This window comes from Neovison vison, chromosome 12 (genome assembly GCF_020171115.1).
Source record: "Neovison vison isolate M4711 chromosome 12, ASM_NN_V1, whole genome shotgun sequence".
Lineage (NCBI taxonomy): Eukaryota > Metazoa > Chordata > Mammalia > Carnivora > Mustelidae > Neogale > Neogale vison.
In genome coordinates this window covers 102,802,902-102,947,080 of record NC_058102.1, presented here as the reverse complement: position 1 = coordinate 102,947,080, position 144,179 = coordinate 102,802,902, and the positions used below count along the sequence as shown (strand labels likewise).

Below are 144,179 nucleotides of genomic sequence, written 5' to 3'. Positions count from 1 at the left end.
AGTAGCTGAAACAAGAGTAATAAGGAGAATCCCCAGGGTTTAAAAATAAATGATGAATACAAACGTCCGCCTATTGGATTCCAAAGACCACAGAACTGTTATGCCAGAATGAAACAGATAAGGCAGCAACATGACCTAGAAACCCAGGTTGTTGCTTGAGATCTGTCACTCTGAGCAAGGCACTTTCCTGCTCTGAGCCTTGGTTTCCTGTCCTTTAGAGTCTCGGGTTGAACTGGATTGTCTCCAAGGTCTGATGTTACATGAGCCTCTCCCTGATATTATTCCATAAGGTAGTATTCCCTTCTAATAACACAGCATAATGAAAATTCCCCAGAGCCAAATGCAACCCCTCTGTTTCCTTTGCATGGCTGATTAAATTAGTGAGCACCAAGCAGGCCCTCACTGGAGAGCCTGGGAAATTGCTGGATATAGGGAGGAGATTTCTGAGTTTAGCACACAGTTGCCCTTGGCTAGATAATGCAGTCCTCCTGAGTTTTCTCTGAGTTGTGATTAAGCATGAAGTGGAGAAGTTCAGCAATGTAGAGAACAGGCCTGGGTCTCTCCTTCATAGAAAATGCTTCTCAACTAAGGCTCTTGTGCCATTTAGTACAAGGAAGTGCGCTGATTCTTTGCTTCATTTTTTATATATCCACAACCATAATTTTTTTTCTTGAGACACAGAGAGAGAGAGAGTGGGGGCAGGAGAGGGGCAAAAGGAGAGTGAAAGAGAGAATCTCAAGCCAACTCCATTCAGTGCAGAGCCCAATGCGGGGCTCAATCTCATGACCCTGAGATCATGACCTGAGCCAAAATCAAGAGTTGGATCCTCAACCAACAGCCCCCCAGGTGCCCCTCCAAAACTGTATTTTAATTATATAGGCTATGGAAGTGAATCTGAAACATACCTTGAGGTTCAGCTGGCCATGATCAGTTATTCACAGCATGCTAGAGACTGCATAGGTGTAACTGAAAAGGTCTTTGTGAACCCATCCCAGGGTGAGTGCATATACGTGCACATGTGTGAGTGTGTGTGTGTGTGTGTGCAAAGAGAGAGAGAAATAAGGTAATTGAGACCGGGATCTCTTCCATGGAGTCCTCTGAGGTGACAAGGGTGTCAAGCAGGGCACAGGATGAGGACTGGGGACTCCTATAATTCTGTCTCACCTACCCTTCAGGTCCAAGAGGAAGGAAGAAACTTCAGAGCTGAAAAGGCAGATATGATGCAAAGAAGAAGTGAATGTGGCTTCATTCGGTTCTCAGAGTTGAAACTTGAAAGACACAGGCGTTAATAGTCATTGAAAACCTACTGTGTTCCACCTACTGGGATGATCACTCCATAGGCACCTTCTTTTTTTTTTTCTTTGCATCTTCTTTTTTTAACCCAAAACTCACATATGCACACACAACTCTTTAAGGTAGGTATAGTTATCCCCACTTCATTGATGAAGAGAGCAGGGCTTAGGGAGGTAAGCTAGCTAATTTGCTCAAAAAAGAAAATTGAAATACCGGTCTTTCTTACTAATTTTAAAATGTGAGCTTTAAAAAAAAAAAAAAATCAGCGGTTCCCACATTGCTGGAGTGGGAAGAGCCTCCTTAGCATATCAAATCCTTTCTCCTTGCAATTCTTCATGATGCTAAATTTTTAAATATCCATTTTATACAAATGCTTGGGATAAAGATGAATTTGTAAGTATTGGAGGAATCACAGCATTAGCCATGCTAATGGACGTGCTGGGGAATAACAGGGCTTCCTGGGCCTACATAAGAAAGCGATGAGAAGGAGAAGTGGACTATTAATACCTATGTTTTATCACATATGGCATGCTCTGGCTTGGGGACTTCAAACTGGGAGCCTAAATTTTATTCTTTCTTCTCTAGCCTTTTATTTCTGAAAATAACAGATTTTGACTTTTCTGTACCTCCAAGGAGATGTCAGAGTCTCCTTGAGAAAATCAAAACAAAGCTGTTTTATGAGTAAATATATGCCGAATGAAGGAATTACCATAAGCCATTTATTCTAGGTGCATTAATTAACACTGCCTCTTTCATCAGCTGTACTGTCCAATTTACTTTAGAGGACCAGCTGTCTCCAACTCTGGAGGGCTTCTGTGGGGTTGAGATCATTAGTCTCCACACCCTGAAGGAGAAGAGGAGACACCGCGTTGTTCCCTTACAGAGTTGCGCAATGAAAAACTGGAGATCAGAATAGAAAGGAGTTACTAACTGAATAGGAAGTGATCAGATTGACCCATATTTTAACCTTAGAATTGCATAGAGCCATAAAAGAACATGCTTTACAAAGTAGTTGAGATATTCCCTTTACCATATTAAAGACTGAAGTCTAATCAGGCTTCTCTCCAAACTTTTATCAAGGTAGAAATTCTGCAGCAGGCTGTCCATAGCCCCAAGGCATCAAGTAGAGCCAGCTTAAAAAACAGGGAACACTTGTGGTGTAATCTAAGGAGGCCCCTTTCCCTTAAAATAATCTTTTCCCCATTGGCCTTCTGGCAATACTTGACATGCCACCATTAATTGTGTTGGGCTAATAAATGTTTTTCTGGAATAGGTACAACTGACATGACAAGAGCTGAGACTGGGCAGTTCCAATAGGAGTGATGAAGAATTAGCAGTCCAGAGCATGAGGCCCTGTTTAAAGGCAAATGTGGATTAAGACACCCTGTTAGGCAGATGAAACTCTGACAACTCATTGAGGCTGGTGGGCCACAAAGTAAAATATATAGAATGGAGAACTATTTGTGTACATGCATGCAAGTATGTGTGCCTCTGTGTCTGTGTGTGCATGTGTGTGCAGAAAGGGAAGGGGGATGTCTATGAGGATCCCCTGCAAGGTTGCCCAACCAAAGCAGTTATTGTTGCTATCTCCCCTCTAATGCACCCCACCTCTCTGTTTTCTCTCTCCCTAACTGCATGTGGATTTTCTTGAAAGTACATTAGATAGATTTCAGAATTAGTGGGCAAGCTGGTGAAACAGTCTTCCAAACTGGGCAGCCATAAAGGACTCTGGGCCCAGGACAGAACTAAAAGTCAAGAGGCCCTTCCATTCCGGATCTGCAGGATCTGGTGAGTGGCTTCGGCTTCTCTGTGTCTCCATTTTTCAGTGTCTAATTATTCTCTAAGTTCTCTGGGAGCATCTCAGTTCACCGTTTTCCCCTATGTCTTGGAGTTACACATTCAGTCAGGTCAGATCTCTTTAGCTGTGGGCAATAGCCAGTCAACCAACACAAAGTGTGTGTGTGTGTGTGTGTGTGTGTGTTTATGCATTAGGGTGGAGGTAGGGAGACAAACTTAATCTCATCTGTTGTTTCAGATAGTAAGCAAACATTTGCAGAGCAAATGGGCTAAGACATAAACCAGGCAGTCACACTTTGAAACAAAAGCTTTATGAACTTGATTTTAAAAAATGCATACTAACAAGTATAAATTGGAGAAGCGCACAAACTGCTCAAGGGAAGGGGATAAGCACACAGAGGAAGAGGAACATTGCAACAGGTAGGGCGACCCAGAAAAGCTAATCCCAGAAGAGAGTCTGGAGATGTAGTTTGAGGAAAAATAGAGGGAAAAGGTCACTCTGGGTATAACTTGGCTCCAACATCAATTTTCCCTCCAGTAGAAGTTGGCTCAGTAAAAAACAGAGTCCTCACTATTCCCCTATAAATGGGCTGAGATCTTTCCCCGAAGCACTATTATGCATTCGGACATTCTCTTGCTATATTTGTATGGGAAAGAAAGAAAGCAATTCACAGCCTCCCTAGTTCTTTTTCTTGCTGCTCTCCATTTGTCTTTGTTGCTGGCATGTTATTTCACTAAAGAGGAATGTCCTATTTTTAAGAGGTGAAAGGCAGTATGTGGGGTGGAGGTTATACTAATAAATTTTGACATGGAAAAAAGGAGACCTACTCTTATTTCCTTATAATAAACAAAAACTAAGTGAAGAATCTTGAAACATCACCCAAAGGGATGCAAAGGCCTTTAGGAGGGAAGAGATATCTTCAGAGGGTAGCTGAGCATGAGCCTGACTGGTGATGTGGGAGTGAAAGGCAGAGCCTAAGTCCCCTAACATTTTTATTAATGCCCTAAACTCCTGCATATTCACCAGATCTCTCTGGGGCTGGGTGCATCCTTCTCCCTCAGAACATGGTGCCTATATCCAGTTCCTCTTGGATGAGGCCAACCCTAGATTCTTCCTGTCATTTGATGTACATTTACTATCTTCTATTTTCCAAGAAGCTCTAAGTACTAAGAATTTAAAGAATAAGTTGAATATGAAAATTCTTCTTGTTGCAAGTATGAGTCTGCTGGGGCTGCCATGAGAAAATATCACAGAGCTGATGGCTTAAACAACGGAAATGGTTTTCTCTCCTAGTTCTGGAAGCTACATGTCTAAGTGGTAGGTGTCAGCAGGTTTGGTTTTTCTTGAGGCCTCTCCTTGGCTTGCAGATGGCTGCTTTCTCACTGTGTCTTCACATGACCTTTTCTTTATATGCATGCAACCCTGGTGTCTCTTTGTGCATCCAAATTTCCTCTTCATAGGGGGACAACAGTCAGACTGAACTGGGGCCCACGCTCATTGCCTCATTGTAACTTAATCACATTCTGAGGTCCTGGGAGTTGGGGCTTCAACATATGAAATTGAGAGAGGCACAATTCAGCCCATGAATAGGAAGGAAGTTCCCTATACTCATAATAAATCAGATATCTTAAGGCTACTCACAAGAAAACAAAAGTTTCAATTTTTGTAAAGAACCAACAGATTGAATGAGTCTTCTGGCCAGAGTAGGTCCTTCATATAAGTTTGCTGGATTGAGCTCCCCTAAGGAGTCGGGAACTCCCCACAACTCCAGGCTCTTTCTCACTCCAGTAGAGATTGAATATGCAAAGGTAATCCCAGGCAGAGGGAGCAGGTGATTCACGACAAGTTCCTATTAAACGAGTTGGATGTATCAAATGGTTTCTTGTGGGGAGAGGTTAGGCAATAAGACAGAAAAGACCCTAAAGATAAAGGATTGGGCTGGATCCCAGTTTTATTTTGTAGACTCAACAATAAAGTTGTAACTTGGACAAGGCAGAATATTCTGATATGAATCTCTGCTTTTTTGGAGCTATTACTGACATGGCAGCAGGGAGAATGCTCAGAATGGGGAGAAATGCAGATAGGGAGCCTGTTTAGGAAGAGACTACAATGCTTTGGGCCATTTTCCAGTGTTTCCTCTGTGAAGAAGTCACAGAGGTGAGGTTGCTAAGGAATGGAATGTCCCCCCCGCCAAGACTCTGGACAATGTTCTTTTAGCCTCTCAGAAGAGGCAAATGCCAAAGAGGTCAGATTTAGGGGGAAGATCACTGGCCAGAGAAGGTAAGCACCTTCTTTGTAAAGCCTCGAGGCACAGCACCATTGGTTTACATTGTACTTGAATCAAAGCCATGTTGAAGGAAAAAAGGAATGAGATCAGAGTCTTCCAAAAGCTGTGTGGGGAGTCTCCACGGTCATGTTAGCTGTTGGATAATTAAATTACTTCTTAGAAAAGTAAGATATATTTCCTCTTTCCCAGTATAGTATTTTTGGAAAAGAAATGTGTGCCTTCTGCTGGCTGCCTGGTGTGTCCAATTCTAAATGTCAAGGCCAAGTCCTGAAAATAGTGCTGGAGACATTTTGTCTGAGGTGAGTCAAGGTGGCTCCTTCCCACTGGGTCAGATGAGGCTTCACTACCACGGGAAATGAAAGCCTCCCTTCTGCAGAAAGAAGAGTAGGACACTTTCCTATTTCAAAGAGGGCCATATCATTTGGCTTTTCTTGTTTCATTTTTCATTCCTGCATTCAACATTTGTCAAGCACCTTGTATATGTCAAACTAATCATAGACACTGGTGGTACCAAAGTGAATATGACCCAGTCCAGAAAAGATTCCTGCTGTCTGATAGAGTCCAGGCAGCTACAAGTAGATGAAATAAAATGCCATATAACATACACTTTATTGAAGCTATGGACTAAGGGGACCGACCACAGAAGAAGAGCCACATCTGCATGACCGCTTGTCCTCAGGTAAAGCCTGCCATGATGTACGTGGTATGATGACTCACCAAGATGCTGGGTCCAAATATGTAGACCACTGGCCTATATGGGTACCTGAAATTCCTACAGTAGTTATTCCTTGGGTTAAGGCTTATTTAAATACGAGAATGTTTTATTCTAATCATATCCTAATATCTCATCTTAATCACTTAAAATAACCATTCACCCAAACAATATGAAAAGACATAGAACGGACAGGCAATCCATTAATCACCTAAACATTTATTAATTACCTCTTATCTACAGTGGACTGGGTTTGGGCATTATAGGGAGACAGAATGTCAATAAGGAGGAGGAAGGGAAACAAGGAAGGCAGTTAGCCACTGCTGACTGTCAGCCATGATGTTGGGAATCTGCCATATATTATATTACTTATTTTTGAAAGGAATGCAATAGTAAAATCTCAATTGTATAGGTCAAGAACCAGGTGATAGGAATTGCAGGCAGCAAGGGGCAGGTCACTGCCATGCCAAAACCCATGACCAATTCATCACTCCATGGTAGGATGGCAAGAGTGCTGGGGAGGGGGGCATTTTTTAAGGAAATTGAGGGGAGAGGAAAAATCCCTGATGTGAACTGAAGCAGTGGCATGACTATCCAAGGATGAGGGGACACCCACTGCAGAGCCCACCATGACCTGAATTTTCCAGAGCTGCAGGGGTAGAGCACACCCCCATCCACATCTAAGCACACATGGAAGTATGTCCACACACTGCTGAATTTGCAGTCTTCGTAGGTCAGCAGCATGGGCCACTGTAATACGCATGTGTTCTGTCCATACATGTGCTACCATTTTTCAGGTGGATGTACATGCTAAGATTATCAAAATAAACATCAATTTAGAAGAACAGTTGATGGGGCACCTGGGTGGCTCAGTGGGTTAAAGCCTCTGCCTTTGGCTCAGGTCGTGGTCTCAGGGTCCTGGGATCGAGCCCCCCATTGGGCTCTCTGCTCAGTGGGAAGCCTGCTTCCCTTTCTCTCTCTGCCTGCATCTCTGTTTCCTTGTGATCTCTCTCTCTGTAAAAATAAACAAATAAAATCTTTAAAAAATAAAAGAACTGTTGAATTTGTATCCCTCTGTCATTGTGAATATTCTCAGCTAATGGATACCGGAAGGGCAGTCACTATTCTGTATGGGCTTGATGACATTTTTGATTCTTAGCAACAGACCAGGGTCCTCATTTTGGAATAGGTTATGTGTCAAAGGACTAGAGAAATTGTATTCCCTCTGGTTAATGTCTGTCAAGGTTAACACTCCCACCAGGGGTCACACACTATGAAAATGATGTTGTATATAGTCTTACTTGAGTTTCATGGCTGTGGGTAATATTCGTGGTAAGTGGGTAATGTCATCCTCACTTAAGAGCTGAGAATACCAGAGCTCAGAAACATCAAGCAACTTACCCAAGATCACACAGTCATTTCCATGCTCTTTAACTAGCTCATTGAATACTCATTGCACCACTATTAAGTATGTACTGTTATCATCATGCTCTCCATTTTTCAGACAAGAAAAGAGAAGCCTGGAAAAGTCCTTGAGCGTGGTAAGTCCTTAAGCAGGGATTTGTCCCTGTACCCAGATTTGACCTGAACAGCTCAGCTCCTAACCATCAGCCTTTCTCACTTACTTGATAAACTGTGATTCTCCCTTCTTGATGCTATCAGACTCCAGACAACAACTTCCTTCAGGAACACAGCTTCATCTTGTGGGCATGAAAAAGACCCTTGCACGCATTCTCTGAGTGATCAAGCACCTTGCCTCCAAAAGCTCTTTTGAGTTGCTGCTAGAATGCTCTTAAAAAGAACTATTCAATAAATTGGGGAGATTTCAGGGGAGTTTATTTGTCAACCTAATGGGCTGGTGCTCTGAACATAACCATGTACAAGATAAAATATCCAGTGGAGAGAAAAGGAAATAACTTACACTAACAGCTGGAAGACATAAGGTGAAAATGCACTGGAACTCAGAAGGACAATCAACTAAATTTTTTGTAAGGGACTTTGGGTGCCAAGGGCCTGTGATAGTCCAACTTACTGTACACATCCAAAGGCCTGACAAGTGTCTCTGGGATTAGGTAGTTTGAGGAATCTAAAGGTCATTGGATGCATCTTGGTTCTGGTTATATAAAACACAGTCTACTCTTTGTCCTATCCTACATATAGGACACAGTCTACTATGTCCAGTAGACTGAACCACCTGCTCTCTTCCATGTGAACTACTCAGTGTCAAGCCAGATCACCCAACTCCTGATCTGGCAGAACTGCTGTTGCATCTAAATGCAGGTCTTGAATTTTTTGTCCTTTTCTTTCATTTTTAATTTCGTATTGCTAGCTTTTACCCAAAATTGTAATTTTCAAAATTCTTTTGAATGTTATTTCTGCCATTTATCGAATTAACAAATATTTTTAAGATTGAAGTAACTGATATATTTGGAAAGTTGGAATTCTCTCTCTCTTTTTTTTTTTCGTTTGTTTGTTTCAGGAGTAGCATTTAGTGATTCCTTGCTTACCTATAACACCAATGCTAATTATAACAAGTGCTCTTCTTAATACCCATCACCCATCGAGCCCATCCCTCACCCATCTCCACCATCAACCCTCAGTTTGTTCCCTACCATGAAGAGTCTCTAATGGTTTGCCTCCCCCTCTCTTCTTCTCTCTTTTTGTTTTTTTCTCCTTCCCACACATTCATCTGTTTTGTTTCTTAAATTCCACATATGAGTGAAATCATATGGCATTTGTCTTTCTCTGGCTGACTTATTTCACTTAGCATAATACATTCTAGATCCATCCAGATCCTTTCAAATGGAAGATTTCATTCTTTTTGATGGCTGAGTGATATTTCACTATCTTTATTCATTCATCAGTCAGTGGACATTGGGCTCTTTCCATAGTATAGCTATTATAGATAATGCTCTTATAAGCACTGGGGTGCATGTATCCCTTCAAATCTGTGCATTTGTATCCTTTGGGTAAACACCTACTAGTGTAATTGCTAGATCATAGAGTAGTTCTATTTTTATGCAAAATTTGAACTCATCTTCTTCCAAGTCATTGACAAAAAGTATGGAACACAGACACAGCTCTCTGTTCATGCCTCTTGGGATTTGACTACAGGTTGACCTCAACCCACTGAGACTGCCTGATTCCCTGCTGACTAGTCTAGCTGCTGCAACTAATTTTCAGTGAATCCTTCCTAGATCCTAGAAACTATCACCTTCTAGTCTAAAAATGCAAAGCCATCTATTTAATCATCTTTTCTAAATGGACTAAATATTCCAATCAAAAGACATAGTGTATCCTTCCACATCGATCAGCATCAGGGAAATACAAATCAAAACCACAATGAGATACAACCTCACACAAGTCTGAATGGCTAAAATTAACAAGTCAGGAAACAACAGATGTTGAAGAGGATGCAGAGAAAGTGGAACCCTCTTACACTGTTGGTGGGAATGCATGTTGGTACAGCCACTCTGGAAAGCTATGAAAATAGAGCTACCCTATGACCCAGCAATTGCAGTACTAGGTATTTACCCCAAAGATATTAATGTAGTGATCTGAAGGGGCACCTGCACCCCAATGTTCATAGCAGCAATGTCCACATGCCAAATTGTGGAAAGAGCCAAGATGTCCATTGACAGATGAATGGATAAAGAAGATGTGGTTCATATACACAATGGAATATTACTGAGCCATCAGAAAGGATGAATATTTATCATTGACACTGACATGGATGGAACTGGAGGGTATTAAGCTGAGCAAAATAAGTCAATCAGAAAGACAAGTATCATATGGTTTCACTTTTATGTGGAATATAAGAAAGTGCAGAGGATCATGGGGGAAGGGAGGAAAACCTGAATGGGAAGTCATCAGAGACAGAGAAAAACCATGAGAGACTCTTAACTGTAGGAAACAAACTGAGGGTTGCTGGAGGAGAGGTGGGTGGGGGATGGGGTAAATGGGTGATGGGCATTAAGGAGGGCAAGTGATGTCCTGAGCACTGGGTGTTATATGCAAGTGATGAATTACTGAATTCTACATATGAAACTAATGATGTACTATATGTTGGCTAATGGAATTTAAATTTTAAAAAAAGAGAAAAAAAGACATAGGGTGTCAGAATGTATAAAAAAACAAGAACCATTTACATGCTGCCTACACAAGATTCATTTCAGAATGTTCAATTTAACCTATAGGGTCCTGAAGTCATCTTTGTCCCCTATTTTGAAAACAATAATATCTGCCTGTTTTCAGTGTCTGATACATTTTCATGATATCTCAAATATTATAAATAATTGTCAAGGATAATAAATGCTAATTCATTTCAGAAGTTAATGTGTAGTTTAGGGAAGTCAGAAATTTGAATTTAAGAATTTACTGGGTAATCACTTTTTGTCTCTTTGTCTTTTTCTCCCATAGAGGCTGCAAAGAGATTTAGAATCTTACCCCATACATAGGCACATAGAAACTTTCCCTATTATCTATCAAGGGGAACAGGAAAGTCCAGTTATTCACTCAAGCCCACAGGATAAGGAATGGGAAAAGACGTCTCATGAAGTCACCAGGCAATATCACCTGGTCACAGCATGTGCCAAACACTTCCATCAGCTCAGAGCCTGCAACAAATTGAAAAGGGTTGTAAAATATTATCACTGGGAGTGAATTTATAAATTGTCTAGTGCAGCCCCTCATCTTGCAGATAAAAGTGAATCTGTCAGGGCGAAAGTGGCTTAATGAATATTATGTGGTATATCCATAATGGAGACCAATTTAAAACATTCCTAATCCAGTGTTCTTTCCATTATGCTGGGTCACTTTTCTAAATCCTAAGTGGCATATCAGATAAGGATACCGTTATTAATGGTGCAACTGATTTTGGCAAAACAGTAACAAGACTTTACGTAACTTTATGAAAGGGCATTTCAAGTAAGGAGCCTGAAATAGAAGCAAATGACTCTTGTAGACATTCCTTAGAATGGTCCTCATACCCTGCTCCCTGTCATTTTCTACTCAGCCATCATCTCCATTATAAAGACGTGAAAACTGAGGTACAGAAAAATTTTGTGATTTTTTTTCTAAATTTAGAGATATGAAGGGATTTGAATCTAAACAGAGTGGCTCCAGAGTTTGTGGGGTTTTTTTTAAAAGATTTTATTTACTTGTCAGAGAGAGAGAGCATGAGCAGAGAAGGGGGCAAAGGGAGCCTGATGTGGGACTGGATCCCAGGATTCTGGGATCATGACCTGAGCTAAAGGCAGAAACTCAACAGACTGAGCCACCCAAGGAGTCCCCTTGGGGTTTTGGCCATTAGACAGAACTCTCTCTCCTATTCACTTTGGCATGTAAGGGTACACCAACCAGGCTGCCCCCACTAATAGGGCTAACTACTTCTTTCCAGTGGAATGAGCCTTCCTTACCTGATCCATTTGATCTGATAAACTGATAAGTGCTAATGAGCACGAATGAGCTGTGTTTCTCAATTTACTTTTTTTTTAATTTTTTATAAACATATAATGTATTTTTATCCCCAGGGGTACAGATCTGTGAATCGCCAGGTTTACACAATTTACAGCACTCCCCATAGCACATACCCTCCCCAATGTCCATAACCCACCTCCCTCTCTCAAACCGCCCCCACCAGCAACCCTCAGTTTCTTTTGTGAGATTAAGAGTCACTTATGGTTTGTCTCCCTCCCAATCCTCCTTAACCCCCCATGTTGCATCTCCACTTCCTCATATCAGGGAGATCATATGATAGTTATCTCTCTCCAATTGACTTATTTTCGCTAAGCATGATACCCTCTAGTTCCACCCACATTGTCGCAAATGGCAAGATTTCATTTCTTTTGATGGATGCATAGTATTCCATTGTGTACATATACCACATCTTCTTTATCCATTCAGCTGTTGATGGACATCTAGGTTCTTTCCATAGTTTGGCTATTGTGGACATTGCTGCTATAAACATTCGTGTGCATGTGCCCCTTCGGATCACTACGCTTGTATCTTTAGGGTAAAGACCCAGTAGTGCAATTGCTGGGTCATAGGGTAGTTCTATTTTCAACATTTTGAGGAACCTCCATGCTGTTTTCCAGAGTGGTTGCGCCAGCAACACAGTGTAGGAGGGTTCTCCTTTCTCCGCATCCTCACCAGCATCTGTCATTTCCTGACTTGTTAATTTTAGCCTTTCTGACTGGTGTGAGGTGATATCTCATTGTGGTTTTGATTTGTATCTCCCTGATGCCGAGTGATGTGGAGCACTTTTTCATGTGTCTGTTGGCCATCTGGATATCTTCTTTGCAGAAATGTCTGTTCATGTCCTCTGCCCATTTCTTGATTGGATTATTTGTTCTTTGGGTGTTGAGTTTTCTAAGTTCTTTATAGATTTTGGATACTGGCCCTTTATCTGATATGTCATTAGCCAATATCTTCTCCCATTCTGTCAGTTGTCTTTTGGTTTTGTTAACTGTTTCCTTTGCTGTGCAAAAGCTTTTGATCTTGATAAAATCCCAATAGTTCATTTTTGCCCTTGCTTTCCTTGCCTTTGACGATCTTCCTAGGAAAATGTTGCAGTGGCTGAGGTCGAAGAGGTTGCTGCATGTGTTCTCCTCAAGGATTCTGATGGATTCCTGTCTCATGTTGAGGTCCTTCATCCATTTTGAGTCTATTTTCGTGTGTGGTGTAAGGAAATGGTCCAGTTTCGTTTTTCTGCATGTGGCTATCCAATTTTCCAACACCATTTCTTGAGACTTTCTTTTTTCCATTGGACATTCTTTCCTGCTTTGTCGAAGATTAGTTAACCATAGAGTTGAGGGTCTATTTCTGGGCTCTCTATTCTGTTCCATTGATCTATGTGTCTGTTTTTGTGCCAGTAACATGCTGTCTTGATGATGACAGCTTTGTAATAGAGCTTGAAGTCTGGAATTGTGATGGCACCAACTTTGGCTTTCTTTTTCAATATTCCTTTGGCTATTCTTTTCTAGTTCCATAAAAATTTTAGGGTTATTTGTTCCATTTCTTTGAAAAAATGGATGGTATTTTGATAGGAATTGCATTGAATGTGTAGATTGCTTTAGGTAGCATAGACATTTTCACAATATTTGGTCTTCCAATCCAGGATCATGGAACATTTTTCCATTTCTTTGTGTCTTCCTCAATCTCTTTCATGAGTTCTTTATAGTTTTCTGAGTATAGATTCTGTGCCTCTTTGGTTAGGTTTATTCCTAGGTATCTTATGGTTTTGGGTGCAATTGTAAATGGGATTGACTCCTTAATTTCTCTTTCTTCTGTCTTGTTGTTGGTGTAGAAAAATACAACTGATTTCTGTGCATTGATTTTATATCCTGACACTTTACTGAATTCCTGTATAAGTTCTAGCAGTTTTGGAGTGGAGTCTTTTGGGTTTTCTACATATAGTGTCATACCATCTGCGAAGAGTGATAGTTTGACTTCTTCTTTGCCGATTTGAATGCCTTTAATTTCCTTTTGTTGTCTGATTGCTGAGGCTAGGACTTCTAGTACTATGTTGAATAGCAGTGGTGATAATGGACATCACTGCCATGTTCCTGACCTTAGCGGAAAAGCTTTCAGTTTTTCTCCATTGAGAATGATATTTGTGGTGGGTTTTTCATAGATGGCTTTGATGATATTGAGGTATGTGCCCTCTATCTCTACACTTTTAAGAGTTTTGATCAGGAAGGGATGCTGTACTTTGTCAAATACTTTTTCAGCATCTATTGAGAGTATCATATAGTTCTTGTTCTTTCTTTTATTAATGTATTGTATCACATTGATTGATTTGCAGATGTTGAACCAATCTTGTAGCCATGGAATAAATCCCACTTGGTTGTGGTGAACAGTCCTTTTAATGTACTGTTGAATCCCATTGGCTAGTATTTGGGTGAGAATTTTCGCATCTGTGTTCATCAAGGATATTGGTCTGTAGTTCTCTGGTTTTGGGATCAAAGTGATGCTGGCCTCATAAAATGAGTTTGGAAGTTTTCCTTCCATTTCTATTTTTTGAAACAGTTTCAGGAGAATAGGAATTCGTTCTTCTTTAAATGTTTGGTAGAATTCCCCCAGGAAGCCGTCTGGCCCTGGGCTTTTGATTGTTTGGAGATTTTTGATGACTGTTTCAATCTCCTTACTGGTTATGGGCCTGTTCAGGCTTTCTATTTCTTCCTGGTTCAGTTGTGGTAGTTTATTTGTCTCTAGGAATGCATCCATTTCTTCCAGATTGTCAAATTTGTTGGCGTAAAGTTGCTCATAATATGTTCTTATAATTGTCTGTATTTCTTTGGTGTTAGTTGTGATCTTTCCTCTTTCATTCATGATTTTATTTATTTGGGTCCTTTCTCTTTTCTTTTTGATAAGTCTGGCCAGGGGTTTATCAATCTTATTAATTCTTTCAAAGAACCAGCTCCTAGTTTCGTTGACTTGTTCTATTGTTTTTTTGGTTTCTATTTCATTGATTTCTGCTCTGATCTTTATGATTTCTCTTCTCCTGCTGGGTTTAAGGTTTATTTCTTGTTCTTTCTCCAGCTCCTTTAAGTGTAGGGTTAGGTTGTGTACCTGAGACCTTTATTGTTTCTTGAGAAAGGCTTGTACCACTTTATATTTTCCTTTGCTGTGTCCTACAGATTTTGAACCGTTGTGTTTTCATTATCATTTTTTTCCATGAATTTTTTCAATTCTTCTTTAATTTCCTGGTTGACCCATTCATTCTTCAGAAGGATGCTGTTTAGTCTCCATGTATTTGGGTTCTTTCCAAATTTTCTCTTGTGATTGAGTTCTAGCTTCAGAGCATTGTGGTCTGAAAATATGCAGGGAATGATCCCAATCTTTTGATACCGGTTGAGACCTGATTTAAGACCCAGAATGTGATCTATTCTGGAGAATGTTCCATGTGCACTAGAGAAGAATGTGTATTCTGTTGCTTTGGGATGGAATGTTCTGAATATATCTGTGATGTCTATCTGGTCCAGTGTATCATTTAAGGCCTTTATTTCCTTGTTGATCTTTTGCTTGGATGATCTGTCCATTTCAGTGAGGGGAGTGTTAAAATCCCCTACTATTATTGTATTATTGTTGATGTGTTTCTTTGATTTTGTTATTAATTGGTTTATATAGTTTGCTGCGCCCACGTTGGGGGCATAGATATTTAAAATTGTTAGATCTTCTTTTTTTTTTTCCCCAATTTATTTATTTTCAGAAAAACAGTATTCATTATTTTTTCACCACACCCAGTGCTCCATGCAAGCTGTGCCCTCTATAATACCCACCACCTAGACAGATCCTTTGAGTATGATATAGTGTCTTATTATAGTCTTTGGCTTAAAATCTAATTGATCTGATATAAAGATTGCCACCCCTGCTTTCTTCTGATATCCTTTAGCATGGTAAATTGTTTTCCACCCCCTCACTTTAAATCTGGAGGTGTCTTCGGGTCTGAAATGAGTTTCTTGTAGGAAACATATAGATGGGTTTTGTTTTTTTATACATTCTGATACCCTGTGTCTTTTGATTGGGGCATTTAGCCCATTAACTTTCAGGGTAGCTATTGAGAAATATGAATTTAGTGTCATTGTATTGCCTGTAAGGTGACTGTTCCTGTATATTGTCTCTGTTCCTTTCTGATCTACTACTTTTAGGCTCTCTCTTTGCTTAGAGGACCCCTTTCAATATTTCCTATAGAGCTGGTTTGGTGTTTGCAAATTCTTTCCATTTTTGTTTATCCTGGAAGCTTTTTATCTCTCCTTCTATTTTTTTAATAATTTTTTTTATTAAATTGATTTATTTATTTTCAGAAAAACAGTATTCATTATTTTTTCACCACACCCAGTGCTCCATGCAATCCGTGACCTCTATAATACCCACCACCTGGTACCCCCACCTCCCACACCCCCGCCACTTTTCAATGATAGCCTAGCTGGATATAGTATTCTTGGCTGCACGTTTTTCTCATTTAGTGCTCTGAATATATCATGCCAGTTCTTTCTGGCCTGCCAGGTCTCTGTGGATAAGTCTGCTGCCAATCTAATATTTTTATGATTGTATGGTACAGACTTCTTTCCCTGGGCTGCTTTCAGGATTTTCTCTGTGTCACTAAGACTTGTAAATTTTACTATTAGGTGATGGGGTGTGGACCTATTCTTGTTGATTTTGAGGTGGGGGTTCTCTGTGCCTCCTGGATTTTGATGCTTGTTCCCTTTGCCATATTAGGGAAATTCTCTCCAATAATTCTCTCCAATATACCTTCTGCTCCCCTCTCTCTTTCTTCTTCCTCTGGAATCCCAATCATTCTAATGTTGTTTCATCTTATGGTGTCACTTATCTCTCAAATTCTCCCCTCGTGGTCCAGTAGCTGTTTGTCCCTCTTTTGCTCAGCTTCTTTATTCTCTGTCATTTGGTCTTCTATATCACTAATTCTTTCTTTTGCCTTACTTATCCTAGCAGTAAGAGCCTCCATTTTTTATTGCACCTCATTAATAGCTTTTTTTATTTCAAATTGGTTAGATTTTAGTTCTTTTATTTCTCCAGAAAGGGCTTTTATATCTCCCAAGAGGGTTTCTCTAATATCTTCCATGCCTTTTTCGAGCCCGGCTAGAACCTTGAGAATCGTCATTCTGAACTCTATATCTGACATATCACCAATGTCTGTATTGATTAGGTCCCTAGCCTTCGGTACTGCCTCTTGTTCTTTTTTTTGTGGTGAGCTTTTCCCGCCTTGTCATTTTGTCCAGATAAGAGTATATGAAGGTATATGAAGAGTATATGAAGTAAAATACTAAAAGGGTGGCAAAGACCCCAGGAAAATACGCTTTAACCAAATCAGAAGAGACCCAAATCATGGGGAGGAGAAAGGGGATAAAAAGAGGTTCAGGAAAAAAAAAAAGAAACAACAACAACAAAAAAAACGAATAAAGAAAAAATATAAAAAAGAAAAAATATATATATTAGATAAACTAGTTAAAAAAGAAAAGGGTAAAAGTTAAAAAAACATTTAGCAGAAGAATTTAAAAAATTGGGAAAAAAAAATAAAGTAACTGCAAGACTAATGAATCATGGGGAGAAAGCCATGAGTTCAGTGCTTTGCTTTCTCCTCCTCTGGAATTCCGCTGCTCCCTTGGTATTGAACTTGCACTCCTTGGTAGGTAAACTTGGTCCTGGCTGGATTTCTTGTTGATCTTCTGGGGGAGAGGCCTGTTGTAGTGATTCTCAAGTGTCTTTGCCCCAGGCGGAATTGCACCGCCCTTACCAGGGGCCGGGCTGAGTAATCGGCTCGGGTTCGCTTTCGGGAGCTTTTGTTCCCTGAATGCTTTCCATAGAGTTCCGGAGCACAAAAATTAAAATGGCGGCCTCCAGTCTCAGCCCAGAGAAGCCGAGAGCTAGGGGCCTTACTTCTCAGTCCGCCCTCAGAGAATAGCACCCAATAACTCCCATCTCCCTGGCCTCCTGCCGCACTCCGAGCTCACCCAGGCTGAAACCAGTTCGAGGTAACCCCGAGATGAGATCTCACTCCTCAGCTCTGTCTCTGTAGCTGGCTTCCCCGTTCTAATACCTGCAAGCTCTGTGACACTCAGATACCCCCAATCCTTCTGTGACCCTGAGGGACCTGGGGCCATGATGACCCCACGTGGGCTTCACCCCGGTTTAGCCTCTGGAGCAATGTCCCTCAGCGGAACAGACTTTTAAAAGTCCCCTTTTTTGTTCCATTGCTCTGCCACTTGCCGAGAGCCAGCCCCTCCCCCCGGGGTCTATCTTCCCGTCGCTTTGGATTCACTTCTCCACCAGTCCTACCTTTCAGAAAGTGGTTGATTTTCTGTTTCTAGAATTGCTGTTCTTCTTCTCTTCGTTGGATTTGTAGGTGTTTGCAGTGTTTAGATAAGCTATCTAGCTGATCTCCTGCTACCTGATGTAGTCTCATCCTGCTACTTCTCCGCCATCTTGACTCCTCCCCCTCAATTTACATTTTTTGACAGAGGCCTTGGGGAGATCATGACTTTGTAAGAGTTTAGTTCAACCAACATTCTTTAAGTACAGGCCCCGTGAGGCATCTATTACAGATATTCTCAGGAGGGTTAACCTTGCCCTCCCTCTCACATGTTAAAGTAAGCTGCCTGGTGTGTGATCAATGATAATACCTTGTGTCTGAGATGCAGAATACCTTGAGATCACTTCCTCCCCCTTGATTCCTCTATTGAAGCAGTTGAATGCTGAGGCAATGCAGACCCCAAAATTTTGTGGGGTTTCTATTTTAGGTGCAGTACCAAGGGCCTCCCATCTGTTATCTTTTTTAATTGTCACAACAACTCATTTTACAGATGAGGAAACATTGGCTCAGAGAAGCAACCTCATGTTCGTGATCTTGCCCAAGTTCTCCAGCCAGAAAGTGGCTAAATTGTTGGGATTCAAAACAAGTTTGGTTCTACAGCCCTTACTTTCCTATTCATCTTCTTTTTCTTTTCTTCCCTTCTTTTTTTTCTTTTCCTTTCTTTTCTCTTTTTAATTATCCTATACTTTCTTACCTATAGGAGCTCATTTTTAGGATGGAGTCATCCAAGGGGGTACTGGTGAAGGGATTTCACAGAAGCAGCATGCTAAATTACACTTGGAGGCTGAGACATGCTACATCATTTGAAACTTCCCCTGTTGTTTGGTACCTTTTTTGTGAGGTTCAAGAGATCAGACAGATAATAAATAAACATAAATATAAACATTTCAAAAAAATAAAAACAAAAATAAATAAAAATAGGTCAAGATTAAAAAAAAAAAGATGCTTTTCTAGTGTGACACAGCCCTACAGACAACAGAAGGCTGAAGGGTAGGAAATACGTAATGTCCGGACAGATTGCCTCTGCCTTTGTCCCCAGACTAAAGAGACACAAAAAGACACCCCAAAAATGAGAAATATAAGTTGCTACAAGCTCAATATTGTCCAAACGTCTATCTTTTGCTAACCATATAATATTTTCCCCACATAGGCATATCAATAAAACTATTATAAACAATATTTTTCTTTAAATTGCTTAATTAATTTGTTTTACTTAGATGTTTTCTTTTATTACAAAAATATTGAAGTATAAATTCATGTGGAGGAGTTTCTCAATCATAATATATAAATATAAATTTATAAATTTATAAATATATTTATAACATAAATACTATATTTATATATTTATTTCTATATACATATATTTATAATAATATATTTGTTACATTTAATAATATATATTTATATAAATATAAATATAATTTTACATAAAATATAATTTACATAAAATATAATTTTATGGTTTACATAAAATATACTTTTACATAAAATATAATTTTTTGAAAAGTAAACACTCTGTGTAACCACCATCCAAATCAAGAAATGATCACCAGTACCCTAGAAGACCTCATTCTGCCTCTTTCTTAAACACTAAACTTTTGGGGCACCTGGGTGGCTCAGTGGGATAAGCCGCTGCCTTCGTCTCGGGTCATGATCTCAGGGTCCTGGGATCGAGTCCCGCATCGGGCTCTCTGCTCAGCAGGGAGCCTGCTTCCCTCTCTCTCTCTGCCTGCCTCTCCATCTACTTGTGATTTCTGTCTGTCAAATAAATACATAAAATCTTTAAAAAACAAAACAAAACAAAAACACTAAACTTTTATCCTCAAAGGTAATCACTATCCTAACTTCAAAAACCACAACTTAGTTTGGCTTCTTTTAGAAAGTGATTTTTTTTTAAGATGTTATTTATTTATTTGTCAGAGACAGAGAGAGTAAGAGGGCACAAGCAGGGGAGCAGCAGACAGAGGGAGAAGCAGGTTCCATGCTGAGCAGGGAGCTCGATGTGGGACTCGATCCCAGGACCCTGGGATCATGACCTGAGCTGAAGGCAAATGCTTAACTGACAGCCACCCAGGCATCCCATCTTTTAGCAACTCATTAAAAATGAAATTATGATACTATGTAAGACTTTTTGTCTGCCCTTTTTCTTCAATATATTGGAAGTCAGATTTATCTATATTTGTTGCATGCAGCAATAATTCATAATTTTCATTCCCTGTAGAGTATTCCATTGTATGAATACACTACAATTTATTTATTCATTCCACAGGTGAGGGACATTTCTATTATCTCTAAAATATTGCAATACAAACATTTTGCACATGTTTTTTGGTACAGAAGCACAAAATATTTCTACTGAGCATGTATTTTGTAGTAGAATTGCTGGGCCAAAGTTAAGTATGTATTCACCTCTAATAAATAGTGATAAAACTGTTTTCTAAAATAATTATACCAGTTTATATTCACACCAATAGTATATGACAGTTCTGGTTGCTTTACATCTTTACCAATATTTGCTATTGTCAGTTTTTTTTAATTATTTTTAGCCTTTCTGGTGTGAATGCAGTAGTATTGCATTGTGCTCTTAATTTGTATTCCCATTTTGACTAATGAAGTTGTACACCTTTGAATTTTTAAAAATTTTTTTATACTTTAATTAATTAATTTTTAAATTTTATTTTTTAAGTGTTCCAAGATTCATTGTTTATGTACCACACTCATGTGTCTTTGTATTTAGATATTCTAGACAATGAAGTGTTTTCAAGTTCAAGCTTTCACCCATTTTTCTATTGCATTGTCTTACTTTTTTTTTTTTTAAAGATTTTATTTATTTATTTGACAGAGAGAGATCACAAGTAGATGGAGAGGAAGGCAGAGAGAGAGATAGAGGGAAGCAGGCTCCCTGCTGAGGAGAGAGCCCGATGCGGGACTCGATCCCAGGACCCTGAGATCATGACCTGAGCCAAAGGCAGCGGCTTAACCCACTGAGCCACCCAGGCGCTTGTAGTAGTTATTTATATGCTCTGGACACAAGTCCTTGTTCTTAATATGTATTGTAGATTTCTTCTCTAACTCTGATTTGCCCTTTTACTCTTAAATGGTTTCTTTAGAGAAACATTAAGTTTAATATAGTCCAATTTATCCATCTCTTCTTTTATGATTAATGTTTTCTTTATGTCTTAAGAAATCTTTTCCTATCTTAGGGCCATGAAAAATTTTTCATGGTATATTCTATATAACTTATTATTTTACCCTCCATGTTTAGGTTTATAATACAACTGTAATTGATTTTTGTTTCTAGTATGAAATAGAGGCAAGATGTGTATTTTTCCATGTGAATATCTCAATGATCCAGCACAATTTATTTATTTTTTAACTATCTCCTTGTCTTTCAGTGCCCATATACTATGGATCTGCTCCTGTATTCCTTATATGCTCCATTAATATATTAGTATGTTCTCATGCAAATGCCATATAGTCCTGATTGATGTAGCTTCATAATGACTCAGGTTATTAGGCAGTATAAGTCACTAACTTTGCTGTTCTTCAAGACTGACTGACTCAACTTGGTGGTTTTCAGAAAAACTTAAAATATAAATTTGAGGATCAGCTCATCAATTTACAAACACACACACACACACACACACACACTATCCTATTCTTTATTTGGGATTATATCAAATGAATAAACCAGTTTGAGAAGAACTGGCATCTTTATAATATTGAGTGTTCCGATCTATGAACATGGTATATCATTTCAAGTAAATCTTCTTTAATTTCTCTAAATAATGTTTGTACTTTGCTATGTAAAGATGTTATACTTTTTTACTAGTTTAATTCTTAATATATATGTTTTTATTCTATTGAAATAGTATTTTTTCTATTTTATTTTATAATCATTTCTTGCTAATAGTCTTTTTTCAAATAACATGTATTTAAATTCAACTCTCTACTACTTTACTATTAGTTTTGTCTCACCTGAAACATATTCTTTCTCTGTTTTCTGGCCTTTTTGGAACTATTATTCCCCCCCCCCATTAACATCTTAAATAAATCTTTTATTACTCATTTTGTGATTATCATAGAGACTACAATAGGTAACCTTGAATTATTAAAGTTTAATATACATTAGTACTATCACTTCCCAAAGAATGCAAGGATCTTTGAATATTTTTCTTATTTACAACTTAATGCTCTTTGTGCTTTTGATATCATGAATTTAATTCTGTAAGACATTTTATGGTTCAACAGTTAGTATCTGTTCATAGTTATCACATATTTAACCAATCCATTGCTTTCTGTTATTTTCTTTCCTACATTTCCTTACTTTTATGTGAAATTATTTTCCTAATGTAAGAATAACTCCCTTTAATATTTTCCTTCAGTACAGGTCTTTCAGTAAGAAATTATCTCAGTTCAATTATCTGAAAATAACCTTATTTTGCATCTTTTGAAGGATATTCTATTGGATGAAGAATTCAAGATTCACGGTTATTTTCTTCTATACTTTGATATTTTCTTGTCTTCTTACTCCCATGGTTTCTGTTGAAAAATCTTTGATAAGTCTTACTGCAGTTGAAGGTAATGTATCTTTTTTCCCTGGTATACACTTTCACATTTTTGTTTTTGTCTTTGTTTTCAGCAGATTTATTGTGATGTGCAGTGCAGTTTTCTTTCTGTTTTATCTTGTTCCAGGTATGCCAAACTTCTTGAATATGTGGTTTGATGTCTTTAATCAACTTTAGAAAATTCGTACCTATTACGTTTTCTGATATTGCTTCTATGCCATTCTCTTTTCCTCTCCTTACTCATGTACCAATTACAAGTGTATTTGACCTCTCCTCTGTGTATCATATGTTCTTACATTCTTTTATGTATTTCTTAAAATCTTTTCACTCTGCTCTTCTAACTGGATATTTACTACTGATTTCTTTTTTGGTACACCAGTCTCTTCTTCCTTATATTTAAACTGCATTCTTAACTTTCTGTTGTAGTCTTTCAGTTCTATCATTTACATTTGATTCTTTTATATATTTCCCATCTTGCTTTTAATTTTTAACATAATAATCTGTTTTAAAATTTATGTCTACTAATATCAATATATTGATATACTTGGGTTTTCTTCCTATTGTCTGATTTTTCTCTCTTGTTTCCGAATCATTTGGACAGCTTTCCTGGTCTGTGTAAGGACAGTTATGCAAATAATTGAAGCATGGTGTACTCCAGGAAGGATTTTCTTTTGTTTCTGTTCAGCACTTAGGCTAAGGAAAGATTATCTTAATCCTATTTTGAGCTGATTGAAACTTGGGTTTCTGTCATTGGGAAAGTGGTTCTATTTTTGGCTTCTCCTTATCCTAAGAAGTAGCCTTTCAATAATCAAAATTGAAAGCACTTCTCAGTGATTCTTGAACTCCAATTGTTATCTCTGAAGTCTGGAGAGATTACTGAAAGTTCACCTCAGTTTTTCATTCTCTCAGCATCTGCTTCAAGAGAAAAATGCAGCTAAAGATCAGTGTCACTTCTCTATGTTTTCCTTTTCTCTGAGATCTTGTCCCCTCATGGTCATGCTGCTATGGTACCTTTCCAATTACTTTAAACATATTCTTTTCCTCCAATATTTTATTATGAAAATTTTCAGACATAAAGAAAACATTAAAGTATTTTACAGTGAACAGCCACATACCCAATGACCAGATTCTATAATTTACATTTTTCACAATTAGCTTATTTTATGTCTCTCCATCTATCTATCCTTCTGTCCATCCATCAATTCAGCTTTTTTTTTAAAGCATTTTAAAATATATTAAAGCCATCAGGATACTTCCCTTAGTATATGTGCTGCCAAAGCGAGCACCAGGACACTTCCCTTAAAAACATCAGGATGCGTCTCATTAACTTGATTTCAATATTGCTTTACAGGCAATTTTCTTTAGACACATTATATATATATAGACACATTATATATATATATATATAATATCTCAATCAATCATATATATATATATATACACACACACAAACAATATGTAAATCGATCAATATAATTGGTTCTCTGACCTTGCATTACTAGAATAAATCCTACTTGGTGATAATATATATTGCTGGAGTCTATGTGTTTTGTTAAATCCTAGAATAACACATGTGTATGTGTTTATTCACAGGTAAGTACTAAATTTAGTGTTGTCATATGCTTTTCCTAAATCTACTGAAAATACACTATGATTTTTCTTCTTTATTATATATATTTTATATAATATATAATACATATTATATAATATATATGATACATAATAATATATCATATATATTTTGTATTAAATATAAATACATATTATGTCATTTATATAAATATGACATATAATATATATCAATTATATCACTTGATTTATATATTGATTTATATATTATATGTTATATAATATATATAAAACATATGACATATATAATATATAATCAATCATATATATACTATATATAAATCTAGCTATATATATATAAGATATTCAATATATCAATCAATCAATCAATATAATTCATTCTTTGACCATGCATCACTAGAATAAATCCTACTTAGTGATAATATATATTGCTGGATTCTATGTGTTTTGTTAAGAATTTTTGCATTTATTGGGGCACCTGGGTGGCTCAGTGGTTTAAGCCGCTGCCTTCGGCTCAGGTCATGATCTCGGGGTCCTGGGATCGAGTCCCGCATCGGGCTCTCTGCTTGGCAGGGAGCCTGCTTCCTCCTCTCTCTCTGCCTACTTGTAATCTCTCTCTGTCAAATAAATAAATAAAATCTTTAAAAAGAATTTTTGCATTTATGTTCATAAGAGATATTGGTCTATAATTTTATTTTTTTATTTCTTGCACATTTTCCTTTCTCCTCTTTTTTTCTTTCTTTCCTCTTTCTTTTTTTCCCTTCTTAATAATGTCCCTGTCAAACTTCAGTATTACCATTACACTGACCACATATAACAACCTATGAAGTGTTTTAAGTATGATACTATTCCCTAAGTTTAAACCGCCTTTTTCTATTGTTTTATTGGTGGAAAGATTTACGATAACAAATTCAATTTTACTAATAGGTAAAAAGCTATTCAGCTATTCTATTTGACCATGTATTAGCTCAATTATTTTGTCTATTTCTTCTAAGTTGTCAAACTTACTATATGGAATTTTTCATGATAGTCTCCTGTTCTCCTTTTAACATTAGTAGGATCTGAGTGACAGTCCCTCTTCCTTCCCAATATTGGTTATTTTCTTCTCTTTCATTTCCAATCTAAGAGGTAACCAATTTTGTTGATCTTTTCAAATTTTGGCTCTGTAAATTTCTCTTTCATTGCTTTTTTTCTTATCTTCGTGATTTCCTTCTTCCTATTTGTTTTGGCTTATTTTGCTCTTTCTAGATATCTAAGGTGAAACATTTGGTCATTGATTTTTAGATCTTTCTTCCTTTTATTATAAACATTTGAAGCTGTAACTTTCCCTCTAAGCGCTGTTTTATCCACATCCCACAGATTGTGATATGTTGTGTTTTCATTATTGTAGATCAGAATACCTTCTAATTTCCCATGTGATTTCCTCTTTGACCTATAGAAGAGCTAAAGGTGTGTTGCTTAATTTCTAACTATTTAGAGGTTTTTCACATCTTATTTTTATTGATTTTTAGGTTTAATCCATTGAAGTTGAAGAATATGCACTACATGATTTTTTTCTTTAAATCTAATGAGGCTTGTCTTATTACCAAGCATAGAGACTGTCTTTGTAAACATAACATATATACTTGATAAGAATGTGTATTCTGCATTTATTGGGTGTAGTGTTCCATAAATAGCAATTAAGTAAAGGTGATTGATTGTATCACCTTTGCCTTTACTGGTATTTAGATTATTTTAAGTTCTACTAATACACAGACAAGGGTATTAAAATCTCAAGCTATCACTGGGGATTGTCTGTTTCTCCCTGTAAGCTTTTGCTGCTTCCTGTGACACCAACTGAGGACTGCTCTCCAGTTAAAAATTATAAAGACAGAAAACTCATCCTATCTTGTTCTCTTCTTGAAATGTCAACTGCCCTTGAAAATCTGCCTACTTTTCCATTCTCTTGTTCCCAGCCTGTATCCCGTTACCTGTAGAAGGATTTAAACAACCATATCATAAGTAGAACCTTCAGATGGCTTTTAAAAATATGTTTTCCAGGTTTTCTAGGTATTTTGGTGGAAAGATTGGTATATTAAAATTTAGTCTGCTATAATCAGAAGTGAAAGTCCCAAATAAATGTATTTGTAAAGGAATTTTTGAATTGGTAATCAAAACAAATTAAATATAACTACTATAATTTAAAATGTTTATCTATGTACCATCAAAAAACCCTGTTAATCTTAATATATATATAATGCTTTGGGAAAGTATGTACTTGCTAAAGTGACCAGATCACTGAGATGTGATAGTTCACTCACCCATCCAAACATGAACCCCCCCTACAACACTGTTTGAAGGTGGTCCTATGCCTGAGCTTGTCTAGTGACAGGAAAACAACTCATTAGCTATGAAGCAATTGGTTCTATTTTTGGAAATTCTCTATGTCAGAACCATCACCCTTGTCTTGACTTGAAATTTGCATCCCTGTAAATTCCACCCATCAATCCTAGTTCTACCCCTTGAAATCTTACAGAACAGTCACATTTTCATTTACATAATAACCCTGTAGATATCTGACTCTTTTCAAATCCTATATATTGGGTGCTTCTAAGCTCCTAACATCCATAATGCCAAGGACAGATATTGGTGTCAGTTATTTTATAAGGAAGGAATGAGGAGGCAAACAGGAGAGTAAATAATATTGATTGCTTTATTGCAAGAAAAAAATTTTAATCTACCGAAGAAATATTTCCCTAGAAAAACTGATCCTTTGCTATCTTTAACACAAAGGAAAGATTTTAAAAAGCAAGAAGGACAATTTGGGGGAAAAAAGATTCATGTCTGCGAAGTCTTAAAAAAGTTATCTGTAACATAATTGAAAAATACAGTTCATCTAACTAATCCTTTCTCTTCAGAAAGGACTAACCAATAGGAGAGTATCCGTTTCACTTTTAAATTTTTCCTTTTACCTCTCCTGTGATTAAAGCTCTCTTCCAGTTCCTACTGAAACCTTGCCTTCTGCATGTGAAGTTAATTTTCTCTTGTTTTGCCAGTGGTGCACAATGGGAACAAAATAAAGGAAATGAAATATTAAACTAAGTTGAAACAAGTAATGAAACAAAGGGAAGAAGAAAAGGTAGGGAAGGAATCAGAGGGAACTAGAAAACATTTCCACGAGGAAAGCATGAGATGTGTCTATTCCCTGGGGAAATTTCATTGCATGAAAGAGAATAGAAGAAAGAGCACCCAGAATCAAGAGTTTGAGTTACATGCTCTCACTGAAGAGCTTCTTAATATCTTTCTTGTAAAAAGAGGGATTTGGCTAAGGCAGTCTCAGGTGCCTTCCCATCTGGAAGAACAGAAGTCATTATGAGTCATTCATTCTTTGATTCTACATTGCAGCCAGTCTCTGTTTTCCAATTTGAGATACAGAGTGTGGACCAGTGATTCATACTGTGAGTCTCTTGCCAATCAGGAGTCCATCCTTAACTGCCTACCCTGGGGGAAAAAGACATGGTTTGGGTGTTTTATTCATTTCTATCCATAGAAGGCTTTTTCCAACTACGCTGTGTACCTCTTCCATTCACCTCACTTTTAAGGTGTCTGTAGAGTTAATTGGAGGAGATCAATACAGGTAGAAAGATAATCGTTATCATCATTTGCAATGTTATTCTTTCTATTCACTGGGAAGGAGCTAATTTCTAACTTTTGGGCTCATTGTTGAAAACCACTGGGATCATTTAAGCCTTGGGAGAAGAACCAGTGGAACTCTCTTATCCTCATGTGGACATGGAGCAGCAGTGAAGTACAAATCTGATGCCTCATGCTTACTATCTTGGCAGCAGCTCCAGATTTAAAGTTCATTAAAAGCAGATTTTGAACACTGGCTTTCCTGCTTAGACTGAGCTCTAAGTGGCATTTAAGTCTATGCCTATGCTAGAGGGAGAGACATTTGTATGACTATGTATTTGTGACTGTACAGAATTCAAACATTGAAACACCTGTAGCAAAATGACAGGATTTAAGTGAAACATTTGTAGCAAAACATCAGTTGGCCATAATGTTCTACTCCAGGGCTCTCTAATTTCTAAGTGGGCATTTACAGAAGTATTACTTATGAGGGACTTGAGACTCAACATTTTTACTGTGTATCTCGATGTTGCAAACACTAGCAACATCGTTTTGATTAGCTTTTTAATCACTGGAGCCAAACCAATGGCTTGGCCCCTTAGAAGAATTCTAAGCCACCTGACACCATGTGGCTTTGTCCTGCTGCTTGTGGAAGCTCTCTGGCCCAAGGAAGTCATGTAGTTACACAGGTGTGTCCTCACAAAGGAACCTTCTGAAGAGATGGGTAAGTGCTGAAACCAGTCCTTTTCCCATGTACCAAGTCACTGTTGCAGTGTGAGTTACAGTCACCTAAAAATGTATGCAAAGGACCCACAGATGGACCTGATCCTACTTGACTTCATCGTCTACTTCCTTGCTTCCCTCCCCACTTGAGGACATCCTTGAACCCAGAAGAATTGTTTCTATGCACACCGCAGCCCAGCTGCTGTTGCTCTCAGCCTGGGACCACAGACAGGAGAGCCGGCTCGCATCAGAGCTCCTCCTAGTGTGCTTAGGCAAAGCTGCTCATCCCTCCTGGACCTCAGTTTCCTCGTCTGTTAAAATGTCACACTCTTGGGGTTGGATGGTGCAGAGTTAACAGTCGCCATTCAAACTTCTGTTCAGACCCTCATTTACTACCTATGTACTTGGGCGAGTTATGTAAACTCTTTATGGCTCAATTTTTTAAATCTATAAAGTGAAGATAATGATAGCACCTACCGGGGGTCTGTGTGGCTCAGTCAGTTAAGCATCTGACTCTTGATTTCAGCTTAGGTCACAATCTCAGGGTCATGGATGGAGCACTGTGTTGAGCTCCCCATTCAGCGGGGAATCTGCTTGAGATTCTCTCTCTCTCTCCTCTCCCTCTGCTCCCCACTCCCCTCACTGCCCTGCTCACCTACACACTTTCTGTCTCTCAAATAAATAAATAAAATGTTAGAAAAAAATAGTGCCTGCTATCATTTAATCCTTAGGAAAAACCCTACAAAGTAGGTACTGTTATTATCTCTACTTGATTATCTCTACTATTATTATCTCTATTTCACAGATTTTTAAAAAATGAGATCTAGAAGGGGACAGGTATCTTGCCTAAGATCACAGAAGACCTCAGCCATGAACACTGTTTCTATTGCAGTACTAAGACAAGTACACACACACACACACACACAGTGCCTGAAACAGTGCCTGGCATATTATGCTGATATTATTAACGGTACCTAGCATTCAGTAAACACTCAATCAAAGCTACCTGTTGTGATCATGATGATGATAGTGATCTGGTAAGAAGTTCCCACCTGCTAACATTCCTTCCTGAGCTGGGCATTTGTTCCTGTGAGATCCCAGCTGGGCTGTTCTTCTCTGCGTGAGCATCATTTGCATTCCGAACAAAGGTCTGAGGACAGCCTGCTCTGAGAGTGAGAACAGGAGCAGAAATGTCAGTGAACTGACTGATAAATATAGAAAACCATCAGATGGATTATCTACAGGGGTATTTCTGCCTGTCTCTCTGTGTGTGTTGCAGAAAGTAGGGGTATATAAGCTTATTTTACCTTGAACGCAAATTTCCTTGGTTCCCAAGAACTGTTAATACCTGTTTTTGCTGTTTCGTGGGAACTGTGGGCATAAGGTCTTTCAAGTAAAAGGCTGTGTGTGTGATTAATTCTCCTTCCTCAGTTTTCCTAAACCACTGGAGTGGAGAGAATGTTTTCAAGGATACATGGATAATAGAATGAACCTTCCTTGCCCACCAAGCCACCCCCATATAGTTTGTACCTATCTTGTCAGGGGTAAGTGAGGACTGGTCTTGGGGTCAGGAGAATGGGTGAAGTGACATTTGTCAGGTAACCAAAGCCTTGAATTCTGGGGAGAGATGTGTTGGAAGAGAATATTCACAGGACATGTTATTATATGTTGTTATCATACACATGGCTAGACTGGATGAGGGTAAGAAGACCTGGGTCTCCATCTTACTTAGCCTTAAATCCTTGGGAAACCTGCAACTTTGGATTGCTACATGTTTGCTTCCCAGAGTGTTCCCACCCCTGAGACCCAACAAAATTAGTAAATGGAGGGCATGGGCAGAGATTTTTCTACTCCTCAATCCCATACCAAGGACCCAGCCAGAGCACATCCCCAGATGACTTCAATCCCCAGTATAGGGAGAAGGTATAGTGTGATGCAAACAGTGCTGGTTTTCAACTTTTCAGCCATGAACCTGCATCTCGTGTCCTTTCTTCAGCAGGGCATAGAACATGCAAAAGGCAGGCTGCATCTCAACACTGACTGTCCCAGTAGTAATGGGCAGGAACACTTCCGCTATGGGAATCACCAGGGAAACTCACCATACTTGACACAGAGAAATCACCTGGCTGTGGCTTGTAACCAGAGTTTCTACCCACAGACATCAGTCACTCTGGGGCTACTGTAGGTGCAAAACAGATAATACAAAACTCCCAACTGTATTCAAATTTCTTTGCTTTCTTATTTATATTCCCAGTTACACAAGAAAATGAGGTTAAGTCCCTTTTACACACAATAAAACCAAGACACTGAAAAGCTCAGTGATTTCCCATAGCTCACAAAGCATTGCCAAAGTTAGCTCACATTCTCGTTCTTCCAGTCTCCAGCCCATAGATCTTCTCCGGATTGCATGGTCTTTCAGAATTGCTCAAAATTCTTACAGCATAAATGAAAGCCTACCTACACTCCATCTATAATCTTTCACCTCCTCCTAAGAATTCAAGAGTTCGTTAGCATCCAGACCCTTCCCTAAAAGAAGGAGGCCAGGGTAAAAAGACCACCAGGTAGGAGTAGGGTGGTTGGAAACAGGACCTGGACCCTGTCACTTCAACCCTGCGGTGCCAGCCCTCTCCTGAGGCTAACATACCTGCTCCAAGGTTCTCAGAGTCTGTAAGATTGAAAGCATCTGCATATTTTGAAACATTCAAAGCAATCCAATTTTTTATGTTCATCTCAACATTTGGTTATGTCTAAATACAACCATAGAGGGCTCAAGAAACAGCTGGCTGGTGAGTGGACACAGCTTAGCAGATGAATGTAAGGGACTGATGACTCTCATCTTTTGTTAATCTGAACCTCAAATAGGAGATGCTGGCATCCCTAATGGGAAGGCTAGCCTATTGAGTATTTTACTGTCCGAAGATGGAATTAATGGCAGTGCCATATCTATTTTGAGCCCAAGCAATAAAACTTTATGAGTTCTTCCCCCCATGAAATATTTTGTTTATGTCACATGCATCTAAGCTAATGTTTTTTTTTTTCCTTTTTCTTCCCTTCCCCACCCCCATCCTTTCCCTGCCCTCTTTGTCTCCTGAGGCCTATTCCCTTTGGAAGTGCATTAGTTACCTAGGAAACCTTAATGTCATTTTTTTTTATGAGTGGAGTTAGGTGCAGCATAAACTTAATTTATAGGGTGGTGAGGAATTCATGTCATGACTGGTGAAATAGGAGACTTTATTATGATTTCTATATCCACCTGTGTGGTAGGAATACATACCTTCCCTCTATCATTATGGGTAATTTCTTGAAACATAATTATGAATATGTGTGCTATTCCACAAAATGAGTTGATCCATTGTTATTCAACGTAATTCATCATATTGTTCAATGTAAGCTCTAGAACATAATTAGCAGTAACAACAAACCAATAATATACTAGGCAATCTGTTACAAGTTGAAGGACATGGTGGAATTTCCTCTTACATGATGAGGCAGTCCTGCCTTAGAGACAGAATGAATAAGATGAGATTCTGAAATCCTTCAACTCTGCCTTTCACGCTCTCTGAGGTCCACGCTGGGAAACATAAAATTCTAAAAATGTTCACCACGTCAGTCTGCTTCTTTCTGTCTTCGTCCAAGGGAAAAATATATAACCATGAAGCTACATTAGGGAAATGTTTCAAGACGGCTTACAAGTAACAAAGAGGATATTCCAGAGTGAAGCTGAGATTCCCCCCCTGCCCCCCAGCATAGCTGGCCATGTTCTGATAGGAGGACTATCAGACTGGGGGAGCTGGTACATTTAGCCTGACACTGGGAGTTTTAAATCAATTAATTCGTGTGCTCCCAATAATACTTCTATGAGGCTGGCATTGTTTCTGCCAATTACGGACAGCTTCTGAGTTCAGTGACCTGTCAAAGACACACAGTTATGAGCAAAGGAGGGAGCATAGAACCCAGGTTTGTACAATTCCAAGATCTACTCTTTCAATGAGTTCTACTTCTGATCTGTTACTATGAGGGTTTTTGGTTTTGTTTGGGGGGGGGGTTATTTTGTTTGTTTGTTTTCCTGGGGAAATTCATGGAGAAGCCAGAGCCTCAGTTTTCTTAACTACTAAATGTGGGGAAGGGACACAGAGGCTGACAGAATTTGATCCATCTCATTGCTCTGTTTTATCAACATTTATCAATGTTGATAGCAGCAAAGCTGGGCTTTCTCAAGATGATGAACATTTTAGGGAGGATCTGGGTTCGCTAAATAAACATAAAGTCACTCAGTTTCTGCAGACATCTGTACCCACTTTGCAGGCGGGGGGGGGGTGTTGGAAGAGGAAGAATGGTTCCCATGACTCTTCAGGGCATTTGGGCGGAGTTGCTAATTGCCAGGACAGCTCATGCGGCTGTTGGTTACTAATGCTATAGTTACCGTGTGTGTAGTAATGGGTGAGCAGCCAGGAGTCTTCTGAATGCTGGAGCCAAGGTAACACACAGTCTTCCCGGGCCCTTAAATTCCCAGTCCCTATGCAATACCTTTTGCAGGCACTTTAATTGTTTCAGAAACATAGACTTTCCGGCTCCAGGAGCGGAGCTCAAGCCGATGTCTAAGTGAGTGGGGGTGGGGGTGGATGGGGTAGGGCAGAAGAAAGCAGGTGCCAGCATTCTATAGACCTTTCCCCAGTGCCCTCAGCGCAGAAGAGGCAAATTGCAAACACTTTAGGATGAGCTGAGGTGTGGAATATAGCTTAGCAATCTAAGACAGAAAAAAGAAAGAAAGAAAGAAAGAAAGAACAAATGAACCCACAAGGGTAGAGGACAAACATTCAAGACTAGCTCTGCGGTGCTGGGGCAAAGAACTGAGCTTGTCTTTTCCACATGTGGTCACAGAGGAAAGGGTCCTTGGAGGCCATTAGGCCCAAGACTCTCATTTCTTGGGTCACCCATGTCCTAATGAATTAACCACAGTAACATCCAGTTACTGCCCAAGACCCCCTCCTTTGCCACATGCTGAGCAACCCCTCCACCCCACTCCACCCCCTGCCACCCCGCAACACACAGTCCATTTAACTGAAACATCAAAACTGTTTTTCACAAGGTAAAGGCAGAATTCATTCCAACATTTCCATTTCATTTCTGTTCGGTGTTTCAACCACAGAGTGGTGCTATTGCTAAAGATAAGGGTGGGCAGAAAGGCTCGCTCTAGAAATCTGCTTTAAGACAGGGTTTGGAAGGGGGCTTTCAATCACTGGATCTAATTCCTGCCCTCACAAACAACTTTCAGGAGTCAGGCCCTACATTCAGAAGCAGCAAGGAGAAAAAGAAAGTTTAGCGACCTAAAAATACAGTCAACAGATGGACAGAGCCAAGGCCATGACCAAGGAGTCAGTTTGGAGAGAGGCAATTACCTGGCGAATCGGAAAAGAACTAGTCCTGGATGGACTTCCACACCCAGCACTGTCTACGGGGGCAGGAGCTCATCAGCTTACTTCCTAGTTCTGTTCTTTGCTTGAGCTATCTATACCATTAAGGTCTTCCTCTATTTAGAAAAAACAGATTTGCTTAGAAGTCCCAATGTTCTGCAGTTCCAAAATGCATCACATTATACACAATCATCTTTTACTCTTTTAAAAAATATATATGCTTTCTACTCCTTTCTCTGGCCACCTTCTTTGATCACCTTGCTATGCTCTTGAAAGTTAAGAGAGAGACCTGGGCATCTGTCCCAAGTCTTCTTTAGAGATAAGAGAATCTTCAGCTCTGAAATAGAAAGGAAAACAGTGAAGGAAAAGGCAGCTTGCTTGCTCGGGGAGATTGTCTAAAAAAGGTCTTTCACTAAGGAAAGGACCAGTAGCTCTCCATTTGGAAAAAGTGAAGAAAATGCCTCTTTTACCCTTGGTTTCTGTCTGCTTCTCTCTCTCTCTCTCTCTCTCTCTCTCTCTCCCCTTCTCTCCTTCCCCCAGCCCCTCCCTCTGCAACGCTCCCCCCACCAAAGGCACCACACATATTTGGCAAGATTAAGGTGTCACCTCTCATATTACAAGGCGTGTTGATTGCACGCAAAAACAGACCCACCAGCACAGAACAAAACCCCCCCTGAGTCAGAAAACAATACGAACTCTTCCAGCGATTGCCTAGGTCCTGGCAAACTGTGGCCGCCAGTCCGTGCACGGCATCTGCAGAACAAATCGGGTCTTAAACTCACTGCTGCCTTTTCTTCTTCTTTTTTTTTTTTCCCCTTCTGATTTTTCAAATTTAAGTTTGCCCCCTCCCTTCCCCTCCTCCCTCCAGACTGCCAGTGACCGAGGAGCTGCAGGCGGATCAGCCCGCACATGTTTTTAACCCCTTCCTCACTGGAGCAGGAGCCAACCAACTCTTTCCCTGCAACCCCTGGGTTACCGGTGGACCTGGAGCTCCAGAAAAGAGCCCCTAGACCTTGGCCAGTGGAGCTCAAACTGGGCCTGAATCCCTCGTTTGACAGAGGAGGTGGGGGTGAAGTGCGGGAAGTGGGGGAGGGCAGGGAGGCGGGCCGGAGCAGAGAGAGAAAACCAGAACCCAGCAGATCACGCCCAATCCAAACCTTCATGGTGTTGTGTGCCCAGTGGAGGAAACAACTCCGCAGCTTAATCTGGTCGGGAGGAAGACCTCGACATTTTGGCACGAGGCCGGCACTGAAGGAGGACCCCACTCTTCCCAGGGACTGCGGGAGCGCCGCCCCTGGGCCTCAGTGGGTCATTCCGGCCGTTTTCGATGTGGCAGCTTCCATCTGCCAGGATAATGATGAGGCAGGTACAATCTATCTAGTACGCAGCCCCCAGGCTCCATATCCCTTCCTACCTCCTCCCGGACCCCGCCGCCTCTCTCTGCATCCACCTTGACCTGATCTGGTAGGACATTGCCAATGCTTCTCCGTGTTTGACCAAATTCTCAAACAAGTCCAAAGAATTTGGATTTTTTTTGAACCTGGACCCCGGCTGAAACATCTAGTGGGTTGCTTCTTAGACACCTGGAATGGCAGGGCAGGGACGAGACCGGATGCATACTTGCTCCCCTCCCCCAATCGCGCGCGTGAGTGAAAAGGTCCTGGAGAGAGATAGGGCGAAGCGTGGCAGAGGCTACAGGGAGGAAGTGGTGGGGGGCCCGGAGATGGGAGTCCGCCACGCCCGGGGAGCTGCCCCGGAGGGGGTCAGGAGCTCAAAACTCTGCTCAAATGCTCTAGATTTCTCCTTGACCCCTAAGCGACACCCCCACCCCACCCCCGCCACTTCTCTCGATGGCAAATGGACGAAAGAAAGATGACTTAACTCGGTAAATTTAGAGAGAACGATCTCAGAACAAGTGGGGTCTAATGGGCAGCTAAAATTATCGCGAAATAAGAGATTTTGCCCCCTCCCTCCCATCCTTTCCTCGAATAATCTATGGGTGGGGGAGTGAGCGTCACTACTTTGGGAGCGCTACTAAGAGGTTTGTTTGTGGCTTGCCTTTTCTGCTGCCCCGCGCTGTCCCCGCGGGCAGACTGGTGGGTGCTGGATGGGTGCTCAGCTGCAGGGCCCCATCCTAGTTTGGAAGGAAGGGGCTTAGAAGTCGGTGTCTGGGTCAAATGGGAGTCTTCGATCCATCCCCCTCTCTCTTCCACGTTCGCGTTCACGCTCGCGCAAACACACACACACATACACACAGGGCCACCCCTTCCTTGGTCCCCCTGACCCCCACCCCCTACCTCTCTGACTCGCTGTCTTGGACGGCCTGCACAGCGTCCTGGGTGCTGGTCCCTGGGAGCAGCGATTTCGCTGGGGAACGATTGTCCTTGGGCGTGTTCGTGTTGTGGGGTGGGGGAAGGAGTGACGGGTGGGCTTGATAGGAGGTGGGGAGAGATCTAGAGCTGGAAGGGTCTAAGGTTTGGAGGAGGAGTTTGCACAGTAGACCCAAGCCGCCAGGGGGAAGGGGCAAGAAAGGCCCTTCTGCCTAGAGAGGAAAATTTTAAATAAAAAGAAAAGAAAAAGAAAATTAAAAAGAAGTTTTTCAAGAAAAAGAACAAATAAGACAGGCTGAAGACATGATCATGTAAAATGTAGTGAAAAAATGAATATTTCGTTTTCTATTTTCCCCCTGGGTCTCTAAAAAGGGGATACTGAAGTAGACCATTAATTTAGAAGTTTTTGTTGTTGTTGTTGTTGTTGTCGTTGTTTTAAGACAGGCTAGGAGAAATGACCCCGTTGCCCCTTTGGGCCCCGAGCCCCAAGCCGCAGGGGCTTAGGGGCACGGGCGGGCGAAACGCGCAGCCGGGCGCGGGGGCGGGCGGCGCGGCACGGAAGGGGTTAAGGCGCTGAGCGCGGAGCCATCTGGCCGGGTTGGCTGGTTATAACCGCGCAGATTATGTTCACGGGACTCAGAGTTGAAGGCTCCTCTCCCTACCGAGCAGCTCCGCGCGCGGCCCCGCGAGAGAGCCCGGCGCAACTACTTTCTTCCCTTTCCTTTCTTTCTTTCTTCTTCTCTTTTTTTCCCCTGCTGGGTAGTGGCGGCGGCGGGGTGGGGGAGACTTTGAATGACCGAGCTCGCGTCCACCTTTCTCTTCATGTCGACGTCCCTGGAAACAGTCACACGGATGCCATGGTTACTTCTGCCACGGTAAGGGGAGGCGGGCACGTTGGGTGGGCAGGTTCGAGGGTGGGGGCGTTAAGTGGGGAGATTTTCCTGTGGACTAGCGAGGGGAGACCCCAACTGCACCCCGCCCCCACCCCCATCGCGTCTCACTCACTCACTTTCCCGGGCTTGTGCCTTCCCCGAAGTTTGCGCTAGGATCTGCCCAGGCCGAGGCGCGACCGCAGCCACCCCCTCCCCACCACAAACATACACACACGGACACTCCTCCCCACCTCTTCTCCGGTCCTTCGGCTACCCAAAAAACCGCCCAGTATCTGGGAAAGTGATCAGGTTTAAGGGACCTGGATTGGAAATGGGGGCGGAGGCGAGGGGAAATAGGGACGACGGAAGGGCAGCAAAGGGATTCAGCAGAACCGCCCCCCCCAGCCCCCAACAAACACACCCGTCTCCTCCTACAAGAGAGGGCTCCCCGCGCATCCTGTAACAAAAGGGGGTGGCAGACGGATCCCGCGCGGGAAAGACGCGAGTGTGCCGCGGCTGTTCCCCAGCACGCGCTGGGTGCCCCGCTCCCCAGAGCTCGGGGTTCCCCGCACGCCTCTCCCTCCCCCGGCCCGGGAGTGGGCTGGGGGAGGGGACTCGGAGCTCACGACCGACCCGGACGCAGGCTTCCCAGTTTGGGGAGTTGCAACTCCTCGCCTAGCGCGGTGTACCTGTCCTGGAGTACCCTACCTCTTCCGAAAGCTTTTCTTGGCAAAGGCCACGCACCCGGGGTTCGTGGTGGCCAGCGCCCACCCTGTGGCTACTCCACCCTGGGTCTCTGCGTAGATGTTGGAGCTCTGCGCGCAGCCCGCGCATCTGGGACCCTGAGGGGGAGCCGCAGGCAAGCTGGCCAGGACGTCCCTGGGGAATTCCTCGCGATTTCTCCAGGCCAGCTCTAGGAATTTGAGGCGGAGGTGTGGGAAGGCTGGAAGACCAGGGACTGGCAGAGCTAGATTGGAGTCAGAAGGACCCCGGTGGGCCAAATTACCCCATTGTCCCAAAGCGCTGTTCACACTCTAAATGAAATCTGGGACGCTTGGGAGTTGAAGGTTCGGGAAAGGAGGGATCAGGGTGGGGGAGGGGACTCTGCTTGTTGCTTTCGGGCACAAGTGGGTGCCCGGCGAGGAGGCGCTGCTGTTTGGGGGGCGGAGTGGGGGGGGGTGCTGGCTGCTTCGTTCCTCAGCTGCGCTTTAAATGCATGGAGCTGAGAACCTCGCGCTCAACCGGGTGAGGGCTGCCAACCGGTAAGGAGCACCCCCCCACCCTACGTGTCTAGAGGTACTCCAGGTGGGTGAAAACATCGAACTAGACCGCCTCCTTTCGACCTCTGGCGGCGAATGGCAGGTTCAGAGTCAGAGTGGAGGCACAGCCTGGACCAAGCCTGAGTGCTGGGCTCAGAGCTGGAGAGCTGGGACACCCGCGCTGGGGGGACTTGTTTATGTGTGAGAAGAGCTGAGGGCGGGAGCTGGGAGGGGTGGCCTAAACGGAGGTGGGTGTCACTCCTGGAGCCTCTTGTTTGTAACTCACCTATTAGAGAATATTCTGGACGACCTGCTTTTTCATAAAGAGATGCCCTCTCCCACCCTCCAGAACAGAGAGCAAGAGAAATATGTAAGCCCTCTGCCCTAAACATCAGGAGGGGAGAAAGTTGTAGAAGAGGGAACTTTGCAATCCCTTCTGTTTTCCTTACACTCAGAAATTCTCCAGCATATTCAGCTAACCCTCTCCAGCCCCCAATTCCTTCCTGACGTGCTGCACAAAGAAAGTTGAGAGGTAGAATTCAGGGGACAAAATCCAACCACCTCTGCCTTGGGCTCAGACACTTAGACCTGGGTATGGTGTTGGGAGTTGGGGGGAGATGAAGAGAAAGCAGGCTCTGTGAACAGTGTGGGAGGAAAACACCAAGTCTGCGGGCCTGCAGCAAGGAGTGTGAGATTTTGCCTTGGTAAGGACTGGCTTGTAGCTGGAAGTGGAAGACCGGGTTCTGTGTGAATGGGGTCTGCTTTCCTATGGCGGGAGATCCAGGTCCATTGGGTACTCTGTGTGGTCAGGGAAGGAGGTTTCTGGAGAGTCTCGGCAGCAGGGTGTGTACTGCGGGTGGTCAGAGAGCTCTCCCCTGTTAGGTGTGCCGTGGAGGTGTATGTTTCTGGGGAGTCTGTTGGATGGGCATATGTGTGACTGGCAGGAGATGAGAGCATGTGGGAACATAGGTGTAGCTAATGAGAAATCTGTGCCTGTGAAGGGTGTCAGAGCAGGAGGAGAGGTACAGTGTGTCGAAGACAGATGGCTTGTGCATGTCTGCACAGACACATGGAGTGGGTGTGGCATGGGAGGGCTGCTGTGTGGAGGAGCGAAAGGTGGACGTGTCTGGAAAGTTGGCCTCCTGAGGATTACCAAAGGGATGTGTGTGGGGGTGGGGTGGGGGAAGACTATCTGGGGAAAAGAGTGTGAACTTTAAGAGTGTGCATGGGGAAATTTGGCTAGGATGGCACTGGGGTAGCCAGGGGATAGGAAAATGGGCTTAGGCACTCATTATGGAGAAAAAACGCATTTGCAGAGAAGGAGACTGGGTTGGTTTTTGCCTTCTGCCCCTCTGTACCTCCTCAGAGAGGAAGGAATTGGAAAAGGCTTAGAATGAGGGGTGTACATTTAAGGGTAAAAGTCCTGTGTGTTGGCACTAGGTGAGGATCGGGGAGAATGTCTACTTAAGACTGGAGTGAGGGGAGGAATACATTTTGCACGCCTGGGGACAGAGACACGTGTTGTATTATGCTGGATAATGGGTTGCTTATTTAATAAAGGAATTCATTGTCACCAGTTAATATTGATTATTAATTAAAATTTATGGAATGCCTACGGGATGCTGAGTCCATTGCTGGGTACTGGGGCATGGCACAGTGCCCTGGAAAAATTCCTTCTTGGACTCAGCTGACTGCTGCAGTTTTGCCAAGAGGAGCGAAGAGAGCTGGATGCTAGTTGAGGTTTCTTCAAGAACTGTAATTCAGTTTCTAGAGATGTTTATGGATCTTGGGGGCCAAAGGGAAGCTGACTGGAAATGTATCTGTGGTTAAGTAAAAATGGGGCATAACGATAGGGATTAGGCAACTGAGGGGTGTGACTATTTCTTGTAGGAGGTATGGGCCGATGATCGATGATCGGGATGGGTGCCACAATTCAGGTCAGAAGGCAGGTCCTGATACAGCGGAGGATTGAGTTTCTGGGAATGTGCAGGTCTCACTAGCAAGAATGAGACTTGATATGTGGAGCTGGTGACAGAGAAGCTGGGATCAGGGAGGATGCGGGTTGAGCGTGTTTGTTCGCTTTGATGTTTTCTGGGCTGTGAGCATACTGCTAACCCGGTGTGCGTCTATGTGCGTGGGCTTGGGCACACGCATGCGCACAGTGTGAGGCTGAGGTTAAGTGACTGAGAGAAAGCTAGAGCCTGAGGATAGGAGGCATATATGTCCCGGCCCTCGTGAGGGGTAGGGCATATGGTTTTGCAGGAATTCTTTGTGCCTGAGGAAAGATGAGAATTGTCTTGGATGTTCAGATGTGTATTTTAAGTGTAAAACGTATACCTAGAACAAGAGCTATTGGTTTCCAGGAGCATTTGGGAAGTGAAGGAAAGGTGAAGTCTGGTGGCGTTTGTGCCTTAGGACAGCTAGTGAGGTAACTTCCTCATACCACAAGGAGGGTGGGCTTCTGGCTACACATAGCAGCTTACCTGGACCAGGTCAAAGGGAACCTCATTTATTAGGTTCTAATCACACGAGGGCATATTACGGGAGAGACTTTAGTTGACTCCTGACAGTTTTAAATTTGTGATATCGGAGCTGTCACTTTGAGGTCCTAGCTTAATTTTAGGTAAAACTCATCCATGTAATAGAGAATTGTTAAAGGCTTGAACCATCGGTCTGAAGATCCGGTGGCACATATTTCCAAAGGTGCTGGGAATGCCTTGATTCTGGTTCAGCTGTGCCTCTTTGGAGGCAGGGTGACTTTGGGACAGTGTCCTAATCTCAGTAACGACTCAATAAGGAGAAAAGTTCCCTCTTTTTTTCCCCCTAAGTTTTGAGTGCTTAGGAATACAAAGCTTTACTCAGAGATGAAGTCTCGTTGAACATAGGCATTAGCATGCCTGTGAATCATGATAAAAATGGGATCTGCACCCCTTCCCAAGTTGGCAGAATAGACTTAACACCCACTGCATGTCTACTGCTCCCGCACTGTGCAAAGAGAATTTTCTATAACTGCCTCAATTTACTCAACCCAATAAACCAAGGTAGCCTAGCCTAGATTGCAGCTGATGGGAATCTGTATTCATAAAAGGTCCTTGAATGCTTCCAAAGAAAGGTGATCCCCAAATCCATGTTCCTGATGATCAGAGACATTTGCCTGTTCCTTAACATGAGCTACATAGACCATGACTTTGGAAACAGAGGAAATGGCCGCAGTCCTTGGCATATTTGAATAAAAGAGGAGCAAAGTCCAGCTATCCCGGGTTGCTGTGAAGGTCTGTTTTTCTCTAGACCGTGGGTCCTTGGAGGCAAGAGCCTGCCTGGTAAGAGGCTTTGGGTCTGCAGAGTGCTGTGCACCCGACACAGCACACGGTTACAGCGCCTTCCCCCAGAGACAGAAACGGAGGCCCAGAGAGGCAAGGGAATCCACTGAAGCCTCCAAGTCCTCCCAGCAGTCAGCACGCGCTGTCAACTCCTGGCTCCGAGTCAGGCTCCCATCTTTGAGTTCAGTGGCCATAAATAGTCAGAAGCTAAGCTATTTCCATGAGGCACTAAACCAATTCTGTTGCTTTTCTTGGCGAGATTGGGCCAATTAAGTTGATTGGAAGAGGTCACTGCTGATGGGTCTCACATTCCCCAGGCGGGACAGGCCAGCAGAGTTTAATTACATAACATTTCCCATCCCTGCAATTCCACTCCCAGATGGATCAGATGTTCAGGCCTCTCCACTTCCCCTCTATTCAAGAACAGCAGCTTCTGCTCCAGGCTCCTCCAGACCTTTTCCTGAGCAGTTACAGGGCTCTGGCCCCAACTGGAGGGAATGTAAATCCGCGAGTTGGCTGAAGTGAGAGAGGGGAGTCAGGCCGACACAGAAGATCTTTAAAGCAAGATCTTTAAAACCCACCACCCTGCCTGGAGACTTCACCAGCTGCTGTTTTACTCTTTAATGAGGCAGGCGGTTTCTGGCGGTGGAGATGGTGAACTAATGACCGTTGCTAGGGTTTTAGGTTTAGTTTTATTTAAAATCGGGTCCGTTGGAGAGGGACCAAATCTTATACTGGAGACAAGCGTAAGCCCCGTGTGGTGCTGCTGATAAGGTCTGTGGATGTACTTTGTGCATGGACAGACGTGTGCAGAGGGAGAAAGGAGCACGGGAGCATGTACACATGTACATGCTGGGGGACACATGAGCTCTAGAGTGGCCCTGGATGGGCAGGTGCCATTTGCAGAGCTGGCTGGTTGGCTGCCTGGCTCAGATTAGATGATACATGGAGCTGGTGACTCTTGCTTCTTGCTGAAGGACCAGCTTGTGGGAAAAGTTGGTAGACGCTTCTTTCAGATCATTTGTATATAAGGATGGAGATGTGGGAACTTTTAAGAAGTATGAGGCCAGTAGAGATGGTATCTTGCTCTACCCTTGACAGATTGCTATTAAGATCAAGGCTGGGCAAAGATAAACCCTACAGAGAACTCAACTTAAGAACCTATGAATGCTCGTGCAGAGAGTCCAAGGTCATTAAAGCATTTTTTGTTGTTCATCGTTTTCTGTAACTCGGCATTTCATCCTACCTATAAATGCCAAGGGACTAAAAAAGGCATGCACCTCTGGATAATGAAAATGCATTGGCTGTTTCATGTCCCCATCTATGCCTTGGTCCTTCTCAAGCAGTCTTAACTGCTAACTGCCAGAGGCTATCTGTGGCTCTCAGCCTAACTCCATACCTCTGAGTATAAGTTTGATTTAGCTGGAGAAAGAACAGATTTTGAAGTGAACTTTGGTGTGGTCTGTTGTGATTGCTCACTTTTTAACAGCATTTGTAGAAAAGACCCAGATCTTTTATGGATTTGTTTAGTCAGGGATTTTTGAAAATCTTAAGGTTCCTTTAAGGTTCATTTAAGGCCAGAGCTGTAGGAGTAAACAATAGCTTACTGATCTCAAAAGATCTCAGACCAATGGGGTGGTATCAGGCAACACTGGGCAGCAGAAAGCCTGCTGACTTGGAGGTAGGGGATCACTCTTGAGACTGTCTCTGTCATTAACAAGCTGTTGTTATGTGCCCCTCGGCTTTCTCACTGGGCCTTAATTTACCCATCTGTAAAGGAGGAGCTTGATTTAGAAAACCTCCAAGTCCCATTGCAATTCCACCATCCTGGGATTCTGCCATGGCACCATCCTCCTATACTCTGTGCCTTGCTTAGACTGCATCTTGGCACACCCTTAATGAACTCCCGCTTCTTATCTTTGGGGAATGGCTTAGTCAAAGGCAGAAAGGCATGCAAAGAATTTGCCATAGTGTTTTGTTTTGGCCAAGAATGCTCATGAAGTTGGCTTACCCTTCCCAGTGCACACAGAGTTGAGTGGAGTTGGGTTTGGCATGCGGGTAAGCCCGATGCTTATCAACAGGCTTCTACACTGAGTGCCTTTTAGTGTCAATGTTTCTGACTAAGACAAGTACCCACCCTTAAGATGATTGATGATGATGATGATGATGATGGTGATAATGATGATGATGGGATGATGGGGATAGTTAATATCTGAATACTTACTGGATACCAGGCATTATTACAAATATCGCATGGCATTATCTCCATGGCCAGGATAATCTCATTTCCAGATGGGAAGACGGAGGTTACCTGACATTGAGAGATATGGTTACAGTTATACAACTAGCTGTTGAGGCCTTCTATCCTGAAGCCTGTGGCCATCCCAAGTCCATCATCCGCCAGTCAGATTGTGTTTTCTTCATGTGCAAGACAAATGTTGAGGCTTTTTAGCCACCTGCTGGCAAGCATGTGTCCGATCTGTCTTAGCTCCCATCAGCCCTCCCCCTTCACTTCCCATTCTGTTGACAAGGGAATCTGCCCTTCCAGAATGGGGGTATTGATTTAAGCCACAATTGCCTCCTTGTAAACTCTATAAGATTGGAGCTGGACATCTGGTTTTGATCCACACGCCCACAAGAGGTGGTAGGTCCCAGCATTCTCGAGTCCTGCGATGAGGGTTGCACGAAATTGAAGTAAAAGAGAATCTGCGTGGAGAACATGCGGGTCCTTCAGAATTTGGAAAACGGCCTTCCTAATAGGGTCACGAACTCCTTCTCCTTCCATTTACACCGGGGTCAAAGTGGATGTAGATTTCTTGCTGAAAATTTGGGGTAGGGGTTGCTGCTAATGCCTGGGATCCCCAGGCTCTCTTTGATGCACAGCAGTTGGAGACCCCCCCAGCCCTGGCACTTGCCTGCCTCATGCCTATCTCTGAGCAGTACCAGAAGTAGGGAAAACACAAAGGTGCTTGGGGGTGCATGTTGCCATCTCTGAAGCCATAACTGGAGGCTCTTATTCTTCCTTCCCCCTCCACTGATTTTCCCATCACCACTCTCACTCCCTCTTCAAGGCAATTAATGAGAATGACTTTGTTTGGTTGCTGGAAGGTATTTGCAATGGCAGATAACTGTAGGACACTAACCTAAGGGCCTGTGAGATTGTAGGTGCTTAAAAATATGTGTTCATTTTATTTAGAGTACTTTTTTTTACGTAGGGTTGTGCTTTTTTCTCTATAAGAAGACGTAGCCCTTTCATTATTTATTTATTTATTTATTTATGATAGGTCCTGGCGATGTACTGACCCCCTCCTTCTGTTTCTAGGTCCCAGACCCTAGAATTAAAAAATATTCTCCCCCTCCCACCCCAGGTTCTAAGTTATCCCTTAGTGAATATGTATCACATTCATAGTCTGGGATTTTTTCCATACCGTGTCTAGCCGGCCTGCTGCTCCTGGTGGCTCGTCGGGCCTGTCCCTTGCTTCCACTGGGTTCTGGAGGAAAGTGCAGCTCTGGGAATCACCTGGATGCCAACAAGCATGTCCCACAGTTAGGAAGAAGCCCAGCTCTCCTGACACCTAACTTCTACCTGGAGCAGCTGGCCCCATCTCTCCTGGCAAAAGAACTCAAACTAGCTGCATGACCTTGAGCAAGTCACTCTCCTTCCTTAGGCCTCTGTTTCCCCTTGTGGAACAGGAGTGAGCCGGACTCACTAGAAGACCAAGGGCCCCTGCCAGTTGTGACAGTTCACATCTTCTGTGATTCTGCCGCTCCCTAAGCCTCCCTGTGGTCCATGCCTGGGATTTCCAGGTATCCCTACTGGCCTGCAGGACTTATGTGCAGAGATGTGGAGGGGGTGGAGGAGGAAATTAAGTTATGTGATGCCAGATAAGTTATTGAACATACGGATGAGTGTATGTTTATAGTGTTGAAGAGGCAAGCTTGCCAGATTTGTGGCAGATCTTGGATTGGAAGTTGGGAGCGTAGGGAGAGGTTTATATGGAATAAAACCGTCTGTGGGTAGCAGAATTCAGTAAGCTAAATCCGAAGGATCCTAAGCTCTGAGGAAGAAGACCAGACTCCGCCCTAAACTCCAGCAGAGATGAACTGTGCAGTTTTGGGGGGGGGGGTCCCTGAACCCCATACCAGGTTTCACTTTGCTCAGGTCTTAAGTGAGATCACTGAGGACGTCTACCTTTGGTGATCCCTAAAGTCTTTCCTTCCTCACCCTTTATGGTAGAAATCCGGAATTAGCAGAAGAACCTGGATGGCTGGATCCATAAGGGGATATGCCTTAAATGTAAAGGGAAATGTCCTTTGATTATAAGATATCGTGAATGGCAGAAATATAAATCTGTTCTTGAATTTGAGATGGCCCTGGAGGATATGTTCTGTCTTTAGAATGTCCTCCCCTCCTTCTTCACCAAGGATATGAAAATTATCCTTCACATCTTTGCTTCACCATTACCTTCTCTGGAAAGCCTCCCTTGCATTCCCCCAAAGAGCCCTCCTCTTGCTCCCCAGGCTCCCTGTGTTATAGCACTTAACAGCCCAAGTTTTATTTGCATTCCTACCTTTCACTAGAATGCGAGCTCTGCGAAGAAAGGATCTGGACTTTTCATCTTCGTGTCCCCCAACACCTTGAGCAGTGTCTGCTACAGAAATGTGTCGGGAATGCATGCATGACAGGTTATCCAGGAGGCCAGACTGTGCAATGCTAAGAGCCAGGCTCAGAGAATGACGCGGCTGGCCAAGGGTCCGGGGCTGTGTTCTCTATGTCTCCTTTGGGCCTGTCCCAAGGCTGAGGTCATGATGCTCACTGTCTCTTCACTGGGAAAGGCTTTTCCTGCTCCCCTCCTAGACTCCCCACCCCAAGTCTTCCTCTGCCAAGCTCATCTGCAAATTTGGGCTCTTGGTCACAGGTGAGTTGGGTGTCACCGCCTACAAATGAAGGCAATCCTTCTCTAGACACTTGGAAAATATATGTGCAAAGGTTATTTGAGAAACATCGCTTAGTATTGGGCCCTGTGCTAGCTGTTGGAGAAGATGCAGGTGAATGCCTTGCCCCTGACCTTGAGGACACAGGAGCTGGTGAGGGAGTCGGGTGTCCTATCATTGCCCTCCAGGGAGGAGCAGTGTGAGCACTGAACAGCACATGCCGGGCTCCTGCCCGGAGTGTTGTTTTTTAGTGTGAATGAGGATTAGTGTGAATCCTCTTGGTCAGGAGCAGTCATGCCTTCTGCAGAGCAGTGGTTCTCTTCATCCCCAAGTTCCTGATGCTTCGCAGAGCTCGGGCTGTGGATGCTCAGAGCCCGTTGGGACGCACGTGCCCGTGATTCTTCATGGGGAGAGTTTGTGGCAGGTGCGTGTGGTCCAGGTGTTGGGGCTTGGTAGATGTGTAAGTGCATGTGCTCGCAGGTGTGCTTTTCAGAAGTCTCCTGGCTCCCGACACAGACAGGGATGGTGCATCTATTGGAGAAGCTCACTGCTTCTCCTGGCAGCCTCCATGCGTAGCTCCTGGCACTGTGACCACTTCTGACACAGGGACAGACTGCCATCTACTGTCCACTTCTGTCCGCTGAGTCCCTCCTGCTCAGTGAAAACCTCAGCATTTTTTTTTTATATCCTGTTTTCAACTGGTCCAGATACCACTAGACAGCAGATCCTTACTAATGCTTTCTTTGGATTTTATAAGGGTCCTTTAAAAAACAACAACAACAACAACAACCTAACACATCTGTTGGATGTTTCTCTTAACCACTAAACAAAAGTGTTACTTTAAGAGGGCCTCTGGCCTCACCTGACACTTCTCAGCCACCATGCTGGGTACCCTGGGGACCGCCAAGGTCTGAAAGGCAGGGACCCTGCTTTCAAGAACCTTGCAGTCTGTTTGGGAGTCTGGGACAGATTGCAGACAAATAGACCGGTGGGGTGGTTGAGGGGGCAGGATATGTTTGGTAAGCGGCACATAAGTGGCAGGGACCTCAGGGGCTTTGAGAGTCTGGAGGAAGGAGGAGTCCTTGTAGACTGGGCTGATCAGAAAGAAATGTGGAGCAGCATGACCCACCAGGTCTGCTGTAACCACTCCAGGGGTCAGCAAGAGCCTCCGGAGGGAGTCCTCTGTGTCGTGGCAGAACTGAAAGTTCTGAGACCTACAGGGCCACCATGTGCCCTGGGGCTGTTGGGCTTGCTGGGCTTCCCATCCTATCCGTAATCCTGCCCCCCATGCCACTCTTGCATGCAGCGGGAGGTGGCTCCTGGGTCCAGCCTGTCAGGAAGCAGCAGCGCCAGAGTCCCACTTGGATCCTGTGCAAGGAGGGGCACCTTGAGATGTGGCCCTGTCTGTCCTGGTGGGCCCCCACATAGTGCGAGAGACCGCACTTCCCAGGGGAGTCGTGGGGGCAGCTTGAACGCAAAGGCCAGGGGGCAAATGGCTTCTTGAGTCGTCTGCCCTGTTTCTCCCCCTACCCCTCTCCTGGACCTTCCTTCTGAAGATCCAATCACTCCCAGTGCCTGAGTCAAAAAGAGCGTCCCCCCCCCCCGAAAACCTGTGTTGGTCCCCTAGCTTTGGTCACAGGTCCAGTGTGGGAGTCCGTCACGCTAGAATCCAGGCTTCGCTTTAATGAAGTTGTCGTTGTTGTTGTTTCTAACTCTGCGCGCATTTTCCATGGTTGTGGATTAAAATGGGGAAAAGTTGTTTTCATCATTCCACCCTCATACTCTTCTCTCTCTGTCTTAGCATTTAAATGGTCACCAAGGAAACGTTCAATTCGTTTCATGTTCTTGTATCTCAGAGTGTGTGTGTGTGTGTGTGTGTGTGGAATAAGAGAGAAAGATATTTTAGATTGTGGTCTATTAGCAAGTCTAGGAAATCAAGTTGAATGTGGTTGGGTTACTGGCAGGGAGACCTCAGCTTGTCACTCTAATCCTCTGACGTTCCCTTTTTACTTTTTGGCTCTTGTATGAATCGGGAATATGTCTTCCCAGCGCCCCCTTCGGTGTTTACATCTCCTTTTGGGGGCTGCTGTATAAAGTTACCGTCTGTCTGCTGCAAGTCTCCTGAGTCATTTGGGGGACCACTCGACAGAGGCACCGTCCAGGAGAGAGCCATTCGAGAAGGTCCGATTTTTTACTAAAATGGGAAAAAAATATGAGGGGGTTGGAAAAGGATTCCGGTTGCTTTTCATGTGCTTTCCTGGGGCACAGGCATGTCTGAGACTCTTGTCCAAAGAGAAACAGTGAGCAGGGGCTACAGTAGAGATAGAAAAGAAATTTCCTCTGAGAGCAGTTCCAAGCCAAACAACTCCAGGAAATAGCGGGGAGGCTTTCTGACAGCGTGTGATGTGATTTGTAAGCATCCGTGAAAGCAGGAGGGGATGAGGGGGAAGAGAGTTCCAGGTGAGGAAGCAGGTGGAAGAGGGAAGGTGAGAACAGCAGTTAGAACTGAAGGAAGCCCGAGTAGGTGGTGCACAGGGCAGCCTGGGATGATGGGTACAGAGAGGTGTGGAGGAGGCAGGAGCTGACAGGGGGCTCCCTTTTCCCCCAAGGGCATTGATGGGGCACTACTGAAGACTTGGGATCAGCCCTGGAGAGGCCACCGTTAGGCTTTGGCTCCAAAAAGGAGGATCACTCTGGCTCTTAATTTATAGCTACAGTGAAAGAATGACTGTTGGTTGGATTAATGGAAGAATGAATGAGTGAGGGAACACGTGAATGAAAGACAGAGCGGGAGCATCAGGCCTGATGTGGGCTCTGGCTCCTCTGATTTGTGCTGGCTGGGGGAGATAATGCCAGTCCTGGAAGGGGTTGCGGGGGTGGGGGGGCACATACACAAACAGAGTGGCTTTGACTGCAGGGGAACAAAAACTAGGCTTAGGAACTCATAATGCTCAGAATTTAGGATGGTTGGCAGGTTTTCTTTCTCTACGCATTTCCTTCTGATTTTTGTTTCTTTGACAAGAAAGAAAGTGGCCTTTGGAGTGGCACCCCTGGAAATATGGAGCTGCAACCCCAGAGGGGGCCGCTTGCACAGACCTTTTCCCAGGCGCAAAATGGAATGTGAACAGATGCTAAGGTTTCTGGGTCCCGGAGTCCTGAAGATCAGATCCACCTGTAGATGATTCTTATGGCTGTGTGTGTGCATGTGTGTTTCAGAGTCTCCTGAAAATACCCCAATCCACAGAACCTCTTTGCCAGTATTGAATCTGTACAGAGTTGCTTGCAAGGTCATACTGTTTTTAGGATATTAGAAGAGAGTCTGTGTGACAGTGACCCAGATGGACACTTGGCACACCACCCAGCGACTTGGGATGTGGAAATGCCAGAACTCCACTTGGTAAAGCCAAAGGGAACCTCAGGTATCATCGTCTCAAAGGGTTTTGAGGCAGCGCATCCCATGCTCTTGTGGTTCTGATCTCATTTTGCACTTGATCTTTCAGCTTTGGCTCAGTGGTGGCTCTGGATGATACTCCAGCCAACCGAAGTTGAAAATCTTGGGTTGGGACAGAGGCATCTGCACTTTTGAATGTTCACCAGGTGATTCCAACAGATGGCCAAGTTTGAGAACCACTGACTGACAGTATCATCCCATACTGCTCTGTCTGTGCCCATCCTCACGCTTGGGGTCCTTCCAAGACATCTTCACCTAGTTAAGGATGGTTAGCGAGTTTGAGCTGAGCTCTCCTACACCCTAACTACTTTGCATTTGCCTTAGAAACTGGATACCAGGGGGGCAGATCACGGGTCATCGGCGGATAGTGAAGCCCCCACTACCCCATCTACTGGAGGGGGGTTTTGAGGATGAATGGTGCAGAGCAGGAGAAAGAAGCAGAGACCAGCATTCCCAGGACATGAATGCTGTGCAGGCACTTTTATAAATGTCATCTCATTAGTTTCCCCAATAGCCCTCAGAGGCAGATATTATACCAGGTTTCCATAGTGCATTTAAGATGCAAAATGGTTTGTGGTCTCTGAATGATCAGATTTCTTGCACTGGTGCTTCCTGGGAACGTGCATACCAGTCAGAGACTTTCCTTCAGGCTTAGCTGGGAATCAGGGCTGCTGATCTTCGCACTGATGGCTTGAGGGAAAGGAAGCCCCTGGCTCCCTCTCACTTTGTGCCATCCAGCCCTAGTGCCTATGTTGGGATGGGGCTTCCAGGAGGCACAGCCTGAGACCATGCCCTCACCAGTGGCTCTCTATGTCCAAGAAAGTAGTTGACATTTTCTTGTTGGGAAGCCAGGGCTCGCAGGAGAGCCAGGGAGCAGAGGGTCAGAGAAGGAAGCTAAAAATCAAGGTTTGAAAACACGAATAAGGCCTGCAAAAGTTATGCTTCCAACCACATAGTCCTGAATTGTAAAGTGGACCATCTGGAATCATCGCAGTCTCTGGGTTTCTCGTTTACAAAAAGAGATTATTGGGTAGGCGGTCAGGCAGGCTGGGGCTGGGCGTCTAACACCCATGGTTAAGTGCGGGTTTCCGTATGTGTTTTGGACTTGGGGTTCTCCGGGTGGCGGAGAGTGGCCTAAGGACGGTCTAGGAGCCACGATGCGGTGGAGTGAGCCACGCTGACCATATGTGAAGACTGGGAAGGTGGTTCATAGGAGGAGGGCAGATATTGGTGTGACTGCAGTCTGTAGCACCGGGCAGTGAGGTGGGGACAGGCCTCATCCTGCACAAGGGACTGTCAAAGGATTGCACTGCCACAGCCAGAGACAAGCCCTGCAAAGAACAGTGGAGGCAGGAAGCCCAGGGCTGTCTCTCTCTGTGTGTAGCAAGTGGATGGAACTGAAGTCATTCTTGGCAGTGTGTAGCTGTCACCATTCCCCCCGCCCCCAACCTAGCAATCACCTTCAACAGTGGTCTTTTTTTTTTTTTAAGTCAAAGGACAGTAATGTTTCAAAGGCGAGAGATGAGCTGAAGCATTTATTTCTGGACACGAGGCAATTTATTTTGTTTTCCGATATCCAGTCTAGACTGTGTAAATAAGGGATCATGAACTGAGTCGAAAGTTGACACTAGTGTTGAGGCATATGAAGTACATTTGGCAGTAAGAGCAGATAAGAGTAGTGAAGTCGTCTCCCTCCCCCCCACCCCACCCCCAGGATCATGCAGGGGAGCTTCAAGAGAAAATGCTTCTTGGGCTATTTCTGCCTTCGAGGGAGTGGTGAAGGGATGTGAATTATATTGAGAACCAACATTTAAGCAAGAGGACCCAAGTCTGTTTCTACTTCTGTCAATCTGTCAATCGCTAATGGTCACAACCTCTTGGAGCCTTAATTTCCTCTTTTGTAAACTGCAGTAATGAACTCTACCTACTGAAGATAATTAATGCGGGGTTGCTGATGAGATAATGCATAGGAAAGTGTTTTGCAAGCTGTAAATTACTTTACAAGTATATGTTATGGTTAAGCTGGTATATTCTTATGCTAATAGCACATTGTTCTGATTGAAAGGTGGCTCTCCTCCAAGTCAAGCTGGGGGAACTCCCAGAAAAAAAAAGACCCTGCAGCACCTGGATGTTCCTGCAAACCTTGAGAGTCTGGGAGGTAGCCTTGGGGGGCACCATGAGAAATGGGAAGGAATATCCCAGGTGTGGCTTGAAAGAATCCATGTATTAATTTATATCTTTCTGATGCTGCCTCCTGCTGTATAAGCTCAGGGTCCTGCCATTCATGAGGGATGGCTAGTGGGGCAGAATGATAAGAATGGACACAAGGGGCACCTGGTGGTTCAATGGGTTAAAGCCTCTGCCTTTGGCTCAGGCCATGATCTCAGGGTCTTGGGATGGAGCCCCGTGTCCCCCTCTCTCTCTGCCTTCCTCTTTGCCTACTTCTGATCTCTCTCTCTGTCAAATAAATAAATAAAATCTTAAAAAAAAAAAAAAAAAGAATGGACACAAGCAGGGCAGTCAAAATGTCATCTAGGAAATTTGAGTTCATTTCAGTGCAGGTTGCCTACCGCTTCCATGAGGCCAGTCACCCCGTTTGTGTCCAGCTGCTCGCTCTGTGTGATTGATACTCCCTCCTCAAGGACACGTGTGTATCTGCCCAACAGAACTTCCTTTCCAGCGCCATCGTGGATCTGGCTGCAGAGCTCATGGTAGACACGACTTTCTGGTGTATCTTCTTATCATTGTGAAAATCTCCTTGCAACAGGCTCTTCTCATTTTGTGAATGAAGCACCTTATTTTTTCGAGATTATAAAATATTCTCAGTCTCCTTCCGATTGCTTGTTTTGTTCATAAGTCATTTTCTTGATTGATTGTATATACATAAAATAGAAAAATGATATTCCAACGAATTCTGCTTCTCACTCAATTTCCTGATTCCTCTTTTAATGCCTTCCTTGGGTTTGAGTTTTTCTGGTACCAGTTTTCTTTTCCTTTTTTCTTCTGTTTTCTTTTCCTGGTGCTGGCTTTAGGGACTCAGTTCCAGCACCCCTGAGATCATGACCTGAGCCAAAGGCAGTCGCTTGACAGACTGAGCCACCCAGGTGCCCCTATGTGTATGAATTTGATACAGGAGGAGGAGGAGGTTTTCAGGGGAGACACCATCTGCCATCTTGAAAGAGATTCCCCTCAAAGTTCTCAGAATGCTTCTGCCAGCAGAAACATCGAAGCCCATCTCTGCAGTGGAAGTGATGGGGGTTAACAGCTAAGACATCTTAGCAGGGTGCTCGCCAACAGCGGGGTGCTAGAGGGGTTACACAGGCAGAATTGTTCTCTCAGCTGTGTATGTCCTTGAAAGTAGACCCATCAGCCCAGTTTTAAATCCCAGCTTCACTTCTTAGCTGTGCAGTCTTGACGGTAATGATAAGATTCAGTTGGTTTTCTTAAGTATGAAGGATATCATCACATTGTTGGAAGGGCTCAATGAGACATAGAATGTGGCTCTCTGAGTCTGGAACACGGTCAAGGTTCAATAAATGTTAATTATTACTATCATGATTTTATCTCGAATGCTGCTAAATAACCCAAAGGAAAAACGTAACTAGACACAGTGCCACATTAGGGACCCAAGAGCAGACACTGCCAGTGGGTTTCCTAAGATGTTAACCAAGAATCCTGAAGGCCATTCTCTGCAGGATCATGTGGGCTCCACTCTCCATGCATTCGTACCCCGCACCATTCAAGACCCAGCAACGGACTGTCCCAGGGCCCCCATCGCAGATTCCTTAGAGAGAGATCCTGACCGGCCCAGCTCGAGTCAGAGGTTTGTGCGAGTTCATGAGCCGTGGACTGGGGAGCAGGGTCATGTCATGTAGTCCATAAATAACATCAGAAGCCCAGCCTTTCAACAAAGATGTGGCTGTTCTCAGAGCACAGGCCTGTGGACTGAGCATTTACCCCCCAAATTATCCATTAAAATGGTCAATAAATCATGTCAGAACTGAAAACAGCAATGAGGTGTGTGAGGCTTCTCAGGTGACGATGGATGGGGACAGGCGGAAGAGACCAGTCTCTTTGGGACGGCACACCACGCCTACAGCTGAACTGTAGTTAGGAGCGTCCACACCAGGAAGGAGAGAAGCAGTTAGCAAAATGCAGACAAATATGACAAATGAGCAGATCACACAGAGTATCCTGTTAGGAAAAGGACCGCTCCACATTTTCCTGTAAGACATCCGTCAAGCCTCAGGCCACATGCTTAAGACCATCCCTGGTCTTTATCTTTGGGTAACCATTCAATCAGGGCCTTTACCTGAGTCGACCAGCAGGAAATGCATTCTGCTTGTAGTTTAGGAAGGTTTGGTGAGGTTCGGTGAGGCGGGTCCTTCCTTCTCCCTCACCCATGCTGTGTAGCCCTGGGAGCCCCTGGGCTTGCCTTCCCGATGCTCAGCTTCCCTTCCCAACCACAGAGCTGAGCATTTCCCTCTGAAGATCCCCTGGGCTCTTCTCAAAAGCACAGTGCCTCACGGTATAGGAGTTCCCTATATTTTCCAAGCTGAATACGGGATTGAACAATGAAGGCCTTAAGAATATCTCAAATGGCAGATTCAAATCCTTAAACCCTAAGCAAATAAGATAACCAGTTTCTGATCCCCAAGGAGAGTTTTTAATGGGATAATTGTGTTCAGGATTGATTTGCACTTGGGGTTGTGGCACCAAGTATCCCATGGTGCTAGGTGCTTTCCCTGCACAATCCCAGTCCCCACAGCTACTAGACAGGACGCCAAGACATAATTCCCCCCATTTTATAGATGGGGAAACTGAGACTCAGAAGTAAAGAGGCCTGCCCAGTGGGACCTTGAGCAGAAGCAAGGTCTGACTCCCAGCCTCACAGGCTACCCAGTGACCCATGCACCTCCTCGATCAGGATGACAGTGGTTGTCTGTCTGGCTTCCTTCCATTCGTCCATCCTCTCAATCAAGCCACGTACCTTTCTGTAAGAGGTACACGATTTCACTGGATTTCATGTGAAATTCTTTTATTGTAGCCTCTTATCTAATTGTTAGATTAACTTTTGAGTGGGCTTCCAAAGTCTCAGCCCTTGTCTTTCCTTTCACTCTTCTCTCCATTTCCTACATTAGGTGGGATTTTTTTGGTGATGAACAACTTTGTTGATTATGGAAGAAAAGAGTAGACATATCCCATACTACCCAACACTTGTGTGTTGGGATAAATAAGGTACAGTAGAAGACTCTCTCCGTGCTTGCACCAAATATGGTCCAGACTACTGGAAAGTGACTTGCTTGTTCCTCCATGACACACTCTGTCTGCCTCTTTGGGGTTTCTCACGGCCATGCTTTCATTGCATTTCTCCCAACGCTTAGGGTTTCTTCCCACCTTTGTTTGCCTTGCTGACTGTGAGGTGTGCTCATGCAGGAAATGTTCCCTGAGACCCCAGACAGATCTCTGGTTTATCATTTACTGCGTTTACTACCCCGGATTGCCCCACAAATATGATGCTCATGTGTTGGTCTTCCCCGTGCGTCCTTAGGATCTTTGCAGGTAAGAGCCCTGTGCTATATTCACCTAATGCCAGACCTAATGCCAGTGTTCAAGAAATGTTGGTTACATTGAACTAGACCCCAAGCAAACAAACCTAAATTAGCCCAATGGGTAAATAGAAATTGGCAAGACTCTTTTCAGCCCAGCGAGGTCTATCTTTGTTGAGTACATCTTTGTGGGAAGGTTTGTGGCCATTTTTAAAAGCCTTCTGTTCTCTTCAACTACATAACTTTTAAAAAAGCTATAAAATCGTGGCTTTCAATTTCTGATCTCTAAGAGTGTCTTTCGGCATTAATATTGATATTAGAAAGAGCTCTGCTGGCAAGTAATTCCTACACCAGTATCCCAAAAGATTTTTCTATCCAGAAACATCTAGTAAGTGGCTTCTGTATGCTGGGCACTGTTTCTGATGGAGTAGATAGAGCAGTGAATGGGAAAAATTAATGCTCTGCCCTCACGGAATTTACATTCCAGGGGAGACAGCCCATAAATGCAGAAACAAACAAGCGTATAAGTAGATCCAAAAATGACATTTTCGTATGGGGATCAAGGCCACAGTGGACAATAAAACAAGGAGATGTGAGGCAAGGGAGAGGGAATTTTTGATTGGTATGTTCAAGACACAGCAGGAAGGCTGGGACAGAGAGCAGCAAGAGAGGCCAGCCAGATCATGTAGAGCCTCATGGGCCATTTACAGAGTTTATTTGTATGATGAGTTGAAGCATGTAATGAGAAGGCAGGACCTCCCAGTGCCCCTGGCAAATATGTTGGGAAGCCAGAGTTTTTTCCCCTCTCAGGTGTAATGGAAACCCACTGGAGGGTTTGGAGCAGGAAATAATGACATCTGGTTAACCATTCTAGAAAGTTCCTCTGCCTACCTTGTTGGGGGGCAAGCTGCAGAGGCAGTGAGACCATCAGATACCAACATGGTGGGTGAGAGAGGTGGTGGCCTGGGCTTCGGTGGTCATGAGTGAGGTCGAAGGAGCCAGATAATTGGGGATCTGTTTTAGAAGGGGGGATGGAAGGATTTGCTGATGGACAAGCCGTGGAGGGTGAGGGAAAGCAAGCTGTGATGGAAGAAGGGGCTGTCAGAGCCCCAGCACCATGGTTCTTGTTGACTTCTGGAGGCCTACCGAAAAAGCTTGCTTTCCATGCCTGAGGCTGTGTGTGCTCCTAGCAGGAGCCCAAGAGAAAGAAAAGCAGTCAGAATGTTCAGTATGCATCATTTCTCTCCTCTGAAAAATGAACTCTGCTCAGTGACCTAATGGGCATAAATTCTGGTTCTTAAAAAAAACACTCATTCGGCAGCAAGCTACTGAGTGCCTGATATGGTAAGGTATTGTGTCCTGCATTGTGGGGAATACAAAAATGTGTGGTTCCTCACCTCTAGGAATGTTGAGCACATCTCTGGAAATGAGACATCCCCAACTAAGTAAAACCAGAGAGAAAGGATTAAGGCAATGGGCGTGTGTTACGTGGAGGTCAGTTAGAGCTCCAAGGACATTGGGTAGATGATTGAGGACCCCTGGCTCAGGCAAAAGAGTTCTAAGGGGTAGATCTGGATAGCACAGTCAGAGACACAGCGGTGGGGAAAAGCACACAGTGTTTGGGGCTTGAGTGATGTGCCCAGAAGAGAGAGTCCATGCACAGCCATAAGAGAAGCTATGTCTCAAGATACATTTCTCCACTAGCTGGGCACTACAGTTTGGGGGAAAGGGCAGATTGCATCCCCTCATGGCCCCTCTCTTCCCTTTTTCTGGTTTTGGTTTGCATTATTTCCCCCTTGGAGCGTTCTTTGAACTTTCTAGAAACTCCTCTTGGGTCTTCTCCTCGGGTCCTAGTTTAACACAATGCTCCATCTCACCGGTTCCTGCTCTGGAGCTTATAGCGTTTTGAGATTCGACTTTCCTGAATGATCCGTTGTGTTCAGCCCTGTGTCGTCCTCCCAGTCCCAGGAAAGGAAGGACATAAGCGTAGCAGCAGACTTCACAGAAAATCCTAACACTTCTGAGTCCTGAGTTAGAGCCAGAGCTCTGCCAAACTTGGCTTTACAGAGAGAAGAGGAAAAGCACTAACAAGCGATCCTCTTTGATGTCAAGTGCAGACAAATCATTTGGCTCCTCAGAGGTCCAACCAAAAATAAGCTACTGGTCTGTGAAACCCTGGGATAATCCATCTGATTTAAGCTCTGCATTTAATTACTTAAAACATTCTTGCACACACATATGCTGGCGTTATGTACATACAAACACACACCTCTCTCTCTTTGTGCCCTTTGTGAACTTCTCATGACTTCTCGCCTCTCCAGGAGGCTAGAATCCAAGGCTTGTAAAATGGACTTCTGGAAAGCTTTTCCTTCTGACTAGCCAGGACACCATTTCTTTCCTTCCTTTCTCAGAGAATCCTTGGCCATTGGCCCAGTGGTTGGGCCTTGGGTCAGAAGTACCCCTGTATTCTGGGGGCTCTTTCTTAAAGTCCGTGTGGAAATCTGCACAGTGATCTATAATCTGGGACCGCCAGGCTTTGGGAGAACTCCATGTGAATCTTTGACCGATCTCCTGACTCCCTCACAGCCCTGGACGCGTGGAGACTTAGACAAGCTACAGGCCTCCTTTCCCTTGACCTCTGACATCCTTAGAGAGACATGGGGGAGGAAATGATGGCAGAGCGGCAGGGATGCAGGAGAGGCTCGCTGGATCATGTGCCTTTTGTTAAATCCTGAAGTGGGAGAAACTAAGGGGTAGATACTGTCCTTGTTCAATGATAACAGAAATGATCAGGGATTCCTCCGATGACTTCTGGGGTTGGAAAAACCCCAAGGGAGAAAAATTTTGCTTTTTGTCGTAGTCGGGAGGAAGCTCAATACCCTACTAGAGTTGGTGGGTTGATGTTTCCACATTGCTGGGAATGAAGCCACATTGGCTCTTCAATTTGTGAATGGCTGCGACCATTTCTTACAATCCCCTGTGTCATCACTCGGACAAGAGTGGATCTGACTCCTTTAATCTCAAAATAATGGCAATTGGTAATATCTATTGAAGTGGGAGTCATGCTCAGTGCCTGACGTGTGACCTCACAAATCCTCCCAAGTACTCGATGAAATAGCTATTTTATTTATTCTTTTTAAAGATTTTATTTATTTATGTGACAGAGAGAGAGATCACAGGTAGGCAGAGAGGCAGGCAGAGAGATAGGAGGGAAGCAGGCTCCCCACCAAGGAGAGAGCCTGATGCGGGGCTTGATCCCAGGACCCTGGGATCATGACCTGAACCGAAGGCAGAGGCTTTAACCCTCTGAGCCACCCAGGCGCCCCTGAAATAGCTATTTTATTAGCCCCATTCCATTTTGCAGACAAGGCAACTGAGGCTTGGGCAGATTTTTCTCTGTTGTTCCTAAGATCATCTGAGAAACTACATATTTTACTTGTTTTTTCTAACGTATTATCTTTTTGTCCCTATTTTTTTTAAAAGATTTTATTTATTTATTTGAGAGAGAAAGAGAGAGAACAAGCACGAGCAGTGAGGGGAGAGGGAGAAGCAGACTCCCCAATGAGCAGGGAGCCCGACATGGGGCTCGATCTCAGGACCCTGGGATCATGACTTGAGCCGAAGGCAGAGGCTTAACCAACTGAGCCACCCAGGCACTGCTCTTTTTCTCCCTTCCATAGACGTGAATTCCATGGGGGCAGTGCATTTTTGCATCCTGGCTTCACTGTCTATCCCCAGGACCTGGAGTAGAACATGGCACAGAGTAGTTAACTCCGTAAATATTTGTAGAACAACCACATAACTCATCCGAGGTTAAATGGCTAAGGAGTGGTGGCACCAAGCTTGGAATCACTCTTCTGATTCCAGAGTCTGTGCTGCTGACCACTACTTCAGGCTGCCTTCCTGTTTATTTACAATTTCCCATCTTCTGTTCTGCCCACCTCTCTAGCGCCTTACCCCTTCTTGCCCTAGCTGTGTAAATGACACAGCTGTCATTCACTAGATGCAGTAAGCTACAGTCCCTGGCCATAGGGTACCCGGAGCCCACTTGACCTCCTGAGCAGGATCCTTCCTTGAGTTCCTGTTAAATCAGCAGGTGTCGTTAATATACATATGTGTGTGTGTATCTATATATCTATTAATATATCTATTTAATATATCTATAATATGTCTATAATATATCTACATTCTTTCATGTAACTGGAAACACAAAACAGTGCTCTCCTTAATTCAAAGTTGTGGTTCTTCCTAAATTAAGATCAGAGCCAAAGAAATATCATCATGCTGATGGAGGCCGCTCGAATGTCCTCTTCTTGCACCCAGTTGGTGGAAAGTAGATGAGACAGAAGCCAAAAATGACAGCCAAAGCTTTGGGACCCTCCCAAAGTAGTTACAACATACGACATTGTTTTCTGATGATGAAACAAGTACCTGTTCTAATGCATGATTTCACAAGAGACAATTAGGAATGTTAGGATAAATGAAGAGGAAGACAGTTTCCAGTACGTATCCCCTGCAGCCCTGTGTGTGTATGCATGTGTGCACCTTTATGTGTCCTTGTGTGTGTGTGTTTCCTTTTCTTAGTAAGGGAGCTCATCGTACTTGATCAACAGATTTAAGTGGCATTTCCCACCTCTACGTATCTTATGTGTCTCCCCATATCTTCAAGTCTTCTTGTGTAAGACGGATTTCACTGTGTGTCCCTCTGTCATGCACCATTTCACTGTGTGTCCCTCCGTCATGCACCGTGTTTGAACTATTTCACTGCTGCTGTGTATTTTCATTTTGGCCACTGTTTTTAGATGACAGTTAACCAACCTTTTATATAGACTTGTATACACATATCTGGTTATGTTCTTAAAATAGATTTCTAGAAGCTACCTTTCTGGGCTTAAAGATATTAACATTTTTTTTTTAAGGTGGTCATTTTTAGAAGGTATATCAGCTCCAAGTGAGGAGTCTGAGATGACGGTTATCACAGGGCAGCAGAAGGGTTACAAGAAAGCCTGTACCCTCCCCTTCGCACCATTAGCTTGCTCCTTCTGGTGTATGTGCATTCCTGATCTAATTTTTGGATCGTTCTCCTCTTGTCTGCTCTCCCCACCCTACCCGCCACCTTTCTGCTAAGTGCACCTCTCTTGCCGCACAGTGGGGAAGAACTGGGATGCGGGAGCCAGGCTGGCCCCATCTCTCACTAGCTGGGTGACCTTGAGCAGTTACTTTCTGCCAGTCATGCCCATTTTCCTCTTCTGTAAAGTGAGGCTAATGATTGAACTACATCATCAGATGGGGTGAGGACCAGACGACCGAATCCACGCAAAATGCTTCAAACTATGCCTGGCCCACAGGAAGCCCTTAATAAGTGGCAGTTTATTAAACAGATCTCAAGATGGATAAATCAGTAACAGACTGTCACTCCTCGTGTCTGTGCCCATACTGTTTCGACTCGTAGAGTCTGTTGCAAGTGCGTGAGCACCGCTGTGTGCTTGTGACTTGCCAGCAACTTTCTCGGGTCCCTAACACCAGTTCCTGCCTCCCTTTCAGGTTTTTCTCTTTCCTTCTCTCTCCCCTCCCCTTAGACACCCCTTATTTTACAGAGCATGGGCTTCTCGCGGCTTCCTGATCTACCCACACGTGCATGCTACTCCTTCCTCTTGGACTCTCTCTCCTTATCAGTTTGCTTGTTCCACTGAGGAGGAATCAGAGCCTGGCCGGCAGCTTTTCCAGCTGGCTGTGTCTGTGTGCGGCACCGTAGGACCACTCTCGCTATTTCTCGGAAACCTCTTAGATCCGTGTCGAACCGGCTTCGTTCTCCCAGCAGATGTGTGGGTAGTCGGATGATTTTCTCATCCCGTTCGCCTAGCCTCATGCCCCTTCCGGTGCCCCAACTAGTTTGGGGTCTCTGCCCCAGCTGACCACAGACCAGGGACATCTGTCCTGAAGCTGTCATCTGCTCAGCAACATCAGAGGTGGCATGTTGATGAGGATTTCCTTGGAGCGGCTGCTCTTAGGGGTGGAGGGGGTTGGGAATGTCAGCTGAAGTTTCTTAGACGGGTCCTAGGAGCCCTGTGGATCCATGATATCCATGATGGGGCTTTTACTCTGTGGCGTGTTGATAAAAACTCAGCCTGAATTGTCTGTGTGGACCACGAAGTGAGGCCCTAGGGTAGGGCAGGCTGCCAAGGAAGATTACCTGGGAAGTACCGTTTGAGTTTCCCGGGTGGCTTAAAACAACAAGAATGAGTTGCCTTACTGTCGGGAGGCTCAAGGTCCAAACTCAAGGTGTTGGTGGGGCTTTGCTCCATCTAGAGATGCCAGGGAAGGAACTTCCCACGCCTTTCCCTCAGCTTCTAGTAGCCTAATGTGTCCCTTGCCTTGTAGATGCAACACTCAAATCCTTGATCTTTACGGCATTCTCCCTGTGTGTTTTCACACTGTCTTCCCGCTGTGCATGTCTGGCTGTGTCCCAATTTCCCAATTTTATAAGGACACCGGTTATGTTAGGACCCACTCCAAAGACCCCACTGCCACTGGATTACCTCCGTAAAGACCCTATTTCTGAATAAAATCATATTCTGTGGTGCTGGGGATTTCGGATTTTCTCTCTTTCCAGGGGACACAATTCAACCTGTTTAAGGATTCACAGTCCTTCACACATTCCCACTGTGCAGGGCAGGCCGTGTGCAAATACAGCGAGTTCTTTGCAGAATTAAGATGAAGAGTGGCAAGACCTTAGAGTAGGACCTGTCTGTCTGTCTCAGCAAGAGTTGGTAGCCAAGGAGGAAGGTGTCCTGCCTGCCTTCTCAAGCCATTACTTTTTTTTTTTTTTTTTCAACATGACTCCTGCCTTCCTCTTCTACCAATTTGAAAGTTTCCAGGGTCCACAGAGAGAAAGTGCAGTGGGAGGCCAGCTGGTAGAGAACAGTGGGCGGGCGCGGGGGCGGGGGGGTGCGCCGGTGGAGGTCTGGGAAAGCAGAGGGTGGAGTGGAGGGTGTGCCAGGAGTGGAGACATCAGGAAAGTACAGTGAGGGAGGCACCAGATTGGCCAGGAGGCACCACAAGGTTGTTTAGTAGCCATGAGTTCTTGTCCCAGCCCTGCTGCTAGGCTGTGTGCCTTTGGCCTAAGCACTCAACTTCTCTGCGCCTTGGGTTTCTCCCGGGGTAAGACTGGGAGGTGGATGGCTGCTCCCTAGGGTCCCTTCCTGGCCGAAACAGAATTCTCAATTAGAGGCTAATGCACAGAGCGAAAGGGAGCTCTCGGCCCCCCTGCAGAAAGTCCAGCCCCTCTTCCTGCAGAAAGATCTCCCCAGCAGGGCTGGCCTGCTCACAGGGTCACCCAGGGTGCCTCTAGTGCCCGGCCTGCTCTTCTGTAAACTGCTCCCACTTCTCTCCCCCACCAGCTGCTGTCTCATTCCACATGTAAGTTTGCTACTCCTTTTCATGATTCCCATTAGTCTTTGACTGCACACATCTGTCTTCGATCGCTGTCAGCTCCGGGAGCCTATGCCAAGGTTCTTGCACACAGCCTGTGACTGCCTAGGCTGTGTCCTGTGCTTTCGCCGGGAGCTGAGAGGAAGATGCCTGCACGCCTGGCTGGGGCAGAAGCGCCTGGGCCTGGCTCCAGCTTCGACTGCACAGAGGCTGCCTGAATAGTTCAATGCACCTCGGGGCCAGGATGGCCTATTCATCTCTCCTCAGTACCCACAGACACCCACACTGCCCTGTATTCCAAGGGGCCCTAGCCCTGCCAGTGCCATCTGATTTGGCCGGCTTGCATCATGGGTAATATGAAGCGAAGGTCTGCGCCCTATTTATAGGGATGATGGGGAGGTTAGGGATGGCTCGGAGAAGTGACTGTCTTGGTTGGGGGCACCCAGCAGATAAACTAAAATGAGCCACTGATTCCCAGACACTGATGCAAGAAGCTGGCTCGGGGTATCCTTCTGTTGAGACCCCCTTCCACGATTGGTGGGGACAGGGAAGGACAAGCAGGGACAAGGGTCAGGAATGAAGGGCAGTGGGAAGCATTCGATGGTCCGCAGAATCTAGGGGAACAGCACCAACTCTGGCACACAGAGATCATAATGGCCCACCCCAGACAGGGTAAGTCTCCGTGTTGGAAATAGAGAAAAAGGGGGGAGGGGTGTGGTCCCACCGCAGAGCAGGCCAGGTGTTTGCGTGTCAACGGCTCCTTCCTTCCAGGGTCCTAGGAGTTCCACAGTCAGTGGGTGGGCTGGGGGTCTGTGGGAGGGATACTGCGGGCAGTTTGCATGGGACAGTGCTTGGTGGTGCAGCATGAACTGTGAGCATTGAACACCGGGACCACCTTCCCCTCCTCCGGTCACCATGACAACCAAGGTCACCGCCACACATTTCCAAATGCCCCTTAGGAGGGGATATACCAGCCCTTTCAGGGAATCACATAGATCAACATTGATTAAATGAATGAAAAACAAATGAACGATCTCCAGCATTTGTGATTTTGCAACATATCTTCCACTTCCTTTTCTCACTCTCGAAACGTACTGAACACTGGGAGCTTGGGAATCTTCAGCCCCAGGTGGAGCCTTGCCAGCGTTATTTAATCCGTCCCCCTGCTGCTGGGGCAGACTGCACCTAACTGCCTCAGGCAGGGCTGCCTCTTGTTATGCAGATGTTCCGTGCAGAGGTGGTCCCCATTCTGTTTCTGTCCCCCTGGCTGTGAGCCTGCGGAGCCCACCTCCACCCCTCCCCTTTGGAGCCGTGACTCGGGGGTCAGAGCTCTGGCATTAGTCTGCTAAGTGTCTAACTGTCGGAGGAGAGGTTTGGGTAAGATTCCCTCTCCACAGCTCAGCCCAGATGGGATGACGAGGACCAGATTCAGTTTCCCAGCTCTGATATTTGCCAAGATTTTTACCAGGCTTCCTGAAATAGACAGGGAAACAGAGCAAGCTCCCTTAGGTCAAGTGATTGGGGCCCAAGTTTATCAGAGCCCTTGAATAACTGCTCTGTTAGTAGCAAGAGCGCGCCAAGCTTCCTGCAGTTGCTGGTCCAGGACAGATGGGTGCGGGAGGAAGAAGGGGGCTGCTGATCTGCCGTCCCATCTCCACCCCCACCCCTGACAGGGTCACAGGGCCAAGGCCGTGTCGGCCTGGCTTTGCTCACCTGCAAAAAGAAGAAAAGGATATCTCGTTGCTTTTGCTACATGTATGGAATGAGAACAAAGAGGACATATTTATGAAGTGTTTTGAATTCCAGAGAGAACAGGAACCGTATAAATTCATAGCATACTAGGATTTGAGGTCCGCGTGGTCAGAAGTTAGAAATTCATCCAATCCAGTCATCGGGCGCCATTGCCAGGAAGTACTGGAGCCTGCGGCGAACTAGAAGCCACTGATGTCCCTCTTGCCGCCCCAGCATGCGCCATTCCAGTTCCGTCCTTGATCCTCTCCTCTTTACAGCCTGACTTCTCCAGTGGGGTCTCTATTCCCGCAACTTCCGTTCTGTGCTCAGACCCACTGGGTGGGGCTGTCACCAGGGACGTGCCCCAGAGCCTTCTCTGGCCTGAGGCCTTTGTGTCACTAAACCAGTGAAGAGAGCCAGCCTCATCTTCCGTGTTCTCTTCTTTCTTGGCTTCCCCTGATCAACCACATTGTCCTGCTTCTCATCCCATCTCTGGGACACTGCTCTTACACTTTTCTTGGCTGACTTTTTCTCCTCTGCCTGACCTGGGCTCTCCTCTCCCCACACGTTCTCCATAGCCAATGTCAGGCATTCCGGTGGCCTCCCTTAACTGCAGAATGCGGACTCCCAAACCTACAGGTCCTTTCTCTTAGGCTCCAGACCCATACATGCAGCTGCCCAGCAGCTATGCCATCCACGTGTCTTCTGTGTACCCGAACTCAACCTGGGCCCCTCTGTGCTGCAGACCTGCTCCGCCTCCAGTGAATGTTCTCCGTCGTTTCGCAGCTTAGTAAATAGAGCCATCTGCTACCGCACTTGGTCAAGTCAGAAGCCTGGGGAGTCATCCCCATCTTGTTCCACCCTCCTTCCCCCTGACCAGACCATCTCCACGTCATCCTAGTTCTAAGCTCCAAAATACTTCTCAAGTTTGTCCCGAGCTCCTCGTTTGCACTGCCATAACGCTAATCAGAATCACCTTTATCTCTTGCTGTTCTCCACACTTTGCAGAGCTAATCGGGTCATTGTTCTCCTTGAAATTTTGTAATGGTTCTCCATTGATTCTGAGTCCTTATCATGACCCTCAAGACTGTTCATGATCACCCTCTTCTTTATACATCCTTGCTCCCTCTCTTTCCCCCCTCTCTCCCCTTTTTCTCCCCTCTCCTCTTTCCCTCTCTGGCTTTTGTTGTTGTTTCTCGGAATATAAAAATGTGCCTTCCTGCCCCTGAGCCTGAGTTCTTAGGTGATGGTTCCCACTACCTAGAACCATCTCTCTCTGCCCTCAACGCCTCTTGTCTGATTAACACTCTTCCGGTGTCAGCTTGAACACGTCTTCCTTGGGGAGTTTGTCCCTAATCTGACCTTGTGTTAGGGTCCCCTCCCACATGCTCTCATACACATAATGTTTTTCCTCACATCAACATTTTGTATTCTACCTACTGGTTCAACACCTTTTTCTTCTTCTTCTTCTTCTTCTTCTTCTTCTTCTTCTTCTTCTTCTTCTTTTTTTTTACTAGACTCTAGACTTCTCAAGGGCAGGAACCATTCCCGCCAAACACACCCAGCACAGTGCTTGGCTTTACAGTAGTTGTCAAATACATAGAGGAGTGAATGGAAGGTGCTTATCCAGCAGAAACCTGGACTCAAATCTGAGACCCGGCCTGGGATTAAGGAACCCATTTTCAGAAAGAGGCATCTTGAGTTCCCAGAACAGGTGACTAACCCTCATTCGCCTTGGCGAACAGTTACTCCATGTGACACAGCCAGGTAAAAAGTGGAATGAGATATAATCCCTCCTCACAAGGAGCTTATTCCTTCTTTGAAAGTCGCTTAGAATAAGCTCTGAAATGATTTTGGCAGGTAGACAAACTGGTCCTTCTTTCTCTGTGAGCAGTGATGTAGGAAAAAAAGGAGCATAAACACACACACGTGCGTGCGCACACACACTCAAGGACGTCACGCTCACACATGGACATGCCCAAACACACAAAACGGTAAGTTACTTTTCAGTTTGGGCTCTTGGCGTGCCATGGAAAATCCCATCAGCCTTCAATCTGGGGAAGCAGGTTTGACTCTAACAGGGAAGGCTGTAGGGTAATCCTTGCTGGTTTCCTTCCTGTGCCCATTTCTCATCGATGAGCCTTCTGCTTGCTCCCAAAGCAAACACCGGATCTCCTGCTCCCCCTCCACCAGCTGGTTTTCTCCTTCCTGGGCTTAGAGTTCATCTTCTCTTCCCCTCTGGATTCTCATATGGGATGAAGTCAGAGGATGGAGACTGACCACACCCTTCCTCCTTGACCCCCATAAAGTTTCGTGGCAGCTCTCAGGAGGTAACCAGTTCTTGCTAGTGGAGGAGGAGGAGGCTTTGAGATGCTCAAGGGCTCAGCGCCTGCCCCACAGGCTGCTTAGTTAAGGACACGTCCCTCACTTTCAAAGATGTTGCTGTTGTTCCTGTGCTAGGGTGACACCCGGCCCTGGCTCCTACCCTTCACACCCCAGCAAGAGGCTATTTCCCAGAGGTCTTATAAGTGATTCCATCCTCTTCGAAGCTGTTTCCGTATTTCAGTTATCTTCAGGGAGGAACATGCGTCTTGGATCTTTGCCTGGCTGTGAAATTTCATTTCCATTTCTTTACACCTGTGGTTACACTATGAGGAAGAAAAGAGCTCAGCTGATGTCCCAGACCCAGGTTATCAAGGTGCTTGGCAGTTGTTTTCCAGAAGGGACTACAGCCCTAGAGCAGATATCATCAGCAGGGCCTTTGAGGGGACACCCTTCTTCAGCTGCTTTCTCTTTGGGGTGTCTGGTTCTTTCTTCTTCACAGACATGTGAGCTCAGTCTGTGCAGTTGGTTCATGTCTTTACGACCGACATTGAAAGCATATTTGATTCGTCATCCCAGATGCTCATTCCAATTTGCAATTTGTCCTAAGGGGCCAGCTTATCCTCTTGCATTTCCCTTTTCCTGATCCCACTTATCAGTCCCCCCTTGGGATCTCATGGAAGTGGAATCAGTCACTACAAGGCCAACCACCCAAGGGATTTCTCCATCTGTGTATGGTGTTTTTTCCCTCTACCTATGCCAGACTTGGCATACAAGAGGTGCACATTGAGTGGTCATTCCCTCTCACAACCTGGGACACCTTCCTTGGGACAAGGAAAGAGGTCAGGGTCAATCCCAGTGCCCCAGCCCAGATTTAATCTCATTCTCCCTTCTTTCTGCAATACACTGGATCAGAACCAGCAGCCCTGTAGGAGTACATTTCTTTGCCTTAGAAACCAGGCCCCAGAGAGCATTTGATTCCTTGGCAGAGAGGTGAAGGCTTAATTAATTTTTCTCTCTTTTCCTTTGAACTTCTTGGAATGCACGCACATACTCACATTCATGCACAATTGGGTGTATAAGAATTTTAATGGCAGGTGGTGTTAGCAGTTCTTTTCCTCCTGATACAGACCAGGGCTTTTCCATCTGGACTTTTTAGCAGGACCTAAGAATATTGACTTTCTAACCACTTGGATTTGGGTGGGGTGAGCAGAATGGGAATGGGGGAGAAGGTTCAAGGGGGAAATGTGCTTATATATAAATCACATGTGAAGGGAGTTTTGAAGTCATTATTGCTTCAGGATGTGTGAACTGTAATTATTTTTTAAGGTCTTGATTTGCCCAATGAGCATTTCCCTGGGTTGCTGCTCCAAGCATGACGTCTTTGCTGTCAGGGGGTCCAGCCTGGTCTGATACAAGTTTAATCACTTTAAAGGGGGCCCAGGGTAGGATCCGGTTTCTCCCGGCTCTCAGCTGCGGTCAGTCCTGCCTGCAGCACAACGTCCACATGACTCCAATGATTAAGACAGTACAGTGAAAATGAAGAAGAGACGTTTCCTCCCTCTCTTTTCCTTTTTATTTTATTTTTTTCGACGGTTGGCTCCACAAGGTGGTGAATCACTTTTAGACGGAATAGGTCTAAAACGGACGGAATGACCTACAATGACCTTTAGACGGAAAGGTCATTGGCCTTGCTCTTTGCACTCTTCAGGTGCCTGCTGAAGCAGGCAGCACGGTTTTGTCTGCACTCTGGAACGGGCTGCTCAGCTCTCTGTGTGCTGACTTCTGACCCCCATGTGCAGTCCTGCCTCCTTGCCGCCCTCCTCCCTTGTCCTCACACTCCCGACTCTCCCGGACTCCATTCCTCATGCTCCATCAGTTGGTAATGTTCGTTTCAGGGAGCAATTGTCAAGGGTCAGGTAAAGCATGCCACCCTCTGTGTTTTGAGAACGTTTTCTATCCCCAAGGGGTCCTTCTGGATAATGAGGAAGGTCAAATTGGGGCAGCCTACAGGCAGAAGCCCTTAGAAGGGAAAATCTGTGTCCATAAGCCATGCTAATCCAAGACTTGTTTTGGGGGCTGGCGACTTAAAAATGTGGAGAACTTGGAAGACTTGGGAAAAGAAAAGCAAGGGAATGTTGAAAACGTTGGAGGGGTATGTGTGTGCCTAAGTGTTAAAAGGATGTAGTGGGGAATTGTATTTGCGTTCAAACTTTGTAACAGGGTAAGCTGTTTGTTCGCTGAAGTACGCTTTGGTGCAAGGGTAACAAATACATTCATCGCACGTGCTTACACTCTATACTTTTGCTCAGAGCAGACATCGCTAATCAATCACATCACTCCTTACTACTGTCACTCCTTTGCCAATAGCAGACATCACTAACCAATCAGAGCCCTTGTTCCCACTGAGTTTCACCAAGTCTTTTAATCCTCCACACAGACCTCCAGGTCACCTTATGTGGCAGCCGATTGGATTTGGAACTTAGATGGAAACCCACTGAAATCTCTACTTTAATGGAAAGAACATTAGGCTCAGATTCAGAACACCCAAATCCCAGTCCCTGACCTATTACTTTTTAATAATTAACTGTTAATAATGATCATCTAACTTCAGCTTCCTCGTCTTTGATAGGCAAAACTAGCTTATCACCAAGTGTGAGGTCAGGATTCAGTAGGATAACATATAAAATATAACATATGTGGGGGTGCCTAGAACAGTGCCTGGCATGTTGTAAGCACTCAGCAAATGATAACCAAATACAATTTGAAGTGGCACAGGCGCTCCCCCCAACATGTGGAACAACAAATAGTACTTCCTTCACCCTTGCTGCTTCCTTTATCGTCCTCGATGAAGGCAGATGGAGAACAGCTGGGCCCTCCCCACCTACCTCCCTTCAACTTCACATGCTCAAGACTGCTGTGAAATCTTTCTTTCGTGAGCTGATATAATGCCTCCTTGTTACCCTGGGAGGACACGGTTAACACCTACGTGTCAGGACCTAACACGCTAAGTGTGTACTTTGTGGCAACACTGGGCCTGCGCTAATACTTGGCTCTCTGGGGCATCTTCCTGTGGCTGAAGAAAGCTCCAGAAGAGATCTTGTAGAGATCTTTGTACAACTGGCTGACACAGAGATGGTAGGACAGGATTTTCTGGAGGAGGTTTCACTGTAGTTGACCTCATTCCAAGGTCAGAAGAGTCACAGAGTGGTGTGTAGGGCATCCCCGAGAATAAGGCGATATCAGACTGGAATCCAGCCCTGCCTCCTGACTGGGAAGGTGGTATTTATCAAGCAGCAAGCACAGGGACCATTCTTGGAGCAAACTGAAGCCTTAGTATCAGAAATTGGTATATCCCAAGATATTAATGACTTTAAAAGACCTTTTGGGGGTGCCTGGGTGGTGCACTCGGTTGAGCATCCAACTCTTGATTTCCACCTAGGTCATGATCTCAGGGTTGTAAGATCGAGCCCTGCTTTGGGCTCTGTGCTCAGTGTGGAGTCTGGTTGGGATTCTCTCTCCTTCTTGATCTGCTTGTGCTCTCTCTACCTAAAATAAATAAATAGTTTTTAAGATACTTTCTCAAGTTTATATGTATATATAAATTATTTATATATAGAAATATATAAATATTGAGAAAGCATTTCTATATATTTCTATATATAATTTATATATAATAAGTATTTATATTTATAAGTATTTTTATATAAAAGTAATATATATACACGTGTGTGTCTGTATATATACACACACACACACTGTGCACTGTGTGCATTTTACTTCCTATCCTACTGGTCTGCACTGAAAAAAACAAGCTGAATAAACCTCTTCCCTGTGGCTTCAAATTCTCTCAGGACTTTACCTTGTTTATCTTTCCATTTCAGTGTGGGCACTCCATACCAAACCCTGGTCAAGGGCATTCTGCTCTTTCTTCTAGAATGAGAGAGGCAGGACCCAGACCACTGCATCAGATCAAAACTCAGTTTAATTGAATAAATACGTATTAATTACCTGAGTTGTGCTACATGATATAGGGACTATTGAAAGGCATAAAAATGTAGTCCCTGTCCTTACACAGCTTAAAAGCTGTCATGGGGGATAAAGAAATATACAAAGGACAAGGAAAAATAGAAGAGCTACCAAACAGACCATCAAAATGCCTTGGGAGGCAGATCCCAAAAGGCTTCATGGAGGAGGTAAGCGATTGTAGCATTTGGGGTCAGTCTGGACATAGTGCTCTAGATGGATGGGCAGGGATTGTGGGAGTGGGACAGTAGGAGCCACAGGCAGAAGGGGCCCAAAGGGCCCCGACGGATACAGTTGTTATGAGGATGGTGATTTATATAAAGGGCACGGACGGAGAGACAAGATGCCTTCTTTTGCTGAGGTTGGATTTCAGAGACAGAAGGCTGACGATACCTATGGGTTCTCCAACAGATCCAGCGTGGGATCTCGGCAGGTCTGCAGAACGTTTGGGTAACTGGACAGCTGGCTTGGTTTTCTTCCCATTTCCCCACAGCACGGGGGCCCTCGCTTGCTGGATAACTTGGTCAGCTCCTGCCTCCCTCCCTGGCCCTCAGTTTCCACACCTGTAGAACCAGGAGGTTGAATTAGGCTGTTCCAGGTCCAACACCTGTGATTTTGTGATGATGATGAAAGGGGACGGGAAAGTTTATTTATGTATTTTCCGTGCCTCTTTGAGAAAGGAGTGGGAACGAATTGGGACCCGTCTCCACATGACAGTAGAAATCTGAGGTCCACTTCGGGGCTTGACCGAAGCCTTGCTCTGTCTGTTTTCTGCCCTGGCACCAGTACACAGCTCAGCTCACCCTTGTCCTCTGGGAGGTTCCAGTGGGCTGTGTTCTGCCGGGCCACCGCCTTGGAACCTCAGCTCGATTCAGTCAGTGCTTTTGGAGCAGCTCCTGTGTGGGTGCTGTGCTGGGGTCGTGTGGGGTGGAGATTCCTGCTAACGTTGAGGCAGATAGGGAGACAGGGAGGGAGGAGCAGGTCCCTGACCCGAGGCTTATTAGAGTCATTATAGAGCATTTATTTGAAATGTGGGTTCCTGGGCCCCTTTCCTTGATTCAGTAAGGCCGGGGTGAGGCCCGGGAGTCTGTAACATTAAACTCTCTCCCCATGATCATGATGCTGGGCCAAGGTTAGGGAGCACCAACCCAAGGAGGATTCTCAATGATCACAACTCAAAAAGACCATGTTCTCCCTCCCTTGTGTCTGTATGAATTCAGTATTTGTCTCTTTTCTCCTGTGTGCTCGATGCAGGTGTCTGTGTCCCAGAGTGGGGGCTGGGGATGGAGGATATAAGCTAGAATATGGTAAAACCTACACTTCTAAGTGTCTGCACAGCTTATAACCTCCAGAAGGCCAATCACTCCCATGGGAAGTGTTTTTATTAGGATCTGCACCATCTCCTTAAGCCTTCATTGTATCCAGTGAGACTGGAAAGAGCCCCCTACAGAGGACAGGTCAGGTGTCCTTATCTCTTCTTTCCAGATATGGAGACGAAGGCTCAGAGAGGGGAATCTGTACACGTAGCCCACAGAAGTAGTGTCAGAAGAAGTGTAAGGCCCACCACTCGGAGCCCGGCTCCTGCCCTCAGTTCAGGGCCGCTCCCTCATTCCATGCTAAGTCAAAAGCATCCTTTTCCTCCTCAAAGCACTGGATTCCGGAGTTGGGAAAGGCCACTCTGGGCTCGGGTCCTTGGGGGCAGCTGCACACAGAGCCAGACTCCAGGTGGCAGAGAACTGGCTGGATCCCGTCACCCAGAGCAGGGCAGCTGGCACAGCTCCGATCTGGCATGACCCCTGGTGCTGAGAATGACGGATTTTCCTGTCTGCCTTCTAGAGGGGTACGTAGCACCATGAGGGAGTGTTCTGCGGTGCTTCCCCTGCACGGGATTCCCATGAGGCAGAAAGAAGGAGGAGTTTATTATCCAGAAGCTTGCCGGTGGGAAAATTCAAGTCAAAGGGAGTACTTTTCCTAAATGAATGGAGCGAGCATTTACTGAATGCCTACTATGTGCCAGGCAGGGTGCATACTGGTTATAAACCATGAAAGGTCTCTTTGATTCCTCTTCCCTGCTCTGCTAGGTCGGCAGTGAACCCAGCTGGCCTGATTTACAGCTAGGACAACTGAGGCCCAGAAAAACCATGTGATCTAAGCATGGACGGCTAACTGCCGGCCTTTCTGGGTCTTTCTGACTTCCCAGCCTACACTCTTGGATCAGAGCCGCCTACCGCGTGAGTCACCTGTTGTCTCTGCATTTCCTAAGTCCCAGGCCGGGGACCCTCCTGAGCTGGTTCATGGAGGGTGCCACAGCAGTGACATCTCCAGAAAGACTGGCCCTCCTCTCACACCAGCAGCCCTGCTTAGCTAAGAGCCCCTGCACCAGGAGGGGCTACTTAGGAAGCATTGCCACAGGAAACTTGTCGAGACTCAGAGAGATGACGGGATTCACTCAGGGCTGCCCAGCTTCTAAGTGAGAGTCCTATTCCACTGTGGCCAGGGCTGAGATGCCCCGTGGTGAAGGAAGCTGCTGGTCTGGGACACAGCTGCCCCCAGTGTGTCAGCGGAATGGGGCTGTCCCTTCCCGTGTGGCTGAGTTCTAAAACCAGCCTGCAAGGATAAGGCCAGAAGAATGTTCTGCCAGCCCCTGGGGTGTCTTTTATGACGACTTCTTGTTCCCTCATAATTCTTCTGACAAATTCTCCTTTTGATCCGGACTTTCCTAGGCATCCAGTCATCCCAGAAGTGACATGCGTGCACACATACACGCTTGAGGGGAGTCCAGGGGAGAGGAGGAGAGGGGAAGTGAGCAGTTTGGATCTGCTCGAATGTAGCACAGAACTATATCCAGAAAGTACTGCGTACTCACTGAAATGTTATTTGCCATTTTTTTGTGTGGTTTTTTTTTTTTTCCCCCCTGGGTAGAGTCTCCTGTTCGAACTTGAAAATAAAAATTCCTCCACTTTAGAATGAATAGGCGAGAAATGCTGTAGGTTGGGATTTCCCAGGAGGACTGGCAGCTGTCTGCCTTGGGACAGTCATGGAACTTGAACTCCCTGTACTTGTTAGTTCTGTTTAGGGAAGGGAGATGGAGAAAGGGAGCAGCAGGAACATACCCTCCCCGCCAAGCATTCCTCCATGCCCTTGAAGAGTGGGGACTTAGCAGGCTCACTTTGGGAGCATTGGGATGAAATTAGGAAGAGCTGGTCCTGGGATCTGGGTTCTGTGATCTCCACCAGCCCTTCTACTCTGCCCTTCCCATTATTTCAGTGACTGCCTTCAAAGAGGCAGAATTTTATTCTCCCAAAATGCTCACATCCTAGTGCCTGGGAGGAGGAAGGGCTTGAGTGTGGTGCTTATTTCTGTTCTGTGTTTAACTTACTTATTCTTAGGCCAGATTCCCTTGAGTGTCTTCTAGGATTTAATTGATCTAAAGAAGGTTACGATGTTGTCATAAAAGCAGCACAAAATTTAAAAGAAAAAAAAAACTAAAAAAAAAAAAAGAATAGGTAGAAACTGACATTTAATTGGGTACACAAAACCCGATGCAGGCTGGACCATTAGCTGGCTGTGACCTTGGGCAGTTCACCTTGGCTCTTTGGGCCTTGGTTTCTTCAGCTGCAAAATAAAGGCTGAAGAGTTCGATGACCTCCATGTTCCCTCCAGTGTTAAAATCCTCCTCTCCTCCCGTGACGACTGTTTTTTAAATGCCACTGTCATTTCAAAGCATCTCTTTGGGGAGATCCGCCAGGGGAGCGTGACCTCGTGCTGTCACGGATCTGCGAGGTTGTCATTCGGTCAGGCTGCGGTCGCCGGCAGCTGTGAGTGGCTTTGACTGGCCTAGAAGGTGGGAATTCTGAATTTGCCATTTTCTTCTCCAAGAGATTGGCTGAATGCCAGATTCTTGTACCTCCTGCCTCTCACCCCTCCTCAATGGTCGCGCCTAAAAAGATTCTTTTGATTCATCCTGCTAGACCTGTCCATTAATCTTGCTTCCTTCAAACCTGAACATGATGAACGTTCATCCTTGAATTCCGACAATTAGAGATGAGGTATGTTTCACTGTTAAGTTACCAAGTCAGAGTGAATTTATTTCCCAGCACGTAGCCGCAGAGGGATGGACAGGCCCGTTCTTCCCTCCCTCCCGGCTCTCCTCCCTCCCCGCCCAGACTCCGCTTCACCCCGCCACCCTCTCCCCTGGATTTTTCCTGCTGTATATCTCGTACACCCTTGCAAGTGGACAGATCCGTCCCACTTTCCTGAACTCAGCCACTGTGCCTGCTCCACCCCGGCCTCTCCCCCACCCCCACTCACCCTTCCTCCCCACTGCTCCCCACCCCCACGGTTCTCCTCTGATGAGATTTCCTCTCCGAGGGGATATTTTGGTCCTGTTCTCTGTTCCCAAACAAATTCCCCTGGTCCTTTCAACCTGGTTTCAATCAACATAATCACAGTCTGTCCAGTGATATCAACTCTGCCTTGATTTGTTCGTGTAATTCACGCTGTATCCTCCACTTCTCAGGCTGTTTTATATACACACACTTAAAGACATATATATGTGTATATATTACATGTAATGTATGTATATTACAGATTGAAAGAGAGATGCACTTTCCATCATGCCTGTAATTTCTTTTCATCTCTCTCCAAATCAGTGTCTTAATGCATATCACCTAAATTGTAATCATTTCGAGAACTCTAACGGGCTTTTTTTTATTTTTTAAGAAGAGCTCTCTAAATTTGGGCCCAAAACAAGTTATCAACAGAGGGCAGACTTCTCTCCCCAGTCCTAAATCTCATCCATGTAGCAGGGTAGGGAAGAATGAGGTGGGTGATTGGCTTCTCCGTGTCCTCACTACTGGGGCTGCCTTCTCAGTCTTCATTCATCTTATTACAGGTCCTTTCTTTTGTCTGGAAGAAAGGATATGAGGCGGCCCCGGGGAAGCTCTGACTCAGGGAGGACCTAGAAGACAGCACTGAAATGAACTCAGAAATGGCAACTTCCTGGTAGAATCCTGGTACATGCCCCACTTGCTGAATTGTACCAGCCCCGTAATTACACGGACTGGTTGTGTGGATATAGTGAAGCCAGACTGTATTCTGAGTGATAATGAAGCCCCCCCATCCCCCCACCCCCGCCTGCAAGGTCATTAACACTCAACACCTCATCTGGAGGGTGGATACCATCTAGAACAAGGAAGTCAGTTGAATGGTAGAATCGATTCTGGCAAGTCATGGCTTTAATTTCCAGAGCCAGGCACTTAAGAGAGAAGAGTGTTTCGTGAATTATAAAAATTAAACTTTATAACATTCAGAGCGAGAGTCTGGAGGAGTCAGAGTGTAGTGACGACAGAGCCACTTACCCAAAAAGACAAGGACAGGAGAGTTCTAGGGGGAAGGGACAAAGCTCAGCCAATGTCTTTGGAGGGAGGCAGGGAGGGCCTGGGGGTGCAGAGTCCTGGAGATAGGCAGAGAACTGCCCAGGGTGGGGGTACCACCACGACAGGGGGCACATACATTTGCCAGGGGTGTAGTGACCATCTCAAGTGAACAGCGTAAGGGGGACACCCCACATCTTTGCTTCACTAAAGGCTATGGATGAGCATGGAATTGGATGGGGTTTTATCATTATCCAGACCAGTAGGCAAAATGCAGGAACACTGGCCAAGCCTTCCTTGAAGGTCACAAACCTTGCCGAATATGTGTCTCTTTCACGTTCCACAGTAATGTAAAAATAATTTTAAATCATGCATTTTCTACTATTTTATTTATTTATTTATTTATGAGCACGAGCTGGAGGTGAGACAGAGAGAGAGGGATAAGTAGTCTCCCCACCGACTGGGGAGTCTGACACAGGGCTTAATCCCAGGACCCCAAGATCATGACCTGACCTGACATCGGACCTTTAACCTACTGAGCCACCCAGGCGCCCCTGAACCATGCATTTTTTAACATTTATTTTTTTAAAAGATTTATTTGTTTAAGAGAGAGAGAGAGAGGTGGAGGGGAGAGAGAGAGGTGGAGGAGCAGCGGGAGAGAGAGTTTTAAGCAGACTCTGCACTGAGAGTGGAGCCTGACATGGGGCTAGATCTCACAATCCTGAGATCACAACCAGAACTGAAGCCAAAAGTCAGAAGCTCAACCGACTATGCTCTCCAGGTGTCCCAGCATTTAATTCTTACAAAATAATTTTTGATTATTTCATGGCCTCCATTGTTTTTTTTAACTTACCCCTGTCCTTGATTTAGTGACACCCTATATTAATAAATGAGAGAGAGAGAGAGAGAAAAAGAGAGTGGCTCCATTGGTTAAGTGCCTTGACCCTTGATTTCGGCTGAGGTTGTGATCTCAGGGTCCCATGACGAGCTCCACACTAAACATGGGACCTGCTTGAGATTCTCTCTCTCTCTCTCTCTCTCTCTGTGCCCCTCTCGACCCCCTCCTCATGCACTCTGTCCTTCTTGAAAAAAAAGAAAAACAACAACTAAATGAGAGGCTCTCCATTTCCCTTTTGCATTGTTAGTTGTTCATGAGTTCATTTTAAGAGGGGCTTTTGTGTACAGGTTTTCATGGTTGGGATTCTTCCTCTCCTCTGATGTGGAGACAAGACCCCTTTCAGTGAGAGCAGGAAGCTGGATTAACTGCCACAGGCTCCAGGAGGGAGTATCTAGCGTGTGCAAGTTTTGCAGTGGGAAAACAGCCCCATACCCTGAAGTCTATTCCTGATTCCTGTATTACGGTCTGCATGCCGAAATGGAAGGAACATCCGTGTTCTAGGGGCATTGCACTTGGTCTGCTGTAACCTGAGTGAACGGTTTGTGCAGTTCCTGTTGATAAATTTCCTCCACCACTCATCCTCCTTTGGCTAGAGGGCAGGGGCTGTGCCCTCCCCTTTACTTCTTGTCCTGAACAAGTGTGCCCTGCCTTTTCCTGGGTCCTGGAGCTGTGGCTGGAGAAAGGGGGGCTGGGGAACCATCAATGGGTTCCCCTGCCTTTACCCATCTGTGCCAGCCAGCATTGTTATGAGACCTAAAGACCTGATATTTCCCTCACCTGCAGAGCCCAAAGGCATTCTCAGGACATGCCCCCCAGCCCTGGGGCTTGTCTTCAATAAAACACATGCTGCTTGTAAGATGAGTATGATCCCTAGCTGAGGGCTGATAAAGGCTATTATTTTGAAATACAAAATGTGTGTGTCTCTCAACTGTTGGTATTCACAGAAGCTGGGCATGTTGTCAACACCTGCTCTGAGCTCTTTCCCTTCCCCTTCCCCACCCTTTCTTTTGGCAACTAAGTAGCAATTCATTTCCTCCAGGACCTCCTCTCCTCTCTCCTGCCCTGTTACTGAGTCTTGCAATAGACACGTTAAAGAGTTTATTCTTCCACAGTATAATTTGTGTTGAGGAACATGGACTGGCTGACTTTAAGGTCCTCTCCAGCACTAAAAATTCCTCTGGCTTTTATAGACTGTTTCATGGGCTATTAATGTGGAGCAGACCGCCTTTGGAAACAGGAATTTTCACAAGGGGTCAGCACACCTGGATTCCTACTTTGCCTTGTGTCATCAGCCAGGGGTAACTTTAAATACGTCACTTTCTCATAAGGCCTTAGTGTCCTCGTCTGTCACACAGAAGGCCTATGTGGGTTAGGGAAACTCTAATGCGATAGTGTATTGAAATTATAAAGTTAAGTTAAAGTATAGAAACAGGATCTTGTTGACATTCCCATTTTCACTGAAAGCATCCCCAAAGGAAAGGGACTGGTTTTGCAGGAAGAAGCTTTTGAGTAGACAGCAGGGGCATAGGCAACTGAGAGGTTCCATGGCCTCTCCCAGAAGCCTTTTAGAAGGGCCAGCTTCAGCGTGGGCTCATTATAGTCACAGCCCTTAATGGGTGGCCATACTCTTAGGGAGCTCTGGTTGGAATCAAGGGGGGCTGGGTCGGGGCTGGGGAAGAATGGTCAGAAAGCTACATGAGCAGGCATTGGAGGTAGTCGGACCTCTGCACAGGTCTGAATTTGTTCAATGGGGAGAGATGTCCATATCTCTACAGAATTCGGGGACAGATGACTTAGTCTCTGTTGCCCAGCAGAAGTTAGAAAGGTGGGTTTGGCATCCTGGAGGTTTTGTCTTGATCAGTGGTTGGAGCCCACGGGGACAGGGAATGAGCTCCCCACTGCCTTGCATGATCCCTTGAAGTCTGATGCAGGAATGTGTTGTGTACAAGACAGAAAACCAACCCGGGAGCCTTGAGACCTTTGTCTGCCTACTGTCAATTTTCACCTGGCTTCATTTTGATAAATGTGATACCTGAGATCCTGTCAGGAAACATCACCTGGCAAGAAGTTTGTTACTTAGCTAACAACAGGGTTGCCTGTATCCATACACAGGCTCTCAAGAAGTGTCGAGTTTTTGTTTACTAAGGGGAATACTTGGAAAAATCTATACCCAGACATTACCTTTGTGGAATGGGCAAGAATCCTAGGACTGTGTAGGTGAAAGAGCATTGGAGGTCTGTGTAGTGGGAAGGGAAGCCTGATGGGGCATAGTTTGTGTGTGTACAAAACATGTAGAGGTTGGGGGTCCTAGTTCTCGCTCTGTCACTTACTGGCTGTTTGCCATCGGACGGTTCATTTCACCCTCGTGTAATTCATTTTGCTTAGGTTTAAAATGAAAAGACTGTTGGTCTCGTATCTCATTGAACTACTGTTAACGATTGATTTGAAAATATACAGAACAGTATATATGTTAGGAATTAGTAGGACATTTGGAATCCACCACTGCCACCATCCTTGCTTTGTTTTCCCTTCAGTGGTTACTGACTCGATCCTTCTTTCTGGTCAGTTTTTTGTAGCTATGATTTAAACTTGCCTGGGGCTGGGCAGGTGCTGATCTCCCATGATGCTGAGCGGCTGGGCAGTTTTTCAAGCCTGGCATTGCACTTTCACTGGTCTCCTTCCCTCTGAATCTGTTCCCCCTCCTACCCCACCTCCTAGGGCCACCTAGGATGGTGATGCTAAGGGAAGTGGCAGGGTCAGAGACCTCTACCAGGAGCTAGTCTCGGAGTAGACCTTTTGGCTTCTGCTCTAGAGAATCAATGTCCTCAGATTACTATATTCATGACTGTATTAATTTACCCCAAGAGCTGTTACTCAGTGATCTTCTTAAGGGGAAAAAAGAAAATTCTCAAGCTTTATTTTTCTTTGGGCCAGAGAGATCCTCTCTGAGGTTTACTTAGAAGGTATGCATATATTTTGGGGAGATTGTAGCCCAGTTCCTACTTTGCTCTTTTCAAAAACAGTGAGCCCAAACATTCCATGAGGGATTTCAGCCTTCTTTTCCTTTTCTCTTTTTTTTTTTTTTTTGTTTGTTATTTTAGAGAAAGAGGGCGCAAGCAGGGGGATGGGCAAAGAGCAAGGGAGGAAACCTCAAGCGGACTCCTCAGTGAGCACAGAACCCAACATGGGGCTCGATCCCATGAACTGACATCAAGAGTCGGACACTTAACCGACTGAGCCACCCAGGAGCCCCGCAGCCTTTTTTTTCTTTACCTTTTCCCTGCCAAGCTCTTCCTAGATCCTGTACAGCTCCTGGGAGCAGATGTTTTCTCTCTATTTTTTTTTTTAAAGGTTTATTTATTTATTTGACAGCAAGAGACACAGCGAGAGAGGGAACACAAGCAGGAGGAGTGGGAGAGGGAGAAGCAGGTTTCCCGCCCAGCAGGGAGCCTGATATGGGGCCTGATCCTACGACCCCGGGACAATGACCTGAGTCGAAGGCAGATTGTTAACAACTGAGCCACCCAGGAGCCCCGGAGCAGATGTTTTCTGATCCATATATGGAATTGTGCAGCTCACATTGTTCCACGCACTGTATTAGACACTGAGGTTTCTGAGGTGAATGTGGTGTGGGGCCTGGCCTCAGGTACGATGAAGCCCAGTGGTCTCCTAGAGCTACAGGAGTCCCTGACCTGCTAGGAAGCACTCCTGGGGCCTTGCCCCAGCCCAGCCCAGCCCATCACAGCACTGGCTAAGGGGGCTTTTTGGCCCAGCCCTAATCTCACCTTTGTAAGTCCTATTGGACTTGCTTTCATTTGCAGGTTCTCTGGGCTTCTGCATCCCCTCCCACACCTAGGAATCCCCAGTCTGAGACCGTTGCTGTGCCAGGTCTAGAAGGAAGGAACCAGGACCAGGAACACTTGCTTGGAGGCATCAAGGTCTACTAGTAGGTAGAGAGGAAGGGAGAGAGGGGAGCAGGCTCAGGTCCAGAGGGCCTTCGGACCTCGGGGCCACTTCTTCCCACCTTTCTCTATACAATTGCCTTCTTCCTTGCTTTTCCTTCCTGAAGAGAGGTAACTGTGCTGCTTCTAGGCAGTGGTCTAGGGTTGTGAGAATTGAAATTTTTTTTAGTGATTTTATTTATTTATTTGACAGAGAGAGAGAGAAATCACAAGTAGGCAGAGAGGCAGGCAGAGAGGGAGAGGGGAAGCAGTCTCCCTGCTGAGCAGAGAGCCTGATGTGGGACTCGATTCCAGGACCCTGGGATCATGACCTGAGCCAAAGGCAAAGGCTTTAACCCACTGAGCCACCCAGGCTCCCGAGAACTGAAATTTTTATTTTCCCTTTTTAGCAGCTCAATCCTTTCTTGGCAGTTGCTGACACAGAATTCTGTAGAAGAGATCAATCAGCCCCATCAGTCACCATCACCCAGGACACCCAGAAACTGCTTCCCCCAACCCTCACATAAGCAAATTCAGCGGTTCACTGGGCCACTTTCTTGTACTTGACTCTGAACAAGTATCTTTCCAGGGTGGAGGTAGTCCATATCAACAGCTTTTGGAGAAAAGTGAGCCTGAAAGGGAGAACCTAATAATAACTCTACCAAGGAAAAATTTAAATGGTCATACTTTTTAAAAGGTTCATCCTTTTGTCCCAGGGATTCTGTTTCTAGAATCTTTTCTACCACAAGCTTGGCACTCTTGTAGATGCTGGGGACACCAGTCATGGAAAGAGAGCTTGCAGTTTACTGGGGGAGACGGACAGTGAATGCATGTTTATAAACAATGGGGACGTGCTGCGGGAAGCATTCGGGGTTTGGGATAAAAGCGGGGCCAGACAGACAGATAGGAATCAGCCAGGAAAGGGGAATCCATGCAGAGGTGAGAAGGTACTGGGGGCCTTTGCAGAACTGAAGACCCTCCCAGGGACTGGTCCTCCCCTGTGGCATGTAAGGGGAGAACAAGGAAAGTGGCACCCCGAAGCCAGGCTGGGAAGGGCCTCCTGTGTGGCCAAAGAATTTGGGCTTTACGCTGAAGGTTGTAGAAAAGGACACATTTATACAGTTGGAGAGTGACCCAATAAGGCTCAACTTGAGAAAGCACATCCCATTCCAGTGTGGAGAAGAAATTCCAGGGAGTCTGGGAGAGGACAAAAGTGGGGTCTCAGAGACCACCTCAGAGTCTGCTGATGTCACCTGGCAAGAGAAGTCGCACGGACCATAGACGGGTGGGCTACGCAGAAAAGGGGCACAGGCCAGCAACAGAAGAGACACAGAATCACCTGGAATTAAAGATCAGTGTGATGTGGGGGGCAGGGGCGAAGACAAGAGCACCGTACGTGCCCTTGCCTTCGAGCAAGCAAGGAAGGAGGCCAGAGGAGGAGCGGGCTTGGAGGAAGGTGATGACATCGGCTGGGGTCATACCGCCCTCGAGCTGTCTCTGAAACACTCAAGTGGAGATGCCCCACGGGCAGTTGCATCCACAGACGTGGAGTCTAGGACTGAGGTCCGTGCTGGAGGCAGGGATGTGGGAGTTAGCCGCACAGGGACATGCACGCACGAGTGTGCAGTCACAGACACAGATGAGAAAACAGGATCAGGGGAACCGCGCTGAACGCGGGAGAAGGTCCGCGCTGGTGGCGGTTGGACAGAACCATGAGTGCTGTCACAGCAGCTGATGGAAGGGCTGCAGGCGTCTGTCTGACTGACACGAGGTGCTCAGGGCTGTGCTGGTAACGCCGCTTTGTGAGTCACGTGGCACCCTGGTGACAGAAGGTGGGGATCCTGTCTGTTGCAAGGGATTGAGGAAATGGACGGAGTGACATGTGCTGCTGTACAAGCCTGGGCTAGGACACGTAGTCATCCTTAGAGGAGAACAAATACTTTCTGCTTTTAAGGTTGGCAAGAGATGGACACTATGAACCAAAGGGAGGAAGTCCATAGTGGGGAAGGCTGAGGATAGACCCAGGATGGAGGCCCGGACAGAATGAGACATCTGAGCAAACGGGAGGGAGTGGGACCAGCGCGTCACCATAGGTCCTAGAGAGGGCTGGGACAGGGACACCTGGCCACTCAGAGGAAATGAAGGCTGACCCAGGGCAGGCTGGCAATGCCGCCTTTCCCCCGACCACGTGATCAGCCGTACCCCCTTTCACTTTCGGGAGTGTATGGGTTTGGGGCTGCAGGATCCGTTCCTCCAACCATACGCATTCCAGTGGGCTCCAGCAGGTAAGGAGTTAAGGAGTTCCTATCTGAGGGGCTCTATGAAGTAGAGGCAGGGTTTTCTGTGTTCTCAGAGACCTCAGGAGACAAGTGTCATTTTGAAACAAGTGTCCTCTGAGGACCCGGAAACACCAGCAGGCGTTGTTGGTCCACAGCTGGGGCTGAGCTGAATCTGAGAGCGTGAATTTGCTGGGCAGCAAATACTGTCCCTGCCTCTGAGCAGCCCAGCAGTCAGGAGGGAGGGCAGAGGCTCCAGGGCACCTGACACCCGAGGCAGACATGCCCACAGCAGGCGGATTGCGTGAGCCCACACTCCAGGCCGTGACTCATACCAGCAGTCAGCTCTGTGCACAGAGACGTTGACTGCAGCTTTATTTACAAGAGCGGAGAACTGGAAATAATAAATTTCCTACAAAGGGGTGTAATCCAGCAAATTATAGCACATTCCTAGGATGGAATATTAGGTAGCCATCAAAATTTTAATATGATGGGAGAATGCTTCAGTTATGAGATGAAGAATGTCACAGAACACCATATATTAACCATTCTCAACTATGGAATGCAGAGAAAAACTTCGCATGTGTTTAAAAAAGGCTGGACACAAATATTCCATACTGATACTTGTGGGAGCTGATAGATTTCTTTATATACTTGTACATTTTTAGAATATTCTTCAATATGCTCTTATTTTATAAAGAAAAAGACTCTCTAGAGAAATTTATTTAAGGAAAAAAATTCTTTAAACATAAGAAAGGGTGTATGAAATCACAGTTTAAATTTGTCTCCTTGGAAAACCATTGTAGGGAGTTTTTTAATTCCCTCAGGACTCACCCGAGGAACACCACCAGCCTGGCCTGGTGTCTGAGAACATGGGTTTTGGGGTGAGACATGCCTGGGTTTGAATCCCAGCTCTGCTACTAATCTTCATAACCAACTCATTGTATGGGATGGCCATGGTGCGATCTCGGGCAAGCTACTTTCTCTTGGGTGTGGTTTCTTTTTTTTCTTTTCTTTTCTTTTTTTTTTTAAGATTTTATTTATTTATTTGACAGACAGAGACCACAAGTAAGCAGAGAGGCAGGCAGAGAGAGAGGAAGGGAAGCAGGCTCCCTGCTGAGCAGAGAGCCCGATGCAGCTTGATCCCAGGACCCTGAGATCACGACCTGAGCCGAAGGCAGAGGCTTTAACCCACTGAGCCACCCAGGTGCCCCTTGGGTGTGGTTTCTTGATTTATGAAAGAGGGAGAGCAGTCAGTGCCCCCAGTCTCATCTTTATAATTCCCAAACCCCCGAAACTCAAAAACCTGGTGTCATTTCTTGAAGTTAGAGCAGATCCATTTGGCTGCAAAATACGACCTGAATCTCCCTCCCTTCGGTGAGCGTTGGTAATTTTGCAGCAGAAATATGAGGCCGTTTCATCGTGGGGTACTGCCCCAGGCCTATTGAGAGTATTAGGTGATATTCATACAGGGTTTCAGAGAAGAGACTATGAACTAGGGGACCTTCCTGGGAAGGTTATTGCAGAACTAAATCAGTTATGATTGTAGCGTTCCCAGCACAGTTCCTGACGTGGAGTCATGCTTAGTAAGGTTAGCTAGCATCATTACCGACCTTCTCATTAGTCTTGAACCTTCACTAAGTAGACTGTATGATTGCTGCTTGCCCTCTTTTCCTTCTGTTCCTTTCCTTATTGGGACCTGTGAGAAGACTGATGTGTGGTTTCCTCTGGGAACGTAGGCTGACATGGCTTAAGACACAAGAGTGGGAAAAAATGGGAATTTGCAGCAGGAAGTTCTGCTGCCTCTTTTCTTCTTCCGGATTTCTAGTTTCCTGGAGAATAAACCATAGGGAATAATGCACGTTCATAGAGCACCCAGATAGTTGAAGAGCTCATCAAAGGACAAATAAGGCCGATGTCAAGAGTTTAATCTCAAAGCATATATGTTCACTGCGCATTTGTGATATAATTATAGCATGGTTGCTCTCCATTATGTTTCTAGCTAAAACTAGTCTTATCTATAGTATTTTTAATTGAAGAAAGATCTTTCACTGCTTCCCATAGGAATCCACAGTCAGATTTTTTTGTTGTTGTAAGCCCTTCTAGTATTCTTTCAAATACAATTCAGTTCACAAAACTTTGATTTGCACTCAACCTTTTCAGAAGCATGAGTAGGGTACGCACTGAGGTCATTACTTCTTCCTTTTCCTGGATGAGTGGCACTTCATAAATTCTGTTGGTGTGGCATTAGCCAACTACATTATTAACATCACCAAGGGGAATTAGACTGTATTATGTTTATAGGATCAAAAGTTCCACGTTCTGAATCAATGTCAGTGTATTTCCAGACCCTTCCATGTGACCACAGCCTGCCATGATCCCCTCCCTCCCACCCCATGACTCACCCACCCTGGGGTGGAAGTTACTCGTGGCTCCCACACATCTCTGCGGCCTCATCGGCTTCCCTGCGGTGGAGTTTCTGCCTTCGCAACATCAACATACTGTCCCAGAGCCTCGGGTCTGCAAGCAACTTTTTTGCAGTCGGCTCTATTAAATCCAATTAATCTGGTCATTTAGCCTGCAGGCCTGGAGACTCCCTACTGCGTGCTTTCTAGTAAGCTGAAGTAGACCTCCCTTACAGAGATGGCTCTGTGCTCTGTGAGTTAGCCCAGAGGCAGAAGAGCTGGTCGGCCGGCCGGAAGTGGCGGCCCTGCCATGAGCCTACAGGCTTTTCCACCTGGATCCATCAGGTCCTCGTTGGCCCCACCACGGCATGCCCAGTGCGGTGTGTCAAGACATATTCCCGCACATTCCTGGGTTCCAGCTTCTCCTCCAGATTAATCCATTCATTAGCACCAAATTGCAGCGTGCCTCGCCAAGCCCGTCAAGCATAATTGGAGCTTCTGAAGTCGGATCCCCCAATTACATTCGTTCAGCTGTCTCATTAGCCACCACGTCATCCCAATCCATCGTCAGACATGTTTCCCTTCATGACTGTTGTCATTTTCTTAATGCAGGTATTGTGGAGAAAGATCGTTTTTAACACGCACTTTTGCTTAACCTGTTGTTTGATCTCCAGAACGCAGGAAAACTGTACACTACAGGGAGCCGGTTGAGGGAGGGCGGAGGTAGGGGTGGTTTGTAAAGGAGTAGGTGCAGAACTTGGGCTGATGGCAGGCCCCATCTATCTACCTGGACAGGGGGATGCTCTTGCAGCCCGAGGTAGCGCGGCTTTGGAAATGACCCACTTTGTATAAACTGGAGCATCAAAGATCAGGTGAGCCTAGAGGAAAGTGCAGTGTGCATTTTGTACTGTGGGGGCTGCCCCAGAGTTCACAGACAGCTGAAGGATCTCTGCTTCCTGGGGCATCACGGGCATGTGGTCTGTCCTCTGGACTCTTCAGGACTTTGGAGGTAGAGAGGGTTGTCCTGGAGTAAGAGGGTAGGACCAGGAGTCAGGCAGCAGGGATTCGGGTTCTAGTTTTACCTCCAGCTGTGACAACACCAAGCCTTATCATTCACCTCTATGCCCTAAATTTCTCAGCCTTAAAATAGAAATACCCTCTTTTATCTGTTTTAAAGATTTTATTTATTTGAGAGAGTGCGAGTGAGAGAGAGAGAAAGCGCAGGAGTTGGGAGGGCAGGGACAGTGGGAGAAGGAGAAGCAGACTCTTCACGGAGCAGGGAGCCTGAGGCGGGCTTCGATCCCAGGACCCTGGAATCATGACCTGAGCCAAAGGCAGATGCTTAACCAACTGAGCCGCCCAGGCACCCTCAGAAATAGCCTCTTTTAATTTTCCTAACTCCATCTAGACCAAAAAACCTAAAGGCAGTAGGATGTAAGTTTTACCGTCCTTGGCATAGAGCAGGTGCCTGAGTTATATCCCTTCCTTCCTATAAGAGAGTTGATGTTTCTGTCATGTCCCCAGATGTGTTTCTCTGCTGGGGACCCACGTGTCTATTCTGTAAGGCCCTGAGCCCTGGATCTAGGCCCTGGGCCCACGTGTTTTCTCCACTTGCCCCAGGCTGCATCCATTAGGTCAATGGGGGGCCTCACTTCCTGTCTCAAGGTACTCTCCTTGCTCTCCAGAGTACCTGTAGGGACGAAGCCATTAAATGCAAGTATGCTTTTGAGTAAGAGAGGCTACACGCAGTCCTCAGGCTCCCTGGACCAGTCTGAGGTCTTTAGCCCTTCCAGTGCAACCCTTCCAGAGCAGTGGAAATGCACAAAAACTAGTGCGAAGCCATGCCTTCTATTTTTCAAGAGTCAAGCCCAATCATCCAAAGATACATCAGAAAGGCACAAGGGGTGGTGGGGCGAGGAGGTGTGGTGCATGGGGTAGGGGTGGGTGAGGAGGGACAGAAGGTCTGTTTGTATCCTCATGAGGAGTATTGGAAGTTATGTTGGAAAAATCTCTTCAGCCTTTATTTACCATGGTGGCTAGCCACGGGAGGAGGGGGGAGCTGGGCTGGGAAGAGGAAGACAATAGAATGCTGTGTTGCCTTCTTATAAAAGCACACTCTTAAGCAAATAATGTGGCAAGCTCAGTCAGAGCACTGCTCAATTAGCCCCAGTGCCTAAAGGAGGGTCTCCCTGCAGGGGCGGTGGCAGCTGGCACGGCGGGCTGGGGCAGAGGCACGCAGGAGGCAGACCTGCCAGAATCCTAAATGGGAATTTCCTGGGACGGAACACACGGAGAGCACCAGCGAGACCCAAACCCACGCTGCTTGAGCAGAGGGCCTGAGAGGGGCTGGATGGGCTGTTCTAGGGAGGGGCGGTATGGGGCGCCCACAGATGATGTGACCAGAAAAGTGAGTGCAAACGTTTCATGCACAGAGTGACCGACATATGGAACGTGTTATCGGGAAGGGTTACAGGCTGGAGGAGCTTCTAGAGTTTTTCAGGGGTGGGATGGGGGAGGGGGGAGCCTTCAGAAACTCAAGGAGGTTTCTAAACAAAAGGAATTTGAGAAGGGTTGGAGAAATAATGAGAAATGCAAACTTGACCCAGAGTTTCTCTTTCTATCTCCTGGGCTTCTCCCCTGCCTGTCCTTACATGTTTCTAATTCACAGGGACCGAGCAAGGCCACTGAGCCATGCGCCTTACTCTTTATATGAGCTGAGCTGGCGTGGTGTGTGTGGCGGGGGTGGGGGGGTAAGGAGGAGCCCCAGAGCCGTCTCTCAATCCTCTGTGTGCAAGGGGCCAGAAACAGAGCCCCAGCCCAGAGCCTTGCCTTAGACACCCTGTGGGGGGCACACGGATAGCACTGGAATGATCAGAGCATGATTTATTCTGATCCCCTCACTCTAGAAGAGCAAACTGATGCCCAGAAGGTTCCGGGAAAAAAAAGGCTTGTCCAAGGTCTCACAGTGACTACCAGCTGGGAGGGGCCCCCCATCTTTGGAGTCCTCTTAACCCTTGAGTTTTCTCCCCTTGTCAGCATCCCTCTCCCAGCATGCTGCACACGCACAGTCACACACTCATACACATGCTCACACAGATATTCACATAGGCACACACACACGCACCATACACTCACACGCAGATGTATGGACATACACACCACACACAGATATCCATACAGACACACAGACACACCACATGTGTGCACACACTTACCACTCACACACAGATATCCACACAGACTTGCACACCACACACCCGCACAGACACACTCACAGATATTAACAGACACACATCACGCACACAAATATTTACACAGACATGTACACATAGACACACCACACACGCATACACACAGATGTTCACACATACAGACACACACGTTACACACTCACATGCAGATGCACACAACACACACAGATAGTCACATGGACACACTTTTATACACAGACTCACACACAGACATACACACTCACAGATGTACACAGACATATACACACAGACACACACAGGCATACTCTCACACACACACAAACACCCACACACGCACACACTCTTCCCGGCCTGATTCCCAACAACACATGCATTGGCTGGAATTCCCGCTCTCCCCATCTCTGAAGACCAAGGGTCACTGGCACTGCCCCCACCCACCCACTCTGAGAACGAGCCACAAATGGCCCAAATCTGTGGGCCTCGACAGCATTGCCAGAAGCTCCTTGGGAACCTGAGTGCTCCTGCCATCAGGCTTTCCTACGGTCCCTGATCTCTGGTTACCTGCATCACCAGCTTGATCACTTCTCTGGTGGGTGGGAAGAAAATGGAGCTACGGCGCAGATCTGGGGAATAACGTCAGGGCGGAACGGTTTCTAACATGAATCGAGGTGTGCCCAGCTCTGGGGCTACCGTGGTGATGTCTTAGGAGGGGACATTGACTCCCAGGCCCCCTGGTTTTTCCCTAGTCAGGAAAAAGTGCCCCAGGCCAGGGTCCTTTGAGTCAGCTGAAAAACCCTGTTCAGGAAAACCTTCCCCGCCTCTCTGTGTCTGCCAGCCTCCTTCCCTCTCTCCCTCCCTCCTCTCTTTCACATACACAAGCACACGTGTTCGCGCGCACACACCCTGAAGCCTTGAAGGGTAGAGCGTGGCTTCACACCCCTGCTTTGCCACTTCGCAGTCAGGCCCATGGGGACTGCAGCACCTCAGCTGAAGCACACCCTCCGGTGACTGGCAGCTCCCGGGGACCCCTCCCCTTCACAGCTCCAGCCTCAAGTCGTCAGCAGTGTGCTGGCAGTGGTCCTAGAGGTCCATTTTAGATCTGTCCTCCAGGGATTTACTCAGACGCTTCTGGGCAGATTTCATGAAATGTCATCATTGAAACTAAGAAATGACACATTTAATCTGTATAGTTTTTTCCAGCTCTGAGTGTTTGCTTATTTTCACTATGTAGCAAACCACCCCAAGCTTAATGGCATAGAATGCAACCATTTCACATATCTCATGATTTTGTGGGTCAGGAATTCGGGGACTGCTGGATCTGGTGATTTTTCTGTGCCGTGGGGCCTTACCAGAAGTTATGCGGTAGTATTCAGTTGGCTGATGGGCTGGTCTGGATTATTTGGGTCAGTATTAGTTGTAAGATTAGCGCCTTGGCAGGGTCAGCTAGAAGACCATCAGGGGGTGCCTCTCCAGCATGGTGGCCTTGGAACTGTCACGTGACTCACACGGTAGGTAGCTCAGGTCTCCAACAACAGGTGCAAGATTCATGCCCTCTTAGGGCTGAGCCTTGAAAGTCATCTAGCATGACCTCCACTATACTGGAAGTCATAGGGGCCACCACATAGTGGCTACCCCCATATAAGGGAAGGGCACGTGGACAGCACCTCTAGGCAGGAGTGGCAGCAATGAGAAGCTGTTTTCAAACTAGCAACTTGCTTGTGTGTGATATCTGGCCCAAGTGTATTTTCTGGCTGCACCTTCTTGTAGACTGACCCATTTTTGATATCTAGAGATATCTAGATATCTAGAGAGCCTCTAAACATGCTTAAAGCTCTCCCAAGTTTCTAGCATTCCACATGTGACCAGCTTTCCTCTGAGAGCATGTGCAGCCACACTCAAGGCTTGGAATCCCCCAGAATCATAACAACGGTTGGAATTCAGAGAAGCTCTTCAGAAGCAATGAGGTTTTCCATCATGATGGTCTTGGGGGTGTTGAGGCACAGGGAGACCAAAGGGAGGGAAAAGTCATCAGGGTGAACATGAGGCCATCCAACAAGATGGCAGAATCAGACATGGAAAGGAAAATGCACAAAATCCCAAAGCCCTTGAGGAATGTGGATATCACTGAGGGATGGTGCTGATGTGACACAGATATTTGCACTAGGAAGCAGGGAAGGATTCTGCTTCTATAGGCTACCTCTCTGGCTGGGTTAGGCTATGAGCACTCCAGCCCTCTCAGCCTGTAATGCTGAAGGTGCCATGCTGGCCCGGCTCACCTGGGACCCTTCTGCCTCTTAGGGAAGCCCTATAGGCAGTGAGCCTTGTAGACAGGTTTCCCTCCTGGTGTTCTTAAATATAGTGTCCTGTGTTCCAAATGAGCAGCATGGGGCTGGTCCTCTGGAGAGCTGGCTTCTATTTCTGGCTCTCCCACTAACTTGTTGCTTCATTTGGGGAAGGTCACTTTCCTGCCATAACCTTCCCAGGCTACGAGAATCCGAGTGGATTAGGATATGGGTGACTGACTCCATAGCTTCAGAGAGACGCAGACAAAATGGGGAGGACCAAAAAATGAGACCCGTAATGAGGATCACTTAGTCTGACGAAGGAATGGCTCAAGGTTGACAGAGGATAATAGAAAAATAGAGTATTCCTGCTTGAAGGAGCCTTTAAAACCCTTCAGTTTGAGAGGCACCTGGGTGGCTCCGTCGGTTGAAGCATCCAACCCTTGGTTTGGGCTCAGGTCTTGAGATCAGGCTTGGTCTTGAGATCAAGTTGGGCTCCACGCTCAGTGGGAGTCTGCTTGAGGTCCTCTCCCTCTGTCCCTGCCCCCACTCACTCTCTCAAATGAATAAATAAGCCTGAATTAAATATTCCTTGGTTCAAGAATTCTTTACCTGGGATCTGTGGGCCTCTGGGTGAGGTTTCAGGGAGTCTGCACAGCCTTGAAAGTTTTCTGAAAAGTTTTCTTTTGTGCACACGTGTATGCTGCTTAGGGGAAAGACGCTTTAGCTTCTGTCACATTCTAGATAGTGTCAATGATCCAGAAATGGTTAAAAACCCCTGCTTTATTCCACCAGTGTTATGTAATATGATTCCTAACCGGGAGGGATAAAGCATGCCCAGGTGAGGTGGCATTTGGAAGGCTCAAGTGTGTACTTCCCGTGGTCACGGGGACAGGGGAGGCAGGACTGGTGTGCAGTAGATGGCGACCAGAGCTTCGCTGGGGGTGGGGGGGACAAGGCGGAGCAGTGAAGAACTACCCTGCCCGAAGACCAGCGGCACCCCGTGGAGAAATATCGGGAATTGAGACCCTAAGACGAGCAATGATTCTCCTTTTGCCACAAAACTCATGGGTGACAGAATTGGGTTTTATTCCTAAATCAGAGCAGGAGATGTGTCAGGAGTCCATGTTATTTCATTTCTCCTTGCCAACTGCCGATATACTACAAAGAAAACCAAAGAATCAGATATCTGCCTCACCTTCAAAATACCCAGCAATTTTTAAATAAAAAGAACCCCTGGGTTTTTGGTCTTCTTCACCATCAACTAAGGAGGGAGGAAAGAAGCATTTTACCTCTTGGGAAGCTGGGGGTACATCAAGGAGCCTGACAGCCCTAAGCAGTGTAGGTTTGTCTTTCAGCCACTGCAAATTGGTGAAGGCTTAGACTGTGAAACGTACTCTTGACACTTCAGAGCCTCTGTCCTGCATGTCCCTTTCTCTAAAAAGGGAAGAAGCATTAATATAGCAGCATGGCGCTCACTGCCTAGTTCACTGCAAGCAAGTGGCAGGTCACTTAGATTCTTCGGAATGAACTTGGAGGTGTGAGGCAGTGTTGGCTAGAAGTAAGGCCCGTGGGGTCGTCCAGACAGGTTGAGACCCTGGCTCTACCCCTCCGTTGATGTGTGATTTCAGACAACACGCCTTAATCCCTCTGAGCCTCAGTTTCCTCGACTGAGGAGTGGGGATAATAATCGTATCCGTGAGGATTAATTGAGATAATCCGTGTAAAGCGTCCCACAAAGTCCTTAGCATATGGCGCGGCTCAGTAAATGCTAGCTAGCCGTTATTACAAGCTATTATTATGACTGTGTCTGTGATTAAAGACAGCTTTGGGCTCGGAGTGTTGGTGCCAAAATTGCTTTCGGAGGACAAGCTCTGGGTTGGTTTTCTGTCTCGCCCAGCTGCCCAGAAAGAGAGCCGTAGACTGTTTGGGGGAGCGGAGTCATAATGTTTATGAAGTGCCTACTGCACACTCCGGTTTGGGTGGAAGATTGATTTTCTTCCTGCGTGCACATCCCAGCATCACTTCACAAGCGGGCGAGAAGAGGCTCAGGAAATCACACAGACATCTCTCCTGCCTCGGTTTCCTGGTCTGTCAGGGTGTTCAGATGAATGACGGTGGCCAGGGTGAGCAGGGGGGAGAGATGCCCAGAAGAGTAGAAGGAAGCCGTGGCTCCTGGAGTCTCCAGACCTTACGGTTTCCTGGAGAGGTGGTTCAGACCGAAGAAAGCCCAGACCATTTGCCAATCCCTCATCCTCATGAAAGGAGGTTGGCTGTGGGGCCAGCGGGAAGCCTGAGGGGGAGACAGAGGCTGTATTTGACACAGGCCCGATCGCCAAGCCTGGAGGAGAAAGGCTGCCATCTGACCACACCGCAGCCAAGTCTTCATGGGGCCAAACCATTATGGTTTGGGTTGATCCTGTTCTCCTGCCGCTGCTCTGGTTGATGCACAGGGGTTTGGGTGTTGCCAAGGCAGCTGCGGTCTTGGTTTGGAAGAGGCATCCAGAGCGTGGATGGAAGTCGTGCTTCGGGATTTCCCTGAGCTTCCAGCTCTCAAGGTGAAGCCAACTTCTTTTCCTGCCATTTTGAGACCCATTCTTGGCTGGGTGGACAAAATAAATAGCTTATCATCATCGTCGTCATCATTACTTATTATATTTATTAAAGAGCAATTACTCAGCAGCCCCTACCTTGTAATAATACTAACTTAAAGCTGTAAAGAGCTCTGCAGGTAGTGCTGATGTCCAACTCATGAACCCAACCCCAACATGAGGCACAAATGTAAAGCAAAAGGTTAACTTGGACAGCTATTCTCTGATGCTAGGATTTTCATGTCAGCTGTACCCCTCAGCTGTCTATACAATGGAAGTAAGCTTCTCTTGTGTGTTTTCACACTCGGAAAACAGGGTCTCCCCCAATGCAGAAAACAAAACCAAAATCAAAATGTTTTAGGATATTTCATGATGCAATAATTTAGAAATAGCCTGGCTATAATGTCTTGGGGACTACAATGTGTGTGTGTGTGTGTGTGTGCACGCATTGGTGCCCCCATGTGTGCACGTGTGCATGTACACACACACACAAGCCCATGCATGCACTTTTATGCACAGTGGAGGATGAGTGTTAGGGCCCAGAACAAAGAAAACTAAATGTAACAATACATTATGGCCGGTAGATGATTGACTCAGATTTTCTCTGCAGAACCTTCCTTGTCCAGCCTCTGGCCATGAAAGGAGAGTTTAGTATGCAAAGGATAAAGTAAATCTGGATTTCCTGGGGCTTGTGTTGGCATACGAAGCTCTTTTCAGATCTCTTTGCCAAGACAGGGCCACGCCAGAGGCTTCCGTGGCCTGGGGAACAACTGTGCTACCTTGCTCTTGGAGCTGCTGAGGCACACTGTTTTGACGTATGCCATACCTTCCGTCTTTCACTGCCTTGGGGCCAGAGTGGAGGCTAAGCTTTGAACAATGTAAAATTCCTCTTCCAACAGCTGCACAAAGCAAACTCACAGCTCTCAACTTCCATCTCAGGGCATCGAGCTTGGTTTTTGAATACGGCCTCCTTGTCCATTCTGGAATCTGCCTTCCTCATTTTTGGGCTCCCAAGAGGGACCAGTTTCAGAAATTCCTTCCTGAGGGAGGTGAGGAAACCTTCTGAGGTGCTCTGATTTGTTTCATTTCGTTCTAGAATAGGCCTTCCCTGTTGACTGTGTGTCTCGTTCCCCCTGGGAAGCCAGCAGCCCCTGAAAGTTGAGGACCTTGTCCTATCCAAGATCTTGGGCCAATTTTTTGTTAAGTATTTTAACAAGAGGAACAGGAGAGCAGTCCATCTCCCTGCCTCTGCTCTCTCTGGTTTGGACTGTGCAGGTGCGGTCTCCGCCCGGGGATCAGAGCTCTGGAATGAGGTGTCACCAAGTGAAGCACGGAGGGGAGGCTCTTCCTCTAATCGCTGCTCACTTCCGGTCCGGGGGAACGCAGAACATGCTGGTCGGCATCTTCTGGGCATAGCCATCCACTTGCTCTCCAGTCCTGGCTGTTTCTTGACCTCTCTGAAGCTCAACTTATGTAGTTTTCTGCTTTGTAAGACAGGGAACCTAAGAGTTGCCTCCACTCCAAAGGCGTGCTCAGAGTGAATGAGGTGGGATTTAGGAAAGACCGTAGGGCTATAGGGGAAGAAGCCGGGGCCATGGAAACCCACACTGCCCTTGTCATGTGAGTTCATTTCTCATTTACTCCTTGTAGCCCTTCCAAGTCGCTCTTTCCCTTCATCCCTTTACAAGCATTTCCCTCCCTTGTTGGTTTTGGATTCATCTTGCCCCCAGTGAGTTAACCTACGTGTTTCCAGTTTGAATCTCATCGTGCTATTTCCAGGCTGCCAACCCCCACGGGTGCTGGGGAATAATTGGTCTGTCCTCGCCGGTGTTTGTAGCACCTTCCCTTTGAGCATCATCTGTGCATTTTAATTAATCTGCCACTTTTTCCTCTCTCCTGCTTCCGGATCATTAATAAAGAGATTAACCAAAACCAGACCAATCCCCAGTGGAGGCTCTGCTGGGATATCTCTCTCCCGGCGACCAGCCTTGTCATGGGTCAGAACATCTTCATATGGCCCCACTGACTAATTTTCAGGCCTCAGGACCTGGGTTCAGAACAAAGCCAATTTGAATTAATTTTTCAATTAAGATATGGGGAACACGCTTAGCCAGTCTTCTGTATGGCCTGAGTTCAATATTTCCACCACATTCCTTTCCTTTTTGTCATTCTACTTTAAATCTATCGCTTTCCCACCTCTCCCCCTTTCCCGTCCCTGAATAAGATATTAGGGTTATCTGGCAGGATGTAGTCTTTTGAGCCCTTGACATTAGTCAGTGACCATGTCATAGCTGCAGGAATTCTCCAAAGAATTAGGCCCTCTGGATACAGCTGGACAGTGTCCTTGTTAACCCAGCCAGAGAAATGCATTTGCCTCCAGATATGGCCGCACCAGAAATAATGAAATCTCTTGAATTTGCATATTAAAAACTTGGCACATTAAAAAGTGCTTCCCTTTCATCTCGTGCCTCCTCCCTAAGGACAGCTAGAGCTAGCCCCTATGCCTTATTTGTAAGTCACCCTGATTTCCAGCGCTGGCGCCAACGCCAAGCCTTGATATGGGGCATCTGGTGCTCCGTCCACTACAACACATGACCTCTGCAAGGACGGGTGACCTGCAGAGGAACGGGGCCAAAGGGGGACAGGAGTTTGTTTACTTCCATGGCAAACACTCTCACAGGGAATACGGGCAGGAAGAAACAGAAGTGGTGGCCTCAAACCCTAGAAGCTCTGCCCAGAGCTGGGGATTCCTGGGGGAGGTGCTCAAACTCCCTGGTTCCAGCCTCAGAACTTGAACTTTGTCTGGAAATAAACTCTTTGGAATGTTCCAGAGCAGGGACAGACAGACCTCATAGCATAGTCCATAAGGGCATCAATTCCCGAGCCAAACTGATCAAATCCTGACTCTGCTGCTTGTTAGCTAGTTAGTAACCGTCTCCTGCCTCAGTCTCCCCATCTGAAATGGGAAATGTTAGTACCTACCGAGATTAGAGATTTAATGTATGTCGGTCCCTGGCTGATGTTCCCACTCCAACCAGGCTAAACCTTCATTCCACAAGTGGAGCAAGCAAAGGCTCCAGATCCACGATCAGAAGGAGACACATGTGCTGGGAAGCTAGTCGTGGAGAGGTAAATTAGAACTCAAAGGAGAGCACCCCAGGTGTTCATGTGTGACAGGACAGACAAGGGTGGCTGTGGGCCAGGTCCTTCCCACCTCACTCCCCACCCAGCTTTCTTTTCCATTTCAGCCGCTTTGCCCAAAAACCCAGTGTGTGTGTGTGTGTGTGTGTGTGTGTGTGTGTGTGTGTGTGTGTGTTGTAAACTGAGCCAGAAAGGAGAAATCAGAAATTGCTCTCTTTTGAGTATTTTGAGGGATGGTGAAACCTTGTAGGAATGTTGCTCCAGGGACTGAGAAAACACCATATGTGGGAAAGCATTTCTAAGTGAGGAAAATAGCATCTGCTAGTTGGTCAGGATCTTGGAAAACTCTGAGCAGGGGAAATGGGCACTGGGGAGAGTGTAGGAAGGGGGTTTTACTGAGGTCTTTAACAGGTCTTTTTCCAATTATAGCCAAGAAGAGCTTGGGGACCATGGCCTACTTCAGAGCCAGGCCTTGTATTTTGTTTGGGAAAAAGAAAGCAGGGTTGAGTGGCTTCCAGACCAGGCTTGGCAGAAGCCCGTGTGGGATCTCGGGCCAGTGAGCAGTGTCTTGGGCAAGTCTCGATTGTGGTAGGCACTCAGTCACCAAGCAGACCTTGAGACTCTGCAATGGACCAGCTCCGTGCTAAGCAGAGGGCACTTGTGGATGAAGAAGGCTTGGCCCCCCCAGCCAAGAGAAGATATAAGGCCAATGATAACACAACAGAATGCTTGGATGGGGTCCTTATTAATAGCGACCAAAAGAGAAGGAGCATAGAGGTCCTTCTAAATTGAAAAATTCACCGATGTGCCTTGCCTGGGTCATGGCAGTCAAACCAGAGCTGCCTTCCTTTCTTCTCTCCCCACTCAAGGGAACTAGCCTTCTGGAGAAAACCCATCCCAGAAGATGGGGAGGAAGTTGCAGGCTTTGGTGACCAGAAGGACCCGGAGATCAGATCTAGGTTCTCGCCCCCGGCTATATTCAGAAGCCCCACTTCACAATTTCCCATGCATGTTTGCTTTTGCGATTTTCCTCTTCTTTGTGCTTCCAATAGGCAATAATCTTTTCTTCTCCCACAACTCATGTAGCTGGCCTGAGATCCAAGCACTTGCTAGCAGTGGCATTTGGGAGAATGCTCTGTGTCGGAGCAGATTGCTGTGGGCTGTATGCAGAAAAGGAATTCCTGACTCCCGTTGCTTGGTACCTCGTACGTGAGCGTGGAGGACAGGTGTACAGCGACTCTGCAGCCACAGAGAACTCAAATTCACATTCAACAAATATTCCCAGGGTACCACTCCATGCCAGAGACTGTGCTGGGAGCTCTCACATAGATTTCATCGTTACCCGCCATGATAATGTTGCTTTTGCACAAGCCACGTTTATTCACTGAGCTTTAGAACCAGGTGTCCTCTGTCATTCTCTGCCGTTACTGAGGAGACTAATCTCAGATGACTCCCTCCATCGCCACCCTGGGCCTCAGTTTTCTTACTTATAAAATGAGGGGTTTACACGGGGTCCTTTCCAGCTTCAGACATCTGTGTTTTGGAGAGGTCAGGTAGCACCATTCCTGGGCTTGCTCACTGTGAAAAAACTACAAGCAGATCATCAAGGGGATAGCCATAGGCCCTCCTGCTGGGGTTTAATGCAGCCTTACAAGTGGGTTAGAAACCCTTACCAGTCTGCACTTGATTTATTCCCCTAACTTATTCTTAAGTATCATGGTAAGGTTTTGGATTCAATGGTAAGAAACAGCAGAGCTCCAGAAATAAGTAGAGCCAATGCTAAGAGGCATTTGGAAATGTTCTTACATTATTAATTTTTCGTGTGTGTCTCACCCCCACCCACGGTGGTGGCCTGACTTCCTTGTGTTGAGTTTCTGTGCTTGGGACCCGAGAGGAGCTGAGTTGTCTAAAAGAGTCGGGAGACCTGGGTCCTAATCCACACAATGCCTTGGGCTCCCGGAGGCAGGGCACAGTAAGGTGGGGTAGTAGGAGCCGTCCATGCAGGGACAGCATTGAGTATTGTCCGGACAGAAGCTAAAAACGGTAATAAAATCAACTACAAGTCATTCTGCTTTTTAGCATCAGCATACCTTGGCAATTTGGGGCCATTTCCATGATACAATGTTTCTGCCTGACAATCCTGACTTCTCCCACTGCCCCATTTAGTTCCCACATTTCCTTTTTTTTTTTTTTTTTTTTTAAGATTTTTTATTTATTTGAGAGAAAGAAAGCATAAGTGGGGTGAGTGGCAGAGGGAAAAGCAGGCTCCCCGCTGAGCAGGGAGCCCAATGCCAGGCTCGATCCCAGAACCCTGGGATGACGACCTGAGCCAAAGGCAGACACTTACCCGACTGATACACCCTGGCGCCCCTCATTCCCACAGTTCCTGGTTGCCATACCCAGAGGAGGAAAGCAGGTAGTCACGAGAGACTTTTCAATTTGTGCATCCCCAGTGGGCTCTCCTTGCCCCCCAGACTGCTGCTGAAGTTATGGCTTCTGCCCACAACTCCGAATGTGTCCCCTCCCATGAAACGCTCATTGGGCTTTGCCCATCCCTCCCAACCCAAAATGAATTTCTGCTCTTACCTTCATACAACTTCACCAAAACGGAACATTCTAACTCCTGCAGCCAGGGCTGGCTTCATGGGTGTGCCACCAGTGCCTGTCGTCCAAGGCCCTGCACCCCGGAAGGGGACCCCACACTCAGGGTTTAATGCCCTGTGATGGTCATTTGGAAATTCTTAAGAATTTTATCTTCAAATGTGTTTTGTAAGTGAGGTCTGGTGGGACAATGGAGCATGTACATGGGGGGCTTGGAGAGTTGGCTGAAAGGCAGTCACCCCTCCTGCCACCACCCTGCCTCTAAATTGTCTCCTCACGAGGCCCTCCAAATCAGGTCACTCTTCTGCCTTCAGCCCCCCTCCCTTCCGTCCTTACCTCTTTACACCCAGACCTCCACCTCCACTGTGTGTTCAACGTGTGTTCACCATGTGTTCACCGTGGTGTGGACGCAGGGGGAAGGCACAGGCAGGAAGGGTCTCCTGGCCTTAGAGGAGAGGGAATCTAGTGAGTAGAGCAGGGAGAGCCCTGAGGCTGGTCATACCTGCCACTGCAGCCGATCAGAAATATGCCACAGGAATGCAAAGGAAGTGATGGTTGCCGCATTGGGGGGCTTGTTGCTTTTTAGGGGGCTTCGTAGAAAAGTTCACTTTCCAACCCAGCACTGAAGAATTAGTGTCATTTCAGCAGGAGAGCAGAGGAAAGAGTGCCGGCAGAAGGGAACAGCACGTGCACACGGCTCCTAAAGCTTGTCACGCAGCTTTGGAAGAGCAAATGGGCTGGGGCCCAGGTGTGCACACCCAGCCATAACCTGACACAAAGGGCCACTAGGCCAGGAGGGCAGAGGACCCCTCTACCCTGTGCGTTTCTCTTCCTTCTTCAACCGCCGTTAGGTTTTCATCGTCTGTGCAATGAAGGAGCTGGATTCAATGCTTTCTTTATACAGCTCTTCTACACCTGAAACCCTTTGCTTCCGAGTTCAGGCCCCAGCCATAAAGACTCTCCCCTTTGCATCCCCAGTCCACCGGCCCCATCCGTCTATCTTCCTGTCCGTGCCCCCTTGTCACTCCCTGGCTAGTCAGTACATCGACTCTCATTCTCTCTGGGAGCCCCCCTCTCTGACCGTCTTTGATCTCTTTCCCTATGAGCAGGTACCCTGTCTATTCTTTGCTTACGGTGGCTGGGCTTTGGGAGGATTTAATAAATTGTTTTCTGATAGACTCTTCATCCCAAATTGCTTTATTGCAGCTGTATTCCCTTTGGATAGGGGAGAAAGGGCATGCAATTCTAGTTGCATGCATGCTGTACATTTTGTGTTCAAGGTTCGTTTTGTTGGGCTGCAACATTGAAGGAAATGTCAATTATATGCAGAGTGGGAGGGAGAGTAGTTATCCTGTGGGAACCACTTTCTTAGGATAATGGGATTCTTAGAGCAGTCTCTAGGGGTGGGCAGTGAATCTAGAATCCTTCTCTCAGCTTTGACCTTGAAGGAGTCTGTTGTCCGCAAGAGTGGTTCCCATGGAAGGAAGATGATCCCCTTATCAAAGAGGTGGGCCTAGAGCCAGGAGGAGGAAGTTGGAGCAAAGTGCTCGCAGCATTGCTGGCCTTTGGGGACAAGAGAGCAGTACTTCAGACAAGATGGGGAAAGAGGCTGCATCTGGAAGTCCCGGGAGCAAGTTAGTGTGGGCAAGCTCAGACATGGGTACCTGGTAAGCAGGGTTGCTTCTCTGATTCCTGTGTCTCTCTTGTTTATTTCCCTTCTACGTTCCCCCTGGATTTACTAAAGTCTCTCGGCAAATACCAAAGGTGAACCGAGGGAAGGGCTTTTATTTTCCATGCTTAGGGCCTTAAAGAGGAAACCATGAGGCCCTGGGGGCCAGTGAAGTGATAGCAATGGTAACTAAGGTTTGGCTACCTCATGGGGGTGGTGTGGATCAGAGAGCAGCTGGAGATCGCTCCTGCTGCCAGCCCTCCCAGCCTGAAGAGTCTCTTTCCAGCGCCAACCTTCGGAAGAGCTGGGCTTTGCTCTAGTGAGGGAGAAACCAGCCAGGAAGGTATCTGGAGATCAGCCCTATAATCCCATAAGGACCCAACGGAAACCGCGTGCCGAGGTTCTGCTCTGGCAACAGAAGGAGAGTGCGGACGAGTTCAAGTTCCATTTAAATAAGGAGATAGCAAAATGAAAATGTAACCCCCAAAGGAAACATGTATACAAAGGGGGGAAAAAATGAATCCACAAGGAATCTTGCTGTTCCGGGCAAGTCCAGCCCATTAACCTGAGCTGGCTGTTGCTATGCCTCCAAGTCCTGCAGGTAGTGCTCTGCTGGGGAGGGGGTCTCTGGGAAGCCGTTGGGGGCCCTGGTGAGGCATGTCCTTCGGCGAGCTCAGCCGGGCCCTCTCCCAGAGTACAGGGCAGCCCCCATGTTCATGACCAGGGCGGGGGACCAGCTTCCCCAGACGTGGTCTGGCCAGAGATGAGCCCATGCAGATGTTGCAGTGCACAGGCAGGTGACCCGTCCCCAGCCTCAGGGTATTCCTTCCAGAGACCCAGAAGCTACATCAGGTGTAGGGGAGGGCGGTAGAGCTATGTTCCTTAAGACCATTCGCAAGTCTGTACCTGTTGCTAAAAGAATGCAAATATGCCTTCATAGTTCTCAGGTACAGCTTCACATTTTGCCAAGTTGGAGTGGACTGTGGTCTTCTCGGGCTCAGGTGATATTTAAAGAAGCAGCCGGACAACATCTGCACACAACAGAAGTCTGCAGACAAGCGCAGACCTCAAATGCAGATGCCGTGGGGGGCTTCTGTCTAGGAAAGAGGGGGGAGGCGGAAGTTCTAAGTGTGAGTCTGCTCCTCCCTCTGCTTTGGAGACTCTTGGGGACCCAGGTCCTATGGAAAACCCTAACTTTTCCACACCAAAGACCTCGCCACTCATGTTTTGGGTTTATTTAGTTTAAAAAAAAAAAAAGGATCTTGCCTTCTGTCGGCTCAGGGGCATGAGACACACAATGACATGTGCGCACACGCACCCCCTCTTTCCCTAGCACACAGCCGCCACGCTCCAGGAAAGATTACTGGGGGAGAGGCAGGTGAAATTCTCGGGGGGGGCGAGGTACCATTAGATATCCAAAGGCAGTATTTCCCAAGGAGAGAAATCGACAACCCTGGTCTCCCGACATCACAGAGGAGCCTGGTCGCTCTCGCAGGGTTTCTCAACCCACAGTGACATGGACTGAGCTGCCACAGGCTCCCATTAACCCCTGTGTTTCCTTTTCAGATCTTACAGGTGAACAAGGTGATGTCCATCTTGTTTTATGTGATATTTCTCGCATATCTCCGTGGCATCCAAGGTAACAACATGGATCAAAGGAGTTTGCCCGAAGACTCGCTAAATTCCCTGATAATTAAGCTGATCCAGGCAGATATTCTGAAGAACAAGCTCTCCAAGCAGATGGTGGACATTAAGGAGAATTACCAGAGCACCCTGCCCAAAGCAGAGGCCCCCCGCAAGCCAGAGCAGCGAGAGCCCCCCAGGTCGGAATTCCAGCCCGTGATTGCAACGGACACGGAACTGCTGCGGCAGCAGAGGCGCTACAGCTCGCCCCGGGTCCTGCTGAGCGACAGCACCCCCCTGCAGCCTCCTCCCTTGTATCTCATGGACGATTACGTGGGCAACCCCGTGGCCGCGAACAGAACGTCACGGAGGAAGAGGTACGCGGAGCACAAGAGTCACCGAGGGGAGTACTCCGTATGCGACAGCGAGAGTCTGTGGGTAACCGACAAGTCATCGGCCATCGACATTCGGGGACACCAGGTGACAGTGCTGGGGGAGATCAAAACCGGCAACTCTCCCGTCAAACAATATTTTTATGAGACACGATGTAAAGAAGCCAGGCCCGTCAAAAACGGTTGCAGGGGCATTGACGATAAACACTGGAACTCTCAGTGCAAAACGTCCCAGACCTACGTCCGAGCACTGACGTCAGAAAACAATAAACTTGTGGGCTGGCGATGGATACGGATAGACACCTCCTGTGTGTGTGCCTTGTCGAGAAAAATCGGAAGAACATAAATTGGCATCTCTCCCCATATATAAATTATTACTTTAAATTATATGATATGCATGTAGCATATAAATGTTTATATTGTTTTTATATATTATAAGTTGACCTTTATTTATTAAACTTCAGCAACCCTACAGTATATAAGCTTTTTTCTCAATAAAATCCGTGTGCTTGCCTTCCCTCAGGCCTCTCCCATCTGTTAAACCTTATTTTGTGACCTGGCTCTCGGGAGCCGCTCTGTAAAATCTATGTACACCAGTATTCTGCATTCAGTATTTGTCAAGGCCATGACTGTCGTTTTAGTAAACTTGTTGAAATCAGATGCTGTCAGAGTTGTGTGTAGACACAATGATGCCCACCCCCTTTCTGGTCTACTTTATGTTTGATCAGTTCACTAAATGCCCTGTTGGCATGTCCCCTGGGATGACACACAGTAGCTTTGAGCTCCACGCTTCATTCCTGCCAGCAAGTTCACTGTCAGGGACTTACTCTCCTCTCTTGGCTGTTGCTTTTGCCAGTTAGAACTCTGATTTGCTCCAAGGTTACGGTCCCGGAACAGTAACAACAAACCTGGCAATTTTAGTTTTGGAAGTCTCTTTTCAGCACATTTGTTGTTTTGGGTTTGGGGTTAAGGGTTGGATTGGGCGGGGGGTGGGGGTGGGCTATGGCTTTTGTTTTGCTTTCTGTAAGTGGTTTTGATCCATTTAGGCATATAGGAAAAAATGTTTTAACTATTTGTAACAGAATAATTGTATGGTTACCCAGAGGCCAGCTGAAACGGATCATGAAAAATCTACAGACAGAAGAGAACTTCCTCATTTGAGATCCTCTGGGCACATGGCCTCCTCCCTTCTCTGGGGACTCCTCCCAGAGCTGCATGAGGAATTGGAAAATGCTCGTACTTCGGAGTCAGACCTGGGTTCAAATTCCGGGTCCTCCCTTCCTTGTGACTGGGGGAGAGGCTTTGAAGGCTCTCCAAGCCTAGGGTTCCTAGGGCTGGAAAGTCACTTGGGGATTCTGCTAACTCAAAGAGCTGTCGTGAGGTCTCAGCTAAATTGTCACTGTGGACTTCCTAGCATAGGGGAGGCGTTCGAGATCGATCCTTCTCCCTTCCCTTCCTCTTCTTTCTTAGCTATCGTATTCCTCTGTTATCATTTTTGGTGGGTTCACCATTCTGAGAGTTATAAGTTCAAATGGAAGGAAGGTGATCCTGAGTCCCAGAGGGATCCCTGTGGTGAGGGCCACACCACCCGAGGAGGCAGGCCCAAGGAGGACACAGTGGCTCCTACAAGCCCTACCCCACTGGGAAGCAGACTCTCCCCCTGGTCCTAGAGCCCATACACTCTCATCTCCCATCTTGTCGGAGGCACATGTACCCTGTGTTCTGCCTGGGACTCCTGTTCTGGGTCTTCCCTGAATTCCCCTGCCTTCAGGATCCGAGTGTTCTCTGTCTCAAGCAGCCCACGCCCTGGAGATCTAACCCATGCCTAAGAAAATGTGTGTTCTTTATGTAGCATGAGCCTCTTGAAACAGCCTCCGCCGACTGCCGTGGTTTGGGTTAGGAGCACCATAAGGCAGCACTCGATTCCGGACGCCTCAACTCCAAAGACAGGACAGGAGGAATTTGCCTCGCACCCATTCCTGCGGGACACCTGCAAACACGACCCCCCGTCCTTGCCACAAGCCCGTTGAAGTAGGCATTATCACTCCAGTTTACAGGTGAGGAGACGTGGCTGAGGACTTCCCTCGCCTGTGCTCATTGAACGGCAGGAGGCAGAGCGAAGAGTTACATCCGTGCTTGAAAAAGGACGCAGTCTCGTTTCTTCTTCACTAGTCCCCCTCATCCCCCCTTCTGTGCAACACTTGGCGTGGCAGAATGAACATTACAGTCCTAGGGACATGGAAAGTGTAGTCGCCTGCACAGAAACCTTTTGTGGGTCCTGCTTCAAGAGCGAGAACACAATGTACCCGCTGACACAGGGACGACTGCCTGATGGTCAAGCCCAAGCCCTCTTCTCGGACTAGAATTAATGTTCCTGGTCTGGACTTGCTATTCCAAGCAGGTGTAGGGGTTGTCTAGAGGTCTGGCCTGGGAAGGCACAGTCCCTAAACAACAGGGCAACAAAGTGAGCCTGGGGATGAGATGAAGACCTTCCAGAAAGGAATTCCAGCCTTCAGGCCATTGCGACGGCTCTGCCCTCCCCTCCCCACCCTGTGCTGGGTGGCAGAACAGCAACACATTACCCAGTTCCATGTGAGTAGCTTTCTTAGCAGAAAAGGGCATTCAAGTGTTGCCAAAGTCAACATGTCGGGCTTATGGGCCCGGGGCAGAGCCTTCCTCAAGATTCACAGGAGGCCCCTTTCTGTCTAGTGTGTGCACTTGCCATTGCTTTAGATCCATGATTAAGCTCTTCTCCGCCCTAGAGGAGACTTGGCAGGCTGGAGTCTGGCTCCAGGAGAACGCCACATTTGCCTTCATGTTTCCGTTCTGCCCGGTTTCCTGCTAGAGCTTCAGGACACAGGCAGGTGTGCTGTGGTGTGAAGACCTTCACCAGACAGGAGGAAACAGGCTGCAGCCCTGCTTCTTGCCAGCAGAAGCCCCGTGTCCTCAGACGACTCACCTGTCCTGATGGGGGCTTTCCCGCACCATGAGTTTCTGCTGTGCAGAGGGCCCGTGGCCAGACTAGGCGATCCTCACTTCCTTAATGACGGCTGCCATGGGAAGCCCTGTGGGCCATCGGCGGGGATTCTCTCTGCCCTCCCTTAAGTCTCCCAGCTGCCTCCATCTACAAGCTGTGTGGACTTACGCGTGTGACTTAACCTCTCTGAGCTTTTCTCTCTTAGTCTGTAAAGTGAGGGCAGTGCCACGCCGTCAGAGTGCTTGGCAATGTAATGATCATCCAGTGCTTGGCTCGTAAGTTCCGTTGAGTGTTACCGATGATGGTGGTGATGTGTAGCTATCGGGGGATTTGCACGGATCCTCATTCTGGAATTCTGGTAGAAACTTCCAAACTTCCAGGTGGATTATTCCTGACTGAAGTGTATCCATCACCAAACCCGTGGCATGCAGTCCCCAGGGGAGCGTTTGCCCTGTCCCCCAGCCCCTCTCATCAACAGGCCTTGACTCCTCAGTTGACACACCAGGAAAGGTATGTCTAAGTCTCCTTTACTGTGATTTTCTGACGTGTGTGCGTGTGTCTTTTGTTCCTTCTTGAAAATGCGTGACACAGCCGTGTTCTTGCTACTCTTCATCTCGGTTATGTCCCACAAGGCTTTCTCCAGGTTGATCTTTGGTTCATTTGGCTCTTTGGGTGTCCGTGTGCGCTTTTTGCTTTAGTCAGTCCACTTAAAAACCCTCCACTGAGGCTTGGAGAAACTATCTGCTTTCATTTTACCACCTTTAAACATGCGTTCAGAAATGAAATCTGAGGAGTCAGTTTATGGCTACCTAGAGATCGTTTGGCTTCACCAGGAAGACGCATCCCCCAGACCTCAAACTCAAATGGCTTTGGGTGTGCGAAGCCAATGTCAGGTCCTCGGTTAGGTGTGGCTCTTTCTCCCAGAGCCCAGCTCCGCTCAGCCCCACTGAGGGCACTCTGAAGCAGGGAGAATAGCCAACAGCCTATAGTAGCCCCTCCTCCCACTCCAACCCCACCCCTACCTCCACCCACCAGCTCCACCACCGTCCTCACCCCTGGCCCAAGGTCCTTGAATTGCTTGCTTCCGCAGACCGAGGACAAGCCACTGCCACGGAAGGCTGATTCTCCCACCTGGAACCTTCTTCAGCCTAACCCTGCATCTAAGGAGAGCCGTACTCTTTACACGGGCCTTCTCAAGTTACATTGGGCAAGTGGATGCCTCAAAAGGCCCACATGTTCACCACAGGCTGCAACGCAATCCCCTCTGTGTTGACTGGAGCCCCTGGGTCCTTGTTTGGTTCCAGACGGAGGCTGGCCCAGCTGGGCAGAGCAGAACCACAGAGCAGGTTGGAAGGCCCCTGACAGGCAGTGGGTTTGTCTCCTTCACGGTTGGCCTGTCCTTGGTTACAGCATACGGAAGGCCAAGGAAACAAGCACAGATTTCCCTGTAGCGGGAGCCGGGCGTGTGGAGGAGCAAGGAGGTGGAACGCCATGGCCCAGAAATATTGGAAGCTGTTTCTAGAAGCTGCCTACCACTGCCGAGTCTGGCTGAGTTTACAGAGCTCAGTTAACAGCATTGCCTGTCAATTATGGAAGTCTCGGTGGCAAGAAGACATAAAAGTTCATTGGAAAATTGTGAAATACTTCAGAATTAGATGGTTTTTCACGTGGGGATGTTTGGAGGTGGGTGGGCATGCGCGTGTTTGCACGTGTGTGTGTGTATGTGTGTGTGTGTGTGTGTAGCTGCTTTGATTTCCTAACCACTGATGTATTGCATTTTTTTAAGAAAAGGTAATGCTCAAAAAGAATGCTCCGGAACACAAGTTTAACCTTTAGGAGACGGAGCTGGTAGCCAGCTGGCGAGCATATGGAAAATGAACATTCTTGGGATGAGAAAACAGGCTGATCAGGGTTGAGGATTTACAGACAGAAAAGACATGGGGGAGACTCCACCAGCCAAAACAGAAGGAGCTGGATTCGTGGGCTTCCTGATTTGGTAGGAAAGCCCTGGAAGCTGGTGCTGGGCTTAAGGGGTAGAACGTAAGTCTGTACCAAAGAGTAAATAATAGTAATGGTGATCATTTTCTGGCTGGTCCCTCCATGTAGAGCCCTGTGTGCACCTGGTTTTTGCTTCTTCCTGCAGTTGGGAATGCTGGTTTAAAAGAAAAGAAATGTCGTCCCATGCCCAAGGCTGAGCAGCTGGTAAAGGAAAGGGCCCAGATCGGAGCCCCAGAGGTCTGTGTGGTTTGGAGGCACGATGCTCTTAGCTGGGTGAGTGACACAGTGATGGAGAGGATGCCAAGTGCTTCAGGGAACCTGCTGGCTGGATTGCGATGGGGTAAGGGGAGCGAGGAGGGTGGCAGGCTCATGGCACACAGGGGAGATTGAAGGGCCAGTGCAGCAGAAATGCCCAATGATCGTTCCACCTGAGGGAGCTGCCAGACTGCACAGTGGCTGCGCCTTCCCTCCCCCAGCCCAGCAGCGGGGCAACCACAGTATCAGGGGAGGGGGCCTATGGCTTGTCCCTGAAATGTACAGACCAGCATTGCTGTATAATTTCTCTGGGGCCTTTGCAAGGAGGTAGAAGACAGGAATGTCAAATTTAGATAGAAACTTTCATCCTCCCTTACAAAGCAGAAATCTTTTATTCATTCTATCCTTTTCTTTTGAATTTACGAATGCCTGTAACATGTTGTGCACCTTGTCCAAGCATATGCATTCACACAAGACAGGTCATCTCTCCCAGGAGACGGTGGAGAAAGGCTGGGACGTTAGGAGATAGCAGCTTACAGGAGCCTTCATGATCTCCACACCTTCTCTCTAAGTGCCTCTTCCCAGAGAGCTGGTTCTGTTGTAAAATGACTAATTATCTGCTAGAAATCTATTTCCCATATTGAAGCCACATCCACAGATACAACAGCTATAACTAAATTATCAACAAAGGGGCTATAGGAACCTAGAAAATAAGCCACTAAATGCTGCTTGGGACAGTCAAGTAAGGCTTCATGGAGGAGGTAATTTGTGACAGGGAAGAATGAGAGGAAGGGTATCCCAGACAGAAGAATAGCCTACAAACGCGTGTAAGGGTGAAAGGGTCTGACACACATAGAGGAAAGTAGAAAGTTCAGGGTAACAAGAATTTCATGATTATAGGAAGCTGGAGTGAGCATTGGGGACCAACTAATGCAAAGCCATGTGTGAAAGGCTATGACATTTGTATGTGATTATTTGGCTACTCCCAACCTTAGCATCAGAATAATCACTGAGAAGCCTTGTTAAAATTGATTGCCAGGCCCCACCCTGAGTTCCTGATTCCTTAAGTCTGGGGACAAGCCTGAGAATTCGCATTTCTAGCAAGTTCCCAGGCGACGGGTGCTGCACCCTTTGAGATTTACCAATCTACTAAGCAATGAGGAGTCAATAGGGCTTATTCAGCTTTTTTTTTTTTTTTTTTTTTTTAAAGAAGATGATTTGGGGGGCAGTGTAACCGACAGACAGACTGGAGCTAGGCTGATTGCTGGAAGAACGCCAGTACATAAAACACCAGAGGGGACACAGGTTAAGGAGAAGGCAGCGGGGGTGGGGAAACCCATCGGGTTGGAGAAGCATTTGGGAAATGGTGTCACGAAGACTTGGTCACCACTGGAGGCAGAAGACGAGAGAGGGAGGTGTCAGGGAAGATGACCACAACATTCTCGAGGCACGCTGGTTCCAAACCAAATTCAAGAGGACAGCAAGACGAGTGGGTTTGAAGGCAGGAATGATAGACAATTGGTTTAAGGAAGCCGTGGGACATCCCGGTACACAGACCCAACAGACGGTTAGTTATTAAGATAGCGTTATGCTCGGGGTTATGAAAGAACAGTTCTTACTTATTTAGGAATAACCCAGGGTAGATAAGCCATTTGCAAATGGGTGTTGTCAGAGCTCAGTGGGCGGGTCGGAGCTCATCTGTAAATCGGGGTGTGGTTTCTGGACCCCTGTGGGGGGCTGTGGCCCGGCCTCCACTGCCTGTCTCGTCCACCCTCCTTCTGTATCACTTTGAAAGCCGGGCAGACAGCCTGGAGATGACCGAGGAGAAGCAGATGAACATTCTGAGGCCCAGCACAGAGCCTCGGCAGCTGGCTTGAGGATACTCCAATCAAGGACAATTCAGGCTCCTTTGTAAAGGGAAAAGTCAAATGTTGGGGAGCTAAAATCTGAAGATTCTGGCAAGGAAGAACTTACTGTGTTCTATTTTGGGCCTAGGACCTTTACCAAGGTTAACGTGTCTCCTTGAAAGCCCCTTGGTCATTCAGGAAAATGAAAGATTCCTCTACTAGAAAAACCCCGGAAGGAGCCAATACCCTCTACCCGGGAGGCACAGACACGCCATGCCCCTCTGCCTGGAATGTTCTTCCTCTGTCCTCCACTCCCCTGGTCAGACTCACTCCTGCTCAGTCTTCAGATCTCAGCTTGTAATTTCCGTTTCCCTGGGGGGAACCTCTCCTGAAACCTCCTCCTGAGTTTGTCACCCAGTCTTCCCCTTTGCTGCATGTTTCCGCAGCACCCAGAATTTCATCTCCTGCCACAGAACACGACCGAGGTCACTCCTCTGGGTGTTTGTGTGATCCTTTGCTGGATATGTTGCCCCATTTGGCTGTAATCTCTGTGAGCAGAATGGGTTTTAGAACCATATCCCGAATGCTCGCACCCCCCTCTCAGGAGGCCTTCAATCGGTATTTATAGCACAAACGGACGAACGAGGTCCCTTACTAAACAAAAGGAAGGATTTGGGTTCAACCTAAAGGAGAACAGATTAGTGTGGAAGGTTGTACTGCTCTTCAGTAATTTAGATGTCGATGAAGAGTTAGAGGAATATGTTTTGGAGGCAAAAAGTTCCAAAATCTGTAACATCCAGTAGTCTACAATCCTAATGTCCTTCTCGGTCCTAGGCTTTGAGCCTCTGTTTTTCCATTGGTGGAAAGGTGGGGACAAGAACACGAGTTGGAAGGAAACAACTTAAAAAAAAAATTTTTTTTTAAGATTTTATTTATTTATTTATTTTACAGAGATCCCAAGTTGGCAAAGAGGCAGGCAGGGGTGGGGGGGGGAGCAGACTCCCTGCTAAGCAGAGAGCCCAATGCGGGGCTTAATCCCAGGCCCCTGGGATCATGACCCAAGCCGAAGGCAGAGGCTTTAACCCACTGAGCCACCCGGGGCCCCGGAAGGAAACAACTTTTAAACCTAAGTTAAGGGAAACACAACATGAGGCCCTAAAACAGGGCTGTGTTTGCACCTCTTCAGTAAAGCCTTCCGTGTACCGGTGGAGCGGTCATTCAACCATTCTAGCGAGCACACCCTCGTTCAATAGACTTCCACAGAGACCCAGCTATATGCTGGCTCTCCTCCTGGGCATTGCCTAGTAAATGACAAACAAGGTGATGATGCCCATGCCCTAGTGGGACGTCCCATCTGGAGTGTGCTACATAGCAAAAAGATAAAGGAAGAAGCCTCAGGCAGGCAGTGGTCACTGCTAAGAAGAAATCAAAGGATAGGATTGAGCAGGGAGACAGGTTGGGGCGGGGGGTGGTGCTGTTACCCGCTGGGTATCCTCATGACTGAAATGCTGTGAAGTTCAAGGCGGACATGGTGGTACACCTAAGGGAGGCCAAATGCACCACATGTACTCTGAGCCATTAATGACCCTAACTGAGGCACAGGATCTGCTACCAAAAGTCAGGCTTCGGTAGTGGGAAGTGCAAACAGGGCCCAAAGAATGAATCATCTCTGGGCAAAGCTGTTTACCGGAGACCTCAGGCACCCCCTCTCTCCCTTCCGCATACTTTGCTCTTCCCCAGAGGGTCTTCTCCAGCCTTCCCTCCCTCTGAGGGACTTTTTAGCCTGTCAAACCTGTTCCATTCCAGAGAAACAAAACTCAGTCACTCCCTCCTGCCATCAGGGAGGGCCCTCTGGTCCCCCTCCAAATGATGAAAGCCCTGGGGTGAGGGAAACAGGTGGTGGGCAGGGCCACTCTCTCTGGCTCCTGGGAGCAGCTCCCCAACTGGGTCAGTGGAGAAGTTTGCACCCCCCCCAAAGGCTATGTTTCTGGCTCGAGTGCCCAAGGGTACTTTCTTTTCATCTAAGTCATATGTCAAGAAAACTAGGCCTGTGGCCCTATCACGGTGACTTCTCTTGAGACCATAGTGGAGTGGTTTCTATTCTGCAGCCCTCAGTTTTCCTTCCTGAAAAATGGGTATAAAAACATTTGTCCTGGGTGCCTGGGTGGCTCAGTGGGTTAAAGTCTCTGCCTTCAGCTTGGGTCATGATCCCAGGGTCCTGGGATTAAGCCCTGCATGAGGCTCTCTGCTCAGCGGGGAGCCTGCTTCCCCCTCTCTCTCTGCCTGCCTCTCTGCCTACTTGTGATTCCTCTCTCTCTCTGTTAAATAAATAAATAAATAAATAAAACATTTCTCCTTCAGTTACAAGTATCATGGGCACTCTACCAGCCTACCTTAAAAATGAGTGGCTGGGGTAAAAGATTTGAGACTGCACAAAGGAGAGGCAGGCAGGGTGGCTTCTGAGAAGCTCCAGAAAGACCACCAGGACTATTTCCCACCCCAACCTACTAAGCCAGTTGGATTCCACAGAGAGTTCAGGCAAACCAGCCAAGGTCACACAGCTAATGGTGGGGCAGAGCTAAGATGAGAATGGGATCTTCTGTCCAGAAACCCTCCACACTGCCTCCTTCATGACCGAGCTACAGGGTGAGGGACAGGAGCCATCTAGATGCTTCTACTAGATCCACAGAAGTGCTTTCGCAAGGACCTTGCAGATGTCAGCCCAGCATCTGACCCGCCAGCAAATGTGTCTACTGTTTCCAGGGACTTCCCAGAGACCGGATTTTTCCACCAGGAATCTTCCATCTGTGGCTCTCAGACCCTCCAGACACTGCCCCTCAGGTTTGTGGTGTGATGTGGGGAACCAAGTCCAACTGACCTACCCTTGACCCCTGCCCCGCCCACTCATAATCACAGATCTTGGGCAAGTTCCCTGATTTCATTTGGTCTCTTTAAATGGAGATGATGTAAGAGCTGCCTCTCCGGAGAGAGTGAAGGTGTCTACAGCTAGAATAGGTGGTACAGGGGCCAGTGGAGGGCTGTAGGCTGGGGTAGGGTCCCAGGGGCGTCACCGGCCCCTCTCTCAGAGTGTTGGAGCCCAGAGGAACGGTAGTGGGCGCTCGCGTGAGGGACCAGCACAGAGGCGTGCACTCTCTTGCAGCCCACTGCCACCCTCACTTCTTTTCCTTGCCCAGATCCCTCATGCTCTAGCTCAGCCAATTCCTGTGCTTCTGATGTTGTAGTCCAGACCAATTGGAAAGCTTCCTAAGGTCCTCCTGAAAATACCTTTAGGTTCCGAAAGCCCAGTACCATTTGGGTAGGAAGGTGGTCACAGAGCAGAGGATTCCTGATTTCTCCCAATTTCTTTTGCAGCATCTACCTCCTGTCTTTTCCTGTTCTAGCTGACGGTGGCTCCAGCAGGGCTCAGGTCCTGCCGCTTCTGCCAGGTACCACATTGCTCCATCCTGGTCCTTTCTGCTTAGCAAGAGGCGGGAGAAACACAGGTGAGAGCTCGTGCGTGCATCAGGAACGACAGATGTGAACCCGACCGCACCAGGCCCCCCACAAGACTGCAGAGGAGGCCAGAGTCTCTAGGTCCCATCCGTGCCCTCTTCTCTCCACACCAGCCCTGTGTCAGGATCCCACCCAAGGCTGCAGCGCGTCGTCCTGGAGACAGGGACACAGATGGCAATGCCATCAGTGTTTCAATAGTTTCATGACAGATTATCATTAGGGCAAAGATAAGGGGTTTTTTGCCGCAGGCCCACCAGTAAGTCTGTGCTGTTGGAATGCAGGGAGTGAGGATGGCAAGGGCCACACCATGGAAGCCGACTGTCGAATGCTAAGGAACTTGGACTAGTCCTGCAGAAAATGGGGAGTCTGCGTCCTGTGGGAGCTAAGCAAAAGATTGGTCTTCAGCAGATAGGTCACCATGGGTCCAAGAGTCCCATCTGTCAAGAAGGGCCTTGAGCTTCGTCTCTCTACCCTCTGGGGCTCTGTACCCCCTGGACCACCTGCTCTAGCTGCTTCCCTGGATCTGAGCAGACCCCGGCCTGCCTGGAGTGGGAGGAGCCTGGGTGGCAGCATGGCAGCTGTTTGATGGGTCCCGTGCACTCTCGGGCTGTGCTATTACATCCCCTCCGGGGGAAGGACACGCTCAATGTCAGGTGGAAGGGAAAGCACTGGGAGGCCTCCTGGTGGGTTGAAACCAGGTTTGGGGAAAGGAGCTGCGGGACTCAGCAAGGGCTACTTCGTCCCTCATGCCATCTTCTGGTTCTGACCCCTCCCTCGACATCCCCCTGTGCATTCCTCGGTCCCCTTGGCCTGGTGGAAGGACCGACTCTGGTTCCTGCCTTTTCTGGTCTGCCGCAGCTGGAAGGCCAGATGCTGGGTCTCAGTCCCGCGATGATCACACTGCCCACCTGGCGTCCCCTCCCTCTTATCCTGTCATGCTTCCTCCTGAACTCTTGACATGAACCCTGCTTCATGTCAGCCTGACAGTCCACCCGGTGGAGTCGACCTCCCCGGCGTGCGTCTTGGAGTCTTGCTTTGCCTCTGAAACCCACAGGCCCCATTTCAGGCTAGCGACGCACACTTCCCTGCTCCATCCACGGGCAGCAAGGCTGCAATTCTTTAAGAGGTAGGAAGACAGCGCAGTTCTGGCGGTCTTCAGAGCATGGGGCTCCTGGTGGCCCCCTAGAGCCCTTTGCATGGTGTGTCCTATGCAGCTGATCAGAAGCAGCAGGTCTCACCCCTTCCCTGCAGGAGCCCCGCAGCCGTGCTCTCTTTCCTCCTTCCTTGTGAAGGAGATGATTCCCAGACATGAATGTCACTTTCATCAGGCCCCACCCAGATGCTTCCAGGAGATTCCCGATTGCTAGAGTGCAAGCTTCCTGGCTGGGCACAGGGGTCACTGACAGTGCAGCCATTTCTCTCTTTCACACAGACCCCGAGATCAGCCTCCATGATTGTTGCCGTATTTCCCAGACCCTCCATGTGCATACGCAGCCTTGGCATAGCCACCCCACCCTTGCAGCCTCCCCCAATCCTTCCCTAACCACAACCTTCATCAGGCACAGTGGTCCCAGCCCCCAGCCTGCTCTAACTTGAAAGCAATGTCAGAAAAGGAGAGGGATTGTAGGTATGAAGTCCTGACTCTTGAACTTAGGACTCTCTGCCCTGTGACAGATGAGGCTCCTGAGTGCCAGGAGGGTCAGTACCTTGCCCACAGGTGCAGTAGGGGAAGGGGAGTGCTGGCATTTGGTTCTGCATCCTCTGTCTCCAGAGCTCAGGCCTCAAACTGCCCCCCCCAATACAGAACTCATTTCCACCCATTCGTGAGAAGGGAGAGAGAGTTCCAGAGTACACACGCAGTTCTCCCACGTGTCTTGCAGACCCTGATCCCCCTTTGCGGGCCCATCTTCCACTTTTTCTGAAGGGAAAACTCTAGCCAGCCATCAGCACTAACCTGGCCCTCACCAGAAGCTGCTGCTGTAATTTCCCTCCTTGGGACTGGGGATAGAATCTGCAGGGCCAGATGCTCAAGGCAAACACAGATAAATAACTTCAAAGTGGTGACAGGGAAATATGAACCCCGAGCACAGAGCCCCTCTACAGGCAGGGCCCTGGGGGACTGGCCGAGTGGCGCCCCTGTGAGGCCCGTCTACTCCTGCTCTTGGCTCCAGACCCTCGGTGCTTGCTTCCCTCCCAGCACTCACCTCCCCTGGGGACTGGGCAAGCTGGGCCCATGGCTGTCCTCGCTGGAGCCCCAGGGTGAGTGGTGCCCACACGTAGTAGGTCCTCAATAAACATTATTGAATTGGAAAGACTTCCTGTATGCAAGGGATTATGAACTTCAGAAACAAAGAGATACCCAGAGGTCCAGCTTTCCTGGTGCTGGAAACTTGAAAAAAACCTGACATCCTCTTCAAAAACAAGGGACAAAGGACTGAATATGATTATAGGCGTAATTGTGCACACCTCCCCCGCCCCCCAAATTCAAGTGTTGAAGTCCCATCCCCAGTACCTCAGAATGTGACTGTACTTAGAGGGAGGGTCTGTAAAGACGTAATGAAGTCAAAAGGAAGTCATGGGGGTGGGTCCTTATCCCATCTGACAGATGTCCTTAGAAGAAGAGGTTAGGGGACACACACACACACACACACACACAGGGAAGACTGACTATGTGAAGACACAGGAACAAGACCGCCATCTACCAGCCAACAGATCCCTCCCTCACAGCCCTCAGAAGAAACCAACCCTACCGACACCTTGATCTTGGACTTCCCGAACTCTGAGACAATCCATTCCCATGGTGGAAGCCCCTGTCTGTAGTTCTCTGCTATGGCAGCCCCAACAAACCAGTATAGGTGCTTAAAGAAGAAAAATAAACCACAACAAATTATAAATGTCAAAGGAGACAGGTCCTATTAAAGCATCAGAAAATATGAAAAGACTAATACTATTAATTTCATTAATTGCCAGGCTTATGCCTATGATACTTTCTTTCCCATATTTTTTGTCTGCTTATTTCTCACACCTGACAATAGTTTCATCGTGTTTTTTCTATAGAGAGAAGAGAAAGAGACCTTTAGCTTTTCTTTTCACATGGGTGATCATGTAATTTTTGCAATACTGATATTTGGGCAAAGTTTCTTCCGGGCTCACAACTTATCATTGGTAATATCATGTACATTTTCAGAATGGTCACTAAATTTAGGAAAACCTCTTTTTTAAAGTTCTTTCACATATCAGCTGAAAAATGTCAGGACATTTCCTTTTTTTTCTTTTTTTTAATGCAGTGCTTGATCTCACCTGCTCTCTGAATTGCCAACATTTATCATTGCTCCCACTGTGGGGTTATGGTATGTATTTGTCAGTGATAACAGTTTTTGTTGCATCAGCAAAAGAAAAGAAATCTTTTTTCCATGTGAACATATAATTCATTTCTTCCCTTTAACTGGATTATGTAACAAGCCAAGACCTACTCATTACTTCTTGGAAATGTATCATTTCTATTCAAATGTGTGTCTTTCCCTCGATGAATTAAGACGTTAGTGTGATCTGAGACTTTTCTTGTTACAATTTGTTTCTTGATGTCAGAATAATCTTAATCTTAGTACCACAAGATTTTAAAAATCATGTCACATATGAAGACATTGTAAGGGCGCCTTCCAGCCTTTGGAAGCAGCTGGAGCCAATGAGGGAAACCAAAACTTCATAATTTCCTGGTAAATCAGCCCTGGTCAAGGTTGAAGGCTGGGGCTCAGAAGAACTGAACCAACACATACGTCCAGCGCCCCACCCCACCCCCCGCCAGTCACCACCCCTTGCCCCAGTGACACCCATGTCCAGACCAGCAGTCACAGGCTGCGGTGAATTTCTGTGCAGTTAAGAGGAAATTATACACATTTTCTGTGTTTGCGTATAGAAAGAGAAACAGTTCCCTGAACCCAAAACGAAGGTGACTTGGAGGGCATTGTCTACTCCATTCATCTGGTCAACCCAAATAAGATTTTCTCTGGTTTCTTGTGTAAGGTTTTTCTGTTTGTCTTTTTCAGCAACATGAAAGGGTTTGGTTTTTGTTATCCATCCAGCAGAGAACCTCTGCATTCCCCCCGGGTGAGGGACTTGGGGAAGGTGGGTGACAGAGGGGTCCCACCGGTCCCCCAGCGTGTCCCCTCTCTCTGTGGCCCTTGAGGGGGTTAACAGTACAGGCTCCCAAGCCAGGCAGCTGCAGTTCTGACCCGAACTCCATTCTATACTCACTGTGCAACAGGGGCAAATGAGCCCCTTGGATCCTGCCTTTCCTCATCTGGAAAATGGAAGGAAGGGAACCAAAGAACACAGGATAGTTGTCACAGTGAGAAGGTTGTGAGTTACTGCTCTGGGTCGGGCACTTAGTACAGGACCCGGCGCTTCACAGGTGCCCACCATGGGGTAGCTGATGTTTTTTATTAAAGGTGTGATTGGGAGAATCACAGGAACCGGGGAACGCGGAGCAACTGTGTTCTAGCTCCAGAGGATCTACCTGTCCCCTTCCCTCAGGGCTCATTTGGAAGCTGTACCCTCTGCTCCTCTGCCTTGGGGAACAGCCACTTGTTTTGTCCCCATTTCCTATTGGACGGAGCGCACAAGGAGGTATACACAGTCGGCAAAATTCCAGACCCGCCCAGGCTCTGGTCTCCAGTCTGTCCCTGCTTAGCAAGAGCCCACGGCAAAACCTGACCCACTGCATGCCAAACATCAACCACTCTAAAGGCAGTTCCCACTGCTTCTTCTAGGAAGTCTTTCTGAGTTTCACTCTCCTTCCTTGGAGTCTGCTCATAACCTGCATCTGCTCTAACTCTGGGCTCAGCTTGTTCAAGAGCCATCCTCACTGGTGTATACTGTGTTTCTGAAACTGGTCACTACAGTAAAATATCCGAAAGCAGAGTCATAGCCTCACACGGCCGAGATATGTGTTTTCCCAGGATCTAAAAGAAATTGTAACGTTGTGAGTACACCTCACCTTGTTTTGAGCATTGTTTGCAATAGGCCCCATCATTTGAATGCGTTCGCTAATTTATTTCCTTTACAATCCAACATTCATAACGAAATGTCAATATGAAGGAAATGTCAGATGTCTTAGGGACCAGACCCCAGCCAAGCCAAGGAGACAGACAATAAAAAGGACACCTAATAAATAAGTCAGTCTGTGAGATGGTGATTAAGTGCCAGGGGGAGCGGGGGTGGGGGGGTCGGGGCGGGGGGGGGGGGGGGGTGGGGAAGAGGGATAGAAAACAGAACAGAGTAAAGAGGTCCCAGAAGGCAGGGGAGGGTAGACAGGAGAGTCGGGAAGCCTCACTGAAATACTGAGCTCTGAGCAAGGACTTGGAAGGTTGGCGAGTGAGAGCACTGTGCAAGCCCAGGGGAAGAGCATTCTGGGTAGAGGGCCTACAGCGGGCTGGCATCGGGCACCCACTGGAACCCAAGTCCATCAGCTTCATTCTAGTGAGCCCCTGCTTGTGGCTACTTTGCTCTTCCTGGAGCATTCCTAATGACGCCTATCTTCGTCTCATTTATACTCTGGTTATGAGACCTAACCCCCTACCTCTGCTCTCCATGGCTCTATTTTTATAAAGCAGGAAGGACAAAATTAAATTAATGTAACAGAACGGCACAAACTTGGAGCCTGAGGCAGAGGGTGCTGGCCGACAGGGAGCGGTGGGCTGGCAGGCTGCGCCCCCACGTGGAAGCTTGCAAGGTTTGGCCCCTCCGCGTGGAAGTTCCAATCTGCACTGGGAGGCAGGACCCGGGGGACCAGTGCGCGATCTGGCACTCGGAGGCAGGACCCAAATGTGCCTGCCGAGCACAAGAGAAAATTACGAATGTCAAGGATCTCTTGCTCCATTAAGAAGAGCGCAGGACAGAGGCTGCGAGTGGGGGAGGGGTGTGCGATGCCGGCGGAATGTGGGCCACACCCACTCTCCTCTGCCCTCTCCCAGCCAGGGAGGGCTTTCCTGTCCTTGAACCAGAGAGCAGACAGTCTCCCCGAGGCAGCTGTGTGCGTGGGGCGGGGTGGTAGGGTTCTGGGCGAGGGTGTGGTGCCAAAAAGAGTGCCCTGCTGGACGGCCCAGGCTGCAAATGTGTGCTTGGTCCTTCTTGGCAAAGGTCCTTCTGTTTACTGGCTCTGCGTGTCTTTCTCCTCCACCAGTGTGCTCTGGGCCAGGACCTTTTGAGGCACCCATGCTACAGCAGTTCCCAGAGGCTTAAGGACAGGCTGTGGGACATGTGGCCGTCTGGGCTGGCGAGCCTGGGAATCGGGGAGGGGGTGTCTGTGCAGGGAATCTGGCCCACCCCAGTCATAAATGCCATCCTCTTCAGGACACGCAGGAGTATTTTATTGTTTCATTGAAAACTGAGCCCCTGGCGCAGCTGTTCTGCCCAGGAATTCCAGGGGGCAGGGATGGTGCGGGAAGTGGGGAGAGGGCCTGCTTGTCAAGCACATGAGATCTTGTTACTGGGGTTGGGGGAAATTGGATGCGGTTCCAGGGCTCAAATCTTTCTTGCCCCACACACCAGGGCGCTGGCTCCACTGAAGGCGATCAAGGCACAGGGGCCGTGTGTTTATGCCCCCGTCGGGCGAACAAATGGTTCCTGAGCCAACGCTGACAGCCTGTTCTCAACTAGGAAAAAAAAAAGACTTAAAGGAAAAACAAAAACAACTCTTTGTTGGGAGGGCAAAACCTGCTTGGTGTTAGAGGCCGCAGGTTAGTCTAAGCTGCAGACAGGACCCTCCCTTCCGCTCACGGGGGTCTTGCGCTAGCTGCTCTGTCCACCCCTAATGCTCTTTCCTCACGTTTCCACCTGCCATCTCCTCCTTGTCTTTCAGGTGGAAACTTTAATGGTCGCCTCCCCGAGGATGCCTTCCCTGCGCTCCGTCTCTGTCCTGCTGATCCCGTCCTGGAATTGTCTTCTCCATCTGGTGTTTTTGTGCTCACGAGAATGCAAACACCTCCAGAGCAGGGACTGTCTCTTCTTTCTGCTGTGGCATTATCAACACCAGTGATAGCAGGCATTCAGTAAACGTATTTTATTATGTTAGGTGTGTGTTTAAGGGGCACCTGGGTGGCTCAGTTGGTAAAGCATCCGACTCCTGCTTTCAGCTTAGATCATGATCTCAGGGTTGTGGGATCGAGCCCCGTGTCGGGCTCCCAGCTCAGTGCGGGGTCTGCTTCAGATCCTCTGCCTGTGACTTCTGCCCCTCCCGCTCGTGCACTTGCTCTCTCTCAAATAAATAAGTAAATCTTAAAAAAATAAACAAATAAAGAAGTGTTTAAGACCTAACTTGTGCATTTTTTTTAATGAAGAGATGGAGAAAATATAGCATGGTAGAGCAAAGAAGACAGGGAAAGGGACCTCAATCAGGAAAGAAAAGTAATGCTGATTATTTTTCTTCAAAGATGACCTGCTCTTTGAGATCTGACACCCTTTTGGTTCCTGCCAGGCTGCTCAGAGGCACTGGACGGTCTCCGGACACTGAGACCTCAATTTTCTCTCCCTTTGTCCATCACATCCCTTATAAGACCCTGAAATCTCTTTCTTAACTCTTCCAAATGCTTTCATACAAACTCCCTCCCTTGCTTTGGAATAGGCTGCCATTTTACCTTATAAAAGTAAAACAACAACAACAACAACGAAAAACTTTCTCTCTCTCCATATTCTTCTGGATTCTCCTGGAATCAGAAATAGCTGTGTGACTTCGATCAAACCACTTCCCTCTCTGGGCTTCAGTTTTCTATAAGGGAAGGAGAAGCCAGAAAGGGGTGAGCTTCTGATGTCCAGCCCAAGATAATGTTCACAAAGGTCACTGCTCCTCTGATGAAAAGCCTTACAACCTAGCATCTCTGGGAATTATAGGAAACAGAGGACCTCCTTCCTGGTGCCCAGGCCTCCACCTCCCACCCCCTGGGGCTGTCCTTCCTTTGGAATATACCACACAATACATCATGAGGACTGCATTTGACAAGAAATGAAAAGCAGAAGCCCACCCCCCTACCCCCTGTACAAATGGCCCCACTTTTCCATCCCACCCTGTATCGAGTCCTTTGCAATGTGAATTCACACTTTTCTCATCTGGAGGTGGAGACTATGTCCCCATTCTTTAAATCTGGGCTGGCTTTGTGGCTGCTTGGCCAAAAGAATGAACTAGAAGTATTGTTGAGTAAATTTGGAGCCCAGGTTTCAAGAGGTCTTACACAATACCTTTCTCATTCTTGGACTCCTGGAACTGTCATGTGCCAGGCTAGCTTACTGAAGGGTGGGACACATATATGACCCCCAACCACCACCAGAAGAATTGCCCAGCCCAGCGCAGCCAACATCAGCCGAGATGAGCCAAGCCCGATTCCAATCAGCAGAACTGATGTGAGTGATAATGAATGGCCATTGCAGGTGATTCATTGTACAGCAATAGCTTAGAAATGATACACCCAGAATCTTCCCCCATGACAGCCCAGCCCTCCCCTATCTTGCTCCCTTGACCATCCATGCATGGGGTCTGGTCTTTCTGCCTCTGCACTAATTTATTTCTTAAAAATAGGATTCCCACCCGAAAGTCCCGCTTTATGTGTAAAGACATACAGACAATTGTCTATGTGATATGATTTTATTTTTCGAGGTCTTTTCAAAACTGAGAGGCATAAAGTATCAGCCACTTGGGCCAGCCGTGGCATCGAAACTGTGGTCTGAAAAATCAAGTCTTTTTGAATTACGATTGAGATGATGCACATCATGTAGGCTAACACACACCCCACCACCGTCTTGGTGGCATGAGCTAGCAGGAGAAATGGGAATCAGAGGCAGGTAGGTAGACCCCCGGTGGGGGACGCAGATTTGGCTGAGTGTCCCAGCAGGGGCCTCCCTGAGGTCAGGGGAAGTAATCAGGCTGAAACCCCAAGAGCACACAGGCACATCTGCACTCGGAGTTTTGCCAAGGACTGACCCTGTTTGGGTAGAAGCATTCCATTTCCCTTCTGGGTTCAACGAATATTTGCTAAAAGTCTATCCTAAAGCAGGGAGACATTGGAAATGACAAAAATGAATAAGGCAGAGTCCTTGCCCTCAAGGAACTTACCAGTTCATCATCAGAAAAACTGCAGGAGCCTAAGCCCATATATCACTGGGCTCAGATTTGGTTATTTCTTCTCAAAGTCTGACGATAATGCCAGATTCATGAACGATCAGCAATTAGGTCAATTAGCAAGATATTTACAATTTATGAGTTTATCGTTCTTCAAATTTTACTCAAATTGCATCTCTCTGTGCAAATACTATTAATACGCAGAGGCAAATTCGATTTCCAGCCCTCTCCCCAACTCCGTCTCCCACAGGGTTAGCCCAAGTTTGGGTAAGTAATTCCTCTGTAGTGTATTCCTCTGCTTAACTAGCAACTCGGACCAAAAATAGAGGGACATCACGAAAAACAAAGCAAAACCATATCTGTTTATGTAAATATTCTTTATCTTTCTCTTTGGTACTGTAGCTTACCCATTATATACACTATAGCCTTCCCCTCACAATGTCCACAAAGCCAACCTTATCCCATTGCCTCTTTCACCACCCAGCAAAGGCCATCAACACTTATTCCCCAGACTTCTGCACAAATCTAACTGGTCTTCCCGCTTCCATCCTTCCCCCCTACATATTCTTGTAACCAGTGGGCAAAAAGATCCCATTCAAACAAAAGTGTGGTTATGTTCATTCTCAACTCAAAAACCTCCAGTGAACTTCCTACCATACTTAAAATAAAATCCAAACTTCTTAGAACCTACCAGACCACAGAAGACCCATCCCCAACTACCTCTCTCACCACATTTCATCACTCTCCCCCTTGCCAATCTTGCTCTAGTCACAGGGCAACTATTGCTTTTCCTTAAGTCTGCCAAACATTCCTGCCTCAGGGCCTTTGCACTACCTATGCCCTCTACCTGTGATCCAGCTGACCCAGATCTCCCCATGGAATAATTTTTATGCTATTTCAATCCCTACCTCTTCAGAGTGAACTTCCTTGACCCCCAGAGCTAAAATACCCCCCATCACCAGTACCCCACTCCTCTTCTACAGCGCCCTCCACTCTCTATCCCCTGACTAGTGCTTACTAGCACCTTCTGCTGTATTGTGTACTTGTTTCTTTACTGATTGGATGCTGAATGTGGGCCACCTTGCACCGCGGTCCCAGCCATTTTGCATCCCATCGTATACCTACCACAGTGACCAGTACTTTGTCTTCCCCAGCTTCAGGATAAGAGTTTATGGAACAGAAGCCTATGTGTTCGCATTAATTCTCCTAATATTTCTAAATGTTTTGATTTGTAAGATAATCATTAAGTGAAGGTGCAGTCTACAGCACAGAGCAAACGTTATACTTGGAATTCAGAGTTAAATCCCTTTGCTTCTCTGTTAAAAGGGAGAGAGAGAGAGAGAGAGAAGCATTTGTTTTCTTTCTTCAAATCATGCTTTCCTTCCTCTCAACCAAAGATGTACTGTAGTTACTTCCATTTTGCCAAGGAGGAAACAGGCTCAGAGAGGGTAAGCCAGCCTTAGTCTTTGCTTTCTCAATAAGACAGTCCACCTCGAGAAAGCAAATTCTGTCCCAAAACTGTGTGCCAGAGAAAGTCACTCTGTGGCTCCCTTCTGAGACACTGCCCTTGGGGTTCTCAACACCGGCAACATGGGGAGAAGCCTCCCCACCCCAATCCCCTGACCTGGTACCTCCTCTGTCCACCTGCCTCCACCCCTTGCAGGGCAGGCTGGGACTCGCTGTGTCTGCGAACAGGCACCGCGCGTGTGGCTCTCCGGTTTCTAGGAGCGCTGCCAGGCTTCAGGAGCCCCAAGGCTGTGCTCCCCAGCGCCTTCCTGTCAGGGGCAAACAACCAGTTGTTAATGTCTTCCTGGGCGTATGCGCTTGATGTCATCACAACAAGGATCTCCGCAATTGGCACAGGCTGGGGTGCAGACACCCGGGGCCTCCAGGCTGACAGCTGCATGGGGTCATTTGCAATTAGAGGCTGAGTTGGAAAAGAAGAAGTCTAGCATGGAATCCTCTCCTGAACCCTGCCTGCCCGAGGCGCGGGGACTCCCAGGTGGAGGACGAACGCCCCGGCTGTGTACCCTGGGAAGGAGTTGGGGTGGGGGGCAGGGTAGGAAGGCGCCTGTGCAGTCCCGCCCTTCCAGACAGGAAAAGAGAGTACAGGTGCCTCAGTAGTTAGCTGTCTCTGGGACAGCCTCACTTTTTCCAAGTCCTTGTTCCCACGGGGGAGTAGGTGAGGACCCTGGAGTCGTACAGATTGAATTTGAACCTGCGGGTTGCTACCTGCTAGCTCTGTCACCTTGGGCAAGGTCCTGGATGTTGTTGTCTCAGTCAGGACTCCAGCAGGAAGCAGAGGTACAGTCAAACTGGATAATTTAAAGAGATTTGTAGTAATGGGTTGTTTATAAAAATGCGGGCCCAAGGGGGAGGTGCAGTCCCCTGGGGCTAGGAACGGCATGGCGCCATGACCCAGGGAGAGCCAGATGAGGGAGAGCTAGGAAAGGGCTGCCAAACAACTCAGCAGTCAAGATAAAGAGTATCTTAAAGCAATATTTTTTTTTTCAAATTAAAATCAATATAAAAAACCCAGGGCATCTGGGTGGCTCAGTTGGTTAAGCGTCTGCCTTCAGCTCAGGTCATGATCCTAGGATCCTGGGATGGAGCCCTGCATCAGGCTCTCTGCTCAGCCAGAGAGCCTGCTTCTCCCCCTGCCTGCCACTCCCCTGCCTTTGCTCTTGCTCTCTCTCTTATAAATAAATAAAGTCTTTAAATTTTTTTTGAAATGGTATCACTTAAGCAAGAACATTTTTAAAAAATATACATATATATTTTTTAAAGATTTTATTTGCTTATTTGACAGACAGAGATCACAAGTAGACAGAGAGTCAGGCAGAGAGAGAGAGAGGGAAGCAGACTCCCCGCTGAGCAGAGAGCCCCATGCGGGACTCGATCCCAGGACCCTGAGATCATGACCTGAGCCGAAGGCAGCGGCTTAACCCACTGAGCCACCCAGGCACCCTAAAATATTTTTTAAAGAAACCATAGAGAACAAAATATCAAAATCCTAAAGACAAGCTCCAGGTTTGCCATGCTGAGCCATGTTGGAGCCTGAGGCAAAAGGAAAAAATGGGCATCCCTACATATACATAGTTCTGTATATTTTTAACGGTTAATTTTTCTCCAGAACATATATTTTTTAAAATACTGAAAATTAAAAGTAAGTGGCTGTAACTCAGCATTATTTGAAACTAAAATATTTTGTTTATATCAAAACCAGATTGTACCATAATTTTACTTTCCTGGCTTAAAATGAAAGCAACCTCAGCAATAGTGTTTTCAGAATCTACTTGTTGTGGCGGGTTTTTTTTTTTTTTCAATTTATTTATTTTTTAAAAAACAGTATTCATTATTTTTTCACCACACCCAGTGCTCCATGCAAGCCGTGCCCTCTATAATACCCACCACCTGGTACCCCAACCTCCCACCCCCTACCACTTCAAACCCCTCAGATTGTTTTTCAGAGTCCATAGTCTCCTATGGTTCACCTCCCCTTCCAACTTGTGGAGCATAACAAATAGCATAGAGGACAAGGGGCGTTAGAGAGGAGTAGGGAATTTGGGTAAATTGGAAGGGTTTTTTTTTTTTTAAGATTTATTTATTTTTTAGAGAGAGTATAAGCAAAGGGTGAGGGGTGGCGGGTCGCAGGGGGGAGGAAGAAGGAGAAGGAGAGAATCTTAAGCAGGCTCCATGCCTAGTGTGGAGCCCAATAAGGTGCTTGATCTCACAACCCTGAGATCATGGACCTGAACTAAAATCAAGAGTCAGATGCATAACTGACTGAGCCACCCAGGCACCCCTCATTTCTTCTTAAATTCAGGAAGTATATTATATCTGTTGATAAAATCTTACATTCATCAAATATTTTCAAAATTATTTTCTCTTATTTGTTGTAACTCACAACTCTCCACTGAAAATAAGCTTAGCCAAGGGATCGATTTTGAAAGTATTAACGATGAGCTCACTTCCATTTAAGTCTGGGAAATAAATTATAATACATTCAGTGTGGAGTATTAATAAAATATTTTTAAAAATATAAAAATAATGTGAGCTTTGATACACCCGTTTTCCATTTTTAATATTTGTTCAGTTAATGTTTCAGAAAACAAAAGAGATCATTAAAAATGATATAAAAGCATTTCTGTAGAGGCCTTCAGTTTTCCTGTTGCCTCAGACTCCAATACGGCTGTGCAGGACACGGCCATGCCCGGCCCCCGCCCTGGAGGGCAAGGTTAGGAGATGCTTCCTGGAAGCTGCAGACAGAGTGGAGAGCACCGGTTGGCAGGAACTGAGACCTCTGCAAGGAAAAGCTGGGAAAGCATCTGGAGCTCATTCTCCTCCCATCTCCTGCCAGTGTTGTGCATGGGCTGGGCCCAACTGCATGCCGGTGGGCAAGGGAGTCCATTGGTGTGCTCCTTGTGGGCTCCTGTGGGTCAGCCCTGTAGCACAGAGCGGGGAGAGAAAAGATTTGGAGGGGCGCATGGAAAATCTACAGGACATTCTCTCAGTCTCCGTGTATTTGCTCCTAAAGGCAAAGCTTTCCTATGGGAAAAATAGGGCAATGTCTGTAAATTGCCCAAGTTTCAACAGCCCCAAAACTTGAGCCAATTTTACAGCTGACATGGAAGTATGCATGGCCAGCAGCAGAGCAGGGGACTTAGAGATCAGGGAGGGATGGGCAGGATCCTGTGGCCACATGAGACCACTGTGGCAGGACTGGCCCCAAGGGGGTCAGCTCTGCCTCCAGAGAACCAGAGTAGTCAGATGGAAGGAACTTGAACCACCTGGCCTCAGTTTACTTGTCTGTACGGATTCTGATGGCAATAGAACAGTACTTATCTCACAGGGTCTGGAGAGATAATGCATGTGAAAGCATTTTGTAAACTATGAAACATGTTAATTTCTCACTTGGGGAGGAAGGGCTGGTGCTTGTTTCATCCTCAAAACAGAAAGCCACATAAAAGCCATGTCAACATATTGTCTTTTTACTATGAAATCAGATGCAGAAAATATTTTCCTTCCTTGAGGATGCCATGTGAGTGGTCCCTGTTTGACAGAATATTACCATACAGAAATAAGGAATGAAAAGAGTCTAGAACCAACTTTCTCCTATTTTGCTGAGATGTTGTAAATCCACATCCCCTCATTGTTCCTCAATGTCCCTGCAAGCCAAGCAGGAGCAATGATGCTCCATTAAGTGCTTTACGCTTTGGAGAAGAGGAAGGAGAGAGTCACCTTGACAATGCAAGGCTTTGTCAGCCTGAGTGACCTATTCTAAGAGGAGTATGTATCCACAGTAGAGTTAAAAAATATAGAAGAATCTAGGTACATCTAACCTGTTCCCAAATTGGAATGGCATAGATTATTTTCAATGGCCTCTTCTTCTGGAGGCAAAATGAGTTGGAAAGATCACATAATTGGATCCCATGGGCAAAGCCCAGCCCAGACTCCCCAGATAGGATCAGAGGAGAGTAAAAACTACATGCCTGCCCCAGTTTGCAGATAAAATGGGAAAGATGAAAGATGGGATTCACAGTTGGCCTGTGACCTCAGAGCCCAAAACCATGGCCATAGACATACCTGGTCAGAGGATCCCTGGCAAGCTTAGGGTGGGCATGCTTCCAGCCAATAGGATGGGATAACGCGGTAGCCAGAGGACCCCCCTCCAAGGGTCTGCTTAGTCCTGCTTTGCTTAGCTCTGACCCTGAACCAGCTGCCTTCCCCCTCAATCTCATTCCTCAGCTGTGTGATGAGGGAACAGGGGTTAGCCAGGGGCTCTATAGTCTGGGTGTTTGGAAGAATAACCTGGGAATTTTTTTAAATCCCACTCTCTTGGACTTTCGCCCCTAGAAATTCTGAGTCAGTGGACTTGGAGCACAAGTCCTAGATGGTGGTTTTGGGGAGCAGCCAAACTTGGGAACCATGAGTCCAGCTGGTCCCTTGGGTCCCACCGGCCCTCCCAGTCTGTGGGTAGAAGCTGTAGGAACAGCAGGTTTGAAGCAGAATTTCATGGAAGGACTGAGAGGGAAACAGCTTCTCTGGCGTGGGGACGGAATAGGGGCAGCTAGGGTTGGTGGCAAGTCCCAGACCTCCACTAGCTGATTCTGAGTCCTGGCTGGGCTTTATCGCTATCACCATGTGAAATCACGGCACTATCTTGACTGTTTCCATGCTTCAGATACCATAATTTCCTGTGTCACCCCAGGAAAATCCAACCTTCACTGATTTAGAAGGTTGTAATAAGGGCAGCACCCCACATGCTATGATTACCTCCTCGATCTTTGCTGACAATTCCTCCTTGGCCCAAAAACAAATTGAAAGAGGCTGTGTCCAGTTCTAGGTTCTTCCTCAGACTGGCTGTTTCGTAGATAAGCAGGTGTCCCCAGAGGCTACATCTCTACACGACAAACAGCCAGCTGGTCATGGGGACAAAATAAGAGCTGGCAGCGGAAGAGCCTACAGGAGATGGGGCAGAGTGACAAGTGCCACAGGGGAAAGCAGAGGCCCAGAGAGTGGGTCTGGATGTATGGCAATGATATGGCCCTACAGGGCAGGCAGACCACGGGCCTAAAGCTGGAGTGGGGCTGGATGCCACAGACCATCCTGCAGAGGCACTGAGCTGGCATCCCTGAGGTACACACTTGCTGGGCTCTAGCCAGAACCTCCAAACCGCAGGCAGTGCTAGGCGGTCTGCAGCCCTAGAAGTTCCACCTTGGGCAAGGAGCCTTGGGCAAGGGCTGGGACACGAGGCTGCAAGTCTGGGCAGGAATATAGGGGAGGATGGGACGGGGGGAGGCCAGTAAGAGGAGCTACCCATAGCCAGACCTACCTTTTGCCAGCCACTCTGCCACATTCCTTCAGATCTTAGGGCACTCTGAAGTACTATGATCCCCATTTTACAGCAGAGAAAACTGAGACCTTCGGAGTTTCAAGGCTATGGCTGTTGGGTGGCAGAGCTGGTATTCAACCAGGGTCTGTGTGATTACTGAGCCTGTGCTCTTTGCCAGGAGGCCAATCAGAAGCCAGGAAGAGGACTGTGCCCCAAGAAAAGTCAGCGTGGTGAGCAAGGACAATGTGACTGCTCACTGGATCCCCACGGCCTTCCAGACCCTCAGCAGGGCTGGTCACGCAGGAGGCCAGGAGGTTGGGTGAGGGGCAGGGCTGGGACTGGCTCTCTCTTCTCTCTCCAGCAGCCTTGGTGGGCAGGTCTGTGAGCGAACGGAGCAGGGGTGAAGACAGAGGGCAATAGATTGATTGAACCCCACCAGTCCACAGGGTGGAAAACTGAGGCCCGAGAGCTACTCAGGACAGCACCTGGCCTCTGTCAACATTAACCGAGCATCTGGATGGAATTTTACAGTGAAGACAAGGGTGGTCTGGAATGAACCTAGGTACAAGGAGTCTTCTGGAAAAGAGCAATCATGACAACATTGTTGAGAGGTGATCAAGGCCTCAGAGGCGGAGAAGGACATGCCTGGCAAAGAGACAGACGGGAGACATGTCGTGTTGGGGCAAGAGTGGCGTGTGGGAGGGCCCCCAGCTGCTGGGAGGCCTGTGCTGAATTTGGGCAGGGAGGTTCAACCCCCAGGCCACCACTTGACCAGCAAGGCCACCACAGGCCAATCCATGACTTATCCGGGTCTCCACTGGCTCTCCTGTAAAGAAGACAGGAATAACACAAACTTCTAGGGATTGTGGTTTGGAGGACTAAGTTCGATCGCACGAGTAGAACATGTAACAGTGTCCTCGGCATGTGTCAGGGGCCCGGAAACAGAGTTCTGCCTGGGTAATTGCTGATGGGCCAAGATTCCTGGTAGCTGGGGCCAGGGGGAGAGGAGGCACAGCGGCAATGCTGCGGAGGAATAGACGCAAGGTCACCCCAGGCTGCAGGACACCATCACGCACACCACACACGAGGGCTTGGGGGCTGCCCCACACAACAGAGAGGGAGCAGAGCATGGGGCTTGTGGCCAGGTTAGCAGAGCTTGGTTTTTAAAATCCAAGAGCACAGGGCTGATGGGGCAGCCTGGGGTTGTGGCTGCTCCGTGCTGAGGGGCTTGCCATAACCACCTGCCTAGGCTCCTTGGACAGCTTCCAGAATGCCAGGCAGCCAGACGTGAGGTCATGTGTTTACTATAGGGAGCACGCAGCTGGGGTGGAGGGAAGGGGAGGGGGCAGCAGGGCGGGGGCTGGCCATCATTCGGTGTTCCTGTTCAAAGGAACTGGATGGGCAGATGGGCGTGCATTAGGTGCAGGGGTGGGAGGGAAGGGTCCTACACTTCTGCCCTCCCCACCCTACCCTGTTTCCATCTCCCTGTCCTGGGCCCGGAGCTTGGTGGCAGGTGTTGGCACAGGTCTGACAGGCGCCCCGTGAGAGCACAGGCTGCTCTGGCCACCTGTCAGTCACTGCTCCAACACCTCGCGCAATTGAAACTCCTCAGGAAATGGCCCTGGTGGGGAGGAGAATGTGCGTGCGTCCCCCCTCACCCAGTGCCCGGGAAACACCACCTCCAGGGTCATCCGGCTGGATTGGCTTGTGGAGGGAGGTTAATGACACCAGAACACTGGAAGGGCTTCAGAGGCCATCTTAGCCAGGCCTTCCCCTTCACAAACGGGGAAACTGAGGCCCAGAGAGAGGAAGTCAACTTCTCCAACAGCACGAGGAATTACACGTGAAAGGCTGAAAACTGTTCCTCCCCCAGAAGATACCTACGTCCTGGTATCTGGAACCTATGAACTCAACCTGACACGTGGTAGGGAGAGGAGTCTTTGCAGGAATGACCAAAGCAAAGATTTTGAATTGGAAAGATGACCCTGGATTCTCTGGATGGGTCCCAAATGCATGTATCCTGATAAGAGAGAGGCAGAGGGACACTTGACCCCGCACCAAGGAGAAGGTGATGGGAGGGTGAGCAGAGAGAGAGAGAAGATGCTGACCCTGAAGACGGGAGGGATGTTCCTGCAAATCAAGGGGCTCTGGAAGACACAAGGACAGGTTCTCCCCCAGAGCCTCCAGAAGGAGGAGGCCCAGCAGGACACACTGACTTTGGCTCAGTGGAGCCTATTCTGGAACTCTGGGGCCCAGAACTGGGAGGCAATACTTTTCTGTTGTCTTAAGCGCCTGAGCTGTGATTTGTCCCAGCAGCCGTAGGAAATGGAAGTAACCAGGCTCCACCCCTGGCACCATGCTTTTCTTATCAACACCCGCCACCGGGACAGAGGGAGGGATGATCAGGGCTGGGGAGCCAGGAGACCCCGTTTTCATCAGAAACTCTCCCCTCAGCCCTGCTGTGTCCAAGAGACAGGGACAGAGACACACTCCTTGGGAAGCAGATAGGCCAGCAACCGGGTGCCTTCTGTCCCGCATGTGAACAGGGAGCCAGCCAGACCAGGATGGAGGCCGGCCCTAGCCCAGCTTCCTGCTGCTAACTAACCAGGATTTAATGCTCTCTAAACACAATTTGGGGTATTTACAGTCAAAGTTGCTACTGTGCGGCGCTGAGCATTTGGAGTGTCTCAGTTGGCATCTCCCTGCAGCCAAAGGGGGAGCTCCTGGGATTGATTAGGAGGAAAGCCATTTGGGGGAAGAAGTGTTAGAGCTGGTTAGCGTTCCCTCCCTGCAGGCTGAGGTGGTCATAAATGTGTCCTGCCTCTGTAGAGTGGGACAGGCCAGAAGGCTGGGCCCAAACCCCAGCGCACAGGCACTGTGTGTTCCATTCAACAGAAAGGCAGCGGCTGGTCGGACTCCGCTCCTCTGAAAACCCCAGAGGTAGGTGCAGAAGATGGGAAATCCAGGCTGCCCCAGCCACCTACAGCCCCATGGGTTTGGGTAGGGTGCTGAGTCTTAGGGAGGTTGGAACAGTTAAACGCCTAATGACCTGTGAAAGGGCTTTTGTACGCTATGGGGGTCCAGACTCCCAAGAGTTGTTCTTTTTACCCCATTAGCTCTGTGGGTTTTCCTGATACTGCACCCTGGTCATGTAGGTTGGAAGGCAGTGGGGAAGGCTGCCTTGCCTAGGTATACCTGACTCAGGGCTGGTCCATCCCACCCCTGAAAAATAGCAGAACAACCGCTACACGGGGGCACACACCTACGCATTTCCAGGGAAATGGGGAGTGGGACAAGCTTTGTTTCTTGAAAGCTGTCAATCTAGCAGGGAACATTAAATGCCTACGTGGGAAATGACTTTAATAGGAAGCAACACATCTCAAAGTGCCAAGTGACACAGCCCAGACAGAAGCAAAAATGCTGAAAGCCCACACAGCTGGAACGCAGGGCCCAGGCTGGCCCGCGGTACACCTGGCACGCTCCTGCCGTCTGACACTGAGAGCTCAGAGGCCCGGGTGCCAGGCCTGTGTGCACGCCAAGCAACAGGAGGAGGGTGGGGCTGTCTGGGAGAAGTGCCACGCAGGGCAAGGAGCAGGAAGGGCATCTCCCTTACTGGGATGATGGAAGGAAAAGGAGGCTCTGGGTTGGGGACGCTGTGGTCCCCTGAGCCCAGCAGAGGCCGGCAGTAACAGGGGCAAGCGTCTGGGTAGGAGGACCTGCTGAGCTCAGCTGCAGGTGGGTGGGATGGGGGTGGGTGGGCCCTGGAAAGGAAGAGCCATGCTCCCCCAAAGGGGCACCTGGCTGTGATGGAGTTCTGCGTCAGTAACCCCCAAGTACCAGAAGCTCTGCCTCAGGCATGAGATCTGGACGTGACCAAAATTCCACGTTCTAGGAATCACACAGCCGAGGGAAGCCAGGGTCTCGGAGAGGCAAATCTGAGTTCTGGCCGCCGTGACCAGGCAGAACCTTCAGGAAGGGTTTTGCAGGAGCAGGCGACATCCGGAGAGGCAGCAAGTATGCACCGCTCCGTAGGGAAGAGAGATCTAATCACGCAAACTGACCCGGCCCAAGCCCCACTGGTGGTGGTGTATTAATATTTTCCTCCATGTCCTCCATGCCCAATCCCCTCACTGCCCTCCCAATGTGTTTGATACAAATCCTTAACAGAAATGGAGTTTCTCTTTTTTTTTTTTTTAAGCTTTATTTATTTATTTTAGACAGAGGGCGGGAGGGAGTGAGAGCACACAAATGAGAGGGGCGGAGGGCGAGACTTTTTACCAGACACCCCCACCCCCCCAATCCAGCAAGGCTGAGCGCAGAGCCAGATGCGGGGCTCCATCTCATGAACCTGAGATCAGGACTTGAGCCAAAATCAAGAGTCAGATGCTCAAAGGACTGAGCCACCCAGGCACCCCAATAGAAATGCAGTTCCTAAAACACAATTTAAATACACTGTGTTTTGTATTTAATCTACATAAATGGCATCCTGCTGGGCGCTTTCTGTTTCTTCTCTTTTTTAACTTAAAAGTACATTTGCCAGATTGGCTGTGATGCTCTATGTCCCTCCAAGTCTCAGTTTGGATTTCTACTATGTGGTGTTCCAGGGAGCGCTCACCCCTTTTCATGAACCCCGGGCCCCTGCCCCTGACTCTGCTCATGTCCTCTTGTAAGGACATAATAGAAGGAGATGAATAGAAAGACATACTCGGTGTACTCACCACTGAGGCTCTCTGTAGAACCTCAGCCCCAGACTGTCCTCCTGCCAGCAGGGCATGAAGCTGTTTCCTCTCATCCTTACCAATATCCTCGACACTCATATGAAAGCGAAGTTTGGGGTTTTGTGTTAGTTAGAAGTGTGGGTTCAAATCTTCACTCCATCACTGACTACCTACATGACCTTGGATAAGATTCTTCTCTATGCCTCTTTTTTTGCTTCTATAAAATGGAGAGAGTGATATAATTTCCTCATGGTGTTACTATGAGGAGTAGATGAACTAGTAGTGTGGTACGTATATAAATGTTTAGTAATTACTACTACTACCATTGCTCCTGCTACTAGTACACCACTTCTAGTGAGATTCAGCTTCTCTTTATATACTTGTTGGCCATTTGGGTTTCCCCGTATTGTGGGTTGCTTATTCATAGTTTGTTTTTTTTTTTTCCCCATTATTGCATTGGGAGCCCACATATTTGCTGCTGATTTCTGTTTGCTGAACACCTCAGGCTAGTTTTGGGGGGTTTTTTTGTTTTTATTTTTTTAAAGAATTTATTTATTTGAGGGCGCCTGGGTGGCTCAGTGGGTTAAGTCGCTGCCTTCGGCTCAGGTCATGATCCCAGGGTCCTGGGATCGAGTCCCGCATGGGGCTCTCTGCTCAGCAGGGAGCCTGCTTCCCTCTCTCTCTCTGCCTGCCTCTCTGCCTACTTGTGATTTCTCTCTGTCAAATAAATAAATAAATAAAAATCTTTTAAAAAAAAAAGAATTTATTTATTTGATAGACAGAGAGTGAGAGAAGAAGAGAGAGCACAAGCAGGGGGAGCAGCAGAGGGAGAGGGGGAAACAGGCTCCCTGCTCAGTAGGAAGCCTGATACGGGACTTGATCCCAGGACCCTGGGATCATGACCTGAGCCAAAGGCAGAGGAGGCTTAACCCACTGAGCCACCCAGGTGCCCTGTTTTTTTTTTATTTTTGTAAAGACCTCCCAATCTGTTACTGGTTTATTCTCTTTGACAGTGATGTCTTTTGCTAACCAAAAATTCTGATTAAGTCAAATGTATCATTTTTTTTTGTTTCCTAAAATTAAGGAAGTTTATTATATAACCACAATACAATTATCAAAGTTAGCATTTTAACATTGATACAGCATTATTAGGATTAGGACTTAATATATAAACCTTATTCAGATCTCAACTATTTTTCCAATAAGGTCCTTTATTACAGAAGAAAATCCAAGATCGTGGATTTGCTATTATCATGTCTTTAGTCTTTTTTATTTATTTATTCATTTATTTTTAAATTTCAGTGTACCAGAATTCATTGTTTATGCACCACACCCAGTGCTCCATGCAATACATCTCCTCCATGATACCCACCACCAGGCTCTCCCAACTTCCCACCACCCACCCCTCAGAACCCTCAGATTGTTTTTCAGAGTCCATAGTCTCTCATGGTTCACCTCCCCTTCCAATTTCCCTCAACTCCCTTCTCCTCTCCATCTCCCCTTGTCCTCCATGCTATTTGCTATGCTCCACAAATAAGTGAAACCATATGATAATTGACTCTCTCTGCTTGACTTATTTCACTCAGCATAATCTCTTCCACTCCTGTCCATGTTGATACAAAAGTTGGTATTCATCCTTTCTGATGGAGGCATAATACTCCATAGTGTATAGGGACCACATCTTCCTTATCCATTCATCCATGGAAGGGCATATTGGTTCTTTCCACAGTTTGGCGACCGTGACCATTGCTGCTATGAACATTGGGTACAGATGGCCCTTCTCTTCACTACATCTCTATCTTTGGGGTAAATACTCAGTAGTGCAATTGCAGGGTCATAGGGAAGCTCTATTTTTAATTTCTTAAGGAATCTCCACACTGTTTTCTAAAGTGGCTGCACCAACTTGCATTCCCACCAGCAGTGTAGGAGGATTCCCCTTTCTCCACATCCTCTCCAACACAAGCTGTTTCCTGTCTTGCTAATTTTGGCCATTCTAACTGGTGTAAGGTGGTACCTCAATGTGGTTTTGATTTGAATCTCCCTGATGGCTAGTGATGATGAACAGTTTTTTTTAAAGATTTTATTTATTTATTTGACAGAGATCACAGTAGGCAGAGATGAAGGCAGAGAGAGAGAGAGGAGGAAGCAGGTTCCCTGCTGAGCAGAGAGCCTGATGTGGGACTCGATCCCAGGACCCTGAGATCATGACCTGAGCCAAAGGCAGAGGCTTTAACCCACTGAGCCACCCAGGCGCCCCTGAACATTTTATCATGTATGTCTTCATTGGAGAAGTGTCTGTTCATGTCTTCTGCCCATTTTTTGACATGATTATCTGTTTTGTGTGTGTTGAGTTTGAGAAGTTCTTTATAGATCCTGGATATCAGTCTTTTGTCTGTACTGTCATTTGCAAATATCTTCTCCCATTCCATGGGTTGCCTCTTTGTTTTGTTGACTGTTTCCTTTGCTGTGCAGAAGCTTTTGATCTTGATGAAGTCCCCAAAATTCATTTTCGCTTTTGTTTCCTTTCAAGATATGTTTCTTGAAAGAAGTTGCTGTGGCTGATATCAAAAAGGTTATAGCCTATGTTCTCTTCTATGATTCTGATGGATTCTTGGAATCCATCATTTTTTAAAATTTCTTTGTCATTTGTATTTTTTTTTAAATTTCTTTGTCATTTGTATTTTTGTAGTATCACTTAATAAATATCAAAAAACATTTAAAAATAAATACATAAATAAATAAATACAGATGTATTACCTTTTTCTTTTATGATGTGATAATTTTACTTTTCCTATATAGATCATTAATCTTTTAAAAGATCACATTTACATTTGGTAAAGTAGGTATACGATTTATTCTCCTCCAATGTAATTTTTTTCATCACTATTTTGTGGTGACTCATACACATATATTTAGGGAAAAGAATATATATGAATATAATGAGGATTTTTAGCACTGAATTCTATTGCATTGATCTCTTTACCTATCCCTATTCCAAAATCACATTGCTTTTATTGCTACATTACTATAGGTCTGTAATATTTTCACATTTTCTTTTTTAAAATTGTTTTAATATTTTTATTTATTTGAGAGAGAGCAAGCTACAGAGAGAGAGAGAGAGAGCATGAACCAGGGGGAGGGTGAAAGGGAGAAGCAGACTGCTGAGCAGGGAGTCTGATTTGGGCCTATTCTAGGACCCCAAAATCATGACCTGAGACAAAGGCAGATGCTTAACAGACTAAGCCACACAGGTGTCCCTCACTTTTTTTTTTTTTTTTTTTTGAGTAAGAGGACTATCTTGACTTATTTTCTTTTTGCAAAGCTTTTTTTTTTTACTTTATTTTTATAATGTTTAATTAGCTATTTGTGGATTTATGTTCTTTGATACACATTTGGAATAAATTTATGTCTTCTAAAAAATCCTTTTGAGACTTAACTTGAAGTTAAAGATTACTCTGAAGAGAGCTGGAATAGTTACAATGCTAGACTGACCAATCATGATAAGATACATTTCGGCATTTATTTTTCTCATTTTAATTTTCTATTACCTCTAGTTTTTTGGGTTTACTCAACTGCTTTTTTTTCTACCTTCTGGAGCTGGAAGCTTAGCTCATTTGTTTTTGTTCTTTCTTTCTTTGTGATAAATGTATTTAAAGCTGTAAATTTCTCTCAAAGAAGTGATTTAGTTGTGCTCCACATATTTGGACATATGGTGCTTTTATTCTGTTCAGTTTAAAGTACTTCATACTTTTCCCTCTGACTTCCTCTTTAACCAAAGTGTTATTCAGTAGCATTCGTTTTAGTTCCAGTTATATGGGATTTTTAAAAATTATCCTTTTGTTATCAAGTCTTCATTATTTAGCATCATAGTCAGAGTAAGTTTTGTGCAGTGGCTAGTTCTTTGGAATTTATTGAGGCTCCCTTTGTCACTCAAGTTTAATGTTGACTTTTGTGAATGTTCCATGTGTTCTTGAAAAGCACGTGCATTCTATATTTATTAGGTGTGAAAAATATATATATGTATGTATTAGTTCAGGCTTATTAATTGCACAGTTGTATAATTCAAATCTATCATATCTTTTCTTTTTTGTCAAATTAATTGATTACTTTCATGAAGGAATGTGTTAAAATCACCAGCTACAATAAATGATTGACCTATTTATCTCAAAAGTTAAGTTTCAGTATTTATTTTATATATCTTAAGGCTTTATTATTAGGTGCATATATGTTTGTGATCACTATTATCTTTGTATATTCATTTTACTGATATTTAGTATCTCTTTCTCCCTTTGGATGGAGTTTACCTCAAAATGCATGTTATCTGAAAAAGCTTGATTATATGGTACATATTTGCTTGATATGTATTTTTTCATACCTTTAATATGTTGAATATATTCAAAAGATACTTTCAATATAAACAAAAGGGTGTCAAAATCAATAAATGTGCACATAAAGCCAAGGCTCCCCTCACGTCGTAGAACATTAGCCCCTGTGTGCTTTCCCTGATCCCATCATGTTCCCTTATCCCCTAGAAGTAATCCAAATTTTTGCCTATCATTTCTTCACTTTTCTTTATGTTTTCACGTATTCTTATATTTCTATTCAGTAAATCATTCCATTGTTCATTCTCTTCCAGCTTTCAAACTTTGTATGAGTAAAATAATATTACATGTATCTTTCTGTGATTTTCCTTTTTTAATTCCACATTATACTTTCATGCTTCATCCACGATGATCTATATAATAACAGTTCATTATTATTATTTTTTTTTTAGATTTTATTTATTTACTTGCCAGAGAGAGACATGGTGAGAGAGGGAACATAAGCAGAGGGAGTAGGAGAGGGAGAAACAGGCTTCCTGCCAAGCAGGGAGCCAGATGTGGGACTCAATTCCAGGATCCTGGGATCATGGCCTGAGCTGATGCTTAATGACTGAGCCACCCAGGTGCCCCATATTTTTCACTTTTTGATAGTATTTCATAGTCACAATATAATTCATATAAATTATGCATTTAAAATATAGGTCACAATTTATTTATCTATGTTCCTACTACTTTCTAGTTTTTGGTTTTTGATTGCTATATCAAACATTGTTGCATGAATATTCTCGTATCTCTTTCTCTCTCCCAATATATAAAAGAAAGAATTCTATCCTGGGTGTGAATTGATGGGGTGGTTAAGGTTTTGACTGGAATTGCTAGGTATGCAATTCCTCAAAGATACACTTACCCTCAAAATTATATAAATATTACAATTTCTCACTCTAATATCCACATATTTTTTATTAACATATAATGTATTATTTACTTCTGGGGTACAGGTGTGTGAATCATCAGTCTTACACAATTCACAGCACTCACCATAGCAGACACCCTCCCCAATGTCCATAACTCAGCCACCCCATCCTTTTCACCCTCCCCTCCAGCAACCCTCAGTTTGTTTCCTGGTATTAAGAGTCTCTATGGTTTGTCTTCCTCCCCTGTCCCATCTTGTTTCATTTTCTCCCTCCTTTCCCCCCAAATCCCATCCTGCCCTGCCTCTCAAATTCCTCGTATCAGAGAGATCATATGATAATTGTCTTTCTCTGATTGACTTATTTTGCTTAACATAATACCCTCTAGTTCCACCCGCATCATTGCAAATGGCAAGATTTCAGGGTTTTGATGGGGTATAGTATTCCATTGTATCTATATAACACCTTCTTTATCCATTCATCTGTTGATAGGCATCTAGGTTCTTTCCATAGTTTGGCTATTGTGGACATTGCTGCTATAAACATTTGGTGCATGTACCCTTTCAGATCACTACATTTGTATCTTCAGGGTAAATACCCAGTAGTGCAATTTCTGGGTCATAGGGTAGTTCTATTTTCAACTTTTTGAGGAAACTCCATACTGTTTTCCAGAATGGCTGCACCAGCTTGCACTCCCACCAACAGTGTAGAAAGGTTCCCCATTCTCCACATCCTTGCCAATATCTGTCATTTTTTTTTTACTTCTAATTTTAGCCATTTTGACTGGTGTGAGGTGGTATCTCAACTGTGGTTTTGATTTGTATTTCCCTGATACCGAGTGATGTGGAGCACTTTTTCGTGGATCTGTTAGCCATTTAGATGTCTTCTTTGAAGAAATGTTTGTTCATGTCTTCTGCCCATTTCTTGATTGGAATAACTTATCCAGCTCAACACCCAAAAAACAAATATATTCTTTGGGTGTTGAGTTGGATAACATATTTACAGATTTTGGATACTAGCATTTTATCTGATATGTCATTTGGGAATATCTTCTCCCATTCTGTCAGTTGTCTTTTGGTTTTGTTGACTGTTTCCTTTGCTGTGCAAAAGCTTTTGGTTTTGATGAAGTCCCAGTAGTTCATTTTTGCCCTTGTTTCCCTTACCTTTGGTGATGTTTCTAGGAAGAAGTTGCTGTGGCTAAGGTCGAAGAAGTTGCTGCCTGTGTTCTCCTCAAGGAATTTGATGGATTCCTTTCTCACACTGAGGTCCTTCATCCATTTTGAGTCTATTTTTTGTGTGTGTGTGGTGTAAGGAAACTGTCCACTTTCATTCTTCTACATGTGGCTGACCAATTTTCTCAACATCATTTGTTGAAGAGACTGTCTTTTTCATTAGACATTCTTTCCTGCTTTGTCAAAGATTAGTTGATGATAAAGTTGAGGGCCCATTACTGGGCTCTCTGTTTTGTTCCATTGACCTTTGTGTCTGTTTTTGTGCCAGTACCACACTGTCTTAATGATCACAGCTTTATAATGGAGCTTGACGTCTGGAATTATGATGTCACCAACTTTGGTTTTCTTTTTTCAAAATTCCTCTAGCTATTTGGGGTCTTTTCTCTTCCATATAAACTTTAAGACTATTCCGGGGCACCTGGGTGGCTCAGTGGGTTAAGGCCTCTGCTTTCGGCTCAGGTCATGGTCCCAGGGTTCTGGGATCGGGCCCCGCATCGGGTTCTCTGCTCAGCAGGGAGCCTGCCTCCCTTCCTCTCTCTGCCTGCCTCTCTGCCTACTTGTGATCTATCTGTCAAATAAATAAATAAAATATTGAAAAAAAAACTTTAAGACTATTCCATTTCTTTGAAAAAAATGGTGGTATTTTGATAGGGATTGCATTAAATGTGTAGATTGCTTTAGGGAGCATAGACATTTTCACAATATTTGTTCTTCCAGTCCATGAGCATAGAACATTTTCCCATTTTTGTGTCTTCCTCAATTTCTTTCATGAGTACTTTATAGTTTTCTGACTATAAATACTTTGCCTCATTGGTTAGGTTTATTCCTTGGTATCTTATGCTTTTGGGTGCAATTGTAAATGGGATTGAGTCCTTAATTTCTCTTTCTTCTGTCTTGTGGTTGGTGTATAGAAATGCAACTGATTTCTGTGCATTTTTTAAATATATATATCCTGACACTACTGAATTCCTGTATGAGTACTGTATGAGTTTTGGAGTGGAGTCTTTTAGGTTTTCCACATAAAGTATCATATCATCTGCAAAGAGTGAGAGTTCGACTTCTTCTTTGCCAATTTGGATGACTTTTATTTCTTTTTGTTGTCTGATTGCTGAGGCTAGGACTTCTGTAATGTGTTGAATAGCAGTGGTGATAGCAGACATCTCTGCCATGTTCCTGACCTTAGGGGAAAAGCTCCCAGTTTTTCACCATTCAGAATGATTTTAGCTGTGGGTTTTTGATAGATGGCTTTGATGATATCGAGGTATGTATCTTTATCCCTACACTGTGAAGAGTTTTGATCAAGAAAGAATTCCAAGCTCCAAAAGAACTTGTCAAATGTTTTTTTCAGAATTTATTGAGAGTATCATATGGTTCTTATTCTTTCTTTTGTTAATATATTGTACCATATTGGTTAATTTGCAGATGTTGAACCAACCTTGCAGCCCAGGAATAAATCCCACTTGGTCATGGTGAATAATCCTTTTAATGTACTGTTGGATCCTATTGGCTAGTATTTTGGTGAGAATTTTTGCATCCATGTTCATCAAAATTTTAAAGAAAGAAAAGCCTGTATGTATACAAAAAATAAAGTTAAATAAAATGAAGGGATAGAATATGACTATGACAATGAAAATTTAAAAAGATTTTTTAAAAAATATTAATAAGATAAAATGGTTAAAGATGGTTAAAATAGGAAAGAGTACAAATTTTAAAAATAGAATAAGAAAAAAAAAATTTTAAAAATTTAACTTTGGAGTTCTAAAAATCATGGGGAAAATAGCCACGAATTCCATGTGTTCTATTTCCCTAGCTCTGGAGTTCTGTAGTTCTCATTGATCAGTAAACTTGGTTTCAGCTGGATGTTCTTGCTAATCTTCCAGGGAGGGGCCTGTTGCTATGATTCTCGAGTGTCTTTGCCTGAGGCGGAATTGCATCTCCCTTGCCAGGGGCCAGGGAAACCAATCTGGGTTCGCTATTGGGAGCTTTTGTTCCCTGAACACTTTCCGTAGAGCTCTGGAGGATGGGAATGAAAATGGTGGCCTCCCAATCTCTGCCCGGAGGAGCCGAGAGTTCAGCCCCGCTCCTCAGTGCACCCTCAGTGAAAAGGGCTCAATCACTCCTGTCTCCTTGGTCTCTGGCCACACTCTGAGCTCACCCAGCCTGTGACCGAGTGTTTGTTTCTGGCACACAGTTCTGTTTGGAGTCTCCAAACCCAGCAGATTTTTGCAGTGGACTTCCATGCCACTCCTCCCGGAGGAGGAAGGTGAGTGTCCCCAAATGTGCCTCCTGCAGGGTCCCTGCCAGAAGAGCAGTGGCTTGGGGCGCCTGGGTGGCTCAGTGGTTTAAGCCTCTGCCTTCAGCTCAGGTCATGATCTCAGGGTCCTGGGATCAAGCCCCACGTTGGGCTCTCTGCTCAGCAGGGAGCCTGCTTCCCCCTTCTCTCTCTCTGCCTACTTGTGATCTCTATCAAATAAATAATCTATAAAAAATCATTAAAAAAAAAGAAGAGCAGTGGCTCATATGTGCCTCAGATCATGGTTTAAGGTAACCCTGAGCTGAAAGCTCACTCCTCGGCTCCGTCTCTGCCACCAGCTTCCCCACTCTGATACCTGCGAGCTCTGCCACACAGAGGCCCCAATCCTTCTGTGGCCCTTCGGGATCTGAAACCACACCGTCCCCGTGGGAGTCCCACCCCCTACTTAGCCTCTGGAGCAATGCCCCTCAGTGGAGCAGACTTCTTCTTCTTCTTCTTCTTCTTCTTCTTCTTCTTCTTCTTCTTCTTTTTTTTTAAAGACTTTATTTATTTATTTGACAGAGATCACAAGTAGACAGAGAGGCAGTCAGAGAGAGGAGGAGGCAGGCTCTCTGCTGAGCAGACAGTCCGATGCGGGCCTCCATCCCAGGACCCTGGGATCATGACCCGAGCTGAAGGCAGAGTCTTTAACCCACTGAGCCACCCAGGCGCCCCCAGACTTCTAAAAGTTCCAATTTTGTGCTCTG

At 46.4% G+C, this 144,179-nt stretch overlaps 1 protein-coding gene across 1 annotated transcript; it reads left to right on the top strand.

The window, feature by feature from the left end:
• Window positions 1-36,783: 36,783 nt before the first annotated feature.
• On the top strand, window positions 36,784-104,073 carry NTF3 (neurotrophin 3). Its single transcript, XM_044226854.1, has 2 exons — window positions 36,784-37,035; window positions 103,014-104,073. The coding sequence occupies exons 1-2, from the start codon at window positions 36,784-36,786 to the stop codon at window positions 103,806-103,808; spliced, it is 1,047 nt and encodes a 348-aa protein (XP_044082789.1). The 3' UTR covers window positions 103,809-104,073.
• Window positions 104,074-144,179: the final 40,106 nt, after the last annotated feature.

Bases quoted from the DNA above. Each gene is read 5' to 3' on its own strand.
- NTF3 (XM_044226854.1), top strand. From the start codon at position 36,784: ATGTTCACGGGACTCAGAGTTGAAGGCTCCTCTCCCTACCGAGCAGCT. The intron at 37,036-103,013 runs GTAAGGGGAGGC...TTTCCTTTTCAG, and splicing joins CCATGGTTACTTCTGCCACG to ATCTTACAGGTGAACAAGGT.